Source organism: Heteronotia binoei, chromosome 21 (genome assembly GCF_032191835.1).
Source record: "Heteronotia binoei isolate CCM8104 ecotype False Entrance Well chromosome 21, APGP_CSIRO_Hbin_v1, whole genome shotgun sequence".
Taxonomy (NCBI): Eukaryota; Metazoa; Chordata; class Lepidosauria; order Squamata; family Gekkonidae; genus Heteronotia; species Heteronotia binoei.
Genome location: NC_083243.1, coordinates 94576011 through 94685188, shown reverse-complemented (window position 1 = coordinate 94685188; position 109178 = coordinate 94576011). Strand labels below are relative to the sequence as shown.

Genomic DNA, 109178 nt, shown 5'->3' with positions numbered 1-109178 from the left:
TTGTAGCTGGGATACTTGGCCCCAATGTGCATTACTTTGCACTTGGCCACATTGAACCTCATCTGCCACTTTGACGCCCACTCACCCAGCCTCAATAGATTCTTTAGGAGTGCCTCACAATCCTCTCTGGTTCTCACCACCCTGAACAATTGAGTGTCATCTGCAAACCTGGCCACTTCACTGCTTACTCCCAACTCCAGATCATTAATGAACAAGTTAAAGAGCAACCAAGAAGGCTCTTTAACTTTAATTCACTTTAATTCTTTTAACTTTAATTCACCTCAAGAATTAATTACTGTAATGCTCTCTACATGAGGCTGCCCTTGACTCAAATTCGGAAGCTGCAGCTGGTGCAGAATGCTGCAGCCAGGCTACTAATGGGAATTCCCTGGCAGGAGCACATTCAGCCTGTGCTGAGAGCGCTGCACTGGCTGCCTGTTGCGTACCAAATCCATTTCAAGGTCCTGGTATTAACCTTCAAAGCCCTATATGGCTTAGGACCTACCTATCCGTGGGACCGTCTTGCCCCACATGTTCCCCAGAGAGCACTTCGATCAAGCTCTCAAAATCTTTTGGCTGTCCCTGGGCTAAAAGAGGCTAGGCTTAATTCCACCAGAGCAAGAGCCTTCTCGGTTGCAGCCCCAATACTCTGGAACACCCTCCCAGAAGCCATCAGGGCCCTGTAGGACCTATTGCAGTTCCACAGGGCCTGCAAGACTGAACTGTTTTGGATGGCATATGACATGTAATGGGAGAGGGCTGCCACCACATCTGGATCTATCGCACTTTAGTACTAACTGCCTAGGATCCGTACGCATTGAGAAAGGAAATTTTATATGCCTGATGTAACACCATTGCAATTTATCTGATTGTTTTATTATTTTACTGATTTATTGTTTTAATATTGTTTATAGTTTATTTTGTATTTTATGTTAGCCACCTTGAGTCTGCATAAAATTGGCGGGATATAAATATAATGTAAAAAAATAAAACAAAAAACAAAAAACCCACTCTGGACCTCAGAGTGGTCACAATCTCCTTTACCTCCCACCCCCCCCCCCACAACAGACACCCTGTGAGGTAGGTGGGGCTAAGAGAGCTTTTATAGCAGCTGCCCTTTCAAGGACAACTCCTATGAAAGCTATGGCTGACCCAAGGCCATTCCAGCAGGTGCAAGTGGAGGAGTGGGAAATCAAACCTGGTTCTCCCAGATAAGAGTCCGCGCACTTAACTGCTACACCAAACTGGCTCTCTTAAGAGTTTTACAAACTGTGTGATTTTTCTATCATACCCTAGAACAGAGGTCCCCAACCTTTTTGGCACCAGGGACTGGTTTCGTGGAAGACAATTTTTCCACGGACCTAGTGTGTGTGTGTGTGTGAGGGGGAAGGTTGATGGTTTTGGGATGGTAAATTGTGCACTTTATTTCTATTATTACATTGTAATATATAATGAAATAATTATACAACTTGTGGCCTGATTGCTAACAGGCCACACGGACTGGTACTGGTCCATGGCCTGGGGGTTGGGGACCCCTGCCCTAGAACATCTTTTTAGCTACATGGGATACCTGCTTGATCAGATCAATGGTCCGTCTGCTCCAGTTTCTGGTTTGTTATGGCATTCAGCTGACATATAGAGGCCAAATCCTCTCCTGCTACCATTTGTTTTTATAAGCATTTTATAGGGATTTGGGGGCAAGTGGTTTCATCCAAACATGTTTCCTAAAAGGAGAGAATGGAAGTTTTCTTGCTGATAATTTAAGTTTTAAATTTCAAATATAAATTAAGTAGCTTAATAGCAGAAACAAAGGAATGGAGGGACTGGGTTGTAATTCTGTAGAGAATGTTTTGTGGGCAAAAAAGATGGTTCTGAAAGTGATGGTTCTGAAATCTACACTTCCCAAGATGCATCAACTCATGACTGCATTGATTCTCTAAGTAGTCAAGTTTTTATGTTTGTTTTTATGTTTGTAATACCCTCCACCAATTCTGTTCCTTCTTTGGCTCAGCTAAGTGACCCAACTCTTTTGTCAAATTTGTGTTCGTGTTTTTAAAAGGACCTTAAGATGTTCAAAGCTCACTAATGTCTGCAACTTCTTTTACAATAGTGCCTGCAATACAATAGTTTACAATAGTGAACTATGGTAGTAAAAGTGGAGCTTACCTCCTGCAGGAAATTCCTGCATTTCAAAAACTAAAAAAATACATCCTCTCTAAACTCTTTGCTAGATGGTGGGGGAGATTGAGCTACAGAATGCTGAGACAAGCCAAACACATGCCTGCATTCCTGCCTTCTAATGCTGAGGACTGGATGGCTGGAGGAAGCCAAAGCTCTGATTGGGCAAGAAGGGTTATCTATCTAGCTGTCCTATTCCCACTTCCTTGCGTCTCTTAGCTGCCTGTTAGAAAAGACTGGTCATTTATATATCTGATCTTTTCTCACTTGCTTTCCTGGACAGAAAGCACAAAGAACACTGCCAGTTGATGAGACATAAAGAAAAAAGTTTGGTGGGGCATTTACCCTGTTTGCCCTGTGTGGTTATAGGCCTGGGTATAAGCTTTTGAGAGTTAAACCTCCCTTATGCAGATAAATGATGAGGATTTTGAACTCTGATGTCACAAGTCCAAGTCCACCACTCTAATCACTACAGTGTGTTGACTCCCCTCATGATAGAAATGAGAATGTATTTCTTGTTACTCCCCATGGTTCCAAGTAATGAGGGGGAGTATCTTCTTCCTTGTACTAGACTGAACCTTCAGTAGATTGGAGCAGCTCTTTCCTCTCATATTATTAGCTCTTGGGTCATTGCAGGATGGGAGTGGGACAGTTCTGCTGCTGCTGTTCAGTTATCAGGTGGGGCTGCAGATTCTGTAGGTGACCTTGATAAACTGCCACCACCCATAAAGAAATCATTCAGTATGTCTGACAAAACAGAGTTTCTATTTATTTAGAAAATGTATATGTCACCTCACTAAAGACCTGCTTGAAGCAGCTTACAATTAAAACAACAAAACCAAGACAAAGATGATAGGACAGTGAACAACCTAAAATTATATCCATTAAACAGTTCTCAGACCAAAGGCAGACCATAAGACAACTAAAAAAAAAGAAAATAATTTCGTTAAAAGCCTGGGTAAAAAGTCAAAAGATTTATATGATCTGAAGAGAAACAAGAGAGACTGAAAATAAGATCTTGGCTGGCAGTCTGGAAAATAGAGTAGAGGCAGTCCTTCAAGTATGTTGACTTTCCCTACAGACTTTTTTTTTTTTGTCAGGAGAGGGATTATGTCAGACTTTATTTTGCCGGTTTTTAAATAGTGAAGTTTTTAATTATAATTTATTACTCTAAGCCACAAGGAGAGGTGAGTTATAAATATTTAAATAAATACATACATACAGGAGCACAACTTTTGCTTTAAACGGGACATTTCCCGGGACATAATTACTTCACTAAGAGATATATAGTGCAGACAGTTCTATGACAAAGTACGTTCCTAGGGAGAACATCTAATGCATATTAAGGCAGTCTGCAAATCTGGCTCTTATTAATTCACCCTAAAATAATTAGAGGGCCATACTTGTTTTGCAAAGCAACATTTATTCTTTCCAGCTAATACATTTGAATATAAGTGTTTCAAAATTCCTTTTAAATTAATACAGCCTACTCATATTCCCTTTTATTACATTTTTTGTCTGAATGTGGCAGAGGAGGCAGTGATATTTTAAGTACTAATTTCGAAAATTCATTATTAAATGTAAACAGGTTCTGATGAGTGCTGTCTTTGTGAATGTAACCAAGGCAACAATAAACAAGCCCAAACAAGTTGAGAGTCACTTTTTTCATGAGCCTTGCTGTGCTGGGGAGGAAGGGTTAGAAGTCAAATGATAACAATAATATCTGCAGGCTTCTGTGGAGACTCCTGCTTTGGTGCCCATGGCTGGATAGAAAGACTCTTTGGCATTTCCCAAACTATGTATTTCAAAATGCTATTAATGGCCTCACTTACAGGATGCATAGGGGTATCCCTCATTGTGTTTTTGATCAAATTCCCTCCTCCCAGAGTATCTACATTTCTGGCCGATGTGTTTGATCTAAAATAAAATGGATTTATGTACTAGATATGTAGATAGTAGATAGGTGGAGTGGCTATTAGCCGCTGTGTAGTGGCTATTAGCCACTCTGTGTGTGTGTATGTATATTTTGGCCACTGTGTGATACAGAGTGTTGGACTGGATGGGCCATTGGCCTGATCCAACATGGCTTCTCTTATGTTCTTATGCATGTCCAAAGCGCAGATCCCTTTTGCTAAAAAAAAGGAGACTGGGAGGATTGCAATGCTGTCTCTGTTATGAGATACAAGAAGGGCGCCCCCTTGCCCAGATTGCCTGGGGGTAAGGGTTGGGTTTATTTATATTTTGATTTATATCCCGCCCTTCCCACCGAAGTGGTTGTCACTAATATGCTGATGACACCCAACTCTATCTACTGATGGATCGCCGGCCTGACTGTGTCCCAGAAAATCTAGATCTGGTACTGCAGGCTGTGGCACGATGGTTCAGACTAAGTAGGTTGAAGCTGAATCCAGCAAAGACAGGTCCTTTGCCTGAGTCGGGGAGGTTTGGGAAGGGAAATCCCCCTACCAGCGTTTAACGGTGCGCCATTGAAAACGGTGCGCAAGGTCAAGAGCTTGGGGGTGCTACTGGAGCCTGCCCTGTCAATGGAGGCCCAGATAGCAGCCACTGCTAAATCCGCTTTTTTTCATCTTAGGTGGGCGAAGCAATTGGTTCCCTTCCTGGACTACGACGACCTGGCAACAGTGATCCATGCAACAGTCACCTTGAGGCTGGACTACTGTAATGCCCTCTACATGGGGCTGCCCCTGTGCCGAACCCAGAAACTACAGCTAGTGCAGAACGCAGCAGCCAGGCTGCTATTGGGGCTCCCTAGATGGGAGCACATACAGCCGGGGGTGCGGGAACTGCACTGGCTGCCAATAGTGTACCGAATTCATTACAAGGTGCTGGTTATGACCTTTAAAGCCCTATATGGCCAAGGACCTGCCTACCTTAGGAACTGTCTCTCCCCATATATTCCCTAGAGGGTACTGTGATCTGGTTCTCAAAATCTATTGGTAATCCCCGGGCTGAGGGAGGCCAAACTGAAAATTACCAGAGAAAGGGCCTTCTCAAATGTAGCCCCCCCACTGGTGAAACCAATTGCCAGAGGAGGTGCGGGCCTTGCGGAGCCTTGCCCAGTTCCGCAGGACCTGCAAGACTACTCTTTTCCAGCTGGCCTATACTTAAGGAATTTACTGTAGAAGGAATACCGTCACCACAGAAAAACTGTAAGATGCGTAACATCAAGATTTTAGCACCAAACTTAGGTGGTTTTAATGTATGACTTATAATATATGATTTATAATATGCATTGTTTTATTGTTGAAGTTTTTATGTTGTGAGCTGCCCTGAATCTGCTTCGGCGGGGAGGGTGGGATATAAATAAAATATTATTAATTAATTAATTAAATTGATTAATTAATTAATTAATTGAAGCGACTGCACGGGGAAGGAAAAAACTAATCTCCCCCATCTTCCTCTCTGATATCTGGCTCTGGTTTACCACTGTATCCCTTCATTGCTCCAGCTCACCTGCCCCTCCTGCTCACTTCTGCCCCAGCACAGGGCAGGCAGAGGGAGATGAGCCAGAACACACAAGAATTACTTTTCTGGGCATCCAGTGATGCTTTGGTCATTTCAGTTAGTAGCATTGCTTCTACTAGGATTTATAATTTTTAGCACTTAAAATTGGTATGTATATTATTTGGTCGTACTCATATTGCTTCCTATACATCTCTTGGGAGTTCTTAAAATATCCAGAATGATAGACTGTTATCTCTGTGTTCAGGCTGCAGATGGGAGCTGAGGTGAAGAGAACCGGCTTCTCTATTTATTATTTATTTATCATATGGCAAAGGTGCTTAATAAATTAATGATCAAGACTAGATTTAACCACAAAGATTGATCTCTTGGGTCTTCACAATAATATTGTAAGGGTAGTCACACCTGCTCCCATTTTGAAATGGGAAACTGCTATAAATTGAGAGACCAAAAGTGGCTCACAAAGACCACACCATGGGATCTTGATAAAGCTGGAATTTAAACACACCTTGAGATTTCTGGCATAAGCAAAATATTTGCTCTGTATCTTTAGCCATTTGTAACCTGCTTAACGATACCAAAAAGGTGTCAAATCCCTATACCTGATTATAATACTTGTCCTCTCTCTGCTCAACTCCTCCCTTTCTGCAGTTTTCTATAAACTGAGGTAAGGGGGGTTATTTATCCTAATGTATCTAAAGAAGTGAGCTCGTTGTCATGAAAACTCATACTGGAATAAATGTTAGTGTTGAATGTCCCACTGGACTTCTTTTTTATATTGGGAAGTGTTCTTTGGATCACAGAAATCAAAGGACCTTTACCTGCAAACAAGCAAACAGCTTGCTTAGATAGTTTGTCAATCTTCCTGAGATAGCCAGCTTGCCACTGATCCTTGCAAGCTGGGAGGGGACCTGCTGCAAAGATTTTTATTAATAATGAATTTTTATGTTACACTCAAGGAAAGGAAACAGAAATCTAGGAAAATGTATGTACATGCAAGTACATTGAATGGTGTGGAGAACTGGGTTGAGGCACACAAATTGACATTTAGGAAGTTTAGAGTCCATACGAGGATAGTCCATGACTCAGACAACAGGACAAGCCATGGGCTCTTTTTTGGTGGTAGTGCCTGGCCAGTCTTCATCCACTGCTTGCAGCTTCCAGGCATTGATCTTGCACTGATATTCAAGATCCAAAGTAACCACAGAGTCTTGTGACAGCATGATGACTAATACATTTATTAAAACATATGCTTCCAGCAGCCACAGCCCACATAATCATATGTCTACATAAGATTAAAACTGTTTTTGAATATATTGGACCAATGGTGCAGATAGCATACTATAGAACTAGAACGCATCCCAAATCAACATTAAAGAATCATGACCAAAGTCCAGTTCCATCATCATCATCATTATTATTTTATTATTAACAAGAACCACGCAGCTATCCCCTGATCTGGTCAAGCAACACCTTCTTCTCCCTCGTCATGCACGCCACGGTGCGGAAATCGAGTTATGTGTATGTCCGTGTGGAAGCGGGTAACATTATGGGGAGGAGTTGGGGAAAGTTCAGGCATGTGACTCTGAGGCTGCTGCTCGCATTACATCATTGCAACTTAAGCCAAGCGGCTCCCCCCGGTCCAGAAGTAAACGCCGCGGGGCTGAATCTGATAGTCTGGTTGTACTCTAAGTCTGCCCCCCCCCCCTTCTTGTTGTGTGACCTTGCTGAGGGCGAGGAGCTCAGTACCGGCGCCGATCGCCGCCTCTCTAAAAGAGGTGGGTCTGGCGGTGTGGCCCTCTCAGTCAAGTCACCTCCCCTTCCGGGGCTGCGGGCATTCCTGGAGTTGCTGTTGCTGACGGGTAACCTCTTTCTTACACGATCTCCCTGGGCAACCTGGGCATTTGGTGGCGTTTACTCGGGAGTCTGCAGCTCACTTTCGTAGGATCTCCCGTATGTTCTCTGTCGTACCTTTCTCATGAATTCCTTCTCCTGAAAACTGGAGGTGCCGGAATAAAAACCACCTGCTGGCGCTGAGTCAACGTACACGTGTATTTGTGTGTATGAATAATAAGGGCGGTAAGAAAGCGGTCTATTCAGGGCCCTTTTCTGATTTCGTCGTTTAAAATCGAAGGTAAAGAGCTGTTGAATTCTGGCTCTGATTCATCCAAATGTGCATCTTCCAAGTTGAGTACTTTTGCTCAGTAGCTGTGACCAGCAGTATCAACTGAAGGACAGGTTAAGAGTGGTGGAAGAGAATATGATTTGTATATGTTATATTAGTGACTGGGAGGACAAAATGTTTTAAAAGATATTCTGGATTATTTTGGAATTAACAATGCATCCTTGCATTTGTGCCTCAAACTGCCTTCCTGTCCACACTTACCTGTGAGTAAGCCCTGTAACAGCACAGTCTGCTGGGAGTAAATGTGGCTGCAATCCTAGGTGCAGTTATTTGGCAATAAGTCTGATTCTGGAACACTTGTTTCTGAATACCTTCACACTGGGCAAGGCTACAAAGCATATCCTTGCCTGTGTAGTCTTCTGTGGTGGTGGTGGAAAATGTCCTCAAGTAATCAAGTCACAACTGACTTTTGGCGATCCCGTAGGTTTTTTTTTTAAATATACATTTTTATTGAAACAAAATACAAAGGGTAAAATCTCCAAAGAAATAAACCCACTTGGGATACCATAGAGTTTTCAAGGCAAGGCAAGAGTTGTTCAAAGGTGGTTTGCCACTGCCTGCTTCTCCATCACCACCCTGGTATTCCTTGTGGAAAGGTTGATATGGGGAAAATGAAAAGTGGGTGTTGCAGAAAAAAATCTTCATCAACTGCATAATTTTGTCATGTGTTCAGAAAGATGATAATTGTAAAAGGATTGGGGCAGGAGATAAGATATGAACATATAAGTATCATAATTGACAATGTACAATTAAAACACTGTGATACATCTGTCGTCATGGAACTAAAAGAATGCACACCTGTTTTAGTTGTCATCTTTGCCACCTCTGTAATATGAGGAGAGAGGGAACAAGTGATGATGATCTTTTGTCCACAATGTTTCCAAACCTGCAACCAGGTCTATGAAGTTATTTGGTGTACTGCACCAACTCTCCTTTAGCCTGGGAAATGGGTGTTCAAATGCCCCTTCAAGCATGAACTCTCTAGATGGCTTTGGTCCAGTCACTACCTTTCTATAATTTGTAACAAAAGAGATTATAGTGCATTATAGTAATTCAGAGTGCTGCAGAAATTAATATGTAAGAGATGGAAGATATTGGTAGAATGACATTTCGGAATAGGTGGCATGGAGATAGTAGCTATACATTTGGTCTTTGTCTTCTAACTTACTGATGGTAGCCAGCCTTTGGGGCTAGGGCAGGGGTGGGGAACACTGGCTCTCCAGATATTTTTTGCCTACAACTCCCATCAGCCCCAGCCATTGGCCATGCTGGCTGGGGCTGATGGGAGTAGTAGGCAAAAAACATCTGGAGAGCCACTATTCCCCACCCCTGGGCTAGTGTATCACAAGTCAAATCCATGCCCTACAATACATATGTCTCTGGAAGGTCAAGGTAATTCTGCCTCCAAGGAGCAGGCAGTAGTGTTTAGAGGAGATGCTCACAGTATATTTTATTTTATTTATTTATTTAAAATCTTTATATGTCAGCTTTCTGCTTGGAAACTTCAGGCCTCCAAGGTGTTTGATAATAAAGAAATGAAGTTGCAATAAACAAAATAAAACCACAAATTAGCAAACATAGATTAAAAAATTAACAGAAGGGGTTTGTAACCATATCAAAAGGATTAGCATTAAAAAGTTATTTGTCTCCTCCCTCGTTTTCCATAAAAAGGAAGTCTTATATTGTCTGAGGAGGGGAGGGGAGGGGAGGAAAGAGGAGAAGAGAAGAGAAGAGAAGAGAAGAGAAGAGAAGAGAAGAGAAGAGAAGAGAAGAGAAGAGAAGAGAAGAGAAGAGAAGAGAAGATGCTATTTGAGTATTCACCATGAAACCATCACAAATACCAGGTAGTGATGAAGAGTGATGCTTTAATGTATGTTTGTAAATTTCTCAGAATCATCAGGGTGATTGTGCTGGAATGAATGCTGGACTAAATTGTTCTTTGATTTGATCTTCATGTCTTTGGCCTGATCTGATTTTCTTTATGTATTTATTCTATTAAGGTAACCATATTTTGAAAAGCAAAAAAGAGGACATATTTCCTGACTGACTGTTTCAAACAAATGATTACTATGACAAATCTAATTTTAAATATCATTACTATTTAAGCTGTGATAATTCCTAGGTAGAAATATTCCTAGCCTTCCAACGCAAAAAGAAAATATTTTCATCAGTTTTTAAAGAAGACCCCAAAAGAGGATAGACACAAAAAAGGACATGTCCTCTAAAAAGAGGACTTCTGGTAACCTTCCCATTTATATCACTAGTGATCAAGACATTCCCTGTACGCATGGTCACCCATAGACCTTAGTAGTGACTATTAGCAAATAGCAATTGTATGATGAAGTGCTAGATTAGGTGATCTGAGCCTTTTAATAGCATTTTAGTAATAACTGCTTTGGAAAAAGTGCAGAAAAGGGCAACTAGAATGATTAAAGGTTTGGAACACTTTCCCTATGAAGAAAGGTTAAAACGCTTGGGGCTCTTTAGCTTGGAGAAACGTCGACTGTGGGGTGACATGATAGAGTTTTACAAGATTATGCATGGGATGGAGAAGGTAGAGAAAGAAATACTTTTCTCCCTTTCTCACAATACAAGAACTCGTGGACATTCAATGAAATTGCTGAGCAGTCGGGTTAAAACGGATAAAAGGAGGTACTTCTTCACCCAAAGGGTGATTAACGTGTGGAATTCACTGCCACAGCAGGTGGTAGCAGCTACAAGCATAGCCAGCTTCAAGAGGGGGTTAGATAAAAATATGGAGCAGAGGTCCATCGGTGGCTATTAGCCACAGTGTGTGTGTGTGTGTGTGTGTGTGTGTATATAAATTTTTTGGCCACTGTGTGACACAGAGTGTTGGACTGGATGGGCCATTGGCCTGATCCAACATGGCTTCTCTTATGTTCTTATGTGGTATCAGAGGGTGTTAATTGCATCTAAATTGCTACCGTAGCTGGACTCTTGAGATTTTGTGTTCTTTGGAGATATTTTATGTAATAAAAAGTGTTCACTTTTCTTTGGAGGAAAACAGTGGCTTCTGGGGGTTTATTTGAGAGGCAGTGTGGTGTAGTGGTCTTGAGTGTCAGAGTAGGATTTGGGAGATCCAGGTTCAAATTCTCACAGTTTCATGGGAGCTCTCTGGATGACTTTGGACCAGTCACATGGTAATGTACCTCACATGGTTGTTGTGAGGTTAGAATGGAAGAGAAGAGTAATGTAAGCCACTTTGGGCCCCTGGTGAGGAGAAAAGTGGGATATAAAATAAGTAAGTAATTAAAAAAAATCATTTGGCATTCTGAAGCTTTCTCTTTATTGCAAATTTTACTGTAGCACAGAGAAACCTCCCCTTATTAAGGTGTTTTTGACAATGATCTAATTAGCCAACTTTACAGATCATATCCTTCTGCCTTTTATGATTCTCCAGGCCACCCTCATGGATGACCAGTGTGATACTAAGTATTGTTATGTTCCAAATTCTGCTCATTAACCAAATTCAAATGGGAAAAATAAGAGAAACTTGCACACAGAATATTGCATTGCTTAATTTTTTGTCAGAACAAATAACAGTTATGCCGTGTACCTGATTTTGCTTTCCATTTTATCTGGATAACCAGTGGTATATGTGAGACCAAATGACAACAGATTGAAGCCATGGCAAAAAATTGAATTATTCTATATTGTGAATTTGACTGAAGTCTGAAGCCGGTTGAAGTCTTGGCTAGTACATAATTTCAATCAGGGCAGGACTTTGGGAAGAACACAGGGACATTCTGAATGTTTGAAGTTATCTGGGAAAAATTCAAGGCTCTTTCTCATCTGGTGGGTGTGCCCTGAGTGCAGCCATGTCACTGGTTGGCCTGGAGCCAAGGGGACTCTGCCTGTCTTGCAGGACTGTTTTCCAGCAGGTCATTTTGTAATGATGTCAAATGCGAGAAGGGAACGAGACTTGGCAGGGCAAAGTCTGCAGAAAGTTCAGCCGGATGCTTAGATCCATGTCACAGAAGGAATTCCATGTACACACATTCTCTGCTGTTGTGGATGTCTGCATGCATTCTTGTATGCTCCCCGCTGTTTTTCCCAGTATGGCCCTCTTTTAATATTTATCTTCATTTTAACTCATTAGCTTAAAAACCCCTAATGATCTCAATTCTTTTGTGAATCGGAGCAGCCAGAATATTCTTTTTGATGCCACAGCTCTTCAGTGTACTATCAAATTGATTGATTACGGTTGCTATAGTTAGGCATAAGCTAGACAAATTAACTAACAGAGCACTGGGGGTATGGAAGAAACCTGTCTAGCTTGCCCACTCCTCCCCCTCCCCCGCTGTAGATCAGGAACCTACATAAGCTAGGCATTAGTTGACTGATACTTATAATCTACATTATTATGTTTTACAAACAGTGGGCATGATATCCTATGCCAGAGGCTATTTTTTGTAATGTGACGGATGCAGCACATTGAATGTTGTAACCTATTTTTTTTTTCTAATATGGCCTGCAGTGCAGACACGACAATATTTCATGTCTTTGGCTTCTGACTACCTTTGCAATTGCTCTGTTCAGCAATCATCCATGAAAATGAGGACATGAAGAAGAATGTCTGTTACACTTAGCAAGTTTATAAGGTGATCAGCGGGATATCTAAGGTGGGTGTGGGCAGAAAGTTGACTGTAATCCACCAGTGTACCAATGGCTAGGGTTTGGACACTCTTGGAGATTTGGGGGTTGGAGTCTGGGAAGGGGAGAGACTTTAGTGGAGTATAATACCATATAGAGTCTCCCTTCCAAAGTGACTGTTTTCTCCAGGGGACTGATTTCTGCCACCTAGAAATCAGTTGTAATCCCGGGTGATCTCCAACAATCACCCGGAAATTGGTAGCCCCAATAGACTACCTAGCAGCTGCTGATTACAGGGACTTTTTGTTTTAACTCTTCAGTTTAGAAACTCCAGCAGAAAATGCTTGGGTCAGGAAGTGATCCATAGAGCGAATCCCTGCCTAAAAACTCTTTGACCACTGTTCAAGACCTGAGATCTGACAATGCGGTGTTTTTTATCACTTCCAAGAATACCATAATCTGTGGGAGTTGCTGTAGCCCAACCCTGTAGTACATTTAGTCAGGGGTCATTTTGTAGAAAAAGAGGTGCTGGAGCTCATTAGCACAACTCATTAGCATAACTCATTTGCATATGCCACACACCCCTGACATCACTGGAAGGTGTACTAAATTCTGTCAGCTCAGCATCTACCCTAAAATGCTTCTTGAATTATAATTGTTATAATAAAACCTTACTCCCATCGTATTTGTTTAATTACTTTCTCCTATGCGGCCACAGTGGCATGATGAAGATTTCCATCTCTCTATTTTATACGTTTTGGTTATTTTCACATTTTTTTGTGGGGAAAAATATTAGAAAGTTTGTAAAATCTTAGTGTTCAGCAAAATTTTCATGGGGGGGGGAGGTTGAACAATGAAGCCCAGAAGCAAGTTTTTTTTGGGGGGGGGGCATAAAAAAGAAAGAGCAGAATAAAATTTAGAAATTCAAGAGCTCTGTTCCTGTGAGCTCCTGCCCAAAATGAGGCCTGCATTTAGCATACATAAAGTCCCCAGGTTGGCATATCCAGTTGAAGGACCTCAGTGAACAAATTTTGGGAAATAAGTTGCTGTTGACAAAGTAGACAATTCTTAGCTAGGGAGACCAATGGTCCAATAATATAAAGCAGTTTCTTATGTTCATACACTTGTTCCTTAGAATTGTTCCTCATCAGTGAAGAGTATATGAACATATAATTGCCAAGGATTATCTCTGAGTCACTCTTCTCTCCCTCCCCCACCCCAATTATTTTAGTGGAGATGTGGGCAGTAAAGTTAATACCAGCTTTGAAATCTTGTGCAGTGGTATTTTGGTGGTTTCTTTTTGCTTTTTATTAGCTTATAGAAAGACAAGGCTTTCAAACATTCTTTTCTTTGGGTGTGGACAAATTTGGTATCCCTAACAAATAGAACTATCTTCAGCAGCAAGCAATCTATCCTAAAATAATCTTGAAGATAGGAATTACAACATTTAACTTTGTTTATTAACCTATGATACCTTGGAGCCTGCATGTGCATTTTGATGTTAACCTTTAGTTGCTGTTCTTTGATCTTCTAGGGAGCTGAAAGCCTAATGAGAGGGCTGACCTGGCATACATCACTGAGACTTGGCTGGGGGAGTAGGAAGTTGTTAACCTCTCCCAATAGTGCCCTAGGTGATACAACAGCATAGTGTCAAGCATGGAAGATTCAGATAACCAAGTAATTGTTTAATACAAAGTCTCAGTTTATTGATAATCTATTATTGCTTCATGGTGGAACACCTTGAAAGTGATACTAGTTACAGTGTAGCAAGATGCTTTAAGGGTTACATCAAAGCATATAGGAGTGATAGTCTAAAGACATAACAAGGATGTATGAATTACTACAAATATGCAACTCACTATCTTTGCAGTTGAAACATCCCTCGGTCTCATACATTCCTGTTACAGTTGATAGTTACTGCATGTGAAGCTTTTCCGGGAGGCACCTCTCATCAAAGCCAGGCATTCCTACATTTGTTACTCAAAGGTAGGAAAAGGAAAAGGGAGGTGAGAACAGAGGGGGGTTATGTAGCTTTGATATGCAATTACAGGGGACATACTGCCCCCCCTAAGATCTTCTTTGGGGTTTGTCTGGATGCAGTAGGTAGAACTTTTTTTATTAAACTGGGTGCTCATACATTTGATGCTTCTACCCATTCATCGTGACTAGGGGGAAAGTGCTTCCACTTGATTAGATAGTATAGCATCCCCCTCTTCAATCTTGCATCCAGTATCTCTTGCACCTCATGGTGACTCTGACCCCCAATTTGGATAGGTTGTGGAGCTGGTGATCGAGGATGCCAGGTTGTAGCCCCAGAGTCCCAGCGTAATAGACTGCAATGAAAGACAGGGTGAATTTTACTAAACAGTTTTGGTAACTGTAATTCCACTGTCACTTTATTTATGATTCTCTTTATTTTGAATGGTCCTAAGAACTTGTAAGCCAGTTTTTTGGATGCCTGGGGTAGTGGTAGGTTTTTAGTTGATAAGAACACAGTCTTTCCTACTTTGAAATCCCAGACTGGAGTGTGCTTCTTATTGCTTCCTGCCAGAAGTTGGCAACGAACTGTGGGCCTCTGTCACTAATGATCTTATCTGGGAAGGAGTGTAGTTTAACTACATGTTGGAAGAACAAATATGCTAATTTCTTGGCATTGGGCAGTTTGGCGCAGGGTATGAAGTGGGCTTGTTTTGAGAATGTATCTACTACCACCAATATCACCGTTTTTCCTTGGGACATAGGCAGTTCTACGATAAAGTCCATGGAGACTACTGACCACGGCCTTCCTGCTGTTTCTAAGGGTTGTAATAGTCCTGGGGGTTTCCCTCCCCTTTTTTTCGCCATGATGCACACAGGGCAGGTGGACACATATTCGGAAATGTCTTTTTTCATCTGTGGCCACCAAAATTGTCTATTAACTAAATGCAGGGTTTTCACATAACCGAAGTGCCCAGAAATTTTACTGTTGTGGCAAAGCTGTAATACTTTTCTTCGGAGGGTCTCCGGTATGTAGAGCTTTCCTTTGCGATACCAAAAGCCTCATTCCCCCTTTCTGACTCCCTCCGGCTTAGAGTTTCCCTCTTTCTCTACTTTTTTAAATCAGTCGTTCTCCTCCCCAATTTTCCCCAATGTCACTTTTTTTTGTTTTTGATCTGGTAGTGACCATTCCGACTAAGTGATCGGGTGATATGATTGAATCTATCACTTCTTCCTTCTGACTATTGTGTTGGGGGAGTCTGGACAGAGCGTTGGGCAAGAAATTTTTTGACCCTGGGATGTGCTTCAGGGTGAAGTCGAATTTGGTGAAGAAGCCCGCCCACCGAATTTGTTTTTCAGTCAACTTTCTACTCCCCGTAAGGGCCTCTAGGTTTTTATGACCTGTCCAAATCTCAAATGGAACTCTGGCTCCCTCTAGCCAGGATCTCCAGTTTTTTAAGGCAAAAGTTACAGTGAATGCCTCTTTGTCCCACACAGACCAATTCCGCTGTTCTTGGAAGAATTTTTTTGGAGATGTAAGCACAGGGGCATAATCTCCCTTCGTTATCAGCTTGCTTTAATATTGCTCCTACAGCCACATCGGAGGCGTCATACTGGACCACAAAAGGTCGCAGTTCGTCTGGGTGACTGAGAATGGGTTCACTAGTGAAAAGTCTTTTTAATTTGCTGAATGCCTCCTGACATTTGGGAGTCCACGCTAATTTTGCCCCCAGTCTTTTTGCTTCTGGACCTTTTCCTTTTGTTTTAAGCAAGTCCGTTAGTAGCAGCAAGGTGTGCGCAAAGCCCTGAATGAAATTACGGTAAAAATTCACAAATCCGAGGAACAATTGGAGCTGTCTATGTGTCCTCGGGGGTTCCCAGTCTAGTACTGCTTGTTTTTTGGCTGGGTCCATGGGAAAGAAAGTCTAAAGGAAAGAACAATAATTAAAACTTAATACTGAATGTAGATCACATGCTTGACACATAGGCCTGGTGGGCAAGAAGCCAATGTTGCTGTCTATAAAGATTCTATTCCCCTAGCATGTTGCCCCATCCAGAACATGCCCAGTTTTTGTACCTAATGTTGGGATTGAGAGACAGGGTTGGATAGGGTTGCCAGGTCTAAAGCCAGTGAGGGACTTACTGGGATGATCTTGGACTTACTGGGATGCTCTAGGTGATGTAGGCATATCAGGGGTGACACTCTGGTTTTGGGGCAAAACTCTATGGCTTGAAGCTAATTCTACCATAGAGTTTTGCCCCAAAATCAGAGCTTCGCCCCCTGACATCATTGATGTGCCTACATCACTTCTGGGTGACGTAGGCACATTGCATTTTGGGTGATAACTCTCCCCTGCCAGCCAGCTGGCCAGCACCAAAGGGGATTGCTGGAAACTGGCGGATCCCCCACATACCGGGGGACCTGGCAATCCTAGGATTGGGATTCTATTAGTGTACTGCCATTCCTGCTACCTAACAATCTCTGTACCTGAGCTGGTCTCTGGGGTGGTATTGAGGACCCCTAGACTGGTTCATGCTTAGGCTGTCTTGTCAGGAGCTGCTCAGAATTTCATGGCCTCTATAACAATAATGGGCCTGTTTCAAGTAATAAATAGTCCTACACATAATGCAGGTCGCACTTTTGATATAATATTTTGGTCTTGGCAAGAGGAATGTGATCTGAGAGTGGAATATCAGCTGGCTGGTGGACTTGCTGGCCACAAAAGGAGGCGTAGGCCTGTCTCACTAGCAATGTGGTGCACATTGGAAGTGTCATCATCACATTGCTGGCAACACAGGGATGCTCTGGTATTTGTGGAAAAACTCTATAGTAAAATGACTTCTATCATAGAATTTTTGCTCAAATATCATTTGTCTCCCTGTGGTTTCAGTGACATGATGACATCACTTCCGATGTATGCCAGAACTGATGTCACTATCACCAGCAATGCTGACCTAACCCTCTCTATGGTCCTGATAAGCTCTCCTAGCCAACAGGGGTAGCTGGCAATCTTATGATTTAGTGAGGGATTGTTGATAGGGTTGCCAGGTCTGACTCAAGAAATATCTGGGTACTTTGGAGGTGGAGCTGGGAGCAAGGGTGTGACAAGCACAATTGAACTCTGAATGCCTTTCCTCCATTTGGAAATAATGAAGGATAGGGGCACCTTCTTTTGCGGCTGCTTTGAAGGGTGGATTCTATGGCATTGTATCATGCTGGGGCCCCTCTCCTTCCCTCCTCTCCCCAAAGCCCACCATCTCCCGGATCCACCCCCAAAGTCTCCAGGTATTTTCCAACACAGGCCTGGCAACCCTAGGTGGTCAGAGGCTTGACAGGGTCTGGCCTGAAGTAGGAAGTAAGAATATTAGAGAAGCCATGTTGGATCAGGCCAATGGCCCATCCAGTCCAACACTCTGTGTCACACAGTGGCCAATATATGTGTGTATACACACACACACACACACACATATATATATATACTGTGGCTAATAGCCACTGATGGACCTCTGCTCTATATTGTTATCCAATCTCCTCTTAAAGCTGGCTATGCTTGTAGTCGCCACTACCTCCTGTGGCAGTGAATTCCACATGTTAATCTCCCTTTGGGTGAAGAAGTACTTCCTTTTATCTGTTTTAACCTGACTGCTCAGCAATTTCATCGAATGCCCACGAGTTCTTTTATTGTGAGAAAGGGAGAAAAGTACTTATTTCTCTACTTGGTGTAGTGGTTAAGTGTGCGGACTCTTATCTGGGAAAACCGGGTTTGATTCCCCACTCCTCCACTTGCACCTGCTAGCATGGCCTTGGGTCAGCCATAGCCCTGGCAGAGGTTGTCCTTGAAAGGGCAGCTGCTGTGAGAGCCCTCTCCAGCCCCACCCACCTCACAGGGTGTCTGTTGTGGGGGAGGAAGGTAAAGGAGATTGTGAGCCGCTCTGAGACTCTTTGGTGTGGAGGGCGGGATATAAATCCAATATCTTCTTCTTCTTTCTCCATCCCATGCGTAATCTAGTAAACCTCTTTCATGTCACCCCGCAGTCGATGTTTCTCCAAGCTAAAGAGCCCCAAGCGTTTTAACCTTTCTTCATAGGAAAATTGTTCCAAACCTTTAATCATTCTAGTTACCCTTTTCTGGACTTTTTCCAATGCTATAATATTCTTTTTTGAGGTGCGGTAACCAGAATTGTACACAGTATTCCAAATGAGACCGCACCATCGATTTATACAGGGGCATTATGATACTGGCTGATTTGTTTTCAATTCCCTTCCTAATAATTCCCAGCATGGCGTGAACCGCTTTGTGGCTTGCTGTGTCTGTTTGAGGTAGTTAATGCTTCCTTCAGGCATTTGGTGGTCACCCCAACCTTAAAGCAGACTGTCATTAAGGTTGCCAGATACACCTTGGCTGATGGCAGAGGATGGGAGGATAGGGTTGCCAGATTCAGATTTGAGAAATGCTGGAAATTTGGGGGTGGAGTCTGGGGAGGACAGTGGGGTGCAATTCCATAGTCCACCCTCCAAAGCATTCATTTTATTCAGAGGAACTGATCTCTGTAGTCTGGAGATGAGCTTTCATACCTGGAGGCTGGCATCCTTGTGGTTCATCCACTTCTAAAGAAATCTACCTTTGATCCAGGAGATCTCAGTAGTTATTGATCAATCTGAAATGTTCCATTCTTAAGTAAGGTCATTGAACGGCTGGTAGTTGGACAGCTCCAAGTTTTCCTGGATAAAGCACATTGTTTAGACCCCTCCCAGTCTGGGTTTAGGCCTGGTTATGGGACTGAAACAGCCTTGGTTGCCCTGGCGGATGACTTGTGCTGGGAGATGGACAGAGGAAGCGCAAATCTGTTGATTCTCCTCCCTTTTCTGCACCTCAGTGTTGCTGCTGTTTCCCAGTGAGTTGAATCCCCAGCTGATGCTCCAACTTCGCAGCACTCCTTCTGCAAAAGGGGTGGGGTGATCCTGGATTTGGTCCTAAGCAATATTCCCTCTAAACTGTGGAGTCTTGTGAGGAGAAATTCTACTTTGTGAGCTACTGGCATTAAAATTGTGAGCTGCTGTCATTAAATGTTGTGAGCTACTGTATAAATTAGTTTGCTCTGGGCCATTTTTTGTGAGCTAAGACAAAAATGTGTGAGCTGGAGGCTAAAAAACTGAGCTAGCTCACAGTAACTCAGCTTAAAGGTAACACTGGTCCTAAGTAATGCACAAGACCTGGTGAGAGATGTAAAAGTGATTGCACCGCTTGAGAACAGTGACCATAATGTTATTGATTTCACCATTTGTATAAATAGGGAGTTGCCCTAAAAGACCAACACAACCACTGTTAACTTTAACTTCACATGAGGAGGCATGTGAAGAGGAAACTGAAAGGAAAGGTAAATAGAGTCAAAACCGTTGGGGAAGCTTGGAGGCTATTTAAAACTACAATCCTAGAAGCTCAGATAAAATATATACCACAAGTTAGGAAAGCACAAATAGATATAAGGAAAAGGCTGCATGGTTAACAAACAAAGTAATGGAAGCTGTAAAAGGTAAGAAGAATTCCTTTAAGTGACGGAAAGCTAGTCCAAGTGAGGTTAATAAAAGGGAACACAGGCTGTGGCAAATCAAATGCAAGACTGTGATCAGGCTGGCAAAAAGGGACTTTGAGGAGCATATTGCAGAAAACATAAAGACCAACAATAAAAATTTCTTCAAATATATTAGAAGTAGGAAACCAGGCAGGGAGGCAGTGGGGTCCTTGGATGATCAAGGGGCAGGGCTTTTTTTGAGCAGGAACTCACAGTAACACAGTTCTGGCTGGCTTGGCATCAGGGGTTGTGGCCTAATATGCAAATGAGACCTTCTGGGCTTTTTCTACAGAAAAGCCCTGTGTGAAGCAATGGTGACATTAGGTGTTGTGGCCTAATATGCAAATGGGTTCCTGCTGGGCTTTTTCTACAAAAACAGCCCTGCCAAGGGGTAAAAGGATTACTGAAGGAGGATAGGGAAATGGCTGAGAAGCTGACTGCATTTTTTGTGTCCGTCTTCTCTGTGGAAGATGAGAAGTGTTTGCCCATTCCAGAACCGCTTATTTTGGAAGGGGTGTTGAAAAACCTGAGTCAGATTGAGGTGACGAGAGAGGAGGTCCTACAACTGATAGACCAATTAAAAACTAATAAGTCACCAGGCCCAGATGGCATACATCCAAGAGTTCTGAAAGCGCTCAAAGGTGAACTTATGGATCTCCTGACAAAAATATGTAATCTTTCATTGAAATCTGCCTCTGTTCCTGAGGACTGGAAGGTAGCAAATGTCACCCTTATCTTTAAAAAGAGTTCCAGAGGAGATCTGAGAAATTACAGGCCAGTCAGTCTGACTTCAATACCAGGAAAGTTGGTAGAAACCATTATCAAAGAGAGAATGAATAGGCACATTGATGAACACAAGTTATTGAGGAATACTCAGCATGCGTTCTGTAAGGGAAGATCTTGCCTCACTAACCTATTTGAGTTCTTTGAGGGGGTGAACAAACATGTGGACAAAGGGGACCCAATAGATGTTGTTTACCTTGACTTCCAGAAAGCTTTTCATAAAGTTCCTCATCAAAGGCTCCTTAGTAAGCTCGAGAGTCATGAGTAAAAGGACAAGTCCTCTTGTGGATCAAAAACTGGCTAATTAATAGGAAACAGAGAGTGAGTACAAATGGGCAATTTTCGCAGTGGAAGATGGTAAGTAGTGGGGTGCCGCAGGGCTCAGTACTGGGTCCCATGCTCTTTAACTTGTTCATTAATGATTTGGAGTTGGGAGTAAGCAGTGAAGTGGCTAAGTTTGCGTATGACACTAAATTGTTCAGGGTGGTGAAAACCAGAGAGGATTGTGAGGCACTCCAAAGGGATCTGTCGAGGCTGGATGAGTGGGTGTCAGCGTGGCAGATGAGGTTCAGTGTGGCCAAGTGCAAAGTAATGCACATTGGTGCCAAATATCCTAGCTATAAATACAAGTTGATGGGGTGTGAACTGGCAGAGACTGACAAAGAGAGAGATCTTGGGGTCGTGGTAGATTACTCACTGAAAATGTCAAGACAGTGTATGATTGCAATAAAAACCACCAATGCCATGCTGGGAATTATTAGGAAGGGAATTGAAAACAAATCTGCCAGTATCATAATGCCCCTGTATAAATCGATGGTGCGGCCTCATTTGAGTACACTTCTGGTCACCGCACCTCAAAAAAGATATAGCAGTGGAAAAAGTGCAGAAAAGGGGAACTAGAATGATTAAAGGGTCGGAACACTTTCCCTATGAAGAAAGGTTAAAATACTTGGGGCTCTTTAGCTTGGAGATATGTTGACTGACGGGTGACATTGTAGAGGTTTACAAGATTATGCATAGGATAGAGAAGTTTGAGAAAGAAGTACTTTTCTCCCTTTCTCACAATACGAGAACTCACAGACATTCAATGAAATTGCTGAGCAGTCAGGTTAAAACGGATAAAAGGAAGTACTTCTTCACCCAAAGGGTGATTAACATGTGGAATTCACTGCCACAGGAGGTGGTGGCGTAGACAACTTCAAGAGGGGAATGGATAAGCATATGGAGCAGAGGTCTATCAGTGGCTATTAGCTTATTGTTGGAACTCTCTGTCTGGGGCAGTGATGCTCTGTATTCTTGTGCTTGGGATGGGCACAGTGGAAGGGCTTCTAGCCCCACTGGTGGACCTCTTGATGACACTTGGTTTTTTTGGCCACTGTGTGACACAGAGTGTTGGACTGGATGGCCCATTGGCCTGATCCAACATAGCTTCTCTTATGTTCTTATTTTGAGGGACTTTTTCTTGAATTCAGATCCAACCATCTCCTTGTGTTGTACACTTCACTTCCTTTGAAAAGGGATTGTGTGGCCATGTTGTCATTTGCTGGCCAGGGAGGCACATACGGGGATGGGAAGGGGGTGCCCCCCCGCGGCCAGGTGGCACCCTAGGCAGCCGCCTACCTGACCTTCTCCCATATGCTGGCTGTGGTATATACAGTAGTGTTATAACATTATGCCATTGTAAAAAGGCTGAATATATTCTGGGAACACCATGTTTGCTGTCATTTCAAAGATCTCTTGCTCCTCCTTAGTTGCCAACTAAGGAAATGGTTGGTGATCATCAAACTGGATACACCATTTCATAACTGTATTATTCAGTTATTATGAAGCTTGCCAAATGTGTCCTGACATACTTCATTAGTGGCGGAACCTCCCTATTTTGCATATGTAGTATAGTTATAACAACATAACATTGTAAAAAATAAAACACACTATGGGAGCTATAGGGGAAGAGAATGGGAAGGAGGAGAATGAAGAAATAATACAAGTGTGTGGCATCAAAAAATTGAAAAGAAACCACCCAAAAAAGAAAAGAAAAGAAAGGAACAGAGAAGGCTGCACAAAACCTCATTGCCCATTTTGTCCCAATGTTGTAACATTGCTATATTATAATTGAAAAAAAATCTCATTACACTTAAAAATTAGTGGATTGCTGAGGGAAAAACCTGGTGTGCTCAGAGGAGTGACATTAGTCTCCTGCTTACCTGCTTCGGTGGGCATCGCGTTCTCTTAATAGAGAGCAGGAAGAGGCTTCGCTCCCACTCCCTTCTGGAACAAGAAGGGAAGGGTGAGCAAAGCCTCTTCCTGCTCTCTATTAAGACAGTATGCTCTATTGAGATGCCTGCTGAAGCCAGTAAGCAGGAGGCTGGCGTTGCTCCTCTGAGCATGCTAGGGTGTGTGTGTGGAATGCATCGTTGAGGAGAGGGGGCGTCCTGAGGGTGCTCCTGTGGAAGGGGGCAGCGGGCAGTCAATCCACCTGAGGCGCCACGCACCCTAGGGCCAGCCCTGCAGATAGGTGGGGCTGAGAGAGCTCTGTCAAGAACTGCTCTTGAGGGAACAACTCTGGGAGAACTGTGACTGACCCAAGGTTATATCAGCAGCTGCATGTGGAGGAGTGAGAAATCAAACCCGATTCTCCCAGATTAAAGTCCACACTCTTAACTGCTACACCAAACTGGCTCTGGAATAGGATGCACAAATCAGGGTGCTGGTGTTGACCTTCAAATCCTTATATGTTTTGGGACCAATATATACCTAATCCCTTATGAACTTGCCCAAGCACTATGGTTATCTTTTGGTTGTGGCACCAAAGCTCTGGAACTCTCTCCCTAGGAAGGTTCATCTTTCCCCCTTTTTTGCCATCTTCTGCCAGGGGGAGAAAACTTTTTTGCTAAGTTCTTTTCCTCAACAATTCCTCCTTCCTAACTAATGTATTATATGTTTTATATGTATTTTAACTCTGTTTTGTGTACACTTTAACCATATATGTTTGGGAGGGGTTCATTTTAATGTTTGTAAAGTGTAATATCATGCATGTTTTGAAACAATTTGTTGCCTTGGTAACTCTTGAAGGGATGGAAAGGCATAGGCTTCCCAAACCTCCCGCCCTGGCGGGGGACCCCAGGATTTCCAGCCTCTTCCCCCGCTCCCCAAAAAAACGGAAGCGGGGGGAGGGGGGAAACGGCGCCAAGGAGCGTGGCCTGGTGAGTGGCAGGGGCGGCGGGACCGTGGCGTTTGTCCCGGGCTGACCGCCCTCTGGCCGCTTTTGGCCTTGCTCCCTCGGGTGTCGGCCCACAGAATTGCAGCGCCTGCCTCGGATGCGGTACTTCGACTCGCGCATATTAGCATCAGGGCAGAGTAGGCATGTGCAGAACCCAGAGCGCGAGAAAAAAAACCTTCCGCATGCGCAAAGGAGAATGAGTTGTCTCCTAGAAGGGCTGTTGTTTTCTTTCGGGTCCTCTTTCCGGCTTCCAGTCTGTTGGTGTTTCTGGCCCGGCCTGGTACAGCCTGGGGATGTTGCGGCGGGCCTTAAGGCGGTTGCGGGGGGAGCTGCGTGGGCAGGCGCTGCCGGAGGCCGAGGAGGAGGAAGAAGAGGAGGAGGAGTAGCAGCAGCTCTTGGCGTGGTCTGGGCAGGATGGAGTGAGCGGCAGGCGGAGGAAGTCCCGGCAAGAGGCGGCAGGGCACGTCGCCAACCTCGTCGAGCTGGTGAGAGGCCCAGGAGGGCTCGGCATCCCCGGCAAACATTTGTGTGGATATCGCTTGCGCTGCTTCCTCAGAAACGTCCTTGGGGCAGCTTGCGATGTGACAGAATAGAACAGAGGTGGCCAAACTTGCTTAACGTGGCTATTAGCCACAATATATGTGTGTGTGTGTATATGCGTGTATATGTATGTTTGTATGTGTATGCGTGTATGTGTTTGTATATGTGTGTGTGTGTGTGTGTATATATACACACACACACACACACATATTGGCCACTGTGTGACACAGAGTGTTGGACTGGATGGACCATTGGCCTGATCCAACATGGCTTCTCTTATGTTCTTATGTCCCCCCCCCCCTTTGGCAGCTCCCGCGGGGAGGAGGGGACGTCTGGGCCGGGCTTGGCTCCGAGCCCCCTTCGGCCGCGGCTGACCGGGCCGCCCCCTTTCTAAAGTTGGTCCCATCCCCGGCGGGACGGCAAGAGCTGCTATGCTGGCTGGCTGGGCTGGGCTGGCCCCCCGAGGGGCTGGGCGGGCGGGTAGCCAATGACTGGTAGCAGCAGCCGGCCCGGGGCTGGGGTGGGGGGGATGCGGGCAGTGTGTGTCGTGGCGCTGCCAGAGAGAACAAGGCCCGGTGAGTGGCAGGGGCAGCGGGGCGCTGTGGGGCGGCAGGCTGGCTGGCGGGGCTGGCCGCTTTTGGCCTTGCTCCCCCCCCTCCGGTGGCTCCCGCTGGGAGGGGGCGTCTGGGCCGGGCTGGGCTCCGAGCCCCCTTCGGCCAGAACTCCCTTCGGAGTTCAGTTATGCTTGTCACACCCTTGCTCCTGGCTCCGCCCCTAATGTCTCCTGGCTCCACCCCCAAAGTCTCCTGGCTCCACCCCCAAAGTCCCCAGATATTTCTTGAATTAGACTTGGCAACCCTAGAAAGGCAGGATGGAAATTAAGTAAATAAATACATAAATAATAATAACTCTGAACTGGGTCTAGAAAAGGAAATCTAGATAACAGAAAAATTCTACCAGTAAGCTACTACAGGTTGATATAAACACTGTACTTACTGTGTTCTTGACTGGTGGTGAGATGTCTGACAACAGTATTTCCTATCATTGTTGCAAATGGTAATCTGCATTGCATGATATAAAAGATAAAAAACCCCTTTTCCTGGCACTCTGGCAGTTTCTTATCCCAAAGGATACTGTAGAAACTGGTACATCAAAGGAACCATAGACACAGACTGGTAGATAGGCCTTGTCAGGGGTTGTTTTGTAGAAAAATTGGTGGTGAAGCTGGAGCTCATCCAGGGATTGTTATGCAGCTGCACCTACTATTCAATGGGCAAAGTGGAAAGGAGGAGGTGGAACTCTCAAAAAGGTTCAGGAGCTGTGCTCCTGTGAGCTCCCGCTGAATCTGAGGCCTGGGCCTTGTATTTTCAGACGGTTTGGATTTAGAACCTTGTGGCAAGTTGATCCTGAAAACCTCCTTCCAGGGGAGTATAATGAAAATGTTCAGAATATTACAGACCAAAAAGAACATGCATTATGAAACTGTTGAGTTGGTGGGCTCCTGAGTTAGCAAGCTACCATTGCAACACACCACAAATACATGTGTTAAGTCTTATAAATGAACAAATATGTCACATAAGAAGCCCTCACTGTTGCCTGTGTTGTCTAGACTGAACCTCAATCATTCTCATACAAAGTGGAGGTGAATAGCAACAATGAAATATTGAAACTAAGTTGTACCAAGATAAATCAGATAAAAGTGGAGAGTAACAACTAAAATGAGTTGAAAGCATAGAGCTGATATGGATCACTATTCTGCTTTTAGCCATTTTTCCCCTAAAATTATTTTTGGTGCTACTGAAAGTTTCCTGCTGGATCAGAATAAAGACCTAACTTTCTCTCTCTAGTCTATCCATGGAAATCCCTTCTGTCTCAGCCTGAATGTGGGAACATTTAATGGTGGTGCTCTCTATTTGGGGTGGCCTTCTGGAATAAGTCAGGAAGCTCCCATCTTGGTAAGCTTTAGAAGGGCCTTTTGAGGAGTCTAATTTGTGCAGCCTGTGGCTATTCAGGTTGATGTTGTGGTTGTGATCTTACTTTTTGTGGTGTGTTTTGAATTTGTGCTGCCCCCCCCCCCCCCCATTACATGCTGATGTAAGCTAGGGCTGCCAGCCTCCAGGTGAGGCCTGGAGATCTCCTGTTTTTACAGCTGATCTCCAGCTGATAGAGATCAGCTCCCCTGGAGAAAATGGCTGCTCAGGAAGATGGACTCTATGCTGAAGCCCCTCTCCTCCCTAAACCCCGCCCTCTCCTGGATCTACCCCCCCCCCCCGAGTCTCCAGGTATTTTCTAACCCAGACCTGGCAACCCTGTGTAAGCCACCTTGAAGTCCCTTTCCTGAGGGGGCGGGGGCAGAATATAGATATTTTAATGAGCAGCTCAGGATTCCGTTTCCAACAACTGACTCTCAAATATCTTTGAAAAATCTGCAAGGAAGACGTTAAGGCAACAGCCCTCTCTTGTTTGCCCCCCAGTATCTGGTATTAGAGAGGTTTGCTGCCTTTGAACGTGGAGGTTCTGTTTAGCTTTCATGGCTGATAGTCACTGATACACATGTCCTCCATGATCAGAGAGTCACACATCATAGTCAGCTTTAAGGCTCTACAGCTGCTTTTTGGGCTTGAATGCTTGATGTCTTTTTTGCTCTTGCTACACCTGGTATTTTGATAATGCTTAATCTCTTGTTTGTAGTTTTAATAAGAAGCTGGCACATTGCACTGCTGAAAGCCAATACCTGGCTTTGTTTTTTTGCATTAAAAGGACAGAACAATTTTATCTGACAGAAAGCCACATTTTCAACCAATTGGCCAAAAGTGTTTGCCCAGTATTTTCTTCCCCAAATCTCATATCTGTTTATGTTATCCCTGCAATCATTTAGGGTGCTTCTACATGTAGGTTTTGAAAGAGATGGCACATTTTTGAGGCAAAAAAGGGGCATTTTGACGCAATTATAGATCCTTCAATACACCTGAACAGAAGAGCTCTTAGTGATTTGATCTACTGTGTGCCCCTGGTAATCCACTGCGCTGTCAAGGTTCAGTGCAGGCAATGTAGCTCAATATCAAAGTGAGGAAGGAATTTTTTTCCTTGCCTTTGTCAGAATCTTGCATTCTGGGTTCTAAGTATAAACATATCATTTTCTCCATGTGCATCCAAACCTGGAGTGCTAGGATGAAAGTAAAAGGAATCAGCCAAACATAGCAATCTGTCCAAGCTGTGGCCACATGCTAGACTGGGTTGGTTGCATACATGAAAACAGAGAGTGTAAGAACTTAGTGGAGACCATCGTGGTTGGGCAGGTTCATAAGGGATTATGCAGTCCTTCAGGCATATTGATTCCCTTACCATCTAGGGATTTGAAACCCAAGATCAGCATTGTGAATTGTGCCTGAAAACAAATTAGAAGCCAGTGTAAGAGAGTAGAATGATATGGTCCCTATGACCCACTCCATTCAGCATCATGGCTGCAGCTTTGTGTACCAATTGAAGTTTCTGAACACTTCTCAAGGGTAGCCCCATGTAGAACACTCTGCAGTAATCTAATCTAGATGATGGAGGAAAGTGGGGCAGAGTGCTAGGGTGTGTTAAAGTTCCTTCGGTGCCAGGAAGAACTAAAGATGGGAAATAGTGAGGGGTTAATGAGCCTGGCCATGGATACAGCAAGAAGCACCTCAAATATAATTATTCCATTGTTTTCAGGCTGTTCTGATGTTGATGTTGATGTAAGCTTTTATTGGGTGTTAAGCAACAAATTACTATTAATTGTGCAATTTTTTTTCCAGTTGCTTGTAAAATTCATTGGGAAATTCTATTTACAGAACCTAAATTATAGTAAGTTCTAACAGTTATGTCAGCAGGTTTGACTCTGTATTTTTCTGTTTACTTTATTGTAAATCTTTTGATTTGTACTGGTCATAGACTGAATAAAGTTGAATCTGAAATCTTCTGACCTTGTGTAGCATGGGAGTTTGGATGGGTCCAAATTTCCTTCTTTCAGCAGTCCTATAGTTGGAGAAACCAGGTCTGTTAAATGTGGCTCTGATTCACTCACATCAATGTTTAGCTACAGAGCTGGGTCAAACAACCAGGTGAAGTTTAGGTGCTAACATTTGTGGCTGTTTCACGCCCTAGGCTTCAGCTTCTTGCTTGCTCCCAAGCTCTTCAGGCAGGTAAACCATCCATCTCCAATGATTGCAGCAGTTCAGAGCGCTGCTATTTGAGCAAGCGGTGTGGGGGAGAAAATGCCAGAAGGATGAACTGGAATAACCTCTTCTTCTTTCTTGTTCCCTCAATTGGAGGACCAAGTGCATCCTGCAGGGAGGGGAGAGAGCACAGCGCATTCTGGGATCTGCTTGTATCTCAGAGCATTTCCAGCCTTCTCTCTTTTTCTCCTTGTCTTGCTGAAAACTGTTAAGGCCACCAGTCAGTGGGTGGCAAACGAGGGGACTGCAAGCAAGAGAGAGACAGCCATTGTCACGGTAGGAAAGAGAATTATACACTCAAAACAGCCAGGTCAGGTAAGGATAATAGGATTTGGGGGTTCTGGATCATCAGTGTGGAAGTAGTTCAGTTTCTCTGGTTGAATGGTACAGGATAAGAACAGTTATGCTGTGCAGCTGAGAAGATCTCTTTTCTGACTGCAAGTTGCCTTTTATGTCTTATGAGTCTCCTGTGACTAGTGCAGTAGGGAGCAAGCAGGATTTTGTGTTCTGAAAAACACCTACAAAAAGTCGTTAGGACCAATGATCCTTACTTAATATATTGATTTCTAGTCCACTTTATCCTGCAAGTTGAGGGTGGCAGTTATTGTGTAGCAATATTGCTCTCTGAAGCAATTTCTTCATCCTGCTTGCACAGGGGACTATCATTACTTTTTTTTTTTTATTCCTTCCCAACCTGAATAAGAGTCAAACTTCCACTTCGTTGTTAGGTGTTTGTGCTCAGGCACTATAATGTGTAACTAGAGGTATGTGGTGAATGTTCTTGCAAAAGGCAGATAATTCACACATGCTTTACAATAGAGTCCCAATATGACCAGTTTCCTTTGGGCAAAACTTAACTCCCACAATCTGTTAGGATTTTGGTGTCAGACATACATTAAGAAAGTTTAATGGCAAAACATCTTCAGCAACACATATACTAAAACTGATTGTTTAAGTGACTAGTCCTATTCAGCACTTAGGAAAACTGTATGCCAGTTATTCCCAAAAATGGAATTTCTGAAATCTAAATCTGGAATAACTCTGCATAAGATTGTGCTATAAAAATGTTAGGAAATGAACAAAAATGTTATTTTCTTAATCACATCCAGTTCTTCCTAACCTCCCTTTCCGCCTTTAAATAACCTCTTTGTAACCTTGAAGTTTCCTCTCTTTAAATAGCTTTTAAGTTTTACTGCCTCCCCAGTTACTTTTCTTTAATAACTTCAATAGTAGGATAATCCAGGCTAGCCCAATCTTGTCAGGTCTTAGAAGTGAAGCAGGGTTGATCCTGGCTAGTATTTGGATGGGAGATCACCAAGGAATACCAGGGCCATGATGCAGAGGCAGGCAATGGCAGGCCATCAATGAACATTGCTTGCCCTAAATACCCCACAGGGTCTCCATAAGTCAGCTTTGACTTGATGACTTACCACTACCAAAAGATTCAGTCTGCTTCCACACAGATAGTGGTGGAAGCAGACCACTCTTGCCTGGCTCTCAAACACCAGCCGAGTTTTTTGGAGCATCCACACCATGTTGTCTTCTTCCCATTCCTTTCTACACTTTACCCTCATTTGCTCTGATCCTCCTGGAGCTTGCTTTGGGTTTTGTAAACATCAGGATCAAATTGGGTTAGCCCACATGTGCAGAAAGATGGATATTTCCAAATTTCCCCACATCTGGCACTGTTTTGAATCTCTATTCACTTAATCTCACTGTTCCCTCCCCCCCCTGTTAATGGCAGACTTTTTGTTGGCTTTTTAGCAAACTGGTAGTACATATATCACTGTAACATAGTGATATACCTAGTACATTTTTTAAAAAACCCCTGTCCGAGTGCATTACAGCAAGAGGGAATGGGCTGAGAAAATCCAAGAACTGTCCAGTGTGGATGCCATGCTGCGAATGCCTCTGAGTGCACAATTAGCAAGTAGTCCACAATCTCTGCGTAAAGCAGTCTTTGTTAGCTCCTAGATGAATTTCAGGCACAGAGTCTGTTTTTTAAGCTTTACACTACTAAAAACTTTTTCATTTTGCATCACTTCAGCCATACATCCAGAGGAGTTAGCCGTGTTTGTTGCTGACGAAGAGAGCTGTGTTTCTCAAAAGCTTATGCTACAATAAAATTTATTTGTCTTAAAGGTGCTACTGGACTCTACTATTTTTCAGCCATACATTTTATCTTTGAAGTGTCACATCATGTTTCCCAGGTTTTTGATAGGATGTAGCCACCATGCAGAGGGTGCTTTAAATGACTGCCAGTAGCAGCTGTCTGTTTGCAGTAGTATAGAATCACTTGCTGCTGTGGAAGACAGTTAAGAGCAGCCTCTGTGTGCCTGGTACACCAGTCTTAAAAATGTCATTTCGCCTCATTAAAAAAAAGAAAGAAAAAGGCAAATGTGAGCCATAACATGAGAACCACCATTAAAAAAAAGATCAGTGGATGAATTTGAGTTTGAAATACAATGCAGATTCTCAAAGCTGAGTTGTAAAGTATAAGAGTTGTAAAGTATTGTCCTCCCCCACAAATACTATGTCTTAATCTGTAACTTGTGCCTGCCTGGCTGTGTATATATTGTTATGTTTTTTAATTGAATATTATTAAGTTGTTGCTGTATTTTAACTGTTTTATTGTGACTGTAATCCACCCTGAGCCCATATGGGAAAGGGCAGAATATAAATCTACCAAATAATAAATAAGAGCTGTAAAATGGAAAGTTTTTGATAATTAATCCCTTTTTAAAAGTTTATCCATGAGACATGTCAGGATTTTAACAGAAGATGAAACTTGATAATAAGTAAAAGCAAGTAGGCAACAGCCAATAGAGGAGGAAGCAATCTCACTCAGTTTCCCCCTCCTTGCTGCTGCCCTGCCCCATATTTGTTCAAAGGGGCCTCTGGAACATGGTAGCTGAGGAAAGATGAAGATGAATAAAGATCTGTGCTGCCGATTCCTTCTGCGGGCTTTTTTTGGTGGTCCAATCCAGTCTATATTTTGTTCCATACAGTGGCTGTCCATAATTTATTGTGTTGTTATCTGTCCTAGCTCTATCAAACCCAAAGTTTTAGAGGCAGCTTTCATGATTCTGTGTGACTGTTTGGAATCCCTGCCTTGCAATACATTAGGGGTAATGGGGAAGCTGTTCCAAGGGGATTGAATAAAAAAGTAGAAGAGGTGTGATGTATGCTACTAAGCACTCTATTATGTCTGCTTCTGCTTTGCATAAGGTGACTCTCAATGTACTCCAGTTTCTTTGGACCCTTCCTCTTTCAGTCCCCCCCTCTCCTCTGCTTTGCAAAGCACACTTTTCCGCTCAATGATGTGTTCAGAGAAGTGGGCAGGGGTAATTGCAAGGGAAAGTAATGTTCTTTTGCCATTCCATGTAAGCATTTTAGGCAACTTTGTGATCAGAAGTACACAAAAAGGTGTTTAACACATAAAGATCTCTATCTCCTAATTTTCCCCCAGCAGCTTTTGACTCCAGATTTGTTTCATAAAGGGGAAAAAAGTACATAGCTATTTGTAAATAGTCATGTGGCAATGATGGGGGTGGGTTAGGCCTGTCCCAAAGAGCCTGAGAAAAGGGGTACTGGAAAGAGCAAGAGGAACAATTGCGAGAGAGCGCTGAGAGAACATTTAACTTCCCTGTGACAAATCCTTAGGGGAAGTGAGGAAGCCTTTTAGGAAGTTTATGAAAATTTTGCAGGGTGGCATAAAAAATTGGAGGAATTGACCAGAGCAAAAGGTCACTGTGGCACCAGCCTGTCGTGTGTCAAGAAAATGTGTGTGTCTATGTGGGCTATCATGCAGCCTTGTCCTTTCATTGTCACATCTCTTTGATAACATGGTTATCAGAACAGAGCAGTTGTGACTAAAGATTGCAAGTAAGCCTTTGCAAAATGGAAGTAGAATGTTGAAAAATATACTTGCTCCCATTTGGAAACCTTACAGTGCAACCCTCCTAAGACTATTGAAGTAACTCTGTTTAGGACTGCAGTGTAAACCCCACCTATCCCACCAAAAAAAAAACCAAGGAAGAAAGGAGTCTGATGTATAAGATTGGGGAATGTTTTTGAAAGAGTGATCTAGATTTTTTGTGCCTCTCAGAGACCTCTCAATTAAGGTTGCCCAGTCCAACTCAGAAAATACTTGGGGATTTTGGGGGGTGGAGTCAGGAGACTTTCCCATTTCCTAAAATAAATAAATAAAAATACAATAGTGCAATTCCCCTGAATACAGCCTTGATCCAGAGGGGAATGAATGGGTATAAATTATAATATTTTGTGATACATATAGTAACAAAATTTATACTATTTTATAATTAATAAATAAAATAATTGAACCTGGCAGTTCGAAACAGCACTCTTTCTTTGCTCCCCCAGGAACTAATTACAGGGGTCAATTTTGGTTGTTAAAACTGTAGGAATGGAAGGATAAATGCTAATCAACATTGAACACTTGAAACTGCCTTATTGGCTGACCAGAGCCAGTATTATAGAAGTTATAGAAACAAGTTATACATCATACAGTGTACATTTGGTTGTTTTTTATACACAAGCTGAATAATTCTCACATTACATTCATTCTAGGAACAACTTAATGTGTGATGGAAATCCCACATTTATCTAGGTACTGATCCTTTGTTTCTAGGGTTGTCAGGGGACTTTGGGGATGCAGCCAGGAGTATCGTTGTGAGAAGCATGACAGAACTCTAAAAAGAGTTCTGGCGATCACATTTAAAGGGACCATACACCTTTTAAATGCCTTCCCTCTATTTGGAAATAATGGAGGATGGGGCACCTTCTTTTGGGGCTCATAGAATTGGATCTCCTGGTCCAATCTTTCTGAAACTTGGGAGGTGTTTTGAGGAGAGGCTCCAGATGCTATGCTGAAAGTTTGGTGCCTCTACCTCAAAAGCAACCCCTCAGAGCTTCAGATATCCATGGATTGATTATCCATTATACCCTAGGGGAACCATAGGAATAATGGAGTGCCCAGCAGACATCCTCTTTCCCACTTTATGATAACCCTGAAGCAGAGGAAGGGCCTCCAAACCAGGGGATCCCCTGCCCACAACTGGGGATTGGCAACCCTATTTGTTTTATTTGTAAAGTGAACTCTTGTTGGCACTTTCATACAAACAGCTGTATGTACATACATGCAGGTTGTATACACATTTGCTGCAACTTGTGAACAGGGCTATTGCCTTGTCTGAATAATAATGGCTTTCCATGGTTTCAGATGCAGTCTTTCACATTACCTACTGCCTGATCCCCTTCTTTTTACATTGGAGTATATGGGGACTGAATCTGGGAATGGTCTGTACACTTTGAATGTGACAATAGGTGTTTTTTTTAGTGTTGACAATTTAGAATAAGAATAATTCAACTAAATATGTTGTTATATACCCAGGTTTTAAATCTTCTAATTACCTTGCTAAGCTTGCAGATTGTGGAGATTAATATGTATAACTGAAAAATGTAAAAAACTTGCAAAATTCTGGACTTGTGAAATCAATGTGAGATGTGGTTACATATATCAAGAATAAAATAACACCACAGGTTTGCCACTATACTAGTCTGATAGAATAAGAAAAGATCACTTGTTCTTAATTAAACTATTCAGCTAATTTACTGAGTGTCTATAAAACATGAATGGATGTAGAAAGATAAATAATAATGCCTAATTTAAAACAAATATTTACCTGAATGTCTGAAACAAAGGAAATGAAGTCCACTCCCAATTATGCTATTTAGATACTGCTGGGGGTGGGGGGATGAATGAACAGAACCAGGGGTCATTTTTTAGAAAAGGAGGTGCTGGAGTTCATTAACACAACCAGTTTGCATATGCCAGAGCCATACATCCCTGACATCACCAGAAGGTGTACTAAATTATATCAGCTCAGCATCTACCTTAAAATGTTTCTTGAATTATAATTGTCATAATAAAACCTTACTCCCATCATACTTCTAAAATTACATTCCCCTATGTGGCCGCAGTGGCATGATGAATGCTTCCATCTGCCTACTTTATATGTTTTGGTTATCTTCCCATTTTTTTGTGGGGGAAAATATTAGAAAGTTAGCAGCAAAATTCTCACAGGGGGTTTGAACAATGGAACCCAGAAGCAAATATTGGAGGGAGGGTAAGAAGAAAGAGCACAATAACATTTTAGAGGTTCCAGAGCTCCTGCCCAAAATGAGGCCTGAACAGAACTCTCCCTTTGCCTCAGCAGAAATAATCCCACCCTCCCAAGCATACTGTAGTTCTTGCTTGAAACATTCTGGCTATGCTTTTGACATGGTTTCTAACCAAAGATTCTGAGTAAGCTTAGAAATCATGGGGTGAGAGGATGGGTCTTCATGGATTAAAATTGAGTGAATTGGCTTGAAGCAGAGAGTAGGAATAAATGAACAGTTACTTCCCTCCATTGAGAGAAATGTTCATTTATTCTTACTCTCTCCTTCAAGCCATTTCCCTACAGTGGTGTTCCACAGTGGTCCATATTGAGACAAGTACTACTTAATTTATTCATAAATGATTTGGAATTGGGCATGAGTGTTGTAGTTGCTGGTTTTGCAGATGATCCCATATCATTCAGATGGTGATAACCAAAGCAGATTGTAAAGCTCTATAGAAGGATCTCTCTAACTTGGGTGAGTGGGCAACCATATGGCAAATGTTCAGTATGGTAAGTGTAAGAAGAAGACGACCTTGGATTTATATCTTGCCCTTCACCCTGAATCTCACAATCTTCTTTATCTTCCTCCCCCACAACAGACACCCTGTGAGGTGGGTGGGGCTGAGAGAGCTTTCACAGCAGCTGCCCTTTCAAGGACAACCTCTGCAGAGCTATGGCTGACCCAAGGCCATTCTAGCAGCTGCAAGTGGAGGAGTGCTGGGGAATCAAACCCAGTTCTTCCAGATAAGAGTCCGCGCACTTAACCACTACACCAAACTGGCTCTCAGTTGGAATAAAATAATTTAAATTTTAATCTGCTGATGAGGTTCGACTTCCTGAGCCTGGTAGAAAGAGATTTTGAGATAGTAGTGGAAAGCTCATTGATAATACTCATGGATGGCCGGCCCGACTGTGTCCTAGAAAACCTGGACAGGGCATTACAAGCCGTGACTAGATGGCTCAGGCTGAGTAGGCTGAAACTAAATCCAGCAAAGACAGAGGTCCTTTGCTTGGGTCGCCGTGGTCGGGGGGGGGGGATTCCCCTTCCAGCCCTTGACGGTGTGCCACTGACAATGGCGCACAGGGTCAAGAGCTTGGGGGTACTGCTTGAGCCTGCCTTAACTATGGAGGCCCAGGTAGCAGCCACTGCTAAGTCCGCATTTTTTCATCTTAGGCAGGCGAGGCAGTTGGCTCCCTTCCTGGAGCAGGGCGATCTAGCAACTGCAATGGTCACCTCAAGGTTGGATTACTGTAATGCCCTCTACATGGGGCTGCCCCTGTGCCGAACCCGGAAGTTGCAGCTAGTGTAGAACGCCGCCGCTCGGCTGTTATTAGGGCTCCCTAGACGGGAGCACATTCAGCCGGGCCTTCGGGGACTGCACTGGCTGCCAATAATATACCGAGTCCGGTACAAGGTGCTGGTTATTACCTTTAAAGCCCTATATGGTCTAGGACCTGCCTACCTTAGGGACCGTCTCTTCCCATATGTTCCCCAGAGAGTACTGCTATCTGGCTCCCAAAATCTGCTCGTAATCCCCGGGCCAAAGGAGGCCCGGTTGAAGTCAACCAGGGACAGGGCCTTCTCAATAACAGCCCCTTGCTGGTGGAACCAGTTACCGGAAGAGGTCAGGGCCCTGCGGGATATTGGGCAATTCCGCAGGGCCTGTAAGACAGTCCTCTTCCGGTTGGCCTATAACTGACCGGCACCAAAACTACCAAAATACTGAAGGAAGTTTATAGATAGCACACTATTGGATTGATGTACTGATTTTAATGTTTTTTAATGTCGTAATTATGTAAATTGTTATTGTATTTAAAATTCGAATTTTATTGTTAGAACCTCTGTGTTGTAAGCCGCCCTGAGCCCGCTTCGGTGGGGTAGGGCGGGATATAAATAAAATAAAATAAAAATAAAATAAATAAAAAGGCATTGCAGAACTGGAAAAAGTACAAAGAAGGGCAACCCAGATGACTGGTGGATTAGCCTACCTCCCTAAGGAAAAGCTGGAGAGTCTGGGACTTTTCAGATGAGGATCTATGAATCTAAAGTGCCAAAGGAGGGTGGGGGCATGATGAACACTTCCATCTGGTGCTTCCATCTAGCTGTCAGCGTAGGGTTCATGGACCTACGTCTCGTAGGTCCAATTTTGTGAAGATGGACCCCTCCAACACCGCGCTCAGCAGGTCCCTAATCAGGGGGATGGGGTAGGCGTTTGACATGGAAATCCCATTAATCCCGCGAAAATCTGTGCAAAGCCTAAGACTGCCGTCCTTTTTCTTACGGAACAGCACCGGAGCGGCGTGCGGGGCGGTTGCTGGCCGGATGAAACCCCGCTTAAGATTTTTGTCTAGGAATTTCCTTAGTTCCTCTTTTTCTGCCCACCCCATTGAATACAGTTTCGCTTTGGGTAAGGGCTGGTCGGGCAGGAGCTCTATGGCACAGTCGGTCACCCGGTGGGGCGGCAGCTCATCTGCCTCGCTCTCACTGAACGCCCCCTTCAAGTCCCGATACTCCCTAGGGATGGTTTTCACTTCCTCTATGGTCATGCAGAGTTTCTCGTTTTGGGGCGGGGGTCTGGGGCCCCAGACCCCTTTCCAGAGGTGTGAGACACATCACCGATCTGTAAAGTCTATGGTGTGCTCACCCCACTGGATGTCCGGTTGGTGCCGGGCCAGCCAGCCCACCCCCAGCACGATGTCAAAGGAGCAGGAGGGGGCGATCACGAATATTTCCATGTCCCAGTGGTCCTCCACTCCCATGAGTATCTCTTGAGACTGCTCCGTGCACGGCTCCCCTCTCATTCTGGTCCCATCCATCTGCTCGAATTCGAGCGGCCGGGGCAGTTTCTCCCGGCCTATCCCCAAGAGGTCCACGAGTCGCGGGTGATTAACTCCCACGTGCACCCTGAGTCTATTAGGCCCCGGGCGTGGATGAACCTCTTTTCTTTAACGTTTAACAAAGCCAATGGAATATACATCAGTTCCCCCGATATTCTCACCCTCAGTGGTGCCGCCTTCTCAGGGACCTGCCGCTGGGCACCATCTAGCGCAGGTCGGTCTCGTTTCCCGCCGGCTCCGGTTCCCACGCTTCCTCTCCGAGCTCCTCCAGCATTATAGCATCCTCGTCAAGCACCGCCGACAGTGCGGTGCTGCTACGGCCCGACTCCTTCGGTTTCCCTGCCTTGGTGGGTGGCCCCTTCGCGGTAGGGGTGGCGGCCCGTGGCTTCTCCGGGCACTGGGAAGCCAGGTGATTGGGATCCCCGCACTGGTAACACTTGTGGGTTCCGGAAGGGGTTTTCGGTATTGCCCCTCCCGTCTTCTTCGCTTCAGGCTTGGCAGCTCCTCGGCTCTCTCGGCTAGTTTTCCCATGCAGCCCCTGGCGTTGGATCACCACCTCTTTCAGGTTGGTCTCGATCTCCCCCGCCAGTTGGATCCACTCTACTAAGGTGTCGGGGCGGACTTGCTGCAGGGCTCGGTCGAGTATCCCTGGGTTCAACCCCCTTCGGTACGCCCGGATTTTCATCGCCTCGCTCCAGCCTTTGATCTTCCGACTATGGTTTCAGAACTCCAGGGAGTACTCCCGGATGGACTTACTTCCCTGGCGGAGTTCCTCTATGGCGGCGATCGCCAGCGTCTCCCTTAGGGGGTCTTCGAACTGGGACAGTAACGCTTGCAGGAAGCCGGCCACCGTGGTCACTTCGGGGCCCCGGGTCTCGAACAGGGTCACGTACCACATCTGGGCTTCGCCTTCCAGTTGGGAGCCCAGGTACGCCACTCGGCTGTGCTTGTCAGGGAAGGAGGTCCCCCAGTAGCGCATATAACTGTTGGCTTGGATCACGAAATACTCCACCTTGTCAGCGCTCCCGTCGAAGGTGGCATGAAGCTCCCGAGTCTTCACTTTCGCCCCTTGGTTAGGGGGCCCCAGCGGCCCCGCTGGGCCTGCGGGTGACGTCGGCTGGCTCGGGACCGGCTGGACCGGGTTCGTTGCTAGCGGCCCAGGAAGTGACTCGAGGTTGGCCATTACCCGGTCCATCTGCGTCGCTACTTCGAGCAGGGTTAGGTTCAGGTTGCGGTGCATCTCCTGCCGAAGGTCGCACCCCAGCATCTCCATCTCCTTCCGGATCTCCTCCAAAGGATCAGGCTTCGGGGAGGATGCTCGTGAGTCGCCCTCGTCTTCGCCCTGAGAGTCGTCTCCCTGGCCACCGCCCCCGCCGGTTCCGGTGGCCCCGGTCTCTCCCTCGTCTGGCTCCGGCTCACCGGGGTTCCCGGCCTTCTCCAGATCTTCGGGTTCCCCTGGGTTGCGGAGGATGTTCGCGTGTCTCTGCGCCGCCTCACCCATCAGCTTGGTGGAGGCTCGCGGTTTGCATGGCGCCTTCGAGGTGAGAAAGAGCACCTGGCTGCTCACGTTGCGGGGCCGTCGCTTCTCGGTAATGTACCACGCGGGTGACCCCGGTAGTCCGGGTATGCAGGGCTCTCGGTCGTCCGGTGCTTCTGCCATCCGCCAGAAGTAACCCCCGCCGATGAGACCCGTTTAATAGGATCACTTTCAAAATGTCAGCGTAGGGTTCATGGACGTTCCAACAATGAAGAGTCTCTTTTCATTTGAAAATAAGTATCCTTTATTGGTTACATCCATGTTACTGCTACGAGAAGTCTTTGAAAGTGATAACATGCAAAGGAAAGCATTGGCATTTATGGACGAGGATCAAAGCCTGGGGATTTAAATCATTCTCACAATACAGTTACTTTCTACTTCTAAAGGGTGCGAGGTTCACACCCCGTTATCTCAGTTAGCTAGCCATCACTGTCCCTCCTTCCTGCTGCTGGCCTTGTAGTGGCTGGGAGCGAGCCGCATAGCTTCTGCACTTCAAAACACCTTTTACAACCCTTGGCGCCGAGCTCCCCCCTCCCCTGCTTTTCCTCCCTAGCACAACTAAAATACTGCCACAGGTCAACTGGGTTAGTGGTTAGCAAAACAGTATAGGCAATCTGGCTAGTATCAATCTGATTAGGATCAATATGAACACAAGCTGACACTAGCACCAGAGGGTGGTGGAAAGTCAGGAGCCAGTCAAGCAGGTACAAGGAGAAAGCTCTACAAATGCAGCATCACAGTATTTCTACTAGCCACCAACTTCATGGGAGTGTATAAAGCAAGGTGTCCAATGGAAGAGTTCTTGGTCCAAGGCCTATTATGCACTGGTGTTTCCCCTCACTTTCACTGTACATGTCTGTTGCATTTCCTTTGTGCTTTTGCATTCCCATCACTTTCACTATTTTATTTATTTATTTATTTATTTATTTATTTATTTATTTATTTATTTATTTATTTATTCGTGATTTATATCCCGCCCTTCCCACAAGTGGCTCAGGGCGGCTTCCAAAAATTGGTCGAACATAAAAATTAAACAATTTAAGTATATAAACAATTAAATATTTTAAACAGTTAAAACCTTAAAAACCAGTTAACATTTCGATTACATATAAACAGACGTCTGGCCAAGTTACATCGAGTTTTCATCCTAGCTAGGTGTAAGCTAGCCGGAAGAGGGTCGTCTTACAGGCCCTGCGGAACGGAACCAGGTCCCGCAGGGCCCTCACCTCCTCCGGCAGCTGATTCCACCATGTGGGGGCCATAACGGAGAAAGCCCTTTCTCTGGTGGATTTCAAGTGGGCTTCTTTTGGCCCGGGGATAGTGAGGAGATTTTGTGTTCTTGACCTCAGTGCTCTCTGGGGAACATGTGGGGAGAGACGGTCCTTCAGGTAGGCAGGTCCCAGGCCATATAGGGCTTTAAAGGTAATAACCAGCACCTTGTACCGGACTCGGTATATCACTGGAAGCCAGTGCAGAGTCTGAAGACCCGGCCGAATGTGTCCCCACTTTGGGAGACCCAATAACAGCCGGCCCGCGGCTATACATGTCCATCAGAGTCCTCTCCCCCCCCCTTCTGCTTTGTTTTTCTTCCCTTCAGAGCTCTGTTTGCTTTCCATTCACTGTTTGCCTGGTTAATCTGAAAGTAATTTTGTAGAGGTTTTTACCTTTGCTTCATTTCTAAGCAAAAGGGAATTAAAAAGCATACTGATTCTCTTGGATCCCCCCACCTCCCGCACACCTTTTTCTGGCCCCTCAGAGGCCACTCCTCCACCCACATTGAGGTTCTTCCTCTCGCTCCTTATTGGTCAGTTTCTTGTGTTCAGCAAGTGACATCTTCACATAGGAAGCCTGCTCCCGGATTTCATCCTTAGGAGCTGAAAGGGCAAGACATGTGTCACTCCCCCAGTATTTGTTATCTCTTTATTGTCATCTTTTCCTCTGTTGCTGCTATAGCCCCATCCAAAGACCAAGATGAGGGCACAGCAAGGACAGTGGTAGTAGACCCACCCCCTTTGCACTTTACACCCATAGATTCTTGACTTCCTGCCCTCTGGGCCCCCCCTCCCCCCAACAACATCATCAGCTGTCCTTCCTGACTCTTCCCCTCATCTTGGTTTCTCAACTTTATGCCCCTCTCTGGTGCTAGACCTCCCTCTTCCTTTGGCTGGGTCTGCTCTTTGGAATTTTAGACAACACACAAAAGACTTTTTTGTTTTCCCAGGTCTTTGATGAAGTTTTTTTTGTAACTGTCTTGCTGATTCTAATATTTGTAGTATATTTGATACTGGCTTAAGTTATTTGGTTGTTAGTGATTTTGATTGCATCGTGAGACATCTCATGAACTATGAAGAAGTACGATAGAGATCTAATATGTAATGAAACATTTAGAAGTCTGTATCACACAAAATTTATTTGTAATTATGTTGCAGGGAGTAGAGCCATCTTTCATATTGTTTTGTTAGATCTATCAAACCTCAGTTTCTGAACATCTTACATTAATTACTAGTTTTATAATATCACTTCAATGAAGGTAAAACTGTACAAAGCAAAGAGAGAGGGAAGTGGGCAGAGAAAAGCTAGAGACAGGCAAAAGTAGACAAGGAGATCAGCTTTAAAATCAGATGATTATGACTTAAAGAGGAAGAGATGACAGTTCTGAGGAAACAAGCACTGGAGGCGGTGGCAGTATGGGTTGACACACTTGTGGAAATTGTGTGTGTAACTTCAGGAATCATATGGTGTTTTCTTATGCTTCTATTTTCCTCCAAAGGCTTCTTCATTTGGCAACAGGCTACAATGCAGCGCTGAGATTAGCAGCAACCATGTTTCAGAGGTGAGAAGAACGTGAGCACCACTAAGGAAGCTATCATGGGTCCCACACAACTGGCCACACACAATCATGGGAAAAAGACAAGTGTATTTGAGATGGAGGAGAAAAGGTTTACTCTGTTCTGTGGGTCAGAGATCACACCTGAGCACCCAGGTAAGATCAAGTCCTTGGTTTAATCAGAGTGAATATTTTGAACATGTACCCAGAATAGACAGAGTGTATTTTTGTTTAGATAGTTATACTCTGCTTTCTCAGCAGGGTGGGGGCCCCAAAGTGGCTTTACAGCCTAATTCTCTCTTCCTCCATTATATTCTCACAACACCCAGTCTGTGAGGTAGAGCAGGGGTGGCCAACGGTAGCTCTCCAGATGTTTTTTTGCCTACAACTCCCATCAGCCCCAACCATTGGCCATGCTGTCTGGGGCTGATGGGAGTTGTAGGCAAAAAACATCTGGAGAGCTACCGTTGGCCACCCCTGAGAGTAAGCTGAGAGAGAGTGTGACTGGCCCAGGGCCACCCAACAAGCTTCAGAGGCATTCTGATTCAAACCTGGCTCTCTCAGGGATTCAAACCTGGCTCTCTCAGGTCCTTGTCTGACACTAACAACTACACCATGCTGATGTAGCTGATAGCGGCAGAATTTAGGACTGTAATACTTTAGATTGCAGGTGGGGTATTTCTGAAGGCTTCCCCACATAGAAACAAAACCACAAGGAGAAAAGCATTATAATCAAGTGTCTGTGGGTTTGAGCATGGAAAAGGAAGATGAATAAATGAAGAGCGATGGAACCAGTTAGGGATACTGGAGACACATTACCACTGATGCTTTTCCAGAAATTTGCAAGTAGATTGATAGAGGGATTGCTGTCATCTGCCTCTTGCCTCTGGTAAGTAGCTTTTGCAGGTCTTTGTCTTGTTTTTGAAAAGCCTGCAAAAATTATTTGATGTGAGAGAGCAGTGGGACAAAAGGTCTGTGAGTACAAAACAAGGGAAGCCATGCTTCTCCCTCCCCACTTTTAAATCTCATAAAAAGTATACTATGTGGATAGCAGAACAACAACAGCAAAGATCCTTTTGGTCCTTTCAGGTCTATTATGCCATAATATTTTGTGAAGTAGAACCCATGTCATCTAGGGCTGCCAGCTCTGAATTGGGAAATCCCAGAGATTTGAGGGATAGAGCCTGAGGGGGGTATGGTTTGAGGAGGAGAGGGACTTCAGTAGAGCATAATTCCATAAGTTTCACCTTCCAGATTGGCCATTTCCTCCAGGTGAACTGATCTCTCTCACCTGGAAATCAACTGTAATTGTAGGAGATCTCCACCCATCACCTGGAGGTTGGCAACCTTAACTTCATCAAAGGCATGACGCTGCAACTGAGGATGCACTTAATGACTCTGATGAAGGAGATTTTAATCCACAAAGTTTATGCTATAATAAATCTGTTGGTCTTTATTATGTCACAAGACTTTTTTTGTTTCATAAAAAGCTATTGCTTTACTTCAAGAGATAAACAATGCTGCCCTCTAGTGACTGAATGAGAGAGAATAAAGGAATCTTTAGGGTTGCCAAGTCCAACCCAAGAAATGATGATATTGGATTTATATCCCGCCCTCCACTCCGAAGAGTCTCAGAGCGGCTCACAATCTCCTTTATCTTCTTCCCCCACAACAGACACCCTGTGAGGTGGGTGGGGCTGGAGAGGGCTCTCACAGCAGCTGCCCTTTCAAGGACAACCTCTGCCAGAGCTATGGCTGACCCAAGGCCATTCCAGCAGGTGCAAGTGGAGGAGTGGGGAATCAAACCCGGTTCTCCCAGATAAGAGTCTGCACACTTAACCACTACACCAAACTGGCTCTCTGGGGACTTTGGGGGTGGAGCCAGGAGCAAGCGTATGACAAGCACAATTGAACTCCAAAAGGAGTTCTGGCAATCGCATTTAAAGGGACTGTGCTCCTTTTAAATGCCTTCTCTCCACAGGAAATAATGGAGGATGGGGCACTTTCTTTGGGAGCTCATAGAATTGGACCCCTTGGCCCAATCTTTTTGAAACATGGGAGGTGTTTTGAGAAGAGGCACCAGATGCTATAATGAAATTTTGGTGCCTTTATCTCAAGAAACAGCCTCTCTGGATCCCCAAATACCCACAGATCAATTCTCCATTATACCCTATGGGAACCCATCTTCATAGCATGTAATAGAGTGCCCAGCAGCAATTCCCCCCCCCCCCCACACACACTTTCTGATAACCCTGAAGTGGGGGGAGGGCCTCCAAACTGGGGGATCCTCTGCTCCCAACTGGGGATTGGCAACCCTAATGGGAGTACAGGCACAGACAGCTTAAAAAGGGTATTAGACAGATTCATGGAGTATTGTTTCAGCAACAGCTATAGACCACAAAGACTATGTGGAGCCTCCATCTTCAAACTAAGTAGCCCTCTGAATAGTGGAACTGTGGGCAGAATAAGAGGAGGCTTTGGCCTTAATGTTCTGCTTTTAGGACTTTCAGGAATGTGCCTGGTCATGGTCCTCTGATTCTAGAAATGTTGGAGAAACTCTAGGTAAGTATCTGAAGAACATAATTAGCAGAGGCAGGGTATGCACCTTCCTGAGGCATTGACAGTTGTGTGCTTTGATTAGACTGGGATGTAGAATTACCAAGTTATTCCATTAATGTGGAGAAATTTCTCCATGCTTTATGTGAAGCCTTCTTAGCCTCCCTTTAAAAAAAAATTTTCCCCTTTGTAGAAAATCCTCCCATGAAAAGGAAGAAGGGGCCTGCCCCCAAGATGCTTGGAAATGAGGTGTGCAGTGTCTGTGGAGACAAGGCCTCAGGCTTCCACTACAACGTTCTGAGCTGCGAGGGCTGCAAGGGCTTTTTCCGCCGCAGTGTCATCAAGGGTGCCCAGTATGTCTGCAAAAATGGTGGTCAGTGTGAGATGGACATGTACATGCGTCGAAAATGTCAGCAGTGCCGGTTGCGCAAGTGCCAAGAGGCAGGCATGCGGGAACAATGTAGGTGACATGAATGGTGATACCCAAAGCAACGTGGAAGAGAGAGAATATATGAGGATCACATGGCTCTTAGGGCTTCTTATTGCAATATTATGCCTTATACATAGGCCTGCCACAAACTCCAAAGGAATAATGGTTTTATAAAGCAGAAAATATGCATAATTTGAAAATATTTTTCTGGTTCCAAGATATAGATTTTCAGTAAATTCAGAATATTTAGGAAGGGAATCTCATGCAGAGGAGACAAAATGTTTTGAAAAGCTTTGTCTGCTGCCTCGAGGCCCTGAAATTCGCATTTAAAATTTTTAGAGAAATCACAGTGAAGACACTGGCCTTTACACATTGTGGTTTGTGCTGGTGCATGAAAAATAAACAGCATACATGTGCAGGAGCCATGTCAAGAGGGGGTGAGTGTTACTATGCAGCTTGGTGTGCAGAAGACAAGAAGTGATGATGGATGCTGCTTCAACACTGCAAAGTTAGGAAACCATCTTAAAGGTTTTCATCTGTTTTATCTTTGCATTTTTTTTCTTGTGCTCCCTGTTTTGTCCCCAACTTTCAGGCGTTCTTTCTGAAGAGCAGATTCGGCTGAAGAAACTTAAGAAACAGGATGATCAGGCCCGGATGGTAGTTGTGCGGCAGAACCCACCATCTCCTCCCAGGATCCCTCCCAAAATGACACCTCAGCAGCTTAACATGATAGAAAAACTTGTGGCAGCTCAGCAGCAGTGCAACCAACGCTCCTTCACAGACAGGCTCAAAGTAACGGTAAAGGCACCGTGGGGGAGGGGGATCTAAACTAGAAAGGGAAAGCAAACCCCACACAATCTCAAGGAAATTTGATTCCCTAAAATTGGCTTGCAGTGCTGCCAGTTAAGGGGACAAGAAACAGGTGGCCTGGCCAGCTCTGTGTGTGTACCCATTTGATACTCGACAGAACTAGTGATGCTTCTTAAATTCTTCTCATGTATTTGGGATGGGCCCTGTGACTGACCTAGTCTGGCAACATTGGAGGAGGCCAAGAAAGAGGAAAGCACCCAAGAACCAAAGGATTTCCTAGAGGAGCTGGACTGACAGGTCTAGAGGCCTGTAACCTGCTTGTGACCAGCTTCAATCCTCAAGGATGCAAAGCCTTTATAGCTGCCATGGGAAGGGAGGGAATTCCCCTGGAGCTGTGGGATGGTGGATTGGTGGATGGCTCTGTGTGTGTGTGTGTAAAGTGTGGAACCTTAAACAAGGATCAAGGCCAGTACCTGGGCCAATTCTTAAGAGCTGCTGCCACAAGAGGCTTGGGGTGTCTGATGGGGGAGGGGGATCTGGAGGAAGGGAGCCCAGCATTTGGAAGTGAGGGAACTTCCCCAGGAGGCGAGCCTGTTTCCTGGAGGGGAGTTGTACAAGGGAAACTGCTTTATGAAGGAAAGCTTGGAACTACAGGTCTGGGTTGGAGTATCTTTGTAACAGCTGGGCAGTGCCATAGAGAAGTGACCACCACCAAGCCCGTTACCTCTTTCCACACTTACAGACCCTACTGAGCTGAGAGAATAAGGGTCAGGCTAGTAGAGCCTGAGAGGATCTTAGCTGCACCTCATAATAGCTGAAGTTAGAGGCCTGACCTTATGATCAGGTCAAGTAGAAGCCTTCTAATGATGGTTTGGGAAGCAGCAGGGTTTACCTTAGTTCAAGGTGCCAAAGGGCCATGATGTAACATGATGGCTCCTGGGCTGTGCAGTACTGGCTGATGATTGCTGGACAAGAACAATTGTGGAATTTTTTTCCATCAGGTTTATTTGTTTGAAAGCTCAGGGCAATGAAGCTGTGGAGGAACTGGGATGATTCAGTGGTGAGATTAGTTTGTCTTTCTGTCTTTATCAACCTCTTTTTTTCCCTGTTCTCCATCCCGTTTGCTTTCCCTCCCAATTGTAGCCGTGGCCTCAAATTTCAGATCCCAATAATCGTGAAGCACGACAACAGCGCTTTGCTCATTTTACAGAGCTTGCAATAATTTCTGTACAGGAGATTGTGGACTTCGCTAAACAGCTGCCAGGTTTCCTGGAGCTCACCCGGGAAGATCAGATAGCTCTTCTAAAGATGTCTACAATAGAGGTAAGAACTAAATTTGACATTCAAGAATTGAGTGCCAAACATGCAAGTGCCAAAAGGCATGCGTGTGGGAATGATCATGCTCTTAGCAATTCCTTTTTCAGGAGAGATGTCTACAATCTTGATCTCGTTTCACTGACAGATTAGCTAGCTATGAGATCCTACCTAACTTTCTCTAAGTCTCTTAAAACTTGGCTTTCCTGAAGTTAAAGGTACATGCTTGCTTATGGTCACCTTGAGCTTTCCATAAGAGCAAGAATTCCAGAATTTTGTGATCACTTTCTCTCAAAATTCCTACTGCTTTCATCTCATCCATTACAGTTAATTGAGACAGTCAAAGATGGCTGATACGCTCATTTCTTCTGCTGTCTTCTGAAAGACGAAGTTGTCAGCAAGAGATGTCAGAAATGTATTGGACATACTGTGCTTAGCAAAGTTTGTTTTGCAACCAATATCAGGGCAATTGAAGTCCTATTATTATTAATTCTTGCTTCCTTGAAATAGTTTTGGAGGTCTGCAATAAACTCCAATAAACTCTTTTCTTTCTTTCTTTCTTTCTTTCTTTCTTTCTTTCTTTCTTTCTTTCTTTCTTTCTTTCTTTCTTTCTTTCTTTCTTTCTTTCTTTCTTTCTTTCTTTCTTTCTTTCTTTCTTTCTTTCTTTCTTTCTTTCTTTTCTGCAAATGCACACATTTTTGGTACATTGTTACTCCCCTCTATTACTTTTTTATTATTTTTGAATAAGTTATATTATTTATAATAATAATAATATTTTATTTTTATCCCGCCCTCCCCACCTCGGCAGGCTCAGGGCGGCTGACAACATTTCATAAAAACATACAATAATAATCAAAACAGTTAAATTTAACAATATAAAACATTGAACTTAACAATTTTAAAAACCAGTCAATACAATTGATACAGTTAATAACTTCATCTGCCAGTACTGATGGAAATTGACGCTAGTTCTGCTAGTACCAGCAGTGCAGTATAGATCTTTAAACCGCATTTGGCAGATCCTTGATTTACGGTCCTCTCTAGCAGTCCGGATGTGCAAGTCTAAAAAGGGAGGTCTTACAGGCCCTGCGGAACTGGTCAAGGTTCCGCAGGGCCCGCACCTCCTCAGGGAGTTGGTTCCAAAGGGCGGCGGCCGCTATTGAGAAGGCCCGTGCTCTGGTCTTTTGATATCTAATCTCTCTCGGCCCAGGGATAGTCATTAGATTTTTCCCGGTTGACCTCAGTGCTCTCTGGGGTTCATATGGGGAAAGACGGTCCCTCAGGTAGGCGGGTCCTCGGCCATATAAGGCTTTAAAGGTAATGACCAACACTTTGTACTGGACCCGGTATATGATCGGCAGCCAGTGCAGTTCACGCAGCCCCGGCTGTATATGTTCCCATTTCGGGAGTCCCAACAACAGCCTGGCCGCTGCGTTCTGCACTAGCTGCAGTTTCCGAGTCCGGCACAGAGGTAGCCCCAAGTAGAGGGCGTTACAGTAGTCCAATCTTGAGGTGACCGTTGCATGGATCACTGTTGCGAGGTCCCGGCGCTCAAGGAAAGGGGCCAGCTGCCTCGCCCGCTTCAGATGGAAGAATGCTGACTTGGCAGTGGCTGCTATCTGGGCCTCCATCGATAATGAAGGCTCCAGTAAAACACCCAGGCTCTTTACCTGGCACGCTGCTTTCAATGGCGCGCCATCGAAGGCCGGGAGAGCTATAGATAGATAGATAGATAGATAGATGAATTTATTGTCATTGTTCTCAACAAAAAGAGAGCAACGAAATGAGGTGCTCTTCCACAAACATACCAACACATCAAACACACATATTCATAAACCATTTAAATACATCTGAAACCATTAAACCATTTAAACCATTAAAACCATTTAAATACATCTAAAACGGATTTTTAAAAAGCTATTTCCCTTCCCAGGGTGCTGCGACCCACACAAAGGACCTCTGTCTTCGCTGGATTCAGCTTCAGCCCACTCAGCCTAAACCATGTCGCTACAGCCTGTAAAGCCCAGTCGAGATTCCCTGGGGCGGAGTCGGGCCAGCCGTCCATTAGTAGATAGAGCTGGGTGTCATCTGCATATTGATGGCAACCCAGCCCAAACCGCCAGGCAATCTGGGCAAGGGGGCGCATATAGATGTTGAACAACATCGGGGAGAGAACTGCTCCCTGAGGCACCCCACAATCCAGTGTGCGCCTCCGGGACCGTTCACCCCCAATAGCCACCCACTGTCCCCGACCCAGGAGAAAGGAGGAAAGCCATTGCAAGGCCAACCCCTCAACCCCAATGTCGGCGAGGCGGCGCGTTAGTAGCCGATGGTTGACTGTGTCAAATGCAGCCGACAGATCTAACAGCATCAGCACCGCAATGCCGCCTCGATCCAGTTGCCGCTAGAGGTCATCCACTAAGGCGACCAGCACCGTCTCCGTCCCATGGCCCGGCCAGAAACCAGACTGGCATGGGTCTAGGACGGAAGCGTCATCCAGAAACCTCTGTAGCTGCAACGCCACAGCCCTCTCAATAATTTTACCTAGAAACGGTAAATTGGACACCGGTCGGTAGTTCGCCAATTCGGCCGGGTCTGCTGTAACTTTTTTCAAGAGAGGGCGGACCAAAGCCTCTTTCAGAGGTGTTGGAAAATGCCCCTCTAGAAGGGATCTGTTTATGATGTCCCGTAAAGGACATCTAAGCTCCCTCTGGCAAGATTTAATCAGCCAAGAGGGGCAAGGGTCCAGATCACATGTTGTCGGGCGAGCAGCAGAGAGCATTCTGTCGACTTCCTCCAGGCTGAGTGGGTCGAAGTGGTCCAGCACTAAGCCCGAAGACAGGCATGGAGCCTCAATTTCACTCACTGTATCCAATGTGGTAGGCAGGTCTTGGCGGAGCAACGAGATTTTATCTGCAAAATATTTCGCAAATGCCTCACAGCCTATTTCTAATTCCCTAACATTTGATTTGCCTTGCGGCAATGTTGTAAGATCTCCAATTATTCTAAATAATTGTGCTGGGCGCGAGTTTGCAGATGCAATCTTGGTTGCAAAGTACTCTTTCTTTGCAGCCTTGACTGCCATCTCATAAGACTTCATAAACGTTCTATAGGATGTTCTCTTTGCTTCGTCCCGAGTATGCCTCCACCGCCTCTCTAGTCGTCTGAGCCCTTGTTTCAGCTGGCGGAGCTCCAAGGTATACCATGGCGCCAGCTTCATACGAGGGCGTAGAGGACGCCGAGGTGCAATTTCGTCGATAGCCCTGGACAGCTGGCCTTGCCAGATTTCCGCCAGGTCATCGAGGGAATTGCCAGTGGGCCAGGGATCCCTCAGGGCCGCTTGGAACCGTTCCGGGTCTATCAGGCCCCGAGGGCGAGCCAAAATAGGCTCTCCGCCCATACAGGGTTGGGGTGGCGCTCCCATACGGGCCTTAAGGGCTAGGTGGTCCGACCATGGAACCGCCTCAACGGCGATATCGGTCACCAAAATCCCGGACGCAAAGATCAGGTCTAGTGTGTGCCCGGCCTGATGCGTGGGAGTCGTGACAAATTGAGAGAGTCCTAGTGTCGCCATGGCTGACACCAGGTCCATCGCCTGAGTGGAGGCCGTGTCGTCGGCATGGACGTTGAAGTCACCCAGGACCATAAGCCTCGGGCACTCCAACGCCCAGCCCGCCACTGCCTCTAATAGTGATGGTAAGGCGCTGGCCGGTGCGTTAGGCGGACGGTACACCAGCCAAACTGCCAACCCCTCTCCAACATCCCACACCAGACCGGCGCATTCAATCCCATCAATCTTTGGGTCCGGGAGAGCCCGAAAGGAGTAATCCTCCCGTATGAGTAGTGCTACCCTTCCCCCCCGCCCACTAATCCGTGATTGGTGAAAGACCGAGTATCCCGGGGGGCCCATCTGGGAGAGAGCTACTGTCTCCCCGTCCCTCACCCAGGTCTCGGTCACGCAAGCCAGGTCCGCGTTCTGTTGTTGTTTTACTGCATTACAATCACAACACCCACTCCATCAATTCTGTGGAATCTATTGTTATATTTACTTTATCTTGTTTATTTCTGGTACCACAAGCTTTATTATACAGAGATGGATATATCTCTCCTGTTGTTTTATTGGGAGGGGTGGTGACGCTTAGGCACCCATAGAACTCCTCCTGTAGCACCTAAGTCCTTATCTTTAGTATTCACCTTTGTACTTACCATTGCAGGGTATACTGCAGAAAACGGTTTGACTGCTTGGCTGCTCATTTACATTCTTCTCTAATATGGGAGACATGGGGATAGCTCTGGACCTCAGACTTCTCTAGTTGAAATCCCAGTCCCTTGTGTTCTAGGGCAACAGAGGTTAAGGACTGAAATTATTTTATTATTTATTAATTGGTTTCTATCTCACCCTCCCTGCAAGAGGGTTCAGGGCAGCTTACAACATAGAATTTTATAACAATAAACCATTTTTTAAAAAAATCTAAAAATACCATTTTAAAACCACAATGAGTAACATGGCATTCTGAAAATATCACAATATCCTAGCTCTTAAGAGATATATCTCACTTTTAAGAGATATAAGGCCTGATCCATAGGTTCCCAGGCTGTAAAGGTTCCTGCCAACAACAATCCAGCAGGACAGTTTGGCAGACAGTTTGAGCAGGAGGGGCTAGAATGGGATTAGATATCTGCTGCCTCAACAAAGAGCCTGGCAAAATAACTCTATTTTGCAGACCCTGCAGAACTGTAAAAGATCCCACAGGGCCCTGATCTCTATTGGGAGCTCATTCCACCAGGTCTGGGGAAGGGTTGAAAACACCCTGGGACCCTAGTTGAGGCTAGATCTTTTGGGCCAGGGATTACCATTAGATATTGATTGGCTGAACTGAACACAAGGCCCTCCGGAGTACATAAAGGGAGAGGCTGTCCCACAGATATGTTGGTGCCTGGCTACTCAGGGCCTTAAAGGTTAAAACCAATACCTTTAAAAAGATCTGGAACTCTATCAACAGCCAGTGCAATTTGCACAGCACTGGCTGAATGTGCATCTGTGGAGGTGTCACAGAAAGCAGGTGCACTGTTGCATTTTGCACTATCAGCAGTTCTGGATCAGGTACAAGGGTTGGCCCACATAGAGCAAGTTGCAGTAGACCAATTTGGAAGTAACCATTGCATGAATCACTGTAGCCAAGTAATGGGTGGAAAGGTAAGGAACTAGTTGCCAAACCTGCCAAAGATGAAAGAAGGCTGATATGGCAACTGCTGTGACCTGGGCCTCCATTGATAATGACTTAAGTGACTACTGCAGTAGTATCCATCAAGTGCTTCCTCACTTTACGGTGCAGCTCTTGTTAATGATGCTAGCAACAAGCTGTGGTGACAGAATCTTAATCTGCTAATTTAATAACCAAGACCTTCATCCATTTTAATGTTTAAGGTAATGCTGTTGGAGACATCTCGACGCTACAGTCCAGAAACAGAAAGCATCACTTTTCTTAAGGACCTAAGTTACAATCGTGATGACTTTGCCAAAGCAGGTGAGCTACTCAGTGTAGACTAGCAGTCTTCATATGTGGGATTTACCTTGATCCCCAACATGGGTTCCACTGTTCTTTTTTTTTTAACCACTTATGCCAATTTTTATACCTCTCCCAACTTCTCATCTCTGTAACCTGTCTTTCTGTTTGCCCCTTGTCTTAACATTTGTTTATAAAACTAAAAGTTACAGTGCACTCCACTTCGGCTGACATGTGACACAGTTGTAATGTCTCACCCATCAGTGGTTTAGATTATCATGCAGATATTTTTCTTCGCTGTAAGCCAGTATTCAGGGCAGTTTACTTTCTTTGCTGAAACACAAAATGCAGAATCTGCTCTACACCTATAAAAATCAAAATTTGTTCTCTTGATAAATTAAAGAGAGGGATGTACTTGAGTGGAGGAGCATATGGTTTGCACACAGAAAGTCCCAGTTTCAATCCCTGGCATCTCCAATTAAAAGGATCAGGTAGTAGGTGATTGAAAAACCTCATCCTGAGACACTGAAGGGCCACTGACACTCTGGGTGGACAGTAATGATCTTGATGGGCCAGTGGTCTGATTCAGTACATGGCAGCTTCATTTGTTCAAGGAACTGTTCACATTTTTCATTATTAATTTTGCAGGCTTTACCCTGAATCTGTATTTAATATTTGTTAATTAGTTAATATAATAATAATAATAGTTGGGTTAGAATGGATAAAAGGAAGTACTTCTTCACCCAAAGGGTAATTATCACATGGAATTCACTGCCACAGGAGGTGGTGGCGGCTGCAAGCATAGCCAGCTTCAAGAGGGGATTGGATAAACATATGGAGCAGAGGTCCATCAGTGACTATTAGCCACAGTGTATGGTTGGAACCAGGGCTTTTTTTGAGCAGGAACGCACAGAAATGCAATTCCGGCTGTCTTGGTGGCAAGGGGTGTGGCCTGATATGCAAATAAATCGTGCTGGGCTTTTTCTACAAAAAGCCCTGTGTGAAACAATGGTGACATCAGGGGGTGTGGCCTAATATGCAAATGAGTTTCTGCTGGGCTTTTTTCTGCCAAAGAAGCCCTGGTTGGAACTCTTTGTCGGGGCAAGTGATATTATGTATTCTTGGTGCTTGGGAGGGGGCAACAGTGTGAGGGCTTCTAGTGTCCTGGCCCCACTGATGGACCTCCTAATGGCACCTGGTTTTTTTGGCCATTATGTGACACAGAGTGTTGGACTGGATGGACCTTTGGCCTGATCCATCATGGCTTCTCTTATGTTCTTGTGTTCTTATGTTTTGTTATGAGATGTCTGAGAAATCCTGATGGGGTGTATAATTCTAATGTACAATTAGAATAATGTATAAGGCATGTATAATTCTAGTGGTAGTGGAGAGGGTCATGAAGAAAGAACCAGTCACTAATGTATTTAGAAACTGGAACACTATATTGTTTCTCTGCTTGAATATTTTCAAACATATTTTTAAATCACAAATCAGAAAAACTGCTGTTTTCAAAATGAAATCAGAATTTTAACAGATCCTTTTTAAAAGCAAAGACAGCAAAATAGTCCAGCTCATTTTCTTTCCTGTAATTACTTACTTTTCCTTTTAGTGTAAGTTCTGGTCCCCAGATCCCTTGGCTATTTAAGCTAATGTGAAAAGAGAGCATTGAAAAACAGCACTGCTAATGCTGGACAGAGCAATCCTCTGCTGTGCCTGTGCCACAGTGTAACTGCTGTGCCACTAGTCTGATCGCTATTGGCATTGGTTATGTGGAAGCTGGTAGGAAGATCACTGGTTTTCATTAGCTTTCTCAGGGTACTACTGTAGTAATATCTGCAGCAACCACACTGCAGTGTTCCATGGAGGTGCCTTGATGGACAGGGTAGCCAGAACCAATGAGGGGCTGGCAGGCATGGGGGGCTGAGCCCAGCACCTGTCACAGGCCAGGGGTGGCCCAGGAGAGTCTTGCTTGCTGTTAGCAGCACACACACCCCATCCACTTAAAGGGACCAAGTCCCCTCACAAGTCTGGCAGTGGGGTGGCGGGTTGTTCCCATCTTCCATGGACATCCAAAACTGGCTAACTTCCCAGATAGGGCAAAAGTCACCCAAAGTCCATAAGGGGAAGGTGGGTTGTTGTTGCCAGACTGTGCATTTGTGACTGCCCTCCACTCATAGTGGCCACTCTGCCCAGCAGGTTGCCTTTAGTGCTTAGGGTGTCCCTGTACTGGTCAAGTTAGGGGAGCATGTGTGCTTTCCCATGGAAAAGACAGAGCTTGCACGTATCCAGGCAGGCCTTGCAGCATTTGTAGGCTTCTCCAACATTGTAGGGGCTTTGGACTGTTATCCATATTGCCCTCATTGCCTCCTGGGAAGACCTGCAGGTGCACCGAAACCACCATCATTTCTATAGCCGGAACACACAGGCGTTCTGCAACCATCACAGCATTTTCAAAAAACATTGTGGCTCAGTTCCCTGGCAGAATGCACAATGCACAGATTTTTGCAGTATCTAGCCTCAGCCATCTGTTGGCCAGGGGGCAAAGGATGGCTTCTGAGTCAATAGTGTGGGGAGAGAAGAGGAGGAGGAGATTGGATTTATATCCTGCCCTTCACTTGAGAGCCAACCCCAACTGTGTTCATGGAGCTTGTCACTCACATAGCCTGACACAGGTGCATGGACAAGGGCTTGGAAGAGAAGGAGCTGCAAGCTGCTGCATTGTCCACTGTAGCCACAACCCCCTGCACAGCCATACTGGGATTGGTTCCTGGAACCCCTGCAGGCAAAGTGAAGGGCTCTTCCAGCCCCCCTCCTGGATTCCCTGTTCTATTCTCTTCTGTTTATTTTTTACATTTTTTTTGTTCCTCTGAAAGGGGATGGTGCAACAGTGACTTCAGAACTAGGAGTTTGAGCACTTTGCAATACAGAACATTCTGTATCATCAGTTTGTGTGTTCATTGCTACTTGCACAGGACACCTGCAGAAATAGAATCCTTTCAGAGTGTCCAGACATCATGATTAAGAAGCTAGGGGTTGTGGAAGATGGCTGATCTCTCCACAGTGCAGTCCTAGATACCCACCTCGCATAGTATGGGTGCTTCTAGCTCTGAGGGCACCGGGTGTCTGGGACATGGCACAGCACCCACGAGAACTGTATTTAACATTTTGGTTGCCATTTTTTGGCAACAGTGCCAACCAGAAGCCTGAAGCACACCGCGGCCATGGTACAAAATCCGTTTTTGCAAATGGCCATGAAATCTGTGCTGAGCAGCTTTTTCTGGTTCCAGCCCCTCATTTGTATTCTCAAGTTGTGCTGAGATTGCTGGGATCCACCCAGCCCTTCCAGGCTTCTGTAGTGCCAGAACCCATCCCCCCAATTGAACAGCATTGTTTTGAGTGGCAAAAACACAAACAGCCATCTGAGGTGAACGCTGGTGGTGGCTCATTTCCAGCACTTTACATCACCCAATCCAGCACCAAGAGAGCTCTACAGGGTGGACCCACTCAGTGGTATGAACTAGGGGTGTGCATTCGGTTCGGCCGAACCGAATCAACCGCCAAATCACCACTGATTCGGCTGTATGCGGAATCGCATACAGCCGCTTCCAGTTGGGGCCCATTATGCAGGAGCCGAGTATAGCTCCCCGTATACTTCCGTATAAATATTCGGAAGTATACAGATGTCAGTGTAAAAGGCGGGAAAGTGGCTTCTGCAGCCTCAGGGGAATTGCTAGCCTCCTTTCCTGCCTTTGGTAGCATTTTCCCGCCTCTCCCATAGCCTCCCTGGGATCAGGGAGGGGGGGAGGGGGAAGAGGAGCCCCAGCAGCCAATCCAAAACATGCATAGTGTGCATGCTTTGAAGGGCTTTTGTGTAGCTGATCCTCCAGCCATCAGCAACAATGTTGTTCTTTTGTCTGTGTGTGAGAGAGATTGTTCTGTGCTGGCCTTTGGCCTCAGCCTTACCAGACTTGCTTGGTGTAAGAGAACACGTCTAAAAGGTAAGACAGTCTTGAGGTTCTTGTTTTTATTTTAGTCGGTAAAAGGACTTTTTAAGACTCAGAGTCCCTTTACTTGTCCAGATTTGGGTGGTGGGTTCCGCTGGGGTGGGGGTGGGGATTTTGCCCATTTGCCCATATCTTACTTTAGTGAGAGGACTTTTAAAAGTGCAGTGTGCTTTTACTTTTCCTGATTTGGGTGGCTTGGATTTCTTGGGGTTAGGGTGAAGGGTTTTTTTTGGGGGGGGGAGGGGTTGGTAAAGTTCCTGTATTGTTAAAAGTTAAGTTTTTTACTGTTTTAAAAGGATTCTGTGTTTGATTTGTTGCTGCTTGTTGTGCTTGGCCAGCTCTCCCCATGTTGTTTCGTGCAGGGCTGGAGAGTTGGCATCTGTAGATTGTGTGTTCTGTGGCAGGGAAGCTGGCACCTGGGTGAGAGACCCAGAACCAGCAGGCTTGTTGTGTTTGGCCAGCTCTCCCCATGTTGTTTGGGGCAGGGCTGGAGAGCTGGCATCTGGGTTTGCTGCAGCCAGGTCTGCTGCAGACCTTGAGCAGATTGTGTTTTGTGTGGCGGTGATGTTGGCAACTGGGTTTATATTGGTTCCAGGCCTGCACTGCAGGGTTCATAGAGTAGATAGAGGGATGTAGGGCATTTGGTCCTATAGAGATTATCTGGTGTGAAGTTAGGTTGGCTTTGGGTGCCCCAGGAATTGGACCCCTTGGTCCAATTTTTTTTGGCCTTGTGGGTTTTGTGTGGGACAGTGCCCTGAAGCTGCACAGTAGTTTGGGGGGCTCTCCTCAAAACCTCCTGCTCTCCAGAGCCACTTTTCCCACGATAATTACAGTGAGGAAGTGGCTCTAATTGGTTTTTTCTCACCATTGGGAGCAGTGTTCCTTTTGAGGTGCCCACAGATGGGTGCAGTCTTTTTGGGCCAGGGGGGTTTCATGCTGGGGAGTCCCCTGAAGCTGCCCTGCAGTTTTGGGGCCTCTCCCTCAAACCCCCCTCTGGCCAGAGCCACTTCCTCCACAGCAATTATGGTGGAGGAAGTGGCTAATTGGGCTTTCCCCAGCATTGGGCCTTTTGGGGAGCTCAAAGACAGGGATCCCCTGGCCCAATCTTTTTGGGACTTGGGGGTTTTGTAGGGGAGAGTCCCCTGTGGGTTCCCTGCAGTTTTTGGGGCTCTCCCTCAAACCCCCTGCCCCCCAGTAGCCTCTAATTATGCCCTATGTTGCCATTGATTTCAATGGCCCATAGGGTATAATGGTGGAATAGGGGCACCCTCTTTGGGTGCCCCTGGAATGGGATCCCCTGGCCCAATCTTTTTGGGACTTGGGGGGTTTGTAGGAGAGAGTCCCCTGCAGGTCCCCTGCAAATTTGGGGGCTCTCCCTCAAACCCCCTCCTTTCCAGGTGGTTTCAAATACACCCTATTTGCCATTGATTTCAATGGCCCATAGGGAATAATGGGGCCATATATTCGGAAATAGCCACACATCTACCGTATATGTGGCTATTCCGACTACGGAATTCAGAAATATACGGGATTCCGAATTTTTCCCCCCTGTATACTTCTGAATCCGTGTAATTCCGATTTTTTTTTTTTTTGCACATCCCTAGTCTGAACCCCTTAGGTCCTCCTCTGGTGTTTCCTCCCCTTCAGTTGCAGTGTCTTCAGATCCTACTGCTGACCTGCACTTTCCCTCTGCTGTCTGGTCCCTGCCTGTGCCCCCAGTAACCTACCTGCTTTTCCTCAGGAATCCCTCCATATCCTGGAGACTTTCCATGCACGGTGCATGCTGTTGGTTTGAGGGCACATGGTTCTGGTGCCTTGCCCACCCCACCCCTTGAGCTGAGTGTGGAGATGTGTGAGCATTACTAAAAGGATGAGAAACATCCACTCTGCTGCTAGATTGCAGCATCAGCATAGTGAATCACCCACCACACCCTCCTTCCGGCAACTGCCAAGAAAGCATACAGACAGAGCTGTGGCCAAACATAGAATTTTATTGAAGGGATCCAGGGACAGGGAAGTAAAGTAAAGTAAGTAAAGTAAGGAAGTAAAGTAAATTTATTTTTGTATCCCGCCCTCCCCCGCCAAGGGGGGCTCAGGGCGGCTCACAGACATGAAGCTGAGAAAACCCAACTGCATTTCCATGTAGCCTCAGAGAAAATGGGTATTACTCCCCAGGGGTGCTTGCAAATGGGCCTGGGGACCAAGGTGACAGCAGGCTGGATAACAATGGCACCTTCTGAGGACAGGCTTTTTCTGTGGGCAGGGCACAGAGTAGACCAGGGACTTGATAGCTGGAGCTGGAACTCTCCCTGTTGGGTTTCAACCTATGGAGTGCATATATAGGAGCATCTGCAGCCAGACTCCAATAGCTGTTTGATGGGCTCTGGAGGTCCCACTGGGTGTGCTTATCAGCCCCTAGATCTGAGCCATGCCCCTCCTCCCCCTCCAGCTTGCACAAACCATTCCTCGTACCTGTGTGGCACTTTTGTCCACACCACCAGGTGATAAAGGGTACACTTTGGCAGCTGGTCCAGGGATTCAACTCCTGCAAGGGAATTAGTTTGGGGATGATGTGCTAATGCACTTCACTCAGGATAGTGGGGTTCGACCCACCCATAACACTCTGTCCAGGGGAGACTCCATCAGCTGCCTGAGCTGCCAGTCTAGTGCACATTTGCCAGCTTGGGCCCACTCCCCATGCAATGCATCCCTTTGTGGAAAGGTCTAGTAGTGTGGGGAGAGGTTCAGGGACTGGTGCGGTGGGTGAGGCTGCTGGGTACTGGAAGTGGTGTTGATGAGGCTGCTGATGGACAGCAAGGAGGAAGGGGTTTGGGGGAAGGGTGCCTTACTTACTTTTCAGTGCATGGCTGCCCTTTTGGGTCCAGGTTGAGGAGATGAGGAACCTGTTGAGGGGAGAACTGGAAGAGGTCAGCCACAGTGTGTGGGCTTTGCTCTCCCTGTTTGGTGTTTATATCAAGTGCTTGCCCAGTGGTGCTTAGTGCCCTCTCTGTGCTTTTCCTGCCACCAAGGTGCCCGGGCACTTGCTCTAAGTTCATACAGCAGGGAGCTATCAGGCAGCATCCTGAGCTGCACAGCCAAGCTCCTGAGTTGTGGGGCATTCTAATGGAAGTATCGTCTGGGACATGTTTACCTCTGGGACTATCTTTCCCCATGTGAGCCCCAGAAAGCACTATGATCAAGTTCACAAAATCTCTTGACGATCCCTGGGCCAAAGGATGTCTGGCTGTCCACCACCAGAGTGAGAGCTTTTTTGGTGGCAGCCCCTACCCTCTGGAATGCTCTCCCTGTAAACATCAGGGCCCTGTGGGACTTGCCACAATTTTGCAGGGCTTGTAAGACGGAACTGTTTAAACAGGCTTTTAACATCTAATGGAGGTGACCAGTACCTCACTACCCCACAGCACTGATACTTGTCATGTATTGGGACTGGAGTTTGACCTTAGAACCAGCAGAGACTTGGCTGAGCTTGAGACCCAAGAACAATAGCCACCAGAATGCAAGAAGGTGGCCTATCATGGATCATTGGGCCAGCTGTTAACCTATAGTTACGTTTAATGGGTTTTTGGGTGGGGTTAATTGTATGCATATAAGCAGGGACATTGGCCCTGCTAGCTAGTTGTTTTTACCTTGCTATGCGGAATCACTTATTAAAGAGCTGAATTCACTATCTTCTGGCATCCTCATGCTTCGAACCCAGTACATTTTACTGGCGATGAGGATGGAATCCTGGTGAGCAAAGAGTCCTGGCCATCCGCACCGCGCATCCCTGCACTCTGCATCCAGCACCGCGCAACGTATTGCCACCACTGGACGACATGACTGCCACTCCAGGACACTTCAATGAGTTCAACGCCACCACTGAGGACTGGGAATCCTATGCCTCCCGCTTTGCTTTCTTCCTAGAGTCAACAGACATCACGGATGATGCAAAGAAGCAGGCCACCTTCTTTTGTGTCTGCGGGCGCTCGAAATTCGAGATTGCCCATTCCCTGTTGGCTCCGGCTGACCTAAAAGACATGCCATACCGGACCATCTTGAACTGGCTTCAAGAGCACTTTGCGCCCAAACCCTCCATCATAGTGGCCCACCACTCATTCTATGAAAGGAACCAGGCAGTGGGAGAGTCGATTACGGCATTCATTATGACTCTGAAGGGTGGCCCACCACTGCAATTTCAGTAACCTGGAGGAGGCCCTCTGGGACTGGCTGGTTGCGGTCCCAGGAATGAAAGAATCCAACGGAGGCTCCTCGCCAAGAAGGACCCCATGTTCCAGGTTGCGATGGAAGAGACCCTCGCCACCAAAGCAGCAGACCTCCGTGGAGGTCCATCTGCCGCCAAGCCCACCAGTTTCCAGAAGGCCCGCCATGGCAGCCCACCACGTGGAATCAGCCAACGAAGCAAAAGAGGTTCTACAGCTGCCCCGACCAACTCGCCGTGCCTCACGCTTGACCACAACACCACTTCATGCTGCAATCTCGACTTCCTGCGCCAGCTACGGAGAGCTCCATGAGCGGAGGACCTACCAGTTCCGAGATGTCTAGTGACGGACCTGTGGAAAGGTCGGCCACGTTGCCCGAGTCTGCCGCTCCAAAGGGACCCAAAGGTGACAAACAGCGCAGCAGGAGCCAACGCACGAGTTGGAGATCCACTTCATGTCACTCCAACCACTACAGGTACTACATCTGCCCTTGGACACCCCAGATAAAATCAAGGTGACTGTTAGGTTAGAGGGAGCCCCTTGCCAGATGGAATTGGACACAGGGTCCTCCATTTCCATCATTTTGGAGGAGACCCTCAGGGAAATCTGTCCCAACAGATGGCCTTGCCTCCGGCCCATGGGGTTCATCCTCAGATACTTTTAACAGTACCATGTGGAAATAAGGGGGTGGGGAAAGTTCCATGTGCAGTACAGAAATTTTGATGGACTCTTGTACTTGCTGGTGGTGGGAGGCTGACGCACAAGTTTGCTGGGTCTGGCATGGTTTGTGCCTTTGGGGTTTGCAGTAACGGGAGTGCATAGCGTAACCCCTACAGACTTGGGGAGGGTCTGCGAGTAATTTCTGTCCGTCTTTGATGGTACCTTGGGCTGTTACAAAAGGCCACAAGTGTCACTTGATCTAGACCCCCAAGTGCGGCCAACCAGAATGAAGGCCAGGAGCGTCTCTTTTGCGCTCAAACCAAAAATTGAGGTGGAACTAGACTGCCAAGTGGCCCAAGGGGTGCTAGAACCAGTGCCCAACGCAACCTGGGAAACACCTGTTGTCACCCCCATAAAGCCTAATGGAGATGTTCACATCTGTGTGGCCTACAAGTGTATGCTGAACAAGGCACTATAAAATCACGCCTACCCAGTGCTGGTGGTCAGCCATGTTCTAGCTTCCCTCGTTGGTGCGAAAATCTTTGGCAAATTGGATCTGGCACAGGCATACCAACAGCTACCAGTCGATGAAGCCACCGTTGAGGTGCAAACGATTGTGACACACGGGGGGCATTCAAGGTAAAGAGAATGCAGTTTGGGGTCAGTGTAGCCCCAGGGATCTTCCAAAACTTAATGGACTTGCTCTTAAAAGGTATCCCTGGGGTCCAGCCCTTCTTTGATGATGTTCTGATCGCCGCCCCAACAGAAGAGGACTTCATCAACAGTCTCCACACTGTCCTACAACTTTTCGTCTTGGCTGGGCTAAAAGTGAAGTGGGAAAAGTGTCTCCTGGAAGTTCTGCAGGTCGAGTTTCTGGGATTCTTAGTCGATGCAGAGAGCATCCATCCGGCTCCCAGCAAAGTCAGCGCCATAGTCGATGCCCCAGAACCCAAATCCAAACAGGAGCAACAAGCATTTTTGGGGCTCCTGAACTTTTATCATTCATTCCTGCCACTCAAAGCCATGTTCGTGGAACCCCTGCACCATCTCCTTTACAAGAATGCTCCATAGGTCTGGGGGGGGGGAAAGCAAGTCTCTGCATTCTGGGCCGTCAAAGAACTGCTGGCTTCCAACAAGGTTCTGGCGCACTTTGAAGAATCCTTGCTGGTCCTCCTCGCATGTGACACATCCCCATATGGCATGGGGGTTGTCCTCGGCCATCTCCTCCCAGACGACAGGGAGGTACCAATGGTTTATTACTCCCACATCCTTAATTCGGCTGAATGCAACTACGCGCAAATCGACAAAAAGGTGCTGGCCATCATTGTGGGAGTAAAAAAGTTCCACAACTGCCTCTACGGGCGACCGTACACCATTGCCACGGACCACAAGCCCTTGCTGAGTCTACTTGCTGCTGACAGGCAACACCCCCAGATACTCTCGCCCTGGGTTCTGTGCTGGTCTATCTTTCTCGCAGGTTACCAATACTCCCTGAAGCACAGGCCTGGAAAAGCAATGGGGCACGCTGATGCCCTCAGTGGCTTGCCATTACCTGCCCAAGACCCGGACCCAGCACCAGCCCACCAGATCCTACTCATCGAAGATCTCCCCGACCGAGCCTTGCAAGCTGCTGACATTGCCCGCAACTCATGTAAGGACTGCATCTTATCCCACATACTCGACTGGGTGGGGAGGGGGTGGCCTACCGGCCAGGTGGGCCCCAAATTCACGGCTTTTTCCTCGCGCCAGGATGAACTCTCTTCCCACAAAGGATGCCTGCTCTGGGGCAGCCAGGTGGTGGTTCCCTTTGCCCTGAGCCAACGAGTTTTGGAAGCCCTGCACGAGACCCAGGCATTGTTAAAATGAAAGCGCTTGGCCGGAGCTATGTGTGGTGGCCGGGGATTGACAGTGAGATTGAGGCCTGGGTCAAGCAATGCCAGGCCTGCCAGGAAACCCGGCCAGAACCTCCCTGTTCCCCAGTGCAACACTGGGAGTCGACCCGCAACCCATGCTCCCGGTTGCATTTGGACTTTGCAGGCCCCTCCCAGGGCAAATATTCTTTTATTTTGGTGGACTTATACACCAAGTGGTTGGAGGTAGTCCCAGTCACTTCCACTTCCTCCCAAGCGGCAATCCAAGTGCTCCGTAGGATTTTCTGCACACATGGCATCCCGGACACAGTGGTCACAGACAACAGAATGGCCTTTACTTTAGAGGAGTACCAAGAGTTTCTGGGTTGCTACCTCATCAGGCACATCTGATCTTCGTGGTCTGTGCATCACACTGATGGGAAATAGGTGCCAACACCGATCACGATCGGTAAACTTAAAAGCTGCGGATTTCTGTGCCTACGTCCCAGCACGCATGCCCAGAAGCCCCACTGTGCATGCTCACTGAGACGGGAGCGGACATCCCGCCAGTTCTCTTCTGACTGCCGCGATGATCAGTTGATCTTTCGTCGCTATGGTCGGTGAACTTCTTTACTCTTAGGTTTTTATATATATATAGTTATAGTCATAGTTCTTAGTTAATTAGTTAGTTAAAGTTTGCAATTTGGGGGAGCGCGGGGTTCGAAGAGTTATTTTCTGCTCTTTCCACACACCGCTCCCGTCCTTCCTTCCAACTATTCATATGGAAAGACGTTGGGGATTTTTCAGAAGGTGCTCCAAGTGTGGGAATAAGATCGCCCCACCGGACGGACATTCATTGTGCCTGTTGTGCCTTGGGGAGCTCCATAGAACGGACTCTTGTACGCACTGTGCAAGATTTTCTAAACAAACCAAGAAAAACAGGGCTGCCCGCCTTGCTGCAGCCCTTATGGAACAGGCGCTCTCCCCTCGGAAGATGTCTTTGCTGTCTTCATCGGAACGGGTCGATCAACCGACCGCACCCACCGAACCATCGACCTCGCTCGAGACCAATCGTCCCCTTTCCGATGCTGATCGCCCTAACAAACGCTCGGGCTTGGCTGCTATGTCGGATTCCTCTACGCCTGCAAAAAGGCATAAGGAGGATAAGGGTTCTCACCCGGAGAAGGAGAAGAAGGCTAAGAGATCGGATAAGCTGAAGCATAGCAAATCCGTCTCTCCAGCTTCTCCGACTTCGCCATCGGACCTGACGGCACCTATTGTTCCACCATTGAAGCTCTTCGCTTCACCGAGTTGTCGGCTAAGCCCTCCGATCCTCGCTTCGATGTCGACTGAGCTCGTCTTATCTTCTGACTTCGATCACGAGATAGAGCTAGCACAACGCTCCGGTACCGAAAGGAGCCCAACCAATCGGCCCCGGATAGTAGCTGAGACCCCTCGATCTCAAAGCCCGCTTCCTCGAGGCCGACTGCAAGACTCACGAAGGGATCGCTCTTCTCCTCACCACCTGCCTTCACAGATTCTGTGAGATCAGCGTCAATGGCAGTATTTATACGGGGCGTATCCCATGCAACCATCGTTTCCTTGGCTCCCTCCTCGCCAGATGGACTGGGATCAGTACTCCGAAGCCTCCAACTGGTCCCGAACCTCTTATAGACCACCTAGACTAGCACCATCCGCGTTGGTATCGAAGCCACCCGATGCCGAACCGATTCGACATCATCGGGAACCCGCTCAACAGAGCTCTTCGGAGCGAACGAAGGCCATAATAACGGACCCTGTTTTATCTCCGACTCCACACTCTGATTCTCCTGATGCGTCACCCAGGTCCATTGATGGGTCGACCCTGGAGGAACAAGAAACAACCTCATCACCTGGGGAACCCTCTCCACCACAGAAGATAGCAGAGGAACAACCCATTTCGCCTTCTGAGGACGTAGTCTTATGGAGACCTCATTAAACATATGGCTCAATCTATGCCTCTCCCTACAGTACAACCTCAACCAGTGATTACAGACACCGTTTTTGACATTGTTCATATGGACACTTCTACTGCAGTAGCTCTATCACTAACCACCGTCATGTTGCATACTGCAAAATCTTCCTGGGAGAAACCAGCGTCCACTCCCATTTCATCGTGTAGGCTGGACCACATGTATCGCATACAAGCGTCAAGTGCAGACTCTTCCTCCCGCCTTTTTCCCTTTCTTCAGGCATGGTCCAAAATAACCTCAGACCAGTGGGTCCTATCCATAATCCGGCTGGGTTATGTGATCAAATTCCATCAGAATCCTCCCACCCCGACCTTCGTCTCCACCAGCCCTTCAAACACCTTACGAGAATAGGTCCAGTCACTTCTTCTCAAACAAGCCATCGAACAAGTTCCCTTAAACCAAAGAGGACTCGGCTTTTACTCACGCTACTTCACGGTCCCAAAATGAGACGGAGGTCTTCGGCCAATCATGGACCTTTGAGCCTTGAATTTGTTCATCGCCTACCACAAATTCAGAATGACCTCGCTACCCAACATCCTCCCTCTTCTCAATCTAGGAGATTGGATGGCCATGCTGGATTTACAGGACGCGTACTTCCATATTTCTATTCACCCCTCTCACAGGAAGTACCTAAGATTCACCATAGGAGCAGCCCACTTCCAGTACCGGTCTTTGCCCTTCAGTCTTTCTACAGCCCCCAGGGTTTTCACCAAGACTATGGTGGTTATCGCAGCCCATTTGAGATTGCAGGGTATAACCCTGTTCCCATACATAGACAATTGGCTCCTCGTGGCAGAATCTAAAGCCAGTCTTTTGCAGCACATCACCATCATTCTCTCCCTTCTTCGGGAGCTAGGATTGCAGATCAACCAAAAGGAGTCGCACCTACAACCCTCACAGAGGGTGCAGTTTATAGAGGCCATAATAGATACCCTTGCCTGCAAGGCCTTCCTGCCACCAAATCGAGCGGACGACATAGTCAAGCTTGTTCATATCTTTCGGCGCAGTCCCACGGCCACAGCTCGCCAGGTACAGCGTCTTCTGGGCCTCATGGCTGCCACCACTTCTGTTCTGGTCTTCGCCAGACTTCATATGAGGATCCTGCAACTATGGTTCCTCAAACACTTCAAATGCAATCTTGATCCTCCATCTCGGCTGCTGACCATCCCTCCAGAAGTTCTATCCTTCCTCACCTGGTGGCAACAGCGGCATCATCTGATGGAGGGAGCACCCTTCCGCAAACCTTCCCCATCGGTCACGATAACATCGGATGTATCCCTGTGGGGCTGGGGAGCACATATGAATGGCCTCTGGCATGAATGGCCCAGTCACCACGTGCATCACCATATAACTTTTCTAGAACTGTTGGAGATCTTCCATGCTATCCAGTCTTTCCAGGCACTTCTCTTATAGTAAACACAATTTTATTCATAACGTATGGTAACCATATCCATTAATACCTTCTTTTTATCTATCCCATATGCTATTTTCTAGTCCCCCCTCCCTCCATTACTTGACTCCCGCCGAAGTTATATACTTAAAATACTAACATTTAAAGGTACCCTTAAACCATAATCACCTATATTCATATTCTACTTTTTTCTAGTATTATCATTATCAAAAAATTGTCCAATATCCTTTTATATTCCATTCTTCTTCTACATAACATCGAAACTTTTTCCACTCCTTTTCATACACTTCCAAATCATAGTCTCTTAACATTCTTGTTAGTTTGTCCATCTCACTCCATGTTATAACTTTTACAATCCAATCCCATTTTTCTGGTATTTTTTCTTGCTTCCATAACTGCGCATACAATGTCCTAGCCGCTGAAAGCAAGTACCAGATCAAAGTTCTATCTTCTTTTGGAAATTTTTCCATTGGTAATCCCAATAAAAAAGTCTCTGCTACTTTCTTGAATTCATATCCCAAGATCTTTGAAATTTCTTGTTGAATCATCTGCCGATACTTTTTCGCTCTTTCACAAGTCCACCACATATGGTAAAAAGAGCCTTCATGTCTTCTACATTTCCAACATCTGTCTGGCATCTTTTTTTTATTGATCTTTGCCAATTTTTTAGGACTCATATACCACCTATACATCATCTTAAAACAATTTTATACTCTGACATGTTGATAATTTCATAGAGTTCTTCCAAAGATACTCCCATGTATCCATCTGTATTTCTTTATTTACATTGATTGCCCACTTAATCATTTGAGATTTTACTACCTCATCTTCCGTAGACCATTTTAACAGTAACATATATTTTTGAAATTAATTTTTCATTATCTCCAAGCAGAACTTTTTCCATTTCTGTTTGCTCACGTCTTATTCCTTCAGTTTTGATATCATTCTCCACCAGGCTTTTTATTTGTTGCATTTGAAACCAATCATATTTTTTATTCAACTCCTCAGCAGTTTTCAATTCTATTTTGCCACTTTGTATTTTTCGTAATTGATTGTATGACAATCCTCTCTCTTCATTAGTTTCAGCTGTTATTTTTATTACTTCTGCTGGCACTATCCATAATGGCTTTCTCTCATCACCATATTTCTTGTACTTCATCCATGTATTTAACAAATTATTTCTAATATAATGGTGAGAAAAAAAACCATCCATCTTTTTCTTCCCATAGTACATATAAGCATGCCAGCCGAATTTATTTCCATGAGCTTCCAACATTAAAAGTTTTTTATTCAACAGCGTCATTCCGTCTTTTATCCATACTAAGCAAACTGCATCATGATATAGTTTTAAATCTGGTAGCTGGAATCCTCCTCTCTCTTTAGCATCTGTTAAAATTTTCATTTTAATCCTTGGTTTCTTCCCAGCCCATACAAATTCTGAAATCTTCCTTTGCCATTTATTAAATTGTTTGCTATCTTTCACAATCGGAATGGTTTGAAACAAATACATTATTCTCGGCAGAGTATTCATCTTAATTGCAGCTATTCTGCCCAGCAATGACAGATTAAGTTTATTCCATTTCACCAAATCTTCATCCATTTTATGCCATAGCTTTTCATAGTTATTTTTGAACAAATCAATATTCCTCATTGTTATCTCCAAGCCCAAATACTTTACTTTAGAAGTAACTTCACATCCTGTCAGTCTCTGCAATTCCTTTTGCTTATTTACTTGCATGTTTTTACATAAAAAATTTGATTTTTCTTTATTATCATAAAGTCCTGCCAACTCTCCATATTCTTGTATCTTGGCTAACAGCAAAGGTATTACTTGTATAGGATTTTCAGCTATAAACATTATATCATTAGCAAATGCTCTATATTTATAAGTAAATCCTCTAATTTTCAGCCCTTCTATTTTTTTATCGTCTAATATTTGCATCAGCAAAATTTCAAGAGTCATTATAAACAACAATGGTGAAAGTGGACAACCTTGTCTTGTACCTTTACTGATCATCGTATCCTCTGTGAGGTCTGCATTTATACACAACTTTGCTCGCTGTTCCATATATATTGCTTTTATCATTCTTATGAAGTGTTTTCCAAGTTCTATCTTTTCCATTACTGTAAACATAAAGTCCCAGTTCAAATTATCAAAGGCTTTCTCTGCATCCGCAAAAAATAATGCGACTTCTTTTTCTGGATGTTTTTTATAATATTCTACAATATTTACAACTGTTCTTATATTGTCTCTTATTTGCCTTTTAGAGAGAAATCCTGCTTGATCTTCCTTATGAAATTAATCAAATATTGTTTAAGTCGTTCTGCCAAGATTCTTGTGTATATCTTATAATCATTATTTAATAATGAAATTGGTCTGTAGTTCTGTACGTTCGTAACATCTCTATCTTCCGTGGGGATCAACGAAATTACAGCTTCTTTCCAAGTGCTTGGTATTTTTCCTTTTACTCTTATCATATTCACCAATATTTGCAGTTTTGGTACTAATTCTTCTTTAAAGGTTTTGAAAAATTTAGCCTTATATCCATCTGGCCCAGGTGCCTTTCCCATTTTCATTGCATTAATTGCTGCTTCAATTTCAATTTTTTCAGTTGGATCATTCAAAATTTTCTTCATGTATTCAGTTAAGGGTGCTATTTTAATATTTTGCAAATACGCTTCAATCTTTTCTTTTTTTATCTTCACACCCTTAAATAAATTAGCATAATACTTAAAAATTGTCTTTTTATTCCTTCTTGATCTACTCTCTCTTCCATCAGCCACAATTTTATTAATAATTTACTTTCTCTCTTTTTCTTCAATTGCCAGGCTAAATACTTTCCAGGTTTATTCGCACCTTCAAAAGATTTCTGTTGCAGTTTTTTCAAATTCCATTTTACTTCTTTATTCAACAAATGTCTCATTTGGGTTTGTAATATAGTAATTTCCCTTATAATTTTCTTTTTCCCTGGGCTTTTTCTCAGTTCCCCTTCTTTTTTCTTTATCTCATTTTGAATGTCCAATCTCTGTTTTTCTTTCGCTCTTTTATCCTTATTGTTTAATGTAATCAAGATTTTTCTCATTACAGCTTTGTAAGCGTCCCATACCATCTGGGACTCTATATCATCTTTGTCATTTATTTGGAAAAAAGCTTTAGTTTCATTTTCTAAAAAATGTTACAATTTCTTTATCTTGTAGCAAATCTTCATTTATTCTCCATCTTCTTGTTTTTCTTTGCAATTTTGTAGCCCATAATATTGGATTATGATCCGCACTTATCTTTGGAAGAATCTCTACTTTTTTAGTTATGAGGCCTAAATCCTTAGTACCCCATAACATGTCAATTCTGGAAGAAGTATTATGTCTTGCTGAAAAAAAAGTATAGTCTCTTACTTCAGGGTTAAATTTTCTCCAAATATCTTCCAAATTTTCTTGTTTAACCAGTTCAAAAAATGATTTTGGCAATTTTCCTTCCTTATTATTACTTTTTTGGCCAGATCTATTTTATTCTGTATTGTTCCATTAAAATCTCCCATCATCAAGATCTGGTCATAAACCACTTCATCCAACTGTCTGGTAATGTCTTTAAAAAAAGCATCTTTTGCACCATTTGGTGCATACAGTCCTAATAACAATGTTTTCCCCCATTAATCATTATCTCTACTGCTATATATCTTCCATCTTTATCTTTAAATATTAGCCACAGTGTATGTGTGTATATAAAATTTTTTGCCACTGTGTGACACAGAGTGTTGGACTTGATGGGCCATTGGCCTGATCCAACATGGCTTCTCTTATGTTCTTATGTTCTTAATTTTGGCTCTAATTGCTGATTAATATAAAAAGCCACGCCCTTTTCTTTTGTTCAGCCAATGAAAAAAATTCCAGTCCTAATTGTTTATTCCATAAAAATGTATAATCCTTTTGTTGTATATGAACTTTCTGTAAACAAATTATGTTACAATTTTGTTTTTTAATCCAATGAAATGTTGCTTTTCTTTTTTGTGGTGAATTTAGTCAATTTATATTCCAAGATAATAATTTGTAATCCATCATGGTGCAAAGTCTTTATTTTGTTCGTAAAAACTAGACAACTCATGTGCGTTTGTGATTATAATCCTCCTTCCATGTAGCTCAAAACTCAAGCCTCCAGGTATAATCCATCCATATCTTATTTCATTAGCACGCAATTTCTCTGTCAGTTTCTTGTACGTTTTCCTATCATTTATCACTTGTCTTTGCAACTCTTTCATTATTCTGACTCTGCTCCCTCCTACTATCAGAGTCTTTTGGAAATTTTTATTCAAAATTTTCCCTGCCATGTCTTTTGACATAAATTTTATAACTATATCTCTTGGCGAATTTTTTCTCTTGGCATATGATGAGTTAACTCTGTACATGTTATCATGCATATTTCTAATCCCTTCAGGTTCTCCCTAAGAGGCGGAGGACATCTTGGGTGTTTCCCACCGTCCAATCAGGGAGGCAGGAATCTTAAAAAACTTCCCCTTCCTGTGGATGTGGGAACCACCCTCCTTCCAGTTTATTTCCTGCCTCGACAGGGAGTAGCAGCGTTTAGGCTAGGTTCCTACCCTTTCTCATTACTTGCCTATCTCTTTAAAAAAAAAAAAAAGATACTTTTTCTTTCCCCTCAGTTCCTACCTTGTTGTTCATCTCCTGATATTCTACCTCAGATCTTTTTCTGCCTTCTCAATCCGTCCTTCAGTCCCTCTCAGCTTCTCTGCCTCCTTTCCCCCCCCCCACTTTCTTCAGCGCTTCAGAAGCGGCGCGGCTGTTTAAACTCAAGCCGCGGCCGAGCGCACAGCATTCAAGCCGCAGAGGAGAGGGAAAATGACGCGTCGGTCAAGAGACGCGTTCATGGACGACGACCTGGTTCCTGACGCCTGGCGCGGAACCGAGAGGCCCGCCTCCGGAGCCGGCATGTCTTCTAAGCTTGCCTCGGCTACCGGCAACGTGCCCTGTAGGGGCGAGAAAACCCAAAGGCGAACGCAGGCGGCGCTGGTCTTCCCCAGCCACGGAGGAGGCTTCCTCGTCAGGGCTCTTCCCCACTGGCAGCGGCCATCTTGGGGAGCGCAAAAGGCGCGAAACGGGGACAGACCTCAGCCATGCAGCTTCCAGACGCAGGAACGTCCCGATGCCAACCTCCTGGCGGGAGACTCAGTTGCAGATGTGATCCAACCTGCGCTGGAAGCCACGCAGACCTGCCAGCCCCAGTCGGGCTTGGGTAACGTACCCTGTATGGGGCCCTCCTTTTTTTACTGAGTTTCTTGAATCAATAAAGCAGACGGTGGGGGCAGCAGTCAGGGCATCTGGCCATAGGAGACCCAGGTCCCCCAGGTCAGTTCCCCCTCCAGATCACCTTCTCCAAAGAGGTCCAGAGGTAGCTCCAGCCACCATAGGGCTTCAAAGAAACCTCTGCTCTGTGACCAGATGGAGAGCGAAAGATCCATTTCTGAGACCCACTCTCATGATTCCTATGGGGGAGATCGGGAGGAGGGCGAATTCTTATCTGATGAGGAGATAGAGGACGTTGCAGTTCCGGAACCCTCATCACGGTTTTTTCAAGGCAGAAGAGTTCCAACCTCTTTTAGCCAAGGTGCTGTCTGCTCTAGACTTACAAGCATCACCCGAGGAGCAGGAGTCTCCCCACCCACTTGCCAACCCCAGAAACAAACCCAGGGGAAATACGGAGTTTTTTCCCCAGATTCAGATCCTCTGAAAAGGTTTTTCCCTTCCCTGAGTTCTTTGAGCGTCAGTTGAAATCTGAGTGGGCCAAACCTAGTACCAACAGACAGGTACCCAATTCTATCAAGAAGCTCTATGAATTACCTGCCTTTGCTAACGATATGCTGCAAGTACCATTGGTGGATGCACCAATCGCAGCCTTACAGTCTGTTAGCCTAACAGCCTTACAGTCTGTTAGCTGAGGATGGCCATGGCTTGGTGCGAGACAACTGGGACAAAAAGATAGACTTGGCCTTGAAGAGGAGCCACGAAGCTACGGCTCTGGCCATCAAGGCAGCTGCGGCCACCTCTATAGTTTCCAGAGCAGCGATCGTCTGGATAAGACGGCTTACTCAGCTACTGCCGGACGTGGATAAACGGGTCCTGGAAGGTACCAGCAGACTCCTTAGGGCCTCCGAATTTTCAGCGGATGCCTCATTGGATGCCCTCACTTTCTCCGCTAGAGCAATGGCATCAAGCACTGTAGCAAGGCGGGGGTTATGGCTCCGGGCTTGGCCGGCAGACGTGCACTCAAAGTCCATCGTGTCAGCATACCCATTCCAGGGAGAAAAGCTATTTGGAGACACCCTGGATAAGATCCTGGTGGAAACACGGGATAAGAAAAAGGCCATGCCCAAGTATCTGCGCCGCTCCGATAAGAGAAGCTTCGGGTCTGGTTCCTTTCGTGCCTCCTCCAGCTTCTCCAAACCAAAACAGGACTTCAGAAGAACAACCTGGGGACAGTCCAAACAGAGTTTCCAAAAGGGCTTCTCCAATTCACGATTCCAGAGGAATCAGCCCGATAGGTCCGACAAATTTGAGAAGGGCCCCAAGCCCAACAAAGCATGACTGGAATTCTATTCCAGTGGGGGGCCGTCTACTACACTTCCAGCAGGCGTGGGCGGCCTCGAGGGTCGATGCTTGGACGTTGGAAATTGTTTCATGGGGTTACCCCATAGAATTCAAAAGGGCACCTCCTGTTCGTTACTTGGTGTCTCCTCTTCGCTCAAACCCAGAACAAAAAAGCATCACCCTCAAAGCAATTCAACATTTGCTGCAAATTGCAACGATAGAACCTGTTCCTCCATTGCAGAGAGGTCAAGGCGTCTATTCCATCTTCTTCACGGTGCCCAAGAAAAACGGGGGCTGGAGAGCGATTCTAGACCTGAAATTTTTTTAAACAGACATATCAACCTCCGTCACTTCAGGATGGAGTCCATCAAATCTATAACGGAGTCCCTGCACCATCAGGACTACATGTCTTCTCTGGGCCTAACAGAGGCATATCTGCACATTCCAATCCTCCCAGCACATCGCACGTTTCTTCGGTTTTTTTGCGTAAATGGGACTCACTACCAATTCAGAGCCTTACCCTTCGGCCTGGCAACGGTACCACGGGTGTTCACCAAGGTGTTGGTGAACCTGATTGCAATCCTCAGACAGAGAGGGATACATGTGCACCCCTTCCTCGACGACCTGCTGATAAGATCCTCGTCGAGGGAGAGTGCGGAGCAGGACGTTATACACACCATATCCTGTCTTCAACAACACGGGTTCATAATCAACATTCCCAAGAGTCATTTACAACCGTCCCAGAGGCTACAACATCTGGGTATGGTCATCGACACAAGGATGAATTCTGTTTTCCTCCCAGAAGACAAGATACTGAGGACCAAGGCATTGGTGCTCCAGTTAGTGCGGGAACCATTGTCATCTCTCCAGACCCTGGCACGACTTATGGGTCTTCTAGTCTCAAATCTGGAGGCGCTTCAATGGGGTCGCTTTTCACACCAGACAACTTCAGATGTTTTTTGCGCCCTTATCAGATCCAGATCATGGAGAAGCGCCCTATGTCGTTGTCTGTTCCCAAGAAGGTCAAGGAGAGTCTCCTGTGGTGGATGAAGGACCACAACCTACGTCAGGGGAGAACGTTCCTCGTAGAGAAGGAAATACAGCTCCTTTCGGACGCCAGACTTTCAGGTTGGGGGGTGACCCTCAACGAGATACCTACCTAGGGCCAGTGGACACCCGAGGAGGCGAGTCTTCCCATCAACCTTCTGGAACTCCGTGCGAACGGACAATATCGCTGCCAAGGCCTATTTAAACAATCAAGGGGGGTCCAGGTCGACTTCCCTTCGTAAGGAGGCCGTGAAACTGTTCGAATGGGCGGAGAGACATCTAAAGTCCATAAGGGCGGAGCATATCAAGGGGACTTGCAATATCAAGGCGGTCTGGCTCAGCCGGGAGAGCATTCAATTGGGAGAGTGGTCTCCCAACAAGAAGCCTTTCTTAACGCTTCGGCCCGCCGGTGTTGGACCTCTTTGCGTCTTCTCAGAACCACCAGCTTCCTCGATTCTACACGAGGTACTACCACTACCAAGCGGAGGCCACGGACGCATTAACTTCTCCCTGGCCGCAAGGCCTTCTATACGCCTTTCCCCCAATCCCGATCATTCCGAGGTTGCTCAGAAGGATCAGGCTGCTAAGGGCCGACGTCATTCTGGTTGCTTCCTGGTGGCCGCGACGTCACTGGTTCTCATCAATCCAACAGATGTCAGTAGCGGAGCCGCTTCACTTACCAATCTGTCCAGACATGCTGTTACAGGGCCCGGTGTGGCATCCTCATACAGACTGGCTGAGGTTGACCGCTTGGAGGTTGAACGGCGCTCTCTCCTAGATCTTGGTTATGCAAGTGACGTGACGATCACCATCCTAGCATCCAGAAAAAGCTCCACAACGCGGATCTACGACATGTCCTGGAAAGCCTTCCACAGATGGTGTCGGAGAAAAACCGTGGACCCGTTGCATCCTTCTTCCCCAAGATCCTGCAGTTCCTTCAGGACGGTCTCCATTCTGGATTGAAGCCAGCTACCCTCAAACGTCAGGTGGCAGCCTTATCCTCAGTTCTCCAGCAGGTGGACGGCGTGGACCTCTCATCTCACCCCCATATTCGACGCTTCCTTAGAGGAGCCTCCATGAGTTCTCCACCACAAGTACATCGGTTTCCTACCTGGAGACTGAACCTGGTACTCTCGGCCCTAACAGGTCCTCCTTTCGAGCCCTTAAGTTCTGTATTCTTAAAGTTCATGCGTATGAAGACCATCTTTCTGGTGGCAATAACATCGGCCAGAAGAGTTTCAGAGATCGGGGCCTTATCGGTTAAGAGGGAACTGTGTGTGTGTTCCACAAGGACAAGGTGATCCTCTATCCGGACCCTACCTTCCAACCGAAGGTCTCTTCTAGATTCCATCAGAGTCAAGAGATCAACTTACCATCCTTCTGTCCGGATCCCAAGCATCCCAAGGAGCGCACATGGCATACCTTAGACGTGCGAAGAGCAATTAAGGTCTATCTTACAAAACTGAATCTATCCGAAAATTAGACTTCATGTTCATTAATATAGCGGCTCCTAGACTGGGACAGAACATGTCCAAATCAGCAATTAGCTACGCCATCAAGCAGTGTATATCGGAGGCGTATAAGGCGTTAAACCTTCAAGTACCACCAGGGATCACTGCACACTCAACCAGGAGTGCGGCCACCAATGCTGCCTTCAACAGGAATGCCTCCATAGAGGAGGTGTGCAAGGCAGCTACGTGGGCATCTATCTCCACTTTCATCCGACACTATAAGTTGAACGCATATGTGTCGGCGGACGCAACTTTGGCAGACGAATCCTGCAACACGTGCTGCCTGAGTAGGACGATCCCACCCTGTATGACATACTGCTATGGGAGCACCCAAGATGTCCTCCGCCTCTTAGGGAGAACGACCCTTGGCACTTACCGTGAGGGGTCCTTCTCCTAAGAGGACAGGAGGACATCTTGCCCTCCCCTTCTTCTATCGTCCTACCCTGGGCAGCATCTATGTATCTGGATCTAACTTCTTCTCCTGTAGTCTCACCTACAGCTGTTGATTACTCTTTAACACAGGCTACCTGTAGTTTACATGTTTTTTTTTTTCTCAGTTTCTATACGAGTTTATTTCAGTCGGTTTGGGAGGCTCATGCCAAGTTTTTGTACCGACCACCAGTTAGCTCACCTTTTTTCATAGCAGCGATGGTTGCAAGAGTTCTTTACTGCTTCTCGGAGTCACCCGAACTGGAAGGAGGGTGGTTCCCACATCCACAGGAAGGGGAAGTTTTTTAAGATTCCTGCCTCCCTGATTGGACGGTGGGAAACACCCAAGATGTCCTCCTGTCCTCTTAGGAGAAGGACCCCTCACGGTAAGTGCCAAGGGTCGATCTTCCTCCAAAAAGTCAGCAATTATTTTCACCATATATTCCTTTAAGTCAGTTCCCTCCCCTTCAGGTACTCCTCTCAGACGAACTTGAGTTTCCATCATTCTGCAGTCATGTATTGTCACCTTCTCTTGCAGCTTTAGCATGGTGGAATCATATACTTTAAATTTCTCCTCTACATCCTGGACTTTTTTGTGACCACCACCACGTCATTTTTAAAATCTTCCACTTTTTTTTAAAGATCTCCAATATCTTTTTAAAGTTCTTTTTTACAAGCTGTTAACATCTTGTCAACTCCTTTCATTATTATAGCTTCCATCGCTTCTAATTGGTTTTGCATTTTTTCCAAAGAGAGAGCTCTTGCACGTGTTGTTTTGACTCTGACATCAAAGAAAGCCTACGAAAATTTTAACATCTCAAAATCAAAATCCAAACAGCAGATTCAATAACTTAGAACTTGCCCTTTTAAATAAGCCTAATTTCGCCGTTCTACGACCTTCCTGGGCTTAGATATTAAATTTTTTAAAGTTTTATTTTTTTCAAAATGGCAATCGCAATTTCTCTATAGTAAAAAATCCTAGAGTAGGCCTTCTTGTTCGTCTCTCTTATCTTGTTACTTCCTGCTTCGCTAGGCAGCAAATCCCGTTCTCCATGGTATCCAAGTCTCACAGTCTTTGTTAGTCTCACTCCCTTGTTACTTCCTGCTTTGCTAGGCACCAAGTCTCGTCCTCAGTGTTATCCAAGTCTCACGATCTTTGACGTACTTCCTGTGTTGATTGTAGAGAATGCAGAGCTGTGACGCTGATGCTTTCATCGATTACCACAGGTATTTCAAACAAATACTTCTTTCCCAATTTTTAGCATTGTCCTTATTTTAACAAAGTCCAAAATTCAATCTTTCTTTTCTTTGTCTTCCCCTCTTTCTAGATCACCCCTTCCCACCTTCCAAAATTATTTAGTTTCCCTTAAAAAAGTCCCGGAGCGAAAGATTGTAATCAGTTACCTCTGCACTGATATCCAGCTTAGCTTTGGTCTCTTTAAATATCAGATGTTCATCAGTCCCAAAAGAGCTTAGGACCTTGTCAAGCTTATGCCAATTGAATGGCTCTATAAGCCTCTGTAGATGATGAAAAACGCCATTCTTCTCCGGCGGTCTCTCAAAGCCTCTAAAGAGCCCCCAACGGAGCTCCCTATCAGCCAAGGTTAACCTCCTCTGAGTTTCTGTGTGTATCCTGGACAAATCTCCAACTGAGAAATGTAGGCAGAAGGCCAAAGAAAGCCTTTTCCTGCCTTGAACAGAGGCTTAAGGCTGTCCCTGTTCATAGGACCGGTCAGCTCATCATGATTCCGAAGCCAGAAGCCCAGTATTTCCAGGCACTTCTCAAGGGCAAAACGGTAGCCATTATGACAGACAACACGACGGCTATGTCCTACATAAACAGACAGGGGGGCACGGTCTCCCGCAGACTCTGTATACTATCTCTGAACATATGGGAGATGTGCACAACAATGGGCGTGTTGTTGGTGGCGACACATCTTCCGGGGGACTTGAATGTGTGTGCAGATTTCCTCAGTCGAGGGGGAACTTCGCTCCACAAGTGGGAGCTCAACTGGAAATTCCTTCAACCCGTCTTCCGAAATTGGGGAACTCCGGAGATAGACGTTTTTGCTATGTGCAACAACAGGAAATGCAAATTCTTCTGCTGCAGAGGAGGGGCAGATCCTCTGTCCTTGGGGGACGGCCTTCTCGTGCCATGGCATCAGCATCATGTGTACCTGTTTCTCCCCATTCCCCTGATCACCAAGGTAGTGCAGAAGATATTGAGGGAAAGACCTGTGGGTATCCTCGTAACACCCTGGTGGCCCAGACAGCACTGGTTTTCCCTGGTTCTTCATCTAGCCAAGGGAACATTCCATCATTTTCCTCAGGCCTCAGATCTTCTCCTCTCTCACCAAGGTCGGGTGGTACACCACGATGTTCCTCATCTAAAATTAACAGCATGGCGTCTACACTGAATCCATTGTCAGACAGAGCTCAATTCATCATATTGAACAGCAGGAAACCGTCTACTCGCAAATCTTATGCCTATAAATGGTCGAAATTTGTTCAGTTTTCTTCTGATCTTTCCTTAGACCTGTCAGCAGTGGGCTTACCTACAATTTTTGATTTCCTTCTTTCCCTTTTGGATAAGGGATTAGCAGTATCATTGCTACGTGTTTACTTGGTGGCCATCTCTGCTAATCATTCCCAGATCGATGGTCATTCTGTTTTCACGCATTCTGATACTAAGAGGTTCCTCAAGGGTCTCTCTAGACTATATCCTGCTGTGAGACAGCCTACTCTGGCTTGTGACCTATCTTTGGTTCTACATGCTCTCTCTGGGAAACCCTTTGAACCGATGGCCACTTGATCTCTCCTATTGCTGGCTTGGAAAATGGCCTTTCTGGTGGCAATTATGTCCGCAAGGAGAGTGGGTGAGCTAGCAGCACTCAGATGTGACACTCCCTACTTGTGTTTCACCAATGAAGGTGTAGTACTTCGTCCAGATATCACCTTTCTTCCAAAGGTGATTTCTTCCTTTCACTTGAACACTGAAATTTACGTGCCAGTATATTTTCCTAATCCGGCTACTGAATCTGGAGACTGCATGCACTGGATGTGAAACGAGCACTATCTTTCTATCTCCATTGTGTAAATCCCTCTCGGAGGGACTCCAGACTTTTTGTATCTTATGCCACAGCATCCTTAGGGCAGCGGATATCGTCCCAAAGGCTTTCTAAATGGATAACTGAAACCATAAAACTTTGTTATCTATTGAGCAGGAAGTCCCTGCGAGTGCCCATACGACCCCATTCCACTCGAGCTATGGCAACTTCAGTGGCTTTCATGAAGGGTGTTCCGCTCTGGGACATTTGCAAGGCTGCCACCTGGTCCTCTCCACATACTTTCGTGACTCACTATGCGCTGGACCTACGTCTTTGCCAGTATATGTCGGTGGGCCGTGCTGTTCTGCAGTCTCTTTCCTGCTGATGGACCATTGCACCCGCCTCCAGGTAGGATTTTGGCTTGCTAATCTCCCATCGGTGTGATGCACAGAGACCACGAAGAAGATAAACAGGTTGCTTACCTGTAACTGATGATCTTCGATGGTCATCTGTGCAGTCACACTCTCTCGGCTTGACTTCGCGCACGGAGATTTAAGCAGTCACACTACCCGCCCTCCTTCCTCTCTGCTGACGGTCCTTCTTTGGGATTATGCAGCGGTCAGAAGGAACTGGCGGGATGTCCGCTCCTGTCTCAGTGAGCATGTGCAGTGGGGCTTCTGGGCATGCGCGCTGGGACGTAGGCGCGGAAATCCGCAGCTTTTAAGTTTACCTATTGTGATCGGCGTTGGCGCCTATTTCCCATCAGTGTGACTGCACAGATGACCACTCAAAGATTATCAGTTACAGGTAAGCAACCTGTTTCTCTGCCCTGTTCCACCCAGTCACCAATGGACAGGCAGAATGGATGGTGCGCACCACAAAAGAGTCTCTCTGGAGATTAATTCACAGGGACTGGGACCACCAATTAGCTGCGTTCCTTTTCGGCCATCGAGTGACCCCAAGTGCTGCCACAGGTCGCAATCCTGCAGAGCTTCTCATGGGCAGCCACCTGACAACCAGACTGGACTGTCTCCACCCAGACAGAGTCCCCGAACCTTGGCCATCACCAGAGTGCCAGGAGGCGCCCCGAGTTTTTTCCCCAGGAGACTCTGTATATGCCCGGAACTTCAGCAGCAGCCTCACAAGGATCCCCTCCTGAGTCATCTGAGTCACGGGCCCAGTTTCGTATGAGTTATCGACCAATGGTGGCCAAGTTCTGCGCAGACACGTGGATCAACTCTGCTTCCACATGCTCCCTGCCGAGCCGGAAGCTATGCTGGACATCACGGAGCAACCCTGATCGGTGCCTCGGCCAGAGCCAGCGGGAGTTAGCACCCAGCCAGACCACCAGGAATCAGAGGAACCCCAACTGGGCACCTCCAACATCGGCGACCCTTCAACCTCTCCCCTGCTGCAGCCTTCCAGCAGCCTGGCACCAACAGCCCAGACAAGGGAACCAGGCTCCTCGGCCACACCTGAGGGGCTTCTTCAGTCCAACAGGGAGCGACGGAAACCAGCACATCTTAGAGACTATGTTTGTTAGGTGTTGGGAAACTTTGGGGGGGAGGAGTGTCATGTATTGGGACTGGAGTTTGGCCTTAGGGCCAGCAGAGACTTGGCTGAGCTTGAGACCCCAGAGCAATAGCCGCAAGGATGCAAGAAGGTGGCCTATCATAGATCATTGGGCTAGCTGTTAACCTATAGTTGTGTTTAATGGGTTTTTGAGTGGGGTTAGTTGCATGCATATAAGCAGGGCCCTTGGCCCTGCTAGCTAGTTCTGTTTTTACCTTGCTATGCTGAATCACTTATTAAGGAGCTGAATTCACTATCTCCTGGCGTCCTCATGCTTCGAACCCAGTACATTTTACTACCCCAACCCAAACAGAAATGTAATGCGCTAAACAATATCTAATAACATCATAGTAAAGAGTGCTAATTAAGAACTAATAATAATGCCATCTAGGAATTAGAACGGTATATTTTTGAGAGATGTTTTAAGGATTTTATTGTAATGATTTAATTCTATTGCTGTTAGCTGCCCTGAGTCCATCAGGGGAGGGGGGATATAAGTGTAACAAAATAAATAAATAAATATTTGTAGGGCTGGGGGGACTGTGATTGGGTGCTGAGGTAGGGTTTTGGCTACTAAAGGGGAGGGAAGTGATTGGTTGCGCCCTTAAGTCAGTGTCCTCGAGCTGATTGGGGAGCCATGGACATGACTGCAGTGGTGGTGGTGGGGAGCTAATTTTCTCATGTAATGGACACCTATGGGCTATGCTGCCATTTTTGATGGTGCAACTTTGCATCTGTTTGGAAAAATGTTCCCAGACTGAAAGGACTTCAGGAGCCACTTAAACACAAGCATGCCCCCCGAGCCACCCACATAGATGCTGGTGCAGGGGACTGTACCAGAGAGTGGATTGCAGCAGATGTAATGCACCTCTTCCCCTAGCAGACTACTGCACACAACTAAGCTTTTGCTGATGGCCAGAGGACCCTTTAGAACAATATGACATGTGGCATGGTGCTGGTAGTGGTAGTGGTAAAGGGGATTGCATTTTTTCTGCAATCATTTAAACTTGTTCCTTCTTCAGCCTTGTACAAGTGAAACAAATTCCATGAATGAAACAAAAAGGCCACAAGGGTAGGAGTTGTCATTTTGGCTGACTTTTGCTTCTTCCTGCAACTTCCCCAAATATGTAGCATATTGGGTGGGGCTGTCCTTAGACTCTTGGATTCTCCAAGGTCAGGGGTAAAGCGTAGTGCTGAGAGAGAAGGTGTCAGTTAGGTGCCTATAGTATGTGAGGTTCCTTAGGGAGCAATCCTCTTTCCAATGCTGTTTAACATCTACATGTGCCCCCTCCCCCAACTGGTGTGGAGCTTTGGGCTGGGACATCGCCAGAGTGTTGATGACACCCAGCTATATCTGCTGATGGGCAGCCAGCCTAATTCCACCTCAGCAAATCTGGTGGAAGGGCTGGAGGCCATGGTGGGGTGGTTAAAACAGAGCTGGCTGAGACTGAATCCTACTAAGATAGAGGTTCTGCAGCTGTGCAGGTGGGATTCAGATTTGGGGTGCCAGCTTCTAGCTCTTGACAGTGTGCTTTTTACTAGCTTCAACTGTCAGGAGACTGGGTGTGGTTTTGGATGCCTCCCTGTCAGTAGAGGCCCAGATCACAAGAAGATGAAGATATTGGATTTATATCCCACCCTCCACTCTGAATCGCAGAGTCTCAGAGCGGCTCACAATCTCCTTGATCTTCCTCTCCCACAACACACACCCTGTGAGGTGGGTGGGACTGAGAGGGCTCTCACAGCAGCTCCCCTTTCAAGGACAACTCCTGAGAGAGCTATGGCTGACTTAAGGCCATTCCTGCAGCTGCAAGTGGAGGAGTGGGGAATCAAACCTGTTTCTCCCACATAAGAGTTTGAAACTTAACCACTACACCAAACTGGCCAAATGGTATTATCCCAGCTGCACCAGGTCAGGCACCTGGCTCCCTACCTGTCTCACCCTGACCTAGCCACAGTAATCTACTCAACAGTTACCTCCAGATTAGACTACTGTAACCCACTCTACATAGGACTACCCTGGAGACTGACCTGGAAACTCCAATGGGTCTGCAATGTGGCAGTACAGGTCCTTAAGGGGACCCCACAAAGGGAACATATTCAACCTGTGCTGCATGAACTGCACTGGCTCCCGATGGAGTACTAGATGAAGTTCAAGGTTCTGGTGTTAACCTTCTAGGCCCTTAGCATTCTGGGATCCCTATATCTTTGGGATCGCCTCTCCTGGTATGCCCCTTGAAGAGCATTGCACTTGGCAGATAAGAACTTGGTGGTGATCCCCAGCCTGAGAGACATCTGGCTGTCCTCAACCAGGGCCAGGACATTTTCTACCCTGGCCGCAATTTGATAAAATTCCCTGCTGAATAACATCTGGTTCCTGCAGGATCTAATGCAATTCTACAGTGCCTGCAAAGCAGAGATGTTCTGCCAGGCATTTGGTTGAGGATGGAGATGGTTTCTATCTATCAGGCATTCCTGTCTCCCCCACTCCACAAGGCAGTGGCATGATTAGTAATTAACATAATCTTATCAGATTGTTATTGTATTTTTATTGTTTTAACTGTTTAAATTAATATATGACTTCTTCTGAGATTCAAGGGTCAATTTGGGAAAGATGGTAAAAATATTTCCTTGACCACATTCCATTTGTAGAAACCTTGGATTTAACTCTATGATTTGGGATTGATGTGTCTCATGGAGTTTTTTTGGAGTGTACAATGAAGGGAATACAGTTTAGGAATATAAATCAGTGATCCCCCTCTCCCTATATGTTTCTGTCGAATTCAGGACAGGAACACATCTGGTTTCCAAATATCCTCAGTCAGCTTTCCTGCAGTACGAATAAGCAATATTGATTTTTAACCACCAGCTCTTTATCTTTTTCTTCCAGGCCTACAGTTTGAGTTCATTAACCCCATCTTTGAATTTTCAAAAGGAATGAATGAACTACAGCTGAGTGATGCCGAATATGCACTTTTAATTGCTATCAGCATTTTTTCTGCAGGTAATAAGCATGGAAGGGCATAGAAAGTATTAGTACAGAATCAAAAACTAGAAACAATGGTTGACCTCTTTATCAAATACACATATGGGAGAGGGTGCTAACGCTAGTATTGAAGGATAATTTGTGCTGCGGGTATGATTTCATTTCCCTGAGTGACTGTCTTTATAATGTGCCAACAATCAAATATGAGTCTGAAGTAGATAATTTATAAAACATCCCCAGCATTCAAGAGCAGAACAAAGTGAAGAAGCCCACAATAAAAATAGAATGAAAAGAAAAGCATTAGCATGGAGTTGTTTATTTGAAAATGCCCTTGTTTTGGCCAAATACTGTATAATCTAAAGCAGGATTCTCAACCTTTTTGAGCCTGTGGGTACATTTGGAATTCTGACATGGCATGATAGGCACAGCAACAAAATGGCTGCCACAAGAGGTGGAGCCAGCCACAAAATGATTGTCACAGCTTAATTTCAGTGCAATGCAGATCCTTCTGCTATGGTGGCAGCTGCTGCTAAAGCAACCTTTTAGAAAATCTTTACAGCCAATCAAATCTCCAATAGTCAATCAGAAGCCTTGCTGGAAAAGAGTTACTTGCCCCCATCCGCTTCCTAAAAACACTTGACAGGTGCCAGAAATGGTGGAAGAAGAGAAGAGGAGGAGGAGGAGATTGGATTTATACCCCTCCTTCTTCTAACAAACAGTGGTGACAGGCATCATAAGAACATAAGAGAAGCCATGTTAGGCCAATGGTCCATCCAGTCCAACACTCTGTGTCACACAGTGGCAAAAAATTTTATATACACACACACACACACACACACTGTGGCTAATAGCCACTGATGGACCTCTGCTCCATGTTTTTATCTAAACCCCCGGCTTGTGGCCGCCACCACCTCCTGTGGCAGTGAATTCCACATGTTAATCACCCTTTGGGTGAAGAAGTACTTCCTTTTATTCGTTTTAACCTGTCTGCTCAGCAATTTCATCGAATGCCCATGAGTTCTTGTATTGTGAGAAAGGGAGAAAAGGACTTCTTTCTCTGCTTTCTCCATCCCATGCATTATCTTGTAAACCTCTATCATGTCACCCCCCAGTCGACATTTCTCCAAGCTAAAGAGCCCCAAGCGTTTCAACCTTTCTTCATAGGGAAAGTGCTCCAGCCCTTTAATCATTCTAGTTGCCCTTTTCTGGACTTTCTCCAATGCTATAATATCCTTTTTGAGGTGCGGCGACCAGAACTGCACACAGTACTCCAAATGAGACCGCACCATCGATTTATACAGGGGCATTATGATACTGGCTGATTTGTTTTCAATTCCCTTCCTAATAATTCCCAGCATGGCGTTGGCCTTTTTTATTGCAAACGCACACTGTCTTGACATTTTCAGTGAGTTATCTACCACGACCCCAAGATCTCTCTCTTGGTCAGTCTCTGCCAGTTCACACCCCATCAACCAGGCTGGGACCTCTGATCTAGAGAAGAAGGAGGAGGAGGAGATTGGATTTATACCCCACCCTTGACTTGAAGTCTCAGAGCATCTTACAGTCTCCTTCCCTTCCTCTCCCCACAGCAGACACCCTGTTAGGTAGGTGGGGTTGAGAAAGCTCTTTTGAGAACTACTCTTGAGGGAATAGCTCTAAGAACTTATGACTGTCTCAAGGTCACCCAGCTGGCTTCATTTGGAGGAGAGGGGAATCAATCCCGGTTCTCCCAGATTAGAGTCTGCACACTTCACCACTGCACCAAACTGGTACTTGCAAACTGCAGACCATGCAATCCCATTTTCACTCAGGAGTTTATGAAGAAAAAAGTGTGTAAACGATTGAGAAATAATGCAATCCTACTGAAGTCCTTAATAAAAGGCAGATAATACAAAAGCTGCCCTTTTCCTCAGTTACCCCCACAGAGTCATTGCTTAATGGTAGGATGTCCACTTAGTGTCAAGAGTCATTCCATCTTGTTCCTCTTGTCATGTGCATTCAATTGTACAATGCTATGCTGTGCTTCAATGCTATGCTCCGCTTGCTATGCCTTTGATATAACTGTAACTTGTTGCTTATCTGGAGGGAGGATTGCATGTCTGGGAATTGGCTAGTTGCTAGGTAACCAAGGGCAAGAGCTGGAGGAGATGTGAACCATGAACTGATAGTGAGCACCTGCGGTGATGAGAGCTTAGCAAAAACCCTGCGCAAAACCGCCGCTTTTGCTTGGCGCACTTTGGCTTGAATTATAACGGTCAGGGCAAAGGTTTATAAGTTGGGGGAACTGACAGAGAGGTCAGTTCCGACAACGCATGTGTATGCCCATGAAGCTGGAATAAAGATATTGAACTTCAACTGTCTTTTCCTTGACTCTGGGTCTGGCATTTTGTCGGAACTGACTTATCACCCTGGCCTAGCCTAACCCCAGACTCATGATGGCTGGTGAACAGGACCAGGCTATGGGGATTACTAAAACGAACGGTGAGGAAGAACCCTAACCTGAAGGGCTGCGGGTCACTCCGGTCACTGTGACGGTGCGTAAGAAAGACTGGGGCTCCATGGATTTCTGGGAGAGTATTATTGGAGATCTGAGAGAGGACCCCCAGCAGCACCACCGACTTTTGGGACTGCAACGCTCCTACCACCCGTGGAGGTTCCAGGGCGACAAAAGTTGAGGGGAAGACCCCCGGTCTGGCAGGTTGGGGGACTCAACTACGGAGTGGATACAAGAAGCTTTAGCCACTCAAAGCACCCAACTCCGGGAAGAAATGCAAGCCATGCACGCCTTCATGATCCAAGAGATGCAGTACCTCCCTGGCAAGTGCGAGCGATGGGGGAACGGATCGCAGCTGCATCCTCCCTGCAACCAGCCCGAGGGGGGCGGGGGGGAAAGACCGCCGATTCCTGCTGGTGGTGGGGAGCACCTGCGGGAGGTGAGCAACCCGTGGGTGGCAACCAGGTGCCACAACCTCAACCTGAGCCGGAGGAGCCGGTGGCGGTGCCCGGGTGCCCCCGAGTAAGTGAAGGGAGATTTGATGGGGATCCATCGGAACTAGCATACTTCATTGTGACTGTATGCGGCCTCTTGCCCGGATTGCCCGATGACACTGATGACACCCAGCTCTATTTACTGATGGACGGCCAGCCGGTCTGCGCCCCGGAAAATCTTGATCGGGCACTACAGGCCATGGCTGAGTGGCTCAGACTGAGTGGACTGAGACTAAATCCTGCGAAGACAGAGGTCCTTTGCTTGGGTCGCCGGGGGCCGGGAAGGGGACTCCCCCTACCAGTTTTTGACGGTGCGCCGCTGACGGCGGCGGACAGGGTCAAGAGCTTGGGGGTACTATTGGAGCCTTCTCTAAAGATGGAGGCTCAGATAGCAGCCGCTGCCAAGTCCGCGTTTTTTCACCTTAGGCGGGCAAGGCAGTTGGCCCCCTTCCTGGAGCGCGACGACCTAGCAACAGTGATCCATGCTACGGTCACCTCGAGGTTAGACTACTGCAATGCCCTCTACATGGGGCTGCCCTTGTCCTGAACTCGGAAATTGCAGCTGGTGCAGAGTGCTGCGGCCCGGCTGTTACTGGGTCTTCCAAAATGGGGACACATTCGGCCGGGTCTTCGGACCCTGCACTGGCTTCCAGTGATATACCGAGTTCGGTACAAGGTGCTGGTTATTACCTTTAAAGCCCTATATGGCCTGGGACCTGCCTACCTGAAGGACCGTCTCTCCCCACATGTTCCCCAGAGAGTACTGAGGTCGGGAACTCAAAATCTTCTCGCTATCCCTGGGCCAAAAGAAGCCCGCTTAAAATCCACCAGAGATAGGGCTTTCTCTGTTATGGCCCCTACATGGTGGAATTAGCTGCCGGAGGAGGTGAGGGCCCTGTGGGACCTTGTTCAGTTCCGCAGGGCCTGTAAGACGACCCTCTTCCGGCTTGCTTACACCTAGCTAAGATGAGAAACTCAATGTAGCTTGCCAGACTCCTGTTTTATATTTATATTTTTGGAATGTTTACTGGTTTTTAAGGTTTTAACTGTTTTAAATGTTTAACTGTTTATATATTTAAATATTGTCTAATCTTACAAGAACTCAACAATACAAGAACTCGTGGGCATTCGATGAAATTGCTGAGCAGACAGGTTAAAACGGATAAAAGGAAGTACTTCTTCACCCAAAGGGTGATTAACATGTGGAATTCACTGCCACAGGAGGTGGTGGTGGCCACAAGTATAGCCACCTTCAAGAGGGGTTTAGATAAAAATATGGAGCACAGGTCCATCAGTGGCTATTAGCCACAGTGTATGTGTGTATATAACATTTTTTGCCACTGTGTGACACAGAGTGTTGGACTTGATGGGCCGTTGGCCTGATCCAACATGGCTTCTCTTATGTTCTTATGTTCTTATGTTTGACTAATTGTTGGAAGCCGCCCTGAGCCACTCGTGGGAAGGGCGGGATATAAATCTTAAATAAATAAATAAATAAATAAAAGTAACTTCCTTACGGAGCAGTCGAGAGTAGTGTACATTGGCATCTGCCTCCAAGGCTCGGTGGCCCGGTGGCATGTCACCCTATTCGAGAGGCGATCCCCTGCGCTGAACTCGGCCATGGACCTCCTTAGGGCTGTACGATGCCACTTTGAAGACCTTCTACAGGAGACCAACGCGATAGCGGCCCTACAAGACCTGAAGCAGGGCGCTGGATCGGTCCGAGAATACCTCAGCGAGTTCAGGGCGCTGAACTCCAAAGTCTAGCGATGGGATGATGGGGCCAGGATCGAGCAATTCAAGAGGGGCCTCAACTCTCACATATATGGAGAAACCCTGAAACTGGGGGAGCCACAAGACCTGGTTGGTTGGACCCAGCTAGCTCGCGAAATAGAGGATCGCAACAAGATGATTGCCCTCCATAAGAAGCAACAAGGCCCCCCCCCAAAAGAAGCGTGGGAGAAGACACCCCGATCCAGTCTACCCAAGCGCGCCCCTGTTCATGTGAGGGGCATGACCGGAGAGCCAAAGCAAAGTTGTGCTTCAAGTGCGGGGCGGGGGAATCACATCACCAGTGAATGCCCCAGCAAGCCAAAGGAGCCGTGGACCTCCACACCTCTGAAGGCAGAGGCTAAGAAGAAAATTGGCGGCAGCGGAGCTCCAACGGCCAAGGCTAAGTTAGCACTGCTGCAGTTCTGTGAACCGGTCCCTGAGGAGGAGGATGGAGAGCTCAGCTGCTAGGAAACGACCCAGACCTGCTGTGAGGAGCACACAACAGCAGGTCAGAGCCATGGCTGTGCTATTACGGGTGAGATTATTCAGGACTTTGTATTATGTACCCATAACACTAGTAAACCCTGTTACGAAACAATTTTTTTGCATCAGGGCCCTACTGGACTCAGGATGCTCCAAAGACTTACTATCCCTGAGCTTGGTGGAAGTGCTAGGATTAAAGACGGTGCCCCTGCAAGAATCCTATGTGTTTGAACAAATGGACGGGAGTCCAATGAAGGGGGAGCCATGTAGGACGGGGACCGAAGTGTGTGCCTTGGGGGTGGGGAAACATTGGGAACCTTGCACATTCATTATTGCCCTGGCTGCCAAGTTCCAAGCCGTCCTCAGCCTGGAGTGGCTGGCTGACCACGACCTGCTGGTCCAGTGGAGCGGGAGTGCCATTTACTTCTTGGATCCGGTGTGTGAGAGTCACCGGTGGAATAAAAAATGGGGCCCACAACCCCCTCCCCAGCTTGAGAAGCTTTGCATCACCAGAGATGAAGTACCCAGTCTGCCCCCTGAGTATTGAGACTTGCAAACGTTGTTTGATGCCCAGGAGGCGGATGAGCTCCCCCCCCCCCACAGATCCACTGACTGTGCTATTGAACTGGTGGAGCGGGAGCCACTTCCCAAAGCCAAGCTATATTCAATGAGTTGGAGGGAGAGGGAGGAGTTACAGAGATTCCTGGAACTCAACCTGTATCCGACCCACCAAATCCCCCCATGCTGCTCCTGTGCTATTTAGAAAGAAAAAAGATGGCAGTTTATGGCTTTGCACTGATTTCTGCGGCTTGAACACGATTTCCATGAATAATGTGTACCCCCTCCCCCTCATACAGGATCTCTTAGGAAAGGTGTTCCAAGGGAAAATCTTCACTAAACTTGACCTCAGAGATGGGTACTACCAGGTGCGCATCAAGGAGGGGGACGAGTGGAAAACAGCCTTCAATACACCCCTGGGCCAATATGAGTACTTGGTCATGCCGTTTGGTCTTAAGGGGGCGCCAGGGGTATTCATGAACTTAATCAATGAAGTATTGCATAAATACCTATATAAGGGCGTGGACTGTTACCTGGATGATGTTTTGATATACTCGCAAGACCTACCCTCACACATTCAGTTGGTAAGGGAGGTACTACAAACACTGTTCGAGCACAAGTTATTTGCCAAACTGTCCAAGTGTGAGTTTCACAAGACAGAGCTCGACTTTTTGGGATACCGCATTTCCATGGGGGTCCTGGGAATGGATCCTACCAAAGTACAAGCTGTGGCTGAGTGGGAGCCCCCTTGAACCCATAAACAACTTCAGAGTTTCATCGGGTTCGCAAATTTTTATAGGGGATTCATCAATAACTTTGCTGAGATCACCCTGCCCCTCACAGAACTGTTGAAAACCAAGGGAAAGGGGTCGCAAGCCACTAAGGATAGCTCTAGCCTTCTGTGGATGGGGGAGTGCCAAAAGGCATTTGATGAACTTAAGGCCCGGTTCACCTCCAAGCCCTGCCTAATACACCTCGATGAAAACAAAAGGTTTGTGGTCCAATGTGATGTGAGCGACGTCGCCCGCACAGCCGTGTTACTCCAGGAGGGGCCAAATGACCAATTACACCCCTGCGTATACTTGTCTCAAAAGTTCAGCCTGTCTCAATGTAACTGGTCAGTTTGGGACAAGGAAGCCTCCGCCATCAAACTGGCCCTAGAAAAGTGGAGGCACTACCTAGAAGGGGCATGGGAACCATTTGAACTCTGGACAGAACATAAAAACTTGGCTGCCCTCATTGCCACCCACAACCTCAACAATAAGCAAATAAGGTGGGCAGGGCTATTTCGGTGGTTCAATTTCAAGCTGGGGCACATCCCCGGAAAACTAAACTTTTTGGTGGATGTGTTGTCCTGCCTCCCTCAACACGATAGCAAGAGGGAGGAGGTTATCGACTCATTGTTCATGTCCTCCGAACCACGCATGCGCAGATCTGGAAGGAAAGGGAGCCTCCTGACGGGTTCCTAACTGAACTGAAACAAGCTTTCCTTGACAGTCCCCCGGAGGAGGATTTACAATTAACAAAAACGGAGGATAGGTTTTGGCACCGAGGGAAGAAACTCTACGTGCCCCCCTCTTTACATGAGCGAGTAATCCAGAGGGCACACAACTCCAAACTGGGGGGGGGGGGCATTTTGGGTTTGTAAAGACAGTCCATTTGATTCAGCGACAATTTTGGTGGCCAGGTTTACGTAAGGATGTGGGAGAATATACAACAGGGTGCCCCACCTGTATCATGGTTAAAAAGGGGGGGGGGTTGCCGCCGGGGCACTTGCAACCTCTTCCCCCCATCTCACGCCCCTTGGAATGCATATCCATGGACTTCATAACTGACTTACCTCCCTCAATGGGGAAGACAGTGATCTGGGTGGTAGTGGACACTTTTTCTAAGCAGGCTCATTTTGTGCCGTGTAAGCAACTCCCCACGGCCAAGCAGCTGGCTCAGTTGTTTATCCAGCACATCTTTAGGCTGCACGCCTTCCCTGCTAAGGTGATCTCCGATCGTGGCCCAGAATTTGTTGCCAAATTTTGGTTGCACCTCTGTGAACTAGCAGGAATGGAGCAAGGGCTCAGCTCAGCCTACCACCCACAGATGAACAGGCACATGGAATGCACCAACGCGGTGCTTGAACAGTTCTTATGTTGTTATATATCCTTCCAACAGTGCAGGAAATCCTTGATGTCAAGATCAAACGTGGTGAACTGTTCTATCTCATCAAATGGACTCATTTCCCATTAAGTCAGGCCGAGTGGGTCACTTCCAAAAATACCAGCTGCAAGGCTTTAATTAAAGACTTTTACAACAAACATCCTAATAAGTCTGGGGGAAAGGGGTCTTAGGGGGGGCAGAATGTCAAGAGTCACTCCACCTTGTTCCTCTTGTCATGTGCATTCAATTGTACAATGCTATGCTGTGCTTCAATGCTATGCTGCACTTGCTATGCCTTTGATATAACTGTAACTTGTTGCTTTTCTGGAGGGAGGATTGCATGTCTGGGAATTGGCTAGTTGCTAGGTAACCAAGGGCAAGAGCTGGAGGAGATGCGAACCATGAACTGATAGTGAGCACCTGCGGTGATGAGAGTTTAGCAAAAACCCTGCGCAAAACCGCCGCTTTTGCTTGGTGCGCTTTGGCTTGAATTATAACGGTCAGGGCAAAGGTTTATAAGTTGGGGGAACTGACAGAGAGGTCAGTTCCAACAAAGCGTGTCTATGCCCATGAAGCTGGAATAAAGATCTTGAACTTCAACTGTCTTTTCCTTGACTCTGGGTCTGAGAGTATCAGTGGCAGAGAAAAAATTAGTCCAGAGAATGTGCTGTGCAGTGATACTGTGTATCTTCTGAGAAATACAGAGTTATGATAATGGATTTGTTTCTGAGACCTTGTCTGTTTTTCTGTTCAAAGCTGTGACAGTGTATATGAAACCACATGGGCAGAGTAGGGATGTGGAGCTTCTTTTCCTGTGTGGTTGTCTGGATGATTTATATAGACATAAGTATTTGACTTGCAAACACTGAGTACAATCCAGCCATGCTGAACAAATCCTATGAAATAATGATGATGATGATGATGATGAAATTAATATAGAATGAATAAAATACTTTGTATTATACTGCATCTGACAACACTTCTGTGAGTTAATTCAATATAACAGTATTGTCATTACAGATGGGGGCTATGATTGAGAAAGAATGGCTCCCTGAAGGCCAGTTTTCATAGGAATATCTATTGATTTATGGCTGAGTCTTATGATTATTGTTTATCCATTTCAAATTGTTGGGACTTTTTCTTGGCTTTATTGATTTTTTCCTTGAGAAAATCTTTCATAAATACCGACCAGTCACAACAGATGGAGAAATGGGTTCTTGCAGCAGTATTTATGTTGTATATTGTTTCTCAACTGCTTGTTTGGAGGAGAGTTGAGGGTCCAGGCATAGGGAGGAGAGATAGCTTTGAAGGTCTGGAAGTTTAATAGGAGCAGGTTAAGCATTACTAATTTGCATTCAGCTAACTATGAAGCTTTAATCTGCTTATTGGCAGACCGACCGAATGTTCAGGACCAGCCCCTAGTGGAAAGGCTGCAGCACACCTACGTAGAAGCTCTTCATTCTTACATTTGTATCCATAGACCAACTGTAAGTATATAGATCAAACTTTTGAGTAATCACAGTGCTACTAGAGAGATGGATATTTTGTGTCTGTATGTTCTGATTAAAATACTCCTAATTTTTTCAAAAAAAGTCTGATGCTTAATTATCTGCGGCTTCATTTTTTTTTTTTTTTTAAAAATGCCACTATTTCCATATGAGGCCACCTGATTTTAAACCAGATTGTTGACAATCAATTTCCAAGGTGATGGGTTTCCCCAACCTTATTTCCTGAGCACTTTTATCTGGAGATTTCTGGAGCTGAACGGGAGACCTCCAAGCATATGTTCTGCCATGGAGCTATGGCCTTCTCCCTCTGTTAAGCATTTATCCTGTGGGAGGCACTGTATAAAATAGAGAAATGATGTAATTCCTATCTACAGAGGCAACAGAAAGAAACCACCTTTCTCTTGAAGAGAGTAATGACAATTTCCATAGTAATGAAATTTTCCACATTAATGTCTTTAAAACTGCATAATGTGAAATTTTCTGCTGTAGATTTCTCCTCCCCAGCTGCCAGGGTTTTTTTTCCTTTGAGCAGGAATGCACAGGAACACAGTTCCGGCTCACTTGATGTCAGGGTGTGTGGCCTAAAATGCAAATGAGTTCCTGCTGGGCTTTTTCTACAAAAATAGCCCTGCCAGGTGCAAACCTGAAGTTTTCTCCTTCTTACCCAGCATTTTTGGAATCCCCAGTTTTAGTGAGTTCTGAAAATGTGGGGTAAGAAGGATAAAACTTTGGGTTTGTGCCTGGTGAGGAAAAATCTACTGTGGAAAATTTCACATAACGAGCAGTTTTAAAAATGTCTATGCGGAGAATTCCATTACTGTAGAAATGGTCACTGAGGTACCTTCAGCCATGTTGTTGCAGGGGACATTTGCCTACTGTTTGTTCCTGTCTCCTATAAACAGCAATTCTATACTGATGTAAGAAGGAAGTTAACAGAAGGGAGACAGAAATTAATTACTTAAATTGCAAAATCTCAAAATATGCCTGTATCTTAAGGGAATCAAGCTGCGAGACAATATAAATGAGTTTTTATGTTAACTTCAAAGTCCTGATAACAGATAAAAACTTCTGTGTATAATACATATGGTCTCGCAGCTTGATTCTCTTAAGACAGACATATTTTGGGATTTTGCAGTTTAAGTAATGAATCTCTGTCTCTCTTCTGAATATAAGGAATTCTCTTATGGTAAATCATATAAGTTCTCCTAACAGTGTTAGCACCAGTGTTCCCTCTAAGCTGAGTTAACATGAGCTAGCTCACAGATTTTTAGACTCCAGCTCACACATTTTTGTCTTAGGTCAGGAAGAATGACCCCAGAGCACACTAATTTATGCAGTAGCTCACAACTTTAATGCCAGTAGCTTACAAAGTAGAATTTTTGCTCACAAGATTCTAGAGCTTAGAGGGAACATTGGTTAGCACCACTTTGGGTTCCTGCTTCCTGAAATCCTTTCAGCTGGACATGCTGGAGGATTGAATATATTTCTGCCTTTAAACTATGGCCCTGATTTGTGGGAGCAAAAAAGAAAAAAAAGGTTGGAAATGTGCTCATTGAAGGCATGAAAACTTGGACAGGATCTCTAATGTTCCAAGTAATTGATTTCAGTGTCTTGCCCAGGCTTCATACCTCATGCCATTACGATTCTTCATTCATTATCCCTGCCTTACCAGCCTCAGACCCTTGTTTTGTTTTTGCCATTTAACACTCAAATCTTTTCCCTCCCAAAGAATAAGATTGGAATATATTACATGAAACAGTAAATGGAAACTGTGGAGATTAGCACACTTTATTTTGAGCACAGAACTTTTCTGGCACCTGTGATATTGATGTGGTTGTGAAGAATGATTTATTTATTGATGTGATTTCTATCCTGCCTTTTCCACCAAAGCAGGCTCAGGGTGGGTTACAACATAAAATCATACAGTACAATAAATATCTCTAATTTTTAAAAAATTATATACTTAGTACAGATTGAGGTTTTTATTATATATTGTAGTATATAAAATACTTTACAATCTTATTTAGTCTCAGAATAACTTTCTTAGTGGATCATTACTAGACCCATTTTGTAGGTGGGAAACTGATACTTGAGAAGGTTAGAGAGATGGAGCAGATTATGTTTAGCCTGAAGAGAAGACTACTGAGAGGTAATATGATAAACAAGTACTTGAAGGGCTGTCATATAGAGGATGGTACAGGGTTGTTTTCTGTTGCCGAAGTTCAGACCAGAACCAATGGGTTGAAATTAAATCAAAAGGCTTTTTGACTAAACAGTAGGACGATCTTCCTGACAGAGTGGTTCCTCAGTGGAACAGACTTCCTCGGGAAGTAGTGGATTCCCCTTTTTTGGAGGTTTATAAACAAAGGCTAGATGGCCATCTGACAGCAATGTTGATTCTGTGAATTAGGCAGACCATAAGAAGGAGTGCAGGAAGGGTTGCACCGGTGCTTAGTTCTAGTGGCCCTTTCTTACATAACCAGGGAATTGCTGATCACCACTTCGGGGTCAGTCAGCATTTTTTCTCCAGGTCAGTTTGGCCAGGGATCCTGGAGAGTTCCCCCCTCTATCTTTTGGGCATGGAACAGGGGTCACTGTGTGTGTGTGGGGGGGGGGGGAGGTACTTGTGAATTTCCTCCATTGTGCAGACGGTTGGACTAGATGTCCCTTTCAACTCTATGATTCTATTATTCTATGATCTAGAGCTATCTTTAGTACATTTTTATGCTTCCCCATTTTATTCACACAGCAACCCTATGAAGTGAGGTAGGAAGAAAGAGAGTAAGAAAGTTGGATAAAGTGGTTAGAAGATTTTGGATTTAATATTGATTTTGCGGAATTGGAAAAAGTTTGTAAACAAAATCTAAAGTTGACAAAATCAGTGGTTTTTAAGGAGAATTTATATAAAATGATGTATTGTTGTTATCTTACCCCAGAAAGACTAGCTAAAATATATCCAAACTACTCAAATAAATGTTGGAAATGTAAGAAAAACAAGGGGACTCTATATCACATATGGTGGCAATGTGGGCACGCCAAAAAATATTGGTCCCAGATTAATATCTGGACCCAAAATTTTTTAAAAATAAGGTCCCATCATTTGCCGGGGTTGTATTTATTGAGTGTCTGTAAAGAAAGTATCTCCAAAACAGTGAAAAAATTATTACTCCATATAGTCACGATTGCTAGAATTTTATATGCAAAATATTGGAAAGTTGCCAAAATACCTGATAGAGAAGAATTTCTATTAAAATTATTTGAAGCCGCTGAAATGGATACATTGACTAAAAGGTTACAAGATGGAAATTTGCAAGAATGTAGAGAGACATGGGAACCAATATATGTACGGGCCAGAAGTATGGGAATTGTTACGAGAAAATAGAAATTGTATATTGATAAGTCCTTCAAGCTCCTTGTATGGATGGGTGGAAGGGTGGTGGTGCGAGTGCAAGAGGACGGTGGTTAGTTAGAGATTTATGTTATATGTTAGGTATAGATGTCAGTTTGTTGTATGTTGTGTATTGATCAATAAATGTTTAAAAAGAAAAAGAAAAAGAGTAACTGGCCCAAGTATAGCTGGTGAGCTTCATGGCTGAGAGGTTATTTGAAGTTAAGTCTTCCAAATCCTAATATGGCACTCTGAGAACTAGACTGCATAGGCTCTCACTACTGTCTGATGAGATTGTCTTTGTGTGTGACTTGCAGGATCATCTAATGTTCCCACGGATGTTAATGAAACTGGTCAGTCTTCGGACTCTAAGTAGTGTCCATTCTGAACAGGTATTTGCTCTTCGTCTACAAGACAAGAAGTTGCCACCACTCTTATCAGAGATATGGGATGTCAATGAATGACAGCACTCTCCCAGGGCACTGACCCACTAAAGTAACCCCCACTGTCCACCTCATGCTAACAGGAAGTTGTTCTCTCCTCTCCAAAGCACTTAGGCCAGTGGTTTCTTCTATCTGATAAAGCAAATCAGAAGGCAAATAAGATGGACTCTTTTGGTTTTGCAGAAGCAGGACAAACAACAGAAACTCCTCAACATGGTAGAGATGAAGAATCCTCCTTAATAATTCCTCCAGTGCCTTTCTTCTTCTATGCACTTTTACTATGATGTTGATCTGGCCTGCCATCCAGGCATACAAAGAGGCTTCTCAGGGGTTTCAAAGGCATGGCCCCTTGTATATCCACTTCATGGAAGAAATTCCTCTGGAATGAATGTACTTTGTATATATATATATACACATATATACATGAGAATGTACTTAATATATTCTGCCATTGACAAAAATTAATAGCAGATTGGACACAGATGAGAACATTTATGGTATTTCCTCTTCATGAGACTTCGTTTCTAAAAGTGTTGCTATTTTCTAGTGCCACCAAGTGCCGTTTTTTGCTGACTTGTTGGAAAGGGAGACTGTGAACTGGGACGCTGCTGTACAGTAGAAAAAATTGCTCATAACTTTTCCCAGTCATTATCCTCCTGTCCCAAGTGTTTAACTATCACTGTGATATTTCAGGGCCAGTCACATGTACAATTTAAATGTGCTGGTGACCTATGTTTAATCATAGTTGTCTGCTTTGTACAACTGCTTCATAAACTTGGGCAATATGGTCCTGTGCATAATAGCTGAAAAGTAAATACCTTACTGTCAAGTAACTATATATAGGATTGCAGTCCTAATCCCTAACCTTTTAAGTGGGAAGCATGTGTGCTTGTGGATTAGTGCTGTTCCAACATAAACCTGGTGTCCTTTAATGCACATCATACGTATAGAATCTGCGCTAAACAGCACTGTGTTGTGCTCTGCTGTCCAATGCTGCTTTTTCCTGTTTAAGCAGAAACAGTCAGTTATATCTCTGTTTCCTCAGTTTTAGTAAAAGTGGTAGTATGATAAAACCTTCTATTGGATCCTGTCTAACACATTTTTTTGCTAGTGCTTGGGGAAGAGGGATAAGGAAACTTAACACAAAGGAATACAAGGCCATCTTCACAGGCTATCTGCCCTGGGTTAAATGCTGCTGGGAAGCTGTTTTTTTCCTCTTTCCCCGCAGCGTCATGGTGCATTTGTGTACCTCCTGGCTGTTTTTATATGTCTTTTTTCTGATCTTTCTTAAACTTGCTTTGCTCTGAAGTTTTGGGAAAGATCACAGTAAAACATGGATGGCTGTCATGTGGGTGAGCATGTTCAGATTTTCCCACCCACATGGCAGCCATATTCTTTGACCTTGTCTCCATGGATGATGGTTTTATTAGACTCTGCTCAGCACAAAGAGGAATATGGGAATTGGCTTACTCAAAAGCAAATACCTTTTCCTCCAAGATACCCTGTGTGGCTAGCTCCAGACTCTAGCTGTGATGATTGGTCTGGCTCACACAAGTCCCTGTCAGGCATCAGGACCTGAAGGGATCCTCATGAGCTGAAACACTGTCCATAACAGGAGGAAAGAATCTTCTCACTCCTCAGATTTGGAGCTATCTGTAGAAGAGCACAGCTAATGTGTATATATGTTGCAATTGAGCTAAATTTAGTATATACAGCCTATCCTACAGACTGCACATCTCAGAATGTGGAAATAAATGTTATATGCAAATCCATATCACCAAATTTGATGGCTGCTTTTAGATAAAAAAGGGAACAGATCAGGAGGAGATGGTTTGGAAAAATTGGTGGTGGGCTGCTTAACCCTATTTCTACCCACCAGTTTAAGCCTGTGGCTCCCATCCCCTTTCATTTTTCTCCTCCTGGAAGTTTGAGGATAAATATATAGCATATGGCATCCTTAGGCTGGGAAAAGCACCTGAAGGAGGATTGAAGTTGCTGCTGGTGATGGGGGGGAGTATTGAGCAGTGAATCAGTGAACATTCTCCTCACCCCCATTTCTCTGCTCCAAATTGGCATTACAAAACAGCTGTTCTCTTACAAAAGTACCAATTTGGGGTTTGTTATATGCATTTGCATGTAATGTTTAGTTCTCTCAGATCTCTTCAGGAAAGAATAGAACTCAATTTGGATGTGTGATACAAGCTTGTTCATTTGCCTGTTAAGAGTAAGAAAGGGCCTTCATCTATTGAGAGACATCTGTTTGTTTGTATCCTTTCTTTTCTACCTTAACTATGTCGACTTATCCCTCTGGACTCTTTGGTCTTTATACCCATAAATAATTTAGTATTTACAGCATGATCCTACACAGAATTACACAAGCCTATGCCCAGGTTTTCAGTGGGTTTCAGTTTACGTAATTCAGCATAGGATCCTGCTGCTAGAGGAATAATTCATCTGACAATACTCATTGATCTACATGCTAGTAGAAACAAACTGTTTGATGCCAGGAATCAACTTTGAGATTTCCTGCTGGTCAGGTGTTATGTGCTTCCCTTATTATTAGGGATTAAGTTTACATGTCCTGTAAGCATCTTGAGAGTCTGGTCCCACAAATGAATGTGAATATTGACTTTTTAACCAAGTGCCATACCTGTGGTGTTGGACTTGTGTTTGTTTTGCACTTGAGGTTGGTTGTTTACCACTAGCCTTCATTATGTAAAGCACTTATATAACCATTTTTTAAATCTGTTTTTATAGATCATTGTAACTGCAACATTTTTGCCATTTAATTCTGTATTTTAACTAATGGTTGGCAAAATGTAATTTTATGCAAAAGAATAAAGGCTAATAACAGAATTTGTATTGCATTATGTGAATAAGATTAAAAAGAAATTCCACATCTTCTGAAATGGCAAATAAGACCTAATTGTATCAAGGACTGAAGAGTCAAGCCGGTAAAGAAAATTAAGGTGAATGACTACACAAATCCAGTTTGAAGGTGGATGACTACACAAATCCAGTGTATTGTCAGACTGTATATAGTTCATGAGGGAAATTATATGATGCCTTAGTTTACTGTTTAGAGAAATAATTGGTACAATTTTGTGGCTATAAATAGTATGACAGATATTACTGCATGTATCTATAGTTTAGAGGAGCAATCCAAACTAATTCATGTTTATGAAAGTTTTCCATGACTTCAGTGGGGGGCAGGTTGCACCTTATTTGGCCAGAGGAAACCATTCGTGAGATCATGTAGAGCAGGGGTGTCAGGCATGCAGCTCAGGGGCCAAATCAGGCCCCCAAGCAACTGGCTGTCATCTGCTTTCTTCTTCCTCTCTCTTGCTTCCTTCTGCATCACAGCTTGCTTTGCAAGGCTTGCTCAATTGCACAGCAGCTATAGAACAGAACCTCTATTTTCTCCATTGGCTGAGGCTCTTTCTTTGGGGAGGAATAGCTTGCTTTGCCAGGCCCTCTCAATTGCACAACAGAGCTACTGAGCCATGCCTCTCTTTCTTCTATTGGCTGAGGCTCCTCCCCCACCTGGTCCCCTGAGGAAGAAAGGAAAGAGACAGAGCTTCCTTTGCCCAGTTCCCTGGATCGCATGGGAGAGATAGAAAGACAGCACCATTAAGATGAACAAGTGCTAATGTTTGAAGCATGCTTCAAGTATTTTTTTTTTTTTTAAATTTAATTTTGTTTGTCTGTGTCCTTTATAAAGTTTATATCTCTGCTACTTAATGTTAAATAGGAACACACATGGCACGGCCTGACCCGACAAGGTCTCATTTATGTCAGATCCAGCCCTAATGAGTTTGACACCCCTGAGCAGAGAATGATGCTCACCTTCTTTCTTGGCCACAAGAAGAGGAATCTATAGCCTGTTCAGTTGTCTTCCGATTTTGGGCCCCTAATTATTACACTGATTTTAAATCTTCAGATGGCCCATAGTCATCTGGCATTCTTTAGTGAAAGAGTGGGGATTTGAAACTCGGTCTCACAGATATTATACAGGGCTTTTTTTGGTAGCAGGAACTCCTTTGCATATTAGGCCACACCCCCTGATGTAGCCAATCCTCCTAGTGCTTACAGTAGGCCGTGTGTGGCCTAATATGCAAAGGAATTCCTGCTACAAAAAAAGCCCTGGATAGTAGAATGACCCTTTCACCACCATCTCTCTGTAACACTGCAATGAATAAAATGTGTACATTTATATAATTATAACCATATTTGACTACAGCAAAAAAATCATTTAAAAATGTTACAGGGGAAGCCATACATTCTGGTGGGCCCCACCAGAAAAGGCAAAATAGCACAACCTTTCAGGACATGACAGTGCATGCCTTGCAATCCACATAGCAACCCCCCCCCCACACTTTAACTATGATCATCCAGGAAACATCATGCCAAAGCAGCTTTAGAAAACAATGGAGTAAACCAGAAAGATACTAAGGTGTACAATTGATCCATGATTAGGGGGTGAAATCGTGTGGATCTTCCAAAACAATCTGTTCTTCTTAGGCCACCCAAGCAGACCAAAACTTCCATATGGAAATAGTCAAAGGCTAACATATTCAAGGTGTCTCAAGCGCTTTATTTACTGTAATTCTTTGAACTGTTTTAGGAGGAAACAGTGAATCTTTGGAGACTGTTTTAGTATAGGAGAGAAAATAAAGAAGAAATTTTAAACGCCATTTTTGTTTTAGTATGACTATGTGAGTTGTGTTGTCAAGTTGCTTCCAATCTATGGTGACCCTATTAATTAATGTCCTCCAAAATGACCTATTGCACGGGTGGCCAACAGTAGCTCTCCAGATGTTTTTTGCCTACAACTCCCATCAGCCCCAGCCAGCATGGCCAGTGGCTGAGGCTGATGGGAGTTGTAGGCAAAAACATCTGGAGAGCTACTGTTGGCCACCCCTGACCTATTGTTTTGCAGCCTTGCTCTGGTCTTGCAAACTCAGGGCTGTGACTTCCTTGATTGAGTCAATCCATCTCGTGTTGAGTCTTCTTCTTTTCCTGCTGCCTTTAACTTTTCCTAGCATTATTTTTTTTCTAGTGACTTTTGTCTTCTCATAATGTGACTAAAATGTGATAGCTTCCATTTCGTCATTTAACTTCTAAGGGGAATTCAAGCTCCATTTGATCTAGAACCAATTTATTTGTCTTTTTTTGGTGGTCTATGGTACTTGTGAAACTCTCCTCCAACATGACATCTCAGACGAATCAGCTTTCTTCTTGTCAGCTTTTTTCATTAGATGAGATAACTGGAAATAACTATAAAAACAGAAACCAGAAGCCTCTTAGAAAATGAAGAAATTAAAGAAACAGTGGCAGGTACAAGAATTGTGGCTGAAGGTGATTTCTTCTAATTAAATAATTTTTGAGGTGTTGCCTGTGGAAATAGGCATTGTCAGATTTTTCTGAGGAACACAGCATTAATTAAAGGCAAAACAGGATGTTTAATTAAAGGCAAAACAGGGACTTGCAGAAAGGACAGCAGTTGTGAGCTCCTTGTTGGAGAAGCATCACAGAGACCCAATATTGGGTCAGTACCACAGTGAGAAGAAAGGCTTCAGCCTCTCTCCTGGGCCCCCTTTTTAAACCAAAAGAGTCCCAGCAAGCACAATTCATCCAACTGGGTGGGCTGTACATGTACTGATGGACTACAAAAAAGGGGCCCAGGAGAGAGGCTGAAGCCTTTCCTCTCGCTGTGGTACTGACTCAGTATTGGGCCTCTGTGTGTCAGAACTTGTAACTTTTCCTCTATCTGCCTTGGCCAAACCGACTCCATGCTGTAACTTAACACTAACACAGAGTCCATAGCCCGAGCAATTAACCCTGCCCTCATAGCTATTCCAAATATTTAGGGCGGCAGGACGGGCGACAGATAGTCTCTGTTCAACATCCACAGGTGCCCTTTTGAAGACAGGCCGTTTGGCCTTCACCACAGGGAAGCATCCTCCCTTCTGATAACGAAGACTGGGAAGAGAGACACTTGTCTGTAACCCGTGTGAATGATAGCTTTATTGTACTTTACTGATGGCATAAAATGTAACCAACTGCCGGGACTCGGCATTACTGTTATCTCGTTGCTCTAGCACTGTAGTTCTTCAATAAAGATCCTAACTTTGTAACAAGTATTGGAATCGTCTGAAGTTCGTTCCAGTTCTGACACTGTGATGCTTCTCCAACAAGGAGGATCTCCATGTTTTTAAAGAAGTTTTTGTACCATGGTGGGGCCACAAAATGGTGAGTTTGTGGTGAAGACTGTAGACTTGGCTGTGATATAGGAACAAATATTTTGGGGGACCCAATGTGGAAACCATGAGAATCCAAGAGGGATCTGTACCATGGATCCATGTTTACATGCTGTGAAGTTGCTATGGAACTGTGATTTTTGTGGTTCCATCTGTGGCCATGGACATGAGGAGTCATTTGATAATGAATTTATGGTGACCAAAATAAAAATTCTGAGGCTCTATGCTTTCAGACTATGTTTTTGTTCCATGGAGGTACTGTAAAGCAGTGGATCTGTATTTTTTGTATTTCAGTATATAGCCAAGGACATATGTAATGATTTAATGGTGAATCTGAGGTGACCCAATGCAAAAATAATGAGGATTCATGAAGATCTGTGCTTTGGAACTATGTTTTTGTGTCATGGCAGTGTTGTAAGCCGCCCTGAGTCCGCTTGCAGTGAGGGCGGGATATAAATGGGAAGTAATAAATAAATAAATAAATAAATCTGTAATTTTTGTGGTGCAATATGTGGCTATGAGTTTGGGGTGATGCAAAAATCTTGAGGATCCACCTTTGATTAATGTTATGCTGTAGCAGTGCCACAGAGGGGTGTATTTGATTTTTGTGGTGCAGTCTGTGCCTATGGGCATGATATGTGATTTGATAGTGAATTTGGGGTGATCCATCTTAAAAATCCTGAGGATCTGCTTTTTGGAACCACATTTTTGCACCATGATGGTGCTATAAAGTAGTAGATGCACAGTTTTTGTGATGCAGTCTGTGTCCATGGACATGATATGTAATTTGGTTGTGAATTTGAGGTAACCAAGTATAAAAATCTTCAGGATCCATGCTTTAAAACCACATTCTTATGCTGTGGGCCTGCCTGTGGCAGTGCATTGAAGCAGTGGTTCCATGATTTCTCTGGTGCAAACTGTGCTTTGCAATCACGTTTTTGTACTGTGATGGCTTCAAGAAGTGGTGGATGCAGTTTTGTGATGCTGCCTATGGACGAACACATAAGATATGACTCACTGTGGTTTTATTTTGTCTAAATGTGAAAATCCTATAAATTCGTGTGGTTTTATTTTGTTTAAAAGTAAAAATTCATGAGTATCCGTTTAAAATGATCTATGTTCAACTTTCAGCCAGACTCCAATAAAGCTGTATGTTGATGAATAGTAGGGAATGAGGGTAGCATCTTATTCTGGCAGCTTTTATTTGTAAAATGCTTTCTGTTTGGATTATTATTTCATCGCCTTATTTTTATTGCGATAATAACTCTTTGAATAGCGTTTTAGCAGTCCCGGGCGAAGAGTCAGGGGCAATTTGCTACCCAAAGTTTACTGGCGTCAGCTTGAACGTTTCCTCTCCGTGGAACTGGGGCTGCGCTAGCCGTGGTGCTCAAGGCCTTGTCAATGACTCTACAGCGCCTCTTCCCGCCACTTTGGGGATTTTTTTTCGCCTTTGCGCCGCGGAATGGTTGTTCACCACCACCCCTCCCTCTTATTGGTTTGCTCCGCCCCCTTCGCTCTGCTTCAGGCTTTCGACGCGGAACTGGTCGGGCGGTTGGAGGCTTGGCTGAGCGTGCGTGCGAGGAGGAGGATGCGGCCTCCGCTGACAGGTAAGAAGAACAGGCCTTGGGCCAGACTGCCTGCGACATATGTAGGAAACGACTGGAAGGCGCAGGTTTGTGAGGTGAGGTGGCCAGGATTGTGCCGTGGTAGGAGGAGGGTTTGCTACGGTTAGCGACGTGCACGGGAAGTTGTGGCTGCCTGAGACCAGGGATACTTGGAGCTATGACAGGGCAGCTGCTTGGTTGAGGAAGGGGGGGGGGGGTGTCGTTTTATCCGAGGGTTGCGTGTGGGCTGGAAAGAGAGGCGGCTGGTGAGAGTGCTGCGTGACGAAACATGGCTGTGTGTGCGTGTGGAGGGAGGGAGGGAGAGAGACGATGTTTGAGAGTGCGGGGCCTCAAATGGCAAGTGGGAGGATGTTGGAAACCAATGAAGAGTTGTGCTGTGGCGGGGAGGGGGTTGGGAGAGGAGGTGTTGGTAGGCGCTGGATGAGAGGCAGTCGAGCGGGGAGGTGGGAGAGCCGGGACAATAAGGCTTGGGCATTAAAGGGCTGCTTCAGGTGCCAGAAGCAACTAAACAGATGTGTTTAGGAGGCCTGCTGATTGTGTGATTTGACAAGCTTCTCCTCACACTGCCCCTTCTCTGAGGTGATACCTCTGGGTGTGTGGGTGTGCTGATGCATTTGACTAGACTGCACTCTTCATCCCTCATACTAACTATTCACTCATCCTCTGGGGCTGAGTAATGTTGATGGACACCTTTGCACCTGCTGTGCCTGGACAAGCTCTGTAAGAACGCCTGGCCAAGGTCATTGGTGAGAGGAAGGTGCTAAGACGCAGATCCAAGGTTTCACTGTTGTTGTAGAGACCTCTCTTCATGCTTAGTGGTGTGCCTTATATAATCTCAAGAGTTACTTGGGTCATCTTGCATTCCACAGAGAAAAGGCAAGAACCTGTGTTTCTGTTATGCCTTGAAGAAGGTGTTGGTGATGTATATTATGATTTACGTACATTTTCTGAGCTTCAGTTTGTTCAAAGAGGTGGCAGTTGGTAGGATTTGAAAACAGTGTTAACTCAGGGCTAATATCCTCTTGAGAGAGGAACAAACAAATTTGTAAAAGGAGTTATTAACAGTGTTGGGTATTCAGCTGGCACTATAAGTAAAGTGTCTATGGTGAATGTATGAAGCACATAATTATATTTGGTTTTCTGGAGATACTATATGGGTCTCCAGTGTAATTTAAAAAGTTACTTTTGTACCTTGTTTGTATGATCTACCATATATGTAATTTCCATTTAAATTTACTTTCATCAGAAAAACACAGCCCATTGAAATGATAAAAAGGTAGTCCCCTGTATGGCAGACTTTTTACAGGGTGGTTTGCCATTGCCTTCCCCAGTCATCTACACTTTCCCCCCAGCAAGCTGGGTACTCATTTTACAGACCTCGGAAGGATGGAAGGCTGAGTCAACCTGAACTGGCTACTTGAAACCAGCTTCTGTTGGGATCGAACTCAAGTCGTGAGCAGAGAGTTCGGACTGCAGTACTGCAGCTTTACCACTCTGCACCATGGGGCTGTGAATGTTAGTTAATAGTATATTTTATACCTCTTTTGAAAGGAAAATGTTAGGACATTTTGGAAAACAAGGAAGTTTGCTGTACAATTCTAATAAAGTAAGTATGGAGGTCAGTGGAATTTACACTCTAGTTGTGTTTTGGATTATATCCTTAGGCTGTAATCTGAACTGCACTTATTTAGGAGTAAATCCTGTTAAATTGGTTGGCAACAAATATCAAGAACACTTTCATGTGGGGGCTGTAGTGGTTCTTGAGGCTGTATTGTAAATGTGCTGTAAAACATTGACTAAAACATACATTTTAAAAAGGCTTCTTTTTATCTTCTGTCTTTCATCTAATATCAGCCATGTGGCAGAAGAGTACACGTTATGTGAAAGTATTCTGAGACTTCCGTTGTGTATAAAAACATTCAGATACTTTCTAACTCAGACATGGAGCTTAAAATTGGTGTTCCATTCCCTTTTTATTCTGTCCTAGTATTCACATATGGCAGAAATAGTGTGTGAGAACCAGGGCTTTTTTTTGAGCAGGAACGCACAGGAACACAGTTCTGGCTGGCTTGGATTCAGGGGGTGTGGCCTAATATGCAAATGAGTTCTTGCTGGGCATTTTCTATAAAAGCCCTGTGCAAAAAATGGTGATGTCAGGGGTGGGGCCTAATATGCAAATGAGTTCCTGCTGGGCTACCAAAAAAGCCCTGGTGGGAACCTAAGATTTTTTTCCCCGTCACCTGAGTGTAACTTACGAATTTTGAGTCTGCAAGGGAAAAGAGACTTTCACTGCTGTAGGAAAGTCACAGAATTATCTCTATAGATATTACTAACAGTTGCAAAGATGGCAATAATTTTGGATGCACCAGTAGAAGGATACAGTCAAAACCTTGAACTGATCCTGCAATAGACCCTAGTACAGACATTGGAGCCCTGATCTTAATACTTCACAAAAGTACCTTGTTTTCACAAGAAAGCTCCTGGTATAAATAACAACAACTCCTGGTATAAATAACAACAACATAGCTCCTGGTATAAATAACAGTTGTATTTAAAGAACAGTTAATTTGATATTATTGAAGTATACATATTCACACTCATATCAAGAATCTGGTGATATGCTTAAAAATGGCTTTTTGTGGCATTGTTTTGGGTCATTGGCATACTTCAGGATCTAGTTGTTACATGCTGACCTGCAGCCAAATTGTAACCTAGTGACCCAATCTCTATCAGACACCCTCCCCACTCTTTTTTGAATATTACTATATTGCCCCAATCTAATGTTTGAATGTTTTTTTGTGTGTATACATTCATCAACAAAGATACTTTATTTGTGTTTATTGTCTGAAAAGCTGCACATAGAAATGCATAGGGAAAGATGGGTAGAGTACAAGGAACTTCTTAGAAAGCCAGATGCATTACGAGAGGATCATATATAGCGAAAGGAAACTGAGGAACAAAAAGTGGCTTGAAGTGTGTATTTAACAACATGGCTATGAAAATTAAGAGCTATAGAGAATATTACGTTACCTAAATGAAAGAGTCCAAAAAGGTTATTTGTTCATAGACATTTTATTTGCTACTAGCACTCAGATGCTGTTGTGGCAAGGAGTGTTTTTACTGGTTAGTACTGTGCATGCTCTAAATTTCCCTAGAGACTAGGAATTTTGTCACAGATGACTTTTGATTGATTACTGAAGTGCAGGATAGGATGGGGGCTGTTGTCAGATGCTTCAAAGATTCAGCAGATAGAGAATACGGCAACTCAGCTTCTTACAGGGATAAAGGGTGAAGTGGAGGGATCATATTAGGCAATATTTACTACTCACTGGCCATCATTATGCCTCTCTGCTGAATTCAGGTTATTGGTTATTATAAAGTCACATATAGCTAAATAGCTTCTCTTATGACATTCCCCCTCAATCCTTAGAAGAGGGCTTGCTCAAAGGCTTTTTTACTTATGAGGTGGATTATGTAGAGGTGTGAATCTTCTCAGTCATTTGTAGAGGTTGCTCCAAAGCCCAGCTTATGTGGAGAAGTTGATATTTCAGCTGGGTTTTATGAAGTGGTGTGTTAGAGCAAGATTGCACCCTCACTTTTAGATGATTTGTGAGATTTCGTGGCATGGTTTTTATATGTTTACATAGTACAGTATATTTTAATTGTTGCCTGGTTAAATCTGGGGGCAGGTGGTAGACTTCACTGCTGCTAGGATCCTGTCTACATCCTCCAATGCGAGTCGACTGAAGCAGTCCAATATTGGAATATCCGACGGCCAAGGGGCTTCCAGTTCACATACTGTATCAACCGTGGCTGGGAGGTCCTGGTGGAGAGTCAAGATTTTATCTGCAAAATACGTTGCAAAAGCCTCAGAGCCAATATCCAATTCCCTATC

At 45.2% G+C, this 109178-nt stretch overlaps 1 protein-coding gene across 1 annotated transcript; it reads left to right on the top strand.

Annotated features, from left to right (window-relative positions):
- The first annotated feature begins 7416 nt into the window (after positions 1-7416).
- Positions 7417-100254, top strand: NR1H3 (nuclear receptor subfamily 1 group H member 3). Its single transcript, XM_060261683.1, has 9 exons — positions 7417-7523; positions 42087-42299; positions 44893-45159; positions 45722-45927; positions 47083-47262; positions 52682-52781; positions 84011-84124; positions 93452-93546; positions 97273-100254. Exons 2-9 carry the CDS (start codon positions 42185-42187, stop codon positions 97417-97419), a joined length of 1224 nt encoding a protein of 407 aa, XP_060117666.1. The 5' UTR covers positions 7417-7523; positions 42087-42184; the 3' UTR covers positions 97420-100254.
- The last annotated feature ends 8924 nt before the right edge of the window (positions 100255-109178 follow it).

What these genes read in the sequence shown, in the direction of transcription:
- NR1H3 (XM_060261683.1), top strand. Translation starts at nt 42,185, where the DNA reads ATGGGTCCCACACAACTGGCCACACACAATCATGGGAAAAAGACAAGT. An exon ending in TAAAGATGTCTACAATAGAG is followed by an intron (nt 47,263 to 52,681) that starts GTAAGAACTAAA and finishes TTAATGTTTAAG; the next exon opens with GTAATGCTGTTGGAGACATC. An exon ending in TGATGACTTTGCCAAAGCAG is followed by an intron (nt 52,782 to 84,010) that starts GTGAGCTACTCA and finishes TTTTTCTTCCAG; the next exon opens with GCCTACAGTTTGAGTTCATT.